Below are 144179 nucleotides of genomic sequence, written 5' to 3'. Positions count from 1 at the left end.
TCAATTTTTACCAACTTTTATTAATTTTTTTTAGGTTTTTATTTTCTGAAAAAAAAATATTTCTTATAAAATAAAATAAGTTTGAAGCATAGATTTCAAGTTTTTGAAAAGATATTAGAATCCATATTCAATTTTTAATAACTTTTAATAACTTTGAGTAATGTTTTTTCTAAAAATGTTATCAGATGTCAAAAACATTATTCTTAGATGCACAAAATTGTTTTGGAGATGAAATCATATTTAAGTCGTAAAATTTTGGAGGTGTTACATTTTTTTTCAAAAAATATACTTTTTTGATATCACGTTACAATATATATACAAGTCTCTAGCGTTTTTGGTTCGTAAGATATTTAGGGTTAACCAAAATGTTCACCTTTTTTTCAAACTGCTATGGTAAAAAAACCACCCACGCAATTTTCTTGAGAGCCCTTTTTGCATCTGTCTGCCTTATTATCTGTATAACAAAATTTATTTTAAATCGATATCTTTTCTGGTGCTTGAGCTATGGACGACGAAAAAAACGTCACGATCGTACGGACGTACGAACGTACGGACGTACGAACGTACGTGAATACGCACTAAAAATCCTTTATTTCGACTCTAGGAAACTTGAAACGTCGAGAAATTTCAAATTTTTCAATTTGACAAAACGGAACTATTACAATAACTTCTTATGGAAAGTTAAAAACCATTGCGGACACACAATTATTTTGGTCCTTTTTTTGTACGATTGGTCATTTTATTTTCAACTTTGGTCATGCAATTTCTTTTAAAGTGGCAACCGTGGTCAAAACAACACATCGAATTGTTGTTGGATTTCGATTATTCGTGGACCTAATGTCAAAATTACAAAAGCACCAATGTAAACAAATGGGTGTTGGTGGGTGAAACGCACAAAGATTCCGGTCTTTATATGGAGTGTCTTTGGTCCTAATGCCCAAAAATAATTTCACAAAGTTTAACGCCTTTCTCATATTTCAAAATTTTAACTTCTTTTGGGCAAAATTACTTCTAACAATTTGAGCGTGCATTTATTTAAAATTTATTCGACTTCCAGAAGCCTTCTGACCAATTTTGGATATGACATTTTAGGATTTGGACGTTATGATTTGTGCAAAAAGACCTAACGCCACGTTTTCGTTTTCGACCCCTGGTATCTTAAGAACAAACAATGATATTTACTTCAATATTTTGTTATCTTGCGCGAAATGTACTCGTACTACTTTATATCTTGTAAGATTTTTAAAATTATCCACAGAATGGGAATCTCAGCCTCTTTTTTAGCAACGATTTGGGCATTCTTGGATATTATTATTCTTAAATTCTCTTTTTCTACTTACAGTTTATTAAGGCATGATCTAACTTACACTACGAGTGACAAACTTGAGAGAACAGTTGAAAAACTTGGAGTTCTTTTGTGTAATATAGCAATTTTAAAGCTTTAGACCTACTCTTCTAGTGAAAATTGTTTAAACTATATTCGTTCGCCTTAAAGCCCTAACTGTCTTCCTTTTATGATTTTACGATATTTCCGTTCATCATTAATGTTTCTGTTTTACTTCTATAGAGTATTTCAAAAACTTCCTTCCTCAAAAATGTACTATGTATCATGCCAAAGACTGTTTTAAATTGAAACTTCCATATCTTTTAAAAAACTAAAGCCAATAAATGTGTCCTTTTCGGAAAAAAAACTTTAACAATATATTTTACCATTTAAAGTTCTAATAAATTAAATAAGAAAAAAAAAACAACAAACTTAAAGTACCTAAAATTTTCTTCAGTTAAAACTTTGACTAGACATAAAAAAGTACAATAAAGTTTATCTATGTTTCTAAATTTCATGGATTGAAAATCGATTTGAATGCAAATGATTGCTTGTTGTTGTTTTATTTTTTTTTTCTTATGACGCACATTTTATAACCTTTGATGTATCTCCTCCCTTTTTTAAAACAACTGTCAAAACAACACATTATTTAACCCTCTTTGTGAGTGACTGCGGTGTGGGTAGGTATACGGCAAACATCCGGTAAGGCTTCTGTGAATTCTGAATAAACGAATAAATAGTAACTTTTGGATTAAAGATAGAAATTAAATTTTATTTACAAAAAGGGAAATAGAGGCAATTCTATTCAAACCATAGAATTCTGAAATAACATTCAAATAACTTTTGTCAATTTTATTTTATTTATGTATATTGATTCTTACTTCAATAATTAATAAAAACAAAGCTACAAAACCCGACTCTATGACCTTTCACTTGGCTGTTACACAAATAAATTACACACGCACTATAAATCTTTTGATGCGTACCTACTCCTTATAATATATCCTTTCAGCCAGACCAAGGACCAAAAGGAGTCTGTTTTCCTTTTTGAGTAACAAAAAAAGAAGATAAAAACGACAATACCTATACCTCGCAAGGACCAAACCAAAATGAACCAACAACATCCCAATTCCCAATGCCATGCCAAGGACTTGGCTCGATTCGGTATGGCTCGTCGAATCATTGAATCAAGAAGATGAAGAAGAGTTATTTATTTTATTCGATGACTACGACAACAAGGACGACAGAGAGTAAGAGCAGAATGACGCCTTTACGTCCTTCTATTTACTTAGAAGTCGATTTGGTGGAATATTACAAAAGTTTGATCCTTTTATGAGTTTATAACTTTGTACAATCTTTGTTCTTATATTAATCGAAAATTTCCTAAAAGCACATAAACTTTTCTATGAAAACAATAATTTGTTTGTATTAACACAGCTCATTGAAAAATAGCTACATAGGTCCTTAAATTCTGTAAAAATGAAAAGTCCTTTTGAATTAAGAAGACGATGGAGCCTGTAGTCAAAGAAACACCTGCTCTGCTGGAATATTTCCATTAGACTGATAACATTTTTGCGTATTTCGTAAATTGAATTCGATTTATTTTTCGTTCTATTTTAATAAAAGCTTTTTTATGGAATAAAAGTTTCTTCCTTCCAAGGGATGTTTTTTCAACATATTAAGCTCCTTTGTCGATTTCGAGTCCGGCGTCTGTCTGAATAAGATTCAAATTTGAAAAATAACGAACTCTCCTCGTATTTGGCTACTTCCGGCTGGGAATTTGCTGAATAAGAGGAGAACTTTTGTGAAGACCTGCGGTACAGTGGAGTGATACTGGGTATTTAAAAAAGTATTAAAGGGCATTCAGTGGCATTGGTTATTATTCATCCGTTCACAGAGCACAAGCACACTAATCGGAGTTATGCAAATTCAAGGCGATCCATCCCAGTTCCGAGACTGAAAATATTTGTCCTCGGAAAAAAAACGAAGAAAAAAATATCTATAAAATAAAATAGAGGAAAAAAGGAGAGGGTGATGAGATGGACGCAGAAAATGTTATACGTTCCTCGAGTTTCAAGGCAGGAATAAGATTACATTTTGTAGGAACATTAGATTTCGCATTCAAATGGAATTTTAAGAAGACTATAAGGATTTATTATAGAATTTAACAGTTATTTTTGTTTCTTTTCTTATGTTACGACTTTAATATTAGAACATTTATTTTTTTGTAGGGCTATACCTATCTAAGAGTTTAATTTAAAAAAGTTAGATTGAGTGTGGGTAATATGTCCAACTGTGCCACCAAATGATGATGATATTTTTAGCTGGAAATTCCTTTTTCTCAGTTATTAGGACTTAAATGGATAAAGGTCAAAGAAAACGGTGAAAAAATTCGGAAAATTATAAAGACATATTTTTTTGAAAATGTGTTTTGCATAAGTTTATTTAAATTAAGGTTAGTTCACAACTGGATTTCGTTATGCAAAGAGTGGTGCAACCATAACGCACGACAATATAATTCTGAGTTACATAATATGTCGCGTCAGTTTAAATTGTCCAACTTAATTTGACAATACTTTTTTTCAATCTTTGACAAATTTAACTACGAAAAAATACACCATTGAGGACCTTGTGTCAAAAGGATCGGCACGTCAAACTTTACCCATTCTTAGGAAATGGAGTTATAGAATTAGCTGAAACAGGGCATGTACCGAGAAGGTGCGAATAAATGTTTCCTCCTCCCTCTCGTCCATGCAGCTTCTGCAAAAGTCATTTGAGAATACAAATAGCCGCGTGGAGTACTTTCCCATTAGACAGTTTCCGGTTATGACACCGATTATCGAGCTTATATGCGATCTGCTTAAAGAGAGCAAGCACCTTGAGCACTAAAATAAAGTGTTGGCCAGCTGTTTTTTATGACCTCACACGTGTTGATGTTATTCCTATAGGTGTTTGCCTTCTTCATACCTATTCCTGCATTAAAAACAGTTTACATGTAGCGATTGGTATGCCAGGTATGCCACCGAAATAAATTTGAATGATTATCTGTAAAAAATTCTATTTAATAACTTTAAATAGAATCAGTAGAGATATCGACTTTAAATAAATTTCGTTTTACAAATAATAATGCAGAAAGTTGCAGAAAGGACTCTCAAAAAAATGTAGTGGGTCATTTTTTTAACATAGCAATTTAGAAAAAAAAATTGAACATTTTGGCTAACTCAAAATATAGCACAAATCAATAACGCTAGAGGCTTGAATTTAATTTAAAATTATGTACTGTAACGTGATTCCAAGCAAATATATTTTTGGAATCAAAATTTCTTAACGGTTTTTATAAATCAAAAAATGAAAATAAAAATATTTGTCACTTCGAAAATTTTACGAACAAAAATGATTTTATTAAATAATATTAAATTTTGAGAATAATCGAATCACTGTTTTTTTTACAAAAAATAAAAACCCAAAAATAAATTATAAAAGTTCGTGAAAATTGATTTTTGACTGCAATATCTTTTCAAAAAATTGAGATCATGGCTTCTAACTAATTTTAACTTATATAACATAATATTTTCAACATTCGGACAAATTAACAGAAGTTGTTAAAAATTAATTTTCGACTATACTATCTTTTCAAAAATTTGAGATTATAGCTTCAAGCTAATTTTATTTTATAAGATATATTATTTTCAACATTCGGTTAAATTTTGAAAAAAATCGAATTGAAAGTTTTTTTTTTTTAAATAATAACCTTAACAAAAAAATTAATAAAAGTAGGTACAAATTTATTTTCGACTCATATATATTTCCAAATTTTATCTTTTATTTTTTCTTACAGAAAATATATTTTCCAACAATCAGTAAATTTTTTATTAAAATCAAATAGTCCGTTTTTCATAAAAAAATTAAAAATCTACAAAAATAGAGTAAGAGTTAACCCGATAGATGAAGTAAATAAATAAAAAAAAAAAATAGTACGTTGTAAAAATTGATATTTGGTTCTCGATATCTTGTGAACAATGGAAGATATTGACTTCAAATTAGTTTAATTTATCCATTTTTTATTTGTTTATATAAGAAATAGATAGAAACTTTTAAGAAAAGCTACTAAAATTGGTAAGAATTGGTTTTCGGCTAAAGATCTCATTAATTTAAATAGATTTTGAAATCAAACTATTTCATCATATGCAAAATATTATTGTTAATTTAAACATTTTCTTAACTAATTCAACTGACTTCTTTTTTAACAAAACACGAAAACCTACAAACTTTTTGAGCAAGACAAATCGACAGACGGGATGGGAAGTGATCAGTGTGGGTCGTATCCTATCCTCTTTTTTTATTTTTATATTGAATTCTTATTCGGTTATACAGAATGCTTTGGTCTTACACAGTTTTGACCACAATAGAAAAACTCACCGATTCATTGTAGACAGGACATCCTTTAGTTGAAGTGTCCATGCAGCCTGTTCTTCGGACTATTTTTTAATAATAAGTGCACACTCAAGGGGATAGTACTACCCTTATTATGTAGACACAGTGTGAGAACTAGAAAACGGAGAGAGGGGTTGAAAGGAGGTGTCGGTGCACATTTGATTTGAATTCCTGAATATTGCAATGGCTGGGAAAGACAGAGTTTGACAAGTCATTCCACCTTCGTGTAGTACGGCTAAAGAACGAATCGAGGGTATATTGATGAGCTTTCCTAGAAGCGCTTGTCTTACGGTTGAACTTGTTAAGGGGAGGAGAAGAAATACAGTAGGAAAAACATATGAATTAGATGGCGCTCATTAAACGGCAGTACTCAACTGGAGGCATTTAGCTCGGGACTGAGTTAAATGGAGAAGTTTGTTTGATAAGGTCTTAGTTCCTACAGGAATGTAGGGCCACCTTAAGTTAGTAAGTAATTAACTAAGTATGAAAGAAGTAAGATTACGATAAAAAAAAAAAGTTTGTAAAATCGGAACTTGGAAAATCTTGAACCAAGTTTTGTGGTTTCTTCAAGCAAGAATCCTATACACAGTAGATTCTACCTCAATTGCATATACAATAACCACCATCAATTCATTTTTCAAAAGCTATTGATTGAATAATTGAATGATTCATATTAAAATACAAAAATCTGGGTTTCAAAACAGTACAAATGTTCGCCTGGTGATACCATTTACCAATATTTTACCCCTCTACAGAAATCAATTAAAATTTGTTTTATCATATTCGTACGTCATGTTTCACGTTAGTTATATGTTTCAAATTTACTCATGGAAATAAAATATATATTAACCCACTAAACCAAACATGTTTGTTCGTCACATAATTTGCCAATCTCAAATAAACTAAAAAAATGTAACCATTATTTTCCCTTATGATTCATTGTTACTCTTACTAAGCACCAAGTGGTTTTAATTTAAAACATTTCACAAGTAGGCAGAGAAAAAAAAGCAGCTGTGATTGGTGGAAATCTTTTATTTTAATATTCTGCTATTATTTGGTTTTATTTACATCAAGAATCATTATACATACCTGCGCAAAGTTTTAGACAGAATTAAAGTTCCGGGACTTAGATACATTTGCGTCATAAAATATCGAAGTGTGCCACAAAATATTTTTTTATTTGCAATTAAAATTTCAAATTAAATGGAAAATTTTATGATTATAAACTACACCGCTACGCAACTATTATTATTTTAACTTTAGGAACTTGTACGGTACAAAATTAATAAAAGAAAGTTTATATCAGATAAACCAGATGGACATTTTAAAACCTCGTGTACGTTATCATCAGCCGGTTTTAATCTACGCAAGTGGACAGCCAATCATAGAGACTTGATTGAAGATACATACATATATTAATTCAAGATCGCGAATACGATTTCGAGCTCCCTTTTGATCTATCTAATCACGTGAAAACTCTTGGCATAAAATGGTTTCCTAGCTGCGATTTCTTTTCATATAAAAATGCACAGGAACCAAATGAAACGACAACGAAAAGAACTATTTTATCGACCGTCGCCAAGCTTTTCGATCCGCTTGGAAGGATTTCACCATGCATAATCACTGCAAAGATTATTATGCAGAAGCTCTGGGATCACGGATGTGATTGGGACGAGGAAGTTCCAGCCCACATCAAAAAGAGTTGGGAAGCTTTTCAGCTAGAACTCCCGATGATAGAAAATGTGAGAATTCCGCGATGGAATCGAATGAGCCCATCAAATAAAGCAATCGAGTTGCATGGCTTCTGCGATGCTTCAACCAAAGCATATGGAGCAGTGGTTTATGTTCGAGTATTAGATAACAAAGGAGCTATCCACAATAACATACTTCTAGCAAAGACGAAGATTGCTCCGAGCAAGCGGACGATCACGTTACCTCGCCTTGAACTTTGCGGTGCAGTCATTTTGGCACAACTTTTGCAATATACTAGAGATGTCTTAGCCATTCCTAATGTTCGCATCTTTGCCTGGACTGATTCTACAATTGCTCTTGCTTGGATTCGAACAACTCCATCAAATTGGACAACATTCGTTTCAAATCGAGTATCCGAAATACAACGATTAATAGGCAGCGATCGTTGGTCTCATGTACCAACACAGCACAATCCAGCTGATCTGGCATCCATTGGCGTATATCCATCAATTATGGAATCCTTAGATGTCTGGTGGAACGGTCCAATATTTTTAAGATCGATGTGGGAGTTTGATGTACCCGGTCAAGTTGAAAGTGTTGAAACAGAAGAAGAACGTCGTCCAGTAAAGATCCATACTATTCAAGTTGCTGAAGAACTCACCAGCGTAATTATTCACAGGATCTCGAGCTTACACAAGGTAATTCGAGTAATAGCGTGGTGGCTTCGATACAAAACCAATCTCCGAGCCATGAGTCTGGTCAAAAAAAAGTCAAACATTAGCAATGTGGTAGTGACTGCCTCGAAACTCACCGGACCATTAAGGGTGTCGGAGTTGGAAGCAACTCGAACTCTTGCTATCAAAACAGCTCAGAGCGAGATGTTCTCCAAAGAATTGAAAGATATGCAAGAAAATAATAAAATATACAAACAATTACAATCACTAAATGCATTCATTGATACCATCGGAATTATGAGAGTCGGTGATCGACTTCAAAACTCACTGCTACCTTATGAGGCGCAGCATCCAATTTTGTTGAATAATAGTCACCATTTCACAAGACTTGTGGCAAAAGACGCTCACAAAAATACCTTGCATGGTGGAATCCAACAAATGATAGCGTACATACGTCAACGATTTTGGATTGGCCAAATTCGAAGAAGTGTGAAGTACCAACTACATCATTGCACGACTTGTTATCGGCAAAAGGCTGAAGAGATGCAGCAATTGATGGGAAATTTACCAGCTGCAAGAGTTCGTATGGCCAGACCATTTTGTCACACGGGCGTTGACTACGCAGGACCCATCGAAATCAAAGCCTGGAAGGCACGCGGCAGTAAAATCCTGAGAGTATATTTCGCTGTCTTCATATGCCTGACAACAAAAGCTATACATTTAGAAGTCGTTTCGGACTTGACGACACAAACATTTTTGGCAGCATTTAGAAGATTTACTGCCAGACGAGGAATTTGCAAACAAATTTATAGTGATTGTGGTACGAACTTTGTTGGAGCAAATACTGAACTAAACAAAATGTTAAAAGATGCACAACATGATTTTAAGGAAATCGCGGAAAACCTTGCAAATCAAGGTACGGAATGGCATTTTATTCCTCCCGCTTCTCCTCACTTCGGTTGATTGTGGGAAGCTGGTGTGAAGTCGGTCAAGTACCATTTAAAACGGATCGTTGGAACAGAGAGATTAACTTTTGAAGAGCTCACAACACTTCTAACTCAAATAGAAGCGTGCTTGAATTCGAGACCTTTGTGTCCTCTTTCCGATAGTATTGATGATTTAGATGTGTTAACCCCAGCACATTTTTTAATCGGAGAATCCCTTCATGCTGTGCCACAAGGTGAAATTGACATCAACATCACGTATATGGATAGATGAAAGCGAATCCAAGCGTTAATGGAGACATTTTGGAGTAAATGGAGTTCCGAATACTTATCCCGGCTTCAACAGCGTCCGAAGTGGATGAAAGTCCAAGAAAGTATCAAAATTGGAGATATCGTTTTGATCAAAGATGAAAGATTTCCACCGACTCATTGGAACCTAGCTCGCGTTCACTTACCCAATTCGTCTGCGAATAGCAATCACCAATAAATAATATTATCAGATAGTGGTACTACGCGAAACTAGAAGGGACATGTTCAGATGATTGCAGAACAAGGCTCCGGAATCAAGAACTTGGAGGGCGAAGAATGTGCGATTATACATGAAATATTTAAGAAAATAATAAAATTAATAATAGTAATAGAATTAATCAAATTTAAATAAAAGCAATGTAAATTCAACTTTAAAAACAGTATTGCCAACCTTTGTATGTAAAATTAAACTTATCGAAAAATTAAAAGAATTCAATGTCAAATTAAAGTTAACGCAAAGATATATGTTATAATTGGATATTCTATTTTAACCTTTGTAATAAACTTATACTTAAATTAACCTTCAAACTTTGCGGTTTAACTTATTCAATTGTTCTCTTTTTTTTCTTAATTGTTTTCATTAAAAAATTCTTGTTCAAAGTAAACACCATTAAAATAGTCTGTTACTATATTTTAATAAAATAAACACCCATTGATTTATCTTACACTTGTTCTTTTTATTCAAAAATAATACTTTTAATTAAAAAACCCTTTATATGAAGAGGGTTACGAAATTTCAAATGTGAAGTGACAGATCACATTAAATAACGAAATAGAAACGACCCCTTCTCTTAAAAATGTTGAGTTTATTAAATAATGACAATTTACAAAATGGCGATTTAAAACCAGGGTTCAGAGAATGATACAATTTAAATTAAAAATGGCAATAGTTGGAACATTCGAACGAACTTGATCTGATAAAAAAGGATGGCGCAAAATGTACACAAGATATGAATTCGTTAATATTTATTTTCATTAAATAGTTGCAAGTTAGAGGGTAAAAAAAAGAGATCAACGGCTCCATTGTCAAGATTAAAATACAATTTTCATTTACTTGCTAAAAAGATTCTGGGCCGAAATACAGCAAGTCATGCACTCATGCGTGACTGAATTATTTCAATTTGAATTACGTTACAGTTTATCAAACAGTTTTGCACAATTATTTTGCATTTTCTCATTGTCATCAGTCATTGAACCGATTTTCCACGGAATTGTTATAGACTATCAAAAGTCGCGAAAAACAATAGTTTAAACCAATAGCCCAAAAATGTTAACAACTTTCCAAATCTGTTAAGTATAAAATTTGCTAAAATTTTTGAATCAGTAATTTTTTCAAACGCTCAATTAAAAGTGAACAAAATTAAGTTAATACAAAAAAATTATTTAATAAAAATGGATAAGCTTACATTTAATTAAATTCAATAACTGATTTTTATGATTTAGAACGTCAGTGATTGTAGAAAAAAGTGGTTGCAATGGTTATAGAAGGTATTTAGGAACTTAGTTTTGAACACCCAGCCCGTTTCTTAGGTTCCAAAATTTAACTTTACCATTTTTGTTAAAAAGAAGAAAATATGATTAATATGCTCCAGCGGTTGAGCGTAAGAAAAAAAGATAGCCAGAAATACTTAAGCACTTTTAACACTTAACACAAAAATATTTGAAACATTAAAAATAGGTATCAACATATTTCTGCTTCACTATCTTTTATTACGAGGTGAAACACTTATTTTACTCTGCTATACATATCAAAAAGCCTTTGTTCATCCCAAACCTTTTAATGAAACTAAAGGGTGGTTACATTGTAAGGGCCGTTCTTGATTTTGAATATAATACAAACTATTAAGCAAATATTGTCATTTCTTTTTATTATGATAATACTGGTATGGTTCAATTATGTATGGTATAAAATATCTGCTAAACAGCCGCTGTGACCTCAGCAACACACCTCCATATGATGGTAATGGTACGATGACGCTGAGGCATGATTGATTTTTTTTGTTTAGCAAGAGGAGAGAGTGTTTAAAAGGATATGTCGGTGCGCATTGGTTTTGAATTATTGAATATTTCAATGACTAGGAAACACAGAGTGTGGTAAAGCATTCCCCATTCGCGTAGTACGGCTAAAAAAACGAATCTCTGTATTTGAAAGTATGGCCGAAGTTGGACTCGAGGGTATACTGATGAGAATTCCTAGAAGCATGAGTATAATGGTTGAACTGTTTAAGGGGAGGAATGCAGCTGGATATTTCATAAAAGCATAAACCGTTTAAATAATGGTAAAAAAGAAACCTTACGACAATATTCAACCTTTGATGGCCTATGCCGTAATGTAATAAATTATATCATCCTTTAGCTGTGGAATTGTTGCTGGCTTATCAACTTAGACCTTTTTCTTTCTATAAGAAATAATTTCGAATAAAGAAATCCAAAGATGTTAATTCACATGATCTTTACAACCAATTGACAGCGCCACCGCGTGATATAACACGGCCTTTGAATTTGTACCACAAAAAAAAACAGTGTTCGTCCACATCCATATCTTCCAATTCGTGCCATTAAAAGTTCGTCATCATCTCAGGATGCCGAACACCATTCACAGTAACTGCCATGCCCGGCTTCATTTTGGAAAACATAAACGGCCGGAAAATGCTGACAGTCCATAAACCGCACGAAAGAGCCACTGGTTGTGGGTGCATTGATTTTTCGACAGTCACACTTGGATTAGCATTCGCCCAAATATGGTAGTTCTGCTTATTGACGGGCTGAAAATATTCCGTATCACTGAATAATGGATCATTGCCATTTCTTACCATTGACGATGCTGGAAATGATCAAGAGCCTTTAGTTCTTGAGTCAATTGCACATTGTAAGACGTCATTTCAGCCACACTATCGCAAACAGCAGCAATATTTTCTACAGTACCAGCATGTGCTTATGTTTTCACGTCTCCTACAGACCCGGTTTTCTCAGATTTTTTAACGATTTTTCTGATTGTACGCATATTTGGACGATCAAATAGACAGAAAATATCTCGTATACATTTTGATTAGAATCATTTTCATAACAAGTCTGAATAACTTGATTGCTTGATTATATATTTTCCCTGGTTCAAATTAGTCTTAAATTGAGAAAAGTCAAATGAAATCCCGAAAAAAACTCACTTCTTCAACATCGGCACAAAAATCCTTTATTTGAAAGCTAAAGCTATTTATCCGAGCTTTCTTCTCGATATTAAACTTGATGTCATAATTTAAATAGGTTTCATCTTAGTAGGAATTTCGGTTATGACCAGAATCTAGAGAGAGAACAAACCCCTTTATGAAACACTGCCTATGTATAGTGTATACTCTTTATCATGGTCTTATTTCACTTGGCTTTATTTCATTTTATATATTTCGGCGCCAAGCTATGATTCGTAGTACATTTTTTGAACTGGATAAAAAGGATGAATGCAGTTTAATTGACTTCTACGATTCCATTTAAAATGTTAAGGTTGCTCCGAATTCTGACACTTCTCTAAACAATTCTTAGTTTTCACCTGTAAATAACTAATTTGGCAATCACTTGATATATAACAATAAGATTAATAAACATAAGCACTAAAATTGCCAAATATTAACATTGTCCACGCAACATCAAAAAAAGACGCACAGAAGTTTGACGTTTTTGATTTCTTTGTTTTTCAAATTGTAATAAAAAACAAATCGAAATTAAATTGTTTGTTCTAAATCTGTTTCCGCGTGTTTTTTTTTCTTTCTTTTATCTATTACCGAATATGTTATTATTTAAATACATATTTCTAAAGCGCCAGTAAAATTTCTTTTCCAAATATTTGAATATTTTTTTAACACAAAATACAAGTGTTTAAATAATTGTTTAACAATACATTTGTTTAATTTTGATATTTTGGCATTTTTGCCTCATTTAATTCGAACATGTGCACAAATAAGGCTTTTAAGAAATATGTGTTTTGTATTATTAATTTGTTATAAGTTAAAACAATGTTATGTATTATATTTGCTATACCAAAAATGCGTTATCAATGAGTTTTTGAAAATATATAAATGGTGTTTACGGCATCAGTGGACAAAAGGTCGTAGACATGGCACAGCACTTAGTAGTATTGGCAGTTCTTTTGCCCATGATTTTGGGAGTAATGGGAGATCCTCGAACAAGTAACATAACAACGGTAAAATACAAAAGTTTTTGAAGTGAGATTTCGTGTTTTAAAAGTGTATAAAGTGTATGTTGTTTTCTAGGTATCTGTAGTTCAGAAATACGGCTATCCAATTGAAACTCACAAAGTAACAACAAATGACGGGTATATTCTTACCATGCACCGTATTCCTTATTCCCCTAACCCTAATAATACTGCAGACGAACCTTCTTCCGAACCCAAACCAGTTGTCTTCATCCAACACGGTCTGTTGTGTTCCTCCATCGACTGGGTTATGCTTGGACCAAAGCGGGCATTAGCTTTATTGCTCGCTGATGAAGGCTTCGACGTGTGGTTAGGCAATGCTCGTGGAAACACTTATTCCCGTCAGCACATCAATATGGACGCCGATAAGGATGGCAAGTACTGGGACTTTGACTGGCATGAGATTGGGACGATAGATCTACCAACAATGCTTGATTACGTTCGTGAGAAGACAGGCGTTAAAAAGGTCGTTTACATCGGACACTCTCAAGGAACTACCGCTTTCTTGGTTCTTAACTCACTTAATCCCGACTATAACAAATATTTCGAATCAGCTCATTTACTATCGCCAGTGGCTTACATGAGCCATTTGACTTCCCCGTTTGTCAAATATGTTGCTCCACTTTTAGGCCGTCCCACATTAATAGGACCTATGGATCTTTTGGGACATTACGAATTCAAACCAAGCAAGACCCTTATGAATATAGTTGCAGCAATGATGTGTGACAAAAAAGCCCATAACTACAAGCTTTGCTCGAATGCACTGTTCCTGGCTGCTGGATTCGACAGTGACACTATTGATCCCGTAAGTTCCTTTGATTGATCTTTTCTATAGTGCTTCAATTTGAATGTGATTTAAAATTTATTTCAGAGCATAATTGACGATGTTATGGAAACTGGTCCTGCTGCAGCATCGACCAAACAATTCTTGCATTACATGCAGGAATACAATTCCGGGTATTTCAGAGAGTTTGATTATGGAATGGCCCGCAATTTGATTAAGTACCGATCAACCAAACCTCCAAACTATCCCATTGGCAACATCGATGTTCCTCTTTATTTGTACTACAGTGACAATGATGCCTTAGCTGCAGTTGAAGATGTCCATCAACTAATTAGGGAGCTTAATTGTGTTCAGAAAGCTTATAGAGTTCCAGAAGCTAATTTTGATCATTTGGGTCAGATGTACAATCCTAGGATCAGAGATCATGTTTATGATATATTAAAACACAACATTCATAGCAATACCGCAACTGGGCGCACAATTTAAAAAAAAAAGGAGATGTCATTTTAAATGCCAACAAATATAACTAAAGGTTAATAATTTTGGATGTTTATTGTTTGAACTTAATTTTTGTAAAGTTTATATCAGTTTACAACATTTTTTTTGAATAAAACCCGTTTTGAGAGTCTTATTTAAAGTTACATCTTTTGATCATTCTTTTTCTTGTCATATTTTTAGAAATTAAAAACTCAATGATCCATTCTAGTTCTGTCCTTTCCACGTTAGGAAAATGTGCTGCTAATATCTTTTTCTGTCTTTTTCTAGTATGTTGAATTTTAAAGAGTTTTCAAACGTGAGGTTTCATTTTTATTTAGGCTGAGAAATTAAGGGTTTAAGGTTCGAACAAGTATATCATAAAATTGTATGATTAGAATCCTCGAAGCGGTTAACCCTGAATTGCGTATTTAAAGGCTCCCAAAATCATCTTTTTGGCGACACTCATAAGATTGGAAGATTGAAAAATGATTGGCTTCAACACCAAACTTTATCAACATCCTCAAATTATAGTTAGGAGCTACAGCAGTATGTCGATTTTTAGAACTAAATTAAATTAGGTAGCGCAACAGTCCGTTGAGGACATCATGACTTACAGCTTTCAAACATTCCTCTGTGGGAGTAATGTTGTCAGGGATAGAGGGGACCAACAGTTTTAAGGCGAATAAGAACTACTAGTTTGAGAAAGCATTTTCATGACAATAATTACTCTTCAAGGATATATCAATTTCACGCAAGAGGCAGTAGGGATTATCCTAAGGGGTTAACCCAAGACCAAGGCATGCCAGCCCTACGCACAAGCCATCATTTCAAAGGTACTACAGATTTTTAGAACTAACAATCGCATTTTATAGGAATGGGGAGTTCGTTCATATGAAAGGATTCCCAATGTTTGGGGTATGTAATACTTTTTTAAGGACTAGATTCATTTTTTACTTGTCGTTTTAAAACTAAATAACTCTAAATATTTTACGAACAAAAAATTATGTCATCTGTAGCACAATTGAATGCAAAGAAGAATGACGTTTTTGACAACTGGTCCAATTTTGAGAAAAATCTAAATTATGTTTTTTCATTTCACACTTAAAGTTGTTGTAAATTTTTTTTGTTGAAATTTTAGAAAAATCGTTAAAGTTGAGCTACAGTCCTGGGTGGACCTGGACCTCAACCAACATGCGTCTCCAGCCAGCTCGGTCTCTAGTTAGCTGTCTAAAGTTTTGCACACCAAGTTGGTTAAGGTCCGCTCCCACCTGCGTGCACCTCCTGAGTGGCGGTCTTCTTCTACAAGTCAGTGTAACTGTACATCCCGTGCACTGTACAGTTCGTCGTTGTATTTTCTTTTCCACTCTCCATCTATGCAGACGGGACCAAAATTTACTCGAAGAATTTCATTTTCTCATCATCCAAAAAAGTATTTAAAAAACCCAATACTCAATACCAGAGAAGATATCGAATTCAAATAAATTTTGTCATACAGATAATAATGCAGAAAGATGCAGAAAGGACTCTCTCTCAAAAGTGTGTGTTTTTTTACCATTTCAATTTAAAAAAAGGTGAACATTTTGGTTAACCCTAAATATCTCACGAACCAATGGCCCTGGAGACTTGATATATATTGCAACGTGATACCTAACCAGTATCACGTTTCTTTATAAATCGACAAAACTGAAAAAAAATTGTCACCTTGAATATCTTGCGAAAAAAAAATTATTTTTATCTCGAGAATAATTTTGTGCAACAAAGAATAACGTTTTAGACATCTAGTAAAATTTCAATAAAAATAAAAAAAATACAAAAATTCTTAAAAATTGATTTTCGACTGAAATATCTTTTTAAAAAATTAAGGTATTGTCTTCAAATTAATTTTATTTTATAAAAAATATTGTTTTCAACAATCTGTAAAATTTTGAGGAAAATCGAATTGACAGTTTTTTACAAAAAATAAAAACATTAAAGTCATTACTAAAAGTTCATAAAAATTTAAGAATATTGCTTCAAACTAATCTTGTTTTATAAAAAATATTGTTTTTAACATTCGGTAAAATTTTGAGAAACATCGAATCAAAAATTTTTAGAAAAATCGAACGATAAACTATGAGCTTTGCAAGAAAGCTTTCTGTAATTTCGTTTAATTATATATTTGACGGAGTATGATTATTTTTGTCTATATTTGTTGTGTTATTCGAAGGAAAATTAAAATTTTAAAAACACGTAAGCTCACTAATAAGGCTAATTCCATTCTAAGTTGGAAAAAGGGAATCAAAAGAATTTCCAAACCTTATGGTGTGAAGCAAATCCAAGGGTAAAAAAAGTTCCTAATATTTGCGTTGAGAGGGTTAGGATGGGCTTAATCATCTATCATAACAGCACAGACTTAAACTTTCTGATATCCCGAGTCTTGAGACTTTAGTTTTTAATTTTGTGTGTTTAATGTTCAATTATTAAATGGAAATATTGACTTTTTGCAATGTACATCAACAAACTTTAATATTCTCCCAAAGAAACCTGAACAATAAAAACGATTGTTTTATATTCTAAACTGTCAGACTAATTATGAACAATGTTCTTCTTTGAAAAACACGTTTAAGTTATTTAATTAAATAAATTTTAAATATATCAACTTGTAAAATTAAACTTAACAATTAAAAGTGTATATAAAGTGAAACGAACTCTGTAAAGTTAGTACTTTACTGATTTAAAAAAAAAACGAGGCTCGGATGTGACCCACACTGATAACTTCCCATCCCGTCGATTTGTCTTGCTTAAAAGTTTGTCTATATGTACTCGTATCAATTTTTACCAAATTTGCGTACTATTTTTTGTAGATTTTATTTTTTATGAAATAACGGATATTTTCTGTTAAATAAAATAAGTAGATAAAAGTAGTTTAAAGCCAATATCTACAATTTTTGAAAAGATATTTGAGTCGAAAATCAATTTTTACCAACTCTTATTAATTTTTGTTTAGGTTTTTATTTTTTGTAAAAAAAACTGTCAATTCGATATTTCTCAACATTTTTCCGAATATTGAAAACAATATTTCTTATAAGATAAAATAAGTTTGAAACCTAAATTTCAAGTTTTTGGAAAGATTTGAATCGATATTCAATTTTTACCAAATTTGAGTAATGTTTTTTTTAGATTTTTATTTTTTATTAAAAAAAAACTGTCTATTCGATTTTTTTTTAAATTTTAAGATGTCAAAAACATTATTCTTCGTTGTACAAAATTGTTTTGGAGATGAAAACATATTTTAGTCGTAAAATTTTGGAGGTGACAAATTTTTTTTTCAGTTTTTTTTTGATTTATAAAAAAACTGTTAAATGGATTTTTTTTTCAAAAAATATACTTCTTTGATATCACGTTACAATATATTATATAAAATTTAATTCAAGTTTCTAGTGTTTTTGGTTCGTAAGATAGTTAGGGTTAACAAATATTTTCCCCTTTTTTAAAAAAAAAAACACCCACTCAATTTTCTTCTGCATCTTTCTGCCTTATTATCTGTATAACAAAATTTATTTGAAATCGATAACTCTTCTGGTTCTTGAGCTATGGACGACGAAAAAAACGTCGACGTACGTACACATGCACGCACAGACATCTTTCTAAATCTTTTATTTCGACTGTAGGGACCTTGAAACGTCGAGAAATGTCAAAATTTTCAATTTGACAAATCGGACCCATTACAATAACTTCCTATGGGAAGTTAATAAGGTGAGTCCGGAGAGGGGTGTTATATCCAAGAAGCCTCTGTTAATAAAAGAATTATTTGGAGTGTACTTTGATGGACGAAAGGACTAAACAGTTTCCATGACTGATTCTTACAGACGAAAAATGCTTTCCGAGGAACTTATAAGTCTGGTCAAAGAGCCAAACTAAGAATGTATGGGACACATTTCCTTATTAAACGGAAGAGCATTTAACGTAAGTCATGAATAAAAAAGAGTTCTTGAATGATAAGGGTGCGGAGGAACAAATTAGTTTTAGTTGAATGTGCCTGAACCGCTGTCAATACTGGATTTAAAGTAGGTGTAATAAGATGCAACAATTACAGAGGCCATTGCAATGGTTCATCTGTCAACTCCACGCGAGTGAACTACCATTGCGGTACTTATTTGAGCACCTCGACTGTGCTACGACTGGCCCACTAAGCTCTATAGAACCAATAGGAAAAGATCTAAAAGATTGCTAGATTTTGCCTTTGGTAGTCTTTAAATCAATAAGCTGTACCTTACCCGATACCGATTAATCCAACCTCTTTCAGATTTGTGCCTCTATCAATAATTATGGTCATTGAAAGTGTATGCTCCGATGTGGTTTTCTATTAAAACAAAGCCAAGTTGCATCTACAGATCAAAACACTTGCATAAAACTATACTTCTGTCGAGATATATGCCGGAACACTTGAAAGCTGTGATAGATCCTGTAATTCAAAGGAATGGCTTTTTTGGACATCCTGAAAACATTCTTCTTACGATGTTGGCAGACGAAAGGAAATCAATAAACGTGTTAGCCTCGCGAAGGATTTTGAAATGCAGAGATGCTTTATATTCTGGTTCAAGAATATTTAAAGTTCCGGAATTTGACTTCAATTCTTAGGACTACATTGACTTCATTGCTGGGAAAGAGTTGAAGGTTAACGAGCCACCACTACTGAAAAATATTGAAACTGACATCATAAAATAATGTATAAAAATACCAGACAAAATTTATTCAATTATGTTGCCTATTCTGAAGAAATTTCCCTGTCACACTCAAGCTACGGAAAGGTGTGTCAAAATTGTTACAGAGGACTCAGCTCCAGTATGCGGTGCAACCAGAAGGTATGGGTTCATCAGAACAAAAATTCAAATTGAAAGTAAATTTTGTTCTTGCAACGGATATGTTGCCTTAACAATTTTATTATATCATGTTTTTGAAATATATTTAAAAAAAAATATAAAAATAATGTTGAAAAAAAGTTAATTTCAAACTTAAGCAAGTAGTTAACATTAAGGTTTGAATTCGAAATCAGCACAAAAAATTAAGTTCAAAACTTATTTTTTAAAGCTAGAAAGTTAAACAATTCAAGGTTTTTTTCGAACCATCGGTGTTCAAAAGGTAAAAACTCCTAAGTTTATTGTTATAGTTTTTAGAATTTTTTAATAAACATATGTATATATATATACAATTATATAGACAGTAAAATCAAATTTTTATAAGTGAAGTTTTTATAAAATTTATTAATTTTTTTTTTACTTAAGTGCTTTCACAAAAACAATGTTTATTGTTACTTATTGTTAAGTATCCTAAGGACTTGTTTTTGTGCTATTGGGTCTTTTTTTGTATCGTTTTTAATTTATTAAATATGGTAAAACATCTTATTTTATGTGGTAAAATATCAAATTAAACTTAACCTATTTTGCAACAAAAGGTCATGACTTTCTTGTTTGAAAAGATTTATTCAACGAGGGTAAAAAAGAAAGTTTTTAGGGAGAATATTTTTAAAATGGATAAACACCCAAAAACCACTTAAATCGACTTAGGAACCTTTACTTTTTGAGCACAGAATTATATAGAGTCAAATAAAGACTCATATCTCAAAAGAATTTAAAGAAACTAAGCAAAACATTAAAAAGATTTAAATTGAATCTAGAATAGAAAGATTTGTGCCTTGCAAAATCATCGTACAATTTATTGTTTAGCAATATTTTGAGTTTAAATTTAGCCTTAAACAATACTGATGATGAGATTCGAACAAAATAAAGGACATCTTAATTACTTAAAAAAGTGTTTCCTTTTTGTCGGAAAAAAAAGAAGTAATTTTAAAAGAACTTCAACAAACAAATACTTTAACACTATGAATAAATTGATAAATCATTTATAGTTGACACATAATGAGCGCATTCAATCTTCTATTATAATAATTCACTTTCAACACGAAAACCTGCATGCTCATCTCGAAATCTCTTTGCAGCAAACAACCACCTTTCTAACCCTTGAAGCAACAAAAAGTATCTGAAAAACTGTCTCTTTGTTGTTGGTCTTCGAAGGTGTATAAACCTATTTCAAACCCAAGCCAACCACCGTATATAGCCTTCAGCCAAGAGCTAACACTCTTCTTAACAACCAACAAACGTACATAAAGGATATAGGGAGCAATGAAAAGGTGCGGTGTATCTTCTTTTCATCGATCAAACCTGGTAGTAAAATAATCGTAATAACCGCTGACGATGATGGTTAAAGTTTTTTCCTTAGAGTTTCCTTTATTTTTTAGTTGCGAAGGATTGTATTAACCATGCTGAAGGCGGATTTTCTCGTCTCTTCGTCTTATAAGTAATAAAAATAAGAAAACTAAGAAACAAACCCTTAAATGACAACGACGACGACGACCTACGGAACGTGCGTCAAGTCGTCTTCAAAAATGAACTCTCGTCCGTGTTCCAGAGTTTATCATATTTCATTTCCTTTTGAAAAAGAGAAGTCACTGCATTGAAAGAGTTCCAACTTATAACACGGAGATTCACCTAACACCAACTACCTTCACTCTATTCACCATTTTATTTTTATTTCAAGGACGTCAATCACACAGGATAAGGTACTAAATCCTGTGAAATGAGAGTTACCAAGATTTTCCTTCGTTACTATCCCCCAGGTAAAATAATAATAAAGTAGATAGGTATTAAACAAAAAAATAATAATAATAAAATAAACAAGAAATATATCTTAGAAATCATTTAGTTTATTCAAATAAAATAAAAGAAACAAATTGAAATATCTTCTTCTTTTTTTATTTTTGTTCTTCAATGTTTCCCTAGGTCTTGGATTCAGTTGTCGCAGTCTTGAAGGCACTGAGAGTACCAGGCACATTGACTTGCTAGACTTGGACACAAAGTACGTATTCGAATATAAGAAGAAAAACCTTAAAATCCCTCTTTTTTATGGTTATGACTGCGGTGGTTAAAAAATTCTCAAAGTGTGGTTTATTTTATTATTTTTTATTTGATACCAAAATCTGCCTTCACAACCATTTCCAACAACCAACAAATAAAATTGTATCTATATGAATTTCGCGCGTTGGAGGCTTTGTAGTTGGAGGAGTTGGCCGTCACGTCGTCGGACATAGGAGAGTATTTACATTGAAAAATCAACCAAAAGTTATTTTCAACTCATAGCGAAAATAAAAATAAGCGAAAGTTAAATGAAATCCCGTGTTTGTGAAACTTTAGATGCAATTTTTGGTTTTTTATTTTGTATTTTTTCAAATCCGAAATAAGTCGCAATTTTTGTTAAACACGGAAAACCACTCAGTGAATCCAATTTTTGTTTCTGTTTGTTTTATTTTGAACTGTGTCAGATTTAGGAAACCTCATTTATCTACAAAATTTGTAAAGTGGATTTATAGTGATTCAACAACTTTCAGAAGTGTACATATACCGTTCTGCTGAGAGGATTTTATTTATAATGATTCAAAGTTTTGACTAGAAAATATGTGGACTGTGAATTTTTTGAAGTTACACAGTTCCGAAATTAAAGAATTTTAATTTTTACTCGTAGTATGGATAAGGATTTTGTGGGGAAAATGCTGAATCAATAAAAATATCAAACTTGTGATTTTATTGAAAATAATAAATAAGGTGGCACAACAGTCTGTTAAGAACTAGAGCCTAGTGACTTAAAACTTCTAAACATTCCTGTGTGACTGTATGATTTCAGGTATGGAGGGGACCTAAAGTTTTGAACCCAAGACCTCTGGCATAATAGTCAAACTCACTAACCAACAACTTTTATTCAAAATACTGCTTCAAAAATTGTGCTCTTTAAACTCTAACTTCAGAATAAATACTCAATTAGTACATTGTATTTTAAGAATGGTTTAAATTTATATTTTAAAACAATGGAGCAAAATTAAAAAACAAACTATTGTGATATTTAAACTGAAAACCTAGTTAAGGAAAAGCTTATTGAAATATGTAATTCTCCTATTAACCAAACAAGTATTTAAATAAACAACAACCGTTTAGTAAAAAATATAATCAAAGAATTGAATCTATTCTTAATAGTATCAGGAACTAAATGTTTAAAGCATAACGTTGTAAAGCTATAACTTATCTAACATTTTTGTTCAAAGTCTGTATTAAACTCTGTTATTTTCCCGAAAAATGGAAAATAGCAATTGGTAAGCCTGTCAAGAGAGAACCAAAGTAGTTATAGACCTATTAGCTTACTAAAAAAAAGAATAGCCTTTTAATCCATGTTGAGGAAGCTAATATATGCATACCCTATTGAACAATTCAGTTTCAAAGCAGGTTACTCCACTATTCATTAAATACTTAGAACACGACTGGTTTAGCAGAGATATGAAAAGCCTGTGACAAAATATGGCGTGACGGACTGACTACCTGATCAAAATTTGATTTGAACTCCTTGAAAAATAAAAACAATTGTTGTTACACTTTAAATGTGAAGTCTTTCATGGTATATTTGTTACGGAGTTCCACAAAGTTATGTGCTTAGACCCATTCTTTATAATATATTCATGTCAGACCTACCTCATTGAAAATAATATTGAATTAACCGTGTTTCCAGGTGATGCTTCTCCATTTATCTCAAGTGTTCTTCCTCAGGAAGCTCCAAACTTCTAAATTTCAATTAAGTTTATATCACGATTATTGCCTCTAGCAAGGGATTCAAAAATCCTCCAAGAGTAATTCTTGTCATGAAAAACTGCTTTCTCTAAAACTGTAGTTCTTATATCCCCGACATGGCTTGCACACACGTATGGTTGAGAGTTGTAAGTCACTAGGCCCTGGTTATTCATGGACTGTTGAGCAACCTAATTTATTCATTTTTATGACTTAAACAGGCCCATTTTAATTCTTTTGTGGACTATTCCACCCACTTCTCTAATAAGTACAACCTCCTAATAGAACATTAAACATTTTACTTAAGAGAATATTCGCCAAAAATTGTAATGATACACAAGTACTTGTAATTCTGACGGAAACTAAGCCTACGATTTAAAATCTTAGTTGTTTAGGTTTTCAACCGTGAAGAAGTCGCATGACAGCATACCTTGTCTTAATCCATTTTTGACATCAAAAGTATATATGAAACTTTTACCGACCTTGATAGAGCAGCATGCATTCTCTATCGTCATTCTTTACAAACGGACAAGTTTGACATAGATTCCAAAACTAGACATTGTTCTGTAATGCTCTTTCCTACAGATGGTTTGATACGCGGTTTTGAAATCGATATAGAGAAGTCCCTGGGTTGTTCCCCGGATCTGCCATGATGTTCATAATTGGACAATGGTAGACTTCCCTGGTCTGAAGCTGCACTAATATGGACCTACCAGGTTGTTGACGAATGGCTTCAGACGTTCTAATAATACTGCAGAAAGCATCTTATACGCGATGTTCAGGAGACGAGGCCTCTGTAGTGTCTCCTTCCTTGAATATTGGACAAACTATGCTTAGATTCCACTCATGGGGCATGCGTTTTTTCGATCATATTTTGGCGATTAATTGCGAAAAACTACTTGCAAAGCCATGACCTTCTGCTTGGAATAATTCGCCATCAATGCCTTCAAAACAAATGTCATGTGTTTAAATTAACGAACGCAGAACACGGTTATATACTCGTACATTTCGGATAATTTGATGAAGGCTAGATTAAGAAGTCTGACATATTAAGCGATCAAAGACCTGACAGGCCCGCCGTTTTCAGTACCTTAAGTTAGAAACTATAATTTCTGGAATTTTTATATTAATTTTCTGAAATGGAAAGTGAGGATAATGAATGAATGAATGAAGGATTATGTGGGACATTTAGGACAAAATTCAGCCAATTAAAACATAATTTGCTTAAAAATTGTAAATCTGCTGATTTTAATCCCATATCGTTTACTAATGTATCTGTTATAAAACAACTTTTAAGTTAGCATAACAAATATTATTTTTAAAAGTGGCTTGAAATTATGTATAGAAAATTATGTTCTAAAAACAAAACGTTTCGAGGATTTTATTTATTAAAATTTATGCTTAGTTTTAATTGTTTTTAAATTCAAAAACTATCTTATTTGGTTTGTTTTCCAAATAGGTATAAAAATTAGGTGTGTATTAGTTTTCCAAATTAGAGATTTTAAAATAGCAACGGCTCGTTACTGGACACTCGAATCTGTAAATATCTCATCGAAAACTCAACAACAGCAACTACTACTTAAAAGAGAAAGAACTCATACTTTATTTAGAAAAAAGATATTATTATATAATTATTTTTCGTTTTAGGCCAATTCGAAAAATATTATGTTTTGTACTAATTACTTAAACTAAAATATCATACATATTTATGTTAAAGTACTTATTTCTTGTAAGGTTTCAGGTATTGTTTATTACAAAAAAGCTTCTAGCTGTATTTTCTAGGTAATATGAAAACCTTTAAAGAGGCTGGGATGCGACCTACACAGAGCAGATACAACGATTATTCAAACATTATTGGGCTTTGGGAACCTATGACCAGAGAGTACTTTATATTGGAAATCTTCTGATTCTAGAAGATAAAAAATGTGATACTCTATTTAACGCAAGCCAAAGAAAGTGACGTCGTGAAAAATCTGTCAAGAACTTTTTAGAATATGATGGTATGAGAATTCTGAAACGGAGAGTTTCATTAGAAACGTAATAGTCTCAAGTCCAAGCGTACCGTTTAAGAATTGTCGGGGTAAAGGGATTCCTATGAACAAATTAACATTGGATCAAGAAGAGGAAGTGTGCAACCACATAAATAAGTTCCCATCGTATGAAAGCCATTACAGCCGTCTTCACAAATCTAAAAAATATATTCATGGTAGTTTAAATCTCTCCATAACGCATCGGATGTATAGTAATGAAGTTTCTAATCCTGTAAGCCTTACCAAATATGCTGAGATATTTAACACAATGGATTTAAAATTCAAAGCTCCCAAACTTGACACTTGTGCAATTTGCGACGGATTTCCGTCAAAGATAAAAATAGCCAAGAATGAAACAGAAAAACAAGTTCTGGTGGAGCAAAAGTTAATTCATGTGACAAAAGAAGATTTTGGCTTTGAGCAAAAAAGGGTCGATAAAGAAAATGCTAGACAAAACAACGATATGGCAGCGTTCGCGTTTGATTTACAACAGTGGCTACCAACACCATTTTTGAGAAACTCAGTTAGTTTCTATAAAAGGCAGCTTTGGACCTTCAATTTTACAATCCACGACTTAAAAACGAATGGTTCCGGCTGTTTTATGTGGCACGAGGGAATTGCGCGAAGGGGTGGAAATGAGATTGCTTCATGCGTTTTCAAACATCTACAATCTTTACCTTCTTCCGTCAATAAAATAACGTTCTATAGTGACTCATGTTCAGGCCAAAATAAAAATTCCTATGTCTCTGCTATGTTCTTCTGTTCATAAAAGAAAATCCTTCATTGGAATATATTATAGATCATATATTTTTGGAACCTGGCCACACACACCTCGAGTGTGATTCTGATCATGCGTTAATTGAACGAAAAAAGAAAAAATCCAGTGTCGAAATTAGTGTGACAAGGGACTCGTATCAGTTCATCGGAACTATAAATTCAAAAATTAAAGTTGTTGAAATGAAAGAAAGCGATTTCTTCAAATTTAGTGAAATTTCAAAAAATAATTTCAACTGGAAAAGGTGTAACTCAGATGGCCAAAAGTTTATATGGAACTCGGTAAGGTGGATTCGCTATACGAACAACTACAACCAAATTTTTTATAAAACGAACTTAAATCCTGAAGAACCGTTTAACCTTTTACCATTGATCAAAAGAGGAGCATCGACATACTGGGTAATCTAAAAAATATTGAAGACCCACCAGTATTATCTTCAGACAAAAAAAAAGATCTTATGGATTTATTGCAGTATATAAATCCAGAGTTTCATTCATTTTATAAAAACCTTAAAACGAGGTCCACTGAGCTCAACATGCATCCAGATCTGCGTAGTGACGATGAAAATTGAAGAACACTTGTTTAATATTGGTTGTTAACTGAATTATGTCCAATATTTTACTTTTTTTTTAATGAATTTACATTGCATAATTGCATGAAGTAAAGTTTTTTTTTTCTTGGATTTTTAATTCTATTTGTTTTTTAATAAATAAAACGTATTCTAACTCGAAATTCAAGTTGGTTCTTATTCTCTGCTGAGAACATAGTCGATTAATTTTCATAATTAATTTAGGAATAAAAACTAAAGTCGACATAAGAACTGTAAATTTAACACAATAGAAGAGGAATAACAGCTAAAGTAGACTTAAGGGCAGAACAAAACATTTCTTTAAAATGGAAAAACAGCTTAACTCGAGATTAGATTCTATAAGATGAAAAACATAAAATGCCATAACAACTAAAGTGTTATTTTTGTCAATAAAATCGTGGGAAGCTTATTTTCCGACAAAATTTTAATGTGAAATAAGACATAATAAAATTATCTTCATGTCACTTTTTGTTTCAACTCAATCGGAGTTTCCGATCACCAGATAGAGTCGTTTGTAATTTCACAATTTTATCAAAAACTTTAAACCGTTCTTCTAAAAAATGAGCAAAACTGACTTTAGCGGTTATTTCTTGTGACCACAGTTTCTGTGAAATAAAAATAAGCTTGAAGACAACATTTTTAATATTTTAAAAGCTATTTGAGTCGAACGTAAATTTTTGCCAAGTTTTAGTAATGTTTTTTTTAGGTTTTTGTTTTTCGTAAGAAAAATATCAATTAGATTTGATTGAATGTTGAAAACAATATTTTTTAAAAGATAAAAGCTAATCCAATTTATTATGTTCTTTTCAAGCTACAAGAAAAATGGGGCATTTTTAAAAACTCATATTAGCACCGTTTTATATATCAAATATTAAGGGAATTCAGTTAAGTGTATTTCACTGTTACTGCCTCTAGCAAGAGTAATTCTTATCATGAAAAACTGATTTCTTTAAAACTATAGGTCCCCTCTATCCCAAAAAATTGTTATGATACACAAGTACCTACTTGTAATTCCGGCAGAAACTAGGTGCTAAGGCTTTCAATCGAGAATCGAATTATTTCCTTGAAAACTATTCCATTATTAAGTTCTTTAAAGGAATTATCTCGGGCTATGAAACATCGCACTGTTTTGCACAAAGCCGAATCTTCAAATATTTCGAAATTTTTGTCTTCTGAAAACATTTTCATAATTTAAAACAAAACAAGCTGAAGTTAATTGTTGAAAAAAAACAAACACACACGCACAAATCAATGTCGTCGGTCAATATCCTTTTTTGATGACAAGAAAGACAGCTTAGGCTTGTCCCTATTGGACACTTAACCTCTCTTCTCAGTTCAAAATGTTCGCGCCACTGACATCACGCTTTGATCTTATATCAATATCATGGGCGTATCCGATTATTTGGACGACCTTGTTCACGATTGAGTTTTACACAACTCTTTTTAGAATAATGGTGAAGAAGTCACATCACAGTCCATTGCATTACCCAAAACCTTTTTTGACATCAGAAACATAGGTGAGATCGTTTCTGACCCCGAAAGAGCAGCGTGCATTTTCCATTGTCATTCGGCACAAACGAACAAGTTTGACAGGTGCGTTAAAACTGGACATTGTTTCGAAAAGTTTTTTCCTTTAGAGGCTGTTTACGCGATGGAGACTAAGGCCTCTGTAATTGGCGCAATTCAGAATGTCTCCTTCCTTGAATATTGGGAAAAATGTGCTGAGATTCCACTCATCGGGTCTGCTTTCTTCCGACCATATTTTGCTGTAAGGTTGGTGCATATCCCTTACGAAGTCATCGCCTGCTGTTATCAATTAGAAACTAGAAATTCGTTAGGATTTAGAGCCCCCGCAGACTGCAGACTTTTTATCGGCCGATAGTTTGGTCGGCTTGTTAATCAGTATGGAGAGGAATGCATATGCGCACACTAAAGCGATTCAGTATCGGCCGATAAAAAAGTTTAATAGGCTACCCAATTACATTCAAACTAATCTGTCGGCGAACTATCGGAAGACTGTTTAATCAGTATTGGTGCATACACGCCTGCGCATACATGACGATTGTTTAGTCGGCCGATAGTTCAGTTCGTTTTGTGATTTGGCATCGTGTGCTTGTGTTTTGAATATGGCGTCGCCCAAATCACAATTGTTGATTATAGAAAGTTCCGTCGAAAAGTTGATTGAAGAAGTCGACAAAAGACCTGCGCTTTATAAAAAAGGTTTAAAAGAGTACTCCGACGCGAATGTGAAAAAAAAACTTTGGGAGGAAGTTTGCAAAGCAGTTGTTCTTCATTGGAATCGGCTTAGCGCCGAGGAAAAAACAAACAAAGGTAGGAACGTAAAAATAAAAATATAAGAGTATTTATGTGAATTTGTATTTATTTATTTATTTATCTATTTACAATTATTTCACTTTGTTATATTGACACGGAATCGCGCCTCCGGGAGAAATAAAGTATGACGACATGTACTGCATGTACATGGGATGCACCCAATACTCTCGGAATCTCTTCTTGATTTTCCTCCTCCAGAGTAGGATGAGAGCAATAATTTTTCTGGACAATATTTTCATTGTGCGACCGCTTCAAAAGTCAGTAACAAACTAGTTCGAAAATAGTCGGCCGACTGTTGGATAGTCTGCGCCCTGCTCACCAACCAAACTGTTTAGTTGGCTCGGTGTGCGCACTTTCAGCCCAACCCGACTAAATTATCGGCCGACAAAAAGTCTGCAGTTTGCGGGGGCTCTTATATTAATTCCCTAAAATCAAAAGCTAAGCTTATAAAACTTTTATACCGATATAGTACAAAAAAATTCAGTCATTTACGAGATAATTAAGCTGATTAGAACATAATTACATTAAATATCTTTAATCTGCTATTTTTCAGCATATATCCTTAATGAAATTCTGTATTAAACGACTTTCAAATTTGCAAAATAAATGTTTAAAATAAAAGCTTGAAATTATTTATAGAAAATCATGTTTTATAAACAAATCGTATTCATTTTGTTGAAGATTTATTTAAAATTTTGGTTCAAATTTTAAAGTCAAAAACCACCTTATTTGATTTTTGTTCCAAAAAAAGACGGATATACAAAACAATACAAGTTTTTCAAATAAGAGATTTTTAAATAGCAAGAACTCGTAACTAGGCACTCGGACCACTTAAAGCAAAATATGTTATTGGTTTCCTTTTTATAAAAACAAAACATAACTGTTACAATACAAATTTATTTTATTTAAACAATTTTTTCTTCTTTCACAACAAATTCAATCCAAAATATTGCTTCTGATGGATAAATGACCTTTCAGAATCGCCATATATTGTGGCTGTCTGAGCAACTTATAGGCTGAGTTGAGAAGATTCTGAACGATTTCGCGTAGGTCCTTATGGCCGGATCAGAAAAGGTCAATTCCTAGTTCCAGATTCGTATAAAAATCACACTCATCCAGAGCGAACTCTGAAGCTGTTATGATGGGCTGCTATTTCTCCATCTCTCTCTTTAGTTTTTTCCTTTAAGGACTCGCCTGGCTTGTCCAAATTACTGAGGATCTTCATGATGTTGGCATCGCTGTCCATCTGGGGCGTTAGCCCACTGTTGTGGATTTATTAACTGGAACAACGATTCCTACATTGTGGAATGTTTTGGCGCAAGTTTTTTTAGCTTGCTTCGGCATAGCCTCCACCAGAGATTTTCTGTCATACTCATTCTCCTCCACGAATGAACTTATCGCCTTTCTCATATCTCCCAAACCCTTGTAATTGAACGGAGTTACCGGAAAGTCTTTCTCCAGGTAGTAAGCGAAAGCGTCAGACATATTTTGTGACGACGAGTTCGAAGACGCATCCCTTTTAAACGTTATTACGAACTATGAGCAACTCTTCCTCGTCCTTGGGGTCGTCACGCCAGTAGCCATAGTGAATTCCGGTTTCTCGCTTAACAAAGAACGTTTGAAACTCTGGAGGAGCATAAAAGAACCGCCAGTGCCACCAATAGTCACCGGGCTTTTATTCTCGACGTTTTTTTGTTGTACATTTGACACTGATCTGCACATTGATGTAGAGAGTAGAGAACACAGCACCTTGGGCGACTTGACCATGTAAGTGATAACAACACGACATTAATACAAGATAGAAGGACAGAAGAGAAAGAACAACAGACAGATAGAAACATATAACAACAGCACGCGATAGGTTTCGAGACAGTCTCCCTTCTGTCTACTAACCACGCTCACTGATGCTTGATTTTGGTGATCGATGGGAAAGGAAGCTTTAACAGAGACTAGGCCGTTTCCTAGTTTCCTTTTTTTTCTCTTCCATATTCTGCAGACCCCTCTTTACCACTGGGCCCACTGGGCCCAGGCCCAGGGCCCCGCAATCACCAGGGGCTCCCAAATTGCTGAAACATCACTTAACATCTATTGGTCAAAAGGACCTGCTTATTTTCAAAATAAGAACTCTTACTTTTCCAATTCACATAAAGTCTACAAATATGGAAATAGATTGAAAGCAAAATATTTCATCAAAGCATTATTCACTCGAAAATTGAAGAATAATGAACACGTCGAAAGAAAATGGTTGCTATATTCTCCTTCCAAAAATTCGGTATTTTGCTTTTCATGCTGTTTATTTAACCCTTGTGACGTTCATCTATGCTCTCCAAGTGGATGTAGCGATTGGAAACATATCAATCAAATAATTATTTCACATGAAAGCAGTTCTGACCATAGACAATCTATGATGACCTAAATAGCACGAACAAAAGTGACAGGTAGAGTAGATACTGAATTAATATCACAACATCAAAATGAAGTAAGTTATTGGAGAAATTTGTTGAAGCGGATTGTAGCTGTTGTAAAGTTTTTAGCTTCGAGAAGGCTTCCATTTCGCGGTGACAATGAGATCCTCGGATCTCCCAATGACGGGAATTATTTGGGATGCATTGAATTGCTTAGCGAGTTTGACTCGTTTCTCGCAGATCATGTAAGCAAATTTGGAAATCCAAGAAGTGGTCATGCGTGTTATCTTTCAGCAAATATCTGTAATGAATTTATTCATGTCATGGGACTATTGTAAAAGAAGTCAAAATGGCAAAATATTTTTCAATTAGCGTTGATACGAGTAGTACACCCGATCTGTCTCATGTTGATCAACTAACATTTATTATTCGTTACGTAAAAGATCACGAGCCTGTTGAAAGGTTTTTTGACTTTATTCCAATGAACGAACATAGATTTAATTATTTAGCGGAAACCATACTGAAGTTTTTGGAGGATCATGACATTTCGATAACAGATTACAGGGGCTAAAGCTACGACAACGCGGCAAATATGTCAGGAAGGTTTTCTGGTCTGCAGGCAAGAATAAAAGAAAAATGAAAATTTGCCACTTTTGTACTCATTAAACTTGGTAGGAGTGCATGCCGCTGGGTGTGTCTTAGAAGTAACCAAATTCTTTGACATTATTCAAAAATTCTATAACTTTTTTTCGGTATCTTCTCATCGATGGAGTGTGTTGACTGCTCATTTAGGTCCAAAAAAACTTGTAAAAAGTCTTTCTCAAACAAGATGGTCGGCGCGAGCTGATACACTAAGCGCCTTATATATGAAGGTCATCAAGAAATTGAAGAAGCTTTGATGTCTATCGCGAACGATTTTGGACAGGCACGAGAGGCCAGAGAGGAAGCATTAAGTCTTTGCAAAAAAATGCTTGAGTTTACCATACTTAAATAACTTTGGAACTCTGTATTGCAAAGAATTAATAAAACAAGTACTTTACTTCAAAAACAAAATATTACCCTGGATGTTGCAATAAATTTGCTGAGCGCAATAGATGAATTTATAATTGGGTTTAGAGACAATTTTGATAACTTGGTTCATCGGCCAGACTTTTTTTGACGGCCTGAACCCTCAGTAATTCTGACTGGGAAAGAAAGATTTAAAATTGAAACCTTTCTTCCCATTGTCGACACACTAAGCGTTCATTTGAAACAGCGTCTAGGTTCGTATACGAAGATTAGCCAACGTTTTGACTTTTTGTTTGATTGAAAAATCTGAATTCAGAAAACTTAAAAGAGAACTGCAAATCTTTTGCTAAATTTTACACCGAAGATGTGAACGGAGATGAACTACATGCTGAATGCCTGAATTTAAAAGACTACTTGAAAATAAGTCGACACGAAAATGAAAAACCTGACAACATTCTAGACCTTTAACATTTTTTTAAAACTAATAAAATTGAAGATGAATTTCCAAATGTTGAAATTGCAATAAGAATTTTCTTAAGTATGACGGTAATTAATTGTAGTGGAGAACGTTCCTTCTCTAAGTTAAAAAGAATCAAAAACGAACTCAGAACTACAATGATTCAAGAAAGATTGACATGTTTGTCGCTGATGTCAATCGAAAGCGACATCCTCAGAGGCATCGATTTTGAAGATGTGATCAATGAGTTTGCTAATCTCAAATCAAGAAAAAGACCCCTTCAATAAATATTACCTTCTTTCATACCTGGAAAAATATAGTCTGTGTCACTATATTGTTCTTTAAATTGTCTGTTATTTTAATTTTGTTTATTTTTGAATTTTTATATGAAATATTTATTTTTGTTTTTATTTTTACATTGTTTATGTTTATGTTTTAAATGCTGCAATAACTATTTATCTTTTTAATAAATTGAAAAAAATTATTTATTTAAAAAATACAAGATAAATATCAATTCAAAGTTATGCGATTTTTTCTGTTTTATACAATCATACAGGGGCCCATTTTCGAAAAGTGCCCAGGGCCCCCGAAAGGGTAAAGACGGCCCTGATATTCTGTAAAAAAAATGCATAATTCTTATTTTTTAAGGAAATTGTATAAATAATATTACTTAGCACGACCAAATTTATTTCAAAATGAAATATTTTTTTTGACAGCAGCCATCAGCTGTTTTGTTTACATTAATTTGAGCGCTGAATGTTTCGAAAGGTTTGTTTGTTTAGTTCAACTTTGAATTACTACTTGTTTTTGAGAGGTTTTATATAAAACTTGTGGCTTACGAAAACTTGTGGTTTACCAAAAATGTATGGGAAAACTTGAGTTTTCGGCCAAAACCAATAATTTCGCAAAAACTGGGTTTTGGGCTTGGTGTGAAAAGCCTATAAATTTAAAATAAACCATAACAGAAACTTAAATTCCATTTATTCACCCATTAAGTTTTTACATTACAAACAAACTTTTTATTAGTTCGAAATAATTGGTTTAAAATGCAAACTAGTTGAAGTATTGGCTTAAAATTAAAATCACGAAAAATCTTATTTTTAAAAATAATCCACATTTTTCAAATTTGTTCTCGTTCTTGTATTTTATATTGTACACCCAGGCGTATGTGTACCTTTTTTTTAGTTTGTTTAATTCTTTGCATGCATTGATATCTTCAAGTTTGTAACCTTTTGAATAACTCCGTAAAATTCTTATTTCAGTTAAATAATAACTATAACTGCTAAAACATTAACGTCAAAAATTTCTTGGTCCATTTTTCGAAGTAAATACTCAACTGTATGCACGTTTGTTATTCTGCTTTTACTCGTACATTACGACTTAAAAAATTTAATGCTTAACATTTTCATCCCAAATGGAAGAGACGACAAATGAGCCTTCTGATAAGCCATCTTAAATGAAAATAAAAACACTAAAATTCTTCAAGCTTTAAAAACACGTCCAGCCAAAACAACCCACCCTCCCAAACCACATCAACCAACCATACCGACCATAGCCAAAGCCAACGACAACGACAACGACAACGCGACGCACAAGGCAATGTGTGTGTCATTTGAAATTATCTGCCAGATTCGAAATAATTTCGAAATGGAAAAGGGTCTCCCGCGTTAAATGATAAATTTAAAGGTCGTCCTTATGACAGACATAAACCTTCTGAGAAAAGCCGCATTTAATACGCACAATGCCGTCATACCCGCACAATATACCACCACTGCCACCAAATATTGTATACTGATGTTGTTTTTGTTGTTTTTAATGGAAAATTCACATCTCATCCCGCAGTCCACGACCACAGGGAACAAACATAATATTCTAGATTTTATTTTATTATTATTTTTCTTATCTCTTTTACAGGACAAAAGTTGATCAAGTCATTAAGGAAATATGCACGAAGGAACAATGGCTGACGAATCAGCCAATTAAGCTAATGCTGGAGGATGCCATCCAAAAGTTGCAAACAAAATTGCGGGAACCAACAAAGAAGAAGTTTTACCTCTATCGCAATGTCCAATCACACATTCTACCCTTAACGAATGTGTGCTTCGATAGGAACGGTGAGCGATGTTTAACCGGAAGTTACGATAGGACGTGTCGAATTATAAATACCCAAGATGGCAGGGAAGAGAACTCGTTACAGGGTCATAGTAATGTTGTATTTTCTGTTGGCTATAACTTTCCAACATGGTAAGAAATAATATTACTTGTATATATAAGATTCTGCAGGGTGTCCCTCATAAGCAGTGGTTACAACTTAATATTATGAAAGGTCAAGTCGTCTAAATAGCATCCTAAATTCTTTCGGGTAGCCATTATTTTAACGAAATTTTCGAAAACAAAAAAAAACCTACTTTCGTTCAGTTTTCTGCTCACCCTGTCCACAAATGGTTTTTGTTTTTGGCATTTCTAAATAACCTTATGTTAAGAGAAATAATTTTTAGTAACCAAAAATTGATGTGCATTAAAATTTCGTCAGAAATGGTTATAACCCTTCACAATATTAATTTTCAGAATATTACTTATGATACACCCTGTATATTGAAAATCATCTTTATGTTGTGTTTATGTATTATTTATGGATGAATGTGAGTATTTGAGCAATTTATTAGAGTGTGGTTTATGCTCTGGTTTTTGAAATTATCGTTGAGATAAATAAGATTAATCATCTACATGTTGGTTTATTTGATTAAAAGAACTTTTAAGGCTTTTATGAAACATTGTACCATAAAAGATGATAAGTTCACCGACGTGATAATCAATTTTTCCTATAACGTCTATGAGATGAGATTTTAATAAATATTTGATTAAAATCTATTTCGTGAGAAGCAGAATTTAAAACTGTGGAAAGTTTAAAGACCATCAGCCTCTGAGAAGAGTTTCATAGAATTTTTAAGTGGTTAAATCTATATAAGGTAGGAATTAGCACCTATGTATAGCTGGATTTTGCTCAAAAGAAAGATTAAGTTTCGTTGAATTTATGAAGTTCTTTGCACTGAGAGTATTGTAAATATTATTTTGTTTTTTTTTTTTAACTGAATACTTTTTAAACAGTTTTCATCTTTCTTAAAGTTTTAAAGTCTTTAAGTCAAGCTTCACTCCTTAAAAAAATGCTGAATGCTTTAGTTATTCATTATTTTTTAATTATACAGCATATTTTAAATTTAAGATTAATTTTGCACAAGGTCATTCATTAACAAATTTTATCCTTTAATTTAAATTAAAAAAATATAAAAAATGCGTTTATTTATATCAATGAAAAACTGTATTCTATCAAAACGCTGGTCGTAATAGTATTGAAAGAAATGGTTTAAGTGACGTCCAAAGCATAAGTTGTTGGCTTATTCAAATAGAAATGTGACTTCACAAAATCACACAAAAAGAACTTTCAATGGGGTTATGGGAAAACGCAAGTGCTCAGCAGCAATTCATCAAATCACTCCATGCCTTTCAATAGATCGTAAAGAATTTTCAAAATGGCACGTGGCGCACGTTACGCCAACCTTTTGAAACTTTTGATCGTCGTCTTATGTATCCATAGACTTAAGGGCTAGTCCTGACTTTCAATCAGGGGGGAGTAACATACTTAACATAAAGATGAGTTTTTGAGAAACGCTTAAGAATCTTCTTAAAAAGGATTCTGACTAAATTAAATAATATAATGTGTATATTAACCTTAAATTTACACATTTCAAGAGCTTAAGTGACAAATTAAGTTATTAAATTATTTTAAAATATTTTTGTCCAACAAGATATGGTCCAAAAACTAATTCTGGAGCACTTCCTAAATATGAAAGCATTCCAAGATTCCATTAGGATTCTATATATGTTATATTTAGGATTTCAAATACAATTATTTAGAGGGTTTTTGGTGCATTTTACGCAGAAATATTAAAAATTGTGTTGAAACGTAGCTTTTTCCCAAAAATAATATATTCTATTACAAAGATATACATGTAGAAACCCAGAAAACGAAAAAGTTCTCTAAAAACATGACCAAAAACCAAAGAGATCAAAGAAGTTGATGAATTTGTGTTGGGCGATTAAAATAGAGAATTTCCGATTCATGACAAATACGATCCCTCCCCCCGCCTTGGGTCAAATACCCAAATACAACATATTCGGGATGTATGTTATGTTTAGACGACCTGAATCCAAACATTTTTGATAGTTAACTTCCCCTCCTATGTCAATTGAATTTTTTACGAGTAAAGAAGCTCAAGTCTTGAAGTGAAATTCACCAAGTTGTAGTCTTCGGAAATATAAATTCTTGTAAACGGGGTGGATTTGACTGCTTTAGATGTGATGTTTTTGGCTTATCTTTGATGTACGTTTTATATTGGTTTATTTTAAATGAAACAAGGGAACGATAGGATTATGTCGACCGTTTATCAATTCGAAATTTGCGAAATATCAGACCGAATAAATGGCAGCTTAAATAAGAGATGCAGCTCAACAGTAGATAGCTAACAAGCGTCAAAGGTTGGAAGTCCTAATTGAAAGATCCTTTGCAATATTAGACAAAATAACAGATGACAAAATTTTCTTTAAAAAAGAAATTGTTGAAATTATTGTATTTCAGTTTTGGGCATTAAACAACAGCCCGATTTATAGGCACTACAACTTTCTTACAGAAATAAACTCAACCGGATAAAGTGGCTGTTGGCTGAAAAATACAACTCTTACCTCCATACAACTTAAACCAATTGTTGGACCGTTGTGATACCACATTGAATTTAAAAATTAAAACAGTAGAAGTCATAATGAATTAAAGGAAGTCTCTTCAGTTGTGTCTGCGCCATTTTGATGGTAGGTGCGAATTTGCCTCCTCTCCCACTCTACCAATGCAAATCCTGTATACATATCATTTGTTATTCAAACTGTTCGCCTACTTCTAAAGCAGCACCATCCAGCCTCCAGTTAAGGAACCCTTATTGGAACTTATGTGCAATGGTTTTGTTGAGAGCCGTGTGGCGGTGTTAACCCCATTCTAGTGCGCTTTCTCTTTGCAAGACAATTCTATTTAAGGCAAAGGTAGGTTCTGAAATTATGTAACTGATCCATCATCAAAACTATCGACCACTTATCGTTACCTTAAAATTTGAAATTTACGCACATGGGTGAGGGTGTGATACCCACCCACTTTTCATGTTTTTGCCAATTATCAATTATCTTATTAAAATCCTTCAGAATCTTTTAATACGGTCAAATTTGGTAGATCAGTAGGGAGTTGATGGTTACAATGACAATACTGATAACTCACCATTAACCTATAATCGGCCTAAAAAAATTTCCAAATGATATATTTCTAAAGTTGACTTCCGACTTATTTTAAGAAAAATATACAATCAAAAGTTGAATTTTTTAGCTGTATTCTATGAACCATATTAATAGTTCTTCGATATGTTCCGATTTTGTCTTTGTTAAACTATAAACTCCAGTCTATGTTGTTCATAGAAAATTTAAACCAATTTTTAAACGATAGCATAAAGTCTACAAATAAATACGACATAACCTATGATTGAGTCTGTTTTCAACTCCATTACATGTCAAAAATAAACAACCTAGTTGATAATAATAGTGCGAGACATTTTATTTTATAAGAGAAAAAGGGGCCGGGATGCAACCCACACTGAAAACTTCCCATCCCGTCTGTCGATTTGTCTTGCTTAAAAGTTTGTCTATATGTACTCGTATCAATTTTTACCAAATATGAGTAAATTCAAAATTGATTAGTCAAATTTTGAATTGCGATTAAGGTTACTTTGATTTACAAAAGAAATTCTTGATCTGATTGGTTGAAAGGCTTTGTTTAAATATAATTGGTTGATATACAAATCTCCAAAATAAAATAAGAGTAAATACCTATAAATGAGTTAAGTTAAAATTATCTTATCTTTAACGGAATGTTATTATTTTAATTTTTTTTTTCAAAACGTCGGGTACAAAATTTCTCCACAGAAATTTTATTTTGAGTTTTAAATTTAAAAATTGTTCAAATTTCGTCAGGGTAGTGCAATAAAAAATGTTTGAACTTTTTACATTAAAAGGGGGAAGGGATTTTTGAACCAAACCGGGAATAACTAGAATAAAATGAGACCTAAATTACCCCATCATTAGATTTTTAAAATTGTGTTTGGTTGAGAAAGTCTCCAAAAGTTTTAGCTTTACGACTTAAGTTTGGGGATATGGGCTTAAAAAAACAATTTATAGTTTCGCGAACTAAGAGCCCAAAAACTTTAACTTTGTGACTCATTTTAGGGGGTAAGGGGTGGAGAGACTAATTTGGAGTTTCACTAAATTAGGAGCCCAAAAAGAGCCCTAAATTCCATCATCATCAGTTTTTTGAAATTATGAACCTAAAGGTGTGGTGTTTCCAGCTTGACGTCAAGCTGGGAACACCACAAGTTTGAGGGGGAAGGTAATCCAAGTCGGGATTAGAGCACTAAATTAGCCCAAAAAGAGCCCATCATTAGAATTTCGAAATTCGATTGTGGTGTTTCCAGCTTTACGGACCTGTTAATATCACGTTACAATATATTATATAAAATTTAATTCAAGTCTCTAGCGTTTTTGGTTCGTAAGATATTTAGGTTTAATCAAAATGTTCACCTTTTTTTCAAACTGCTATGGTAAACAAAAACCACCCACGCGATTTTCATGAGAGCCCTTTCTTCATCTTTCTGCCTTATTATCTGTATTACAAAATTTATTTGAAATCGATATCTCTTCTGGTTCTTGAGCTACGGAGGACGAAAAAAACGTCGCGAACGTACGGACGTACGAACACACGCACGCACAGACATCTTTCTAAAAATATTTTATTTCGACTTTAAGGACCTTAAAACATCAATAAATGTCAAATTTTTCAATTTGACAAATCGGACCCATTACAATAACTTTCTATCTATGGGAAGTGCTATGTGCTAGCTTTGGCTTTTCTGAAAGATGTTCTGAAGTATTTAAATGAGCTTAACATCCTGTTACAAGGAAATGGGAAATTTATATGTGATTCAATACAAAGCGTGTCCGTTGTTCGTCGTAAGCTGGATGTTTTCGAAAAAAGTATTGCTAAAAAAGAATTTGTTTATTTGCTAACAATTCTTGAATATAAAAAGAAGACATTGCAGTGTTTTCAAATTTTCTGTAAGATTCCAAGATTTTGCAGAGATTTGAAAGCTATCTCAATTCATAAAATTGCCTTATGACGTCACAGATTCAGTAGCAGAATAAACTGAAGTGGCTGCGAAGTTATTCGATCTTTTAAAAGCTTACAATTGAATCAATTGACCTTCAAGAAGATATTCCCTGCAATTGTTTAAAACTGCATCCGCTAAAGAATTTTGGGGTAAGCATATTCTAGAAAAATATCAAAATTGCAAAAAAACTAGCTACCAACTTGGCTTCTATGTTTGGCTCGACATATGTATTTATGCGAATCGTCTTTCTCAAAAATTAATTTATTTGAAGAACAAATATCGTTCGAGATTATCAGACGACCACCTTGATGACACTCTTTCCATTTGCTGCTCACCTCTTAAACCAAACTATACAAAACTGGCTCAAGACCATCGTTATAATTATTTTTCGCATTAACTTCATTAATATTATAGTAACTTAAATGAGTAAGCTTTTTTTTGGACCTCGATTAAAACGTTTTATAGACCCCAATTTAAACTCCTTGCCGACCCCTGCTCTAGAGCTTAGATTAATATAAAGGTTTCGAATCTCTTCAGATTTAAATTGATTCTGAAACGTGCAATTTGTGAGTGCCACACAAAAGTTTCTTCCCAACTTAATTTTTATTAATTAATTTTTTTTTATTTAATTTTTGGAAAAATTATGTACTTAAATGCACCTTTATCCCTAAATTCAAGAACAAACAATTTATTCTACAATTTGTAAGTTTTGTTGACTCCTTTAAAATCAAAATATTTTCTAGCAACTACGCGTAAGCAGACTGATAGCGATAGTAATAATAGACTCCCGAAAATTGAATTCGAAAAAACAACGTCGAAAAATCCTGAAAATTCTTCACATCAGATGCTCTCTCATTTTCTGTGTTTTTGAATTATTGTAGCGTCCTTTGCATTCTTAGAAATGGAAACAAGAAAAGTTTATATTATTTAAAAAAAAAAAAACTTCATTTCAAATGCACCAAAAATCCTTTAAACTGTTGTGCTTTAGCTCTTGAATATGGCATATTTAGAAAACTGTTGGATTCTCCGAATGTTTTCTTATGTAGGGAGTTTTCCAAATTAAAAAGCTAGACCATATTTTGCTGGACAACAGTGTTATAAAATAATTAAAACAACTAAAGTTGTAAGGTTAAGATGAACATTACATTATTTTAATTTTGTCAGCCTCCTTTACAGAACATTAAAGAACGTGGTATATAAAAAGTGTGAAAAGCTAACCTACCCCCCCCCCCCCCCCCACCTGATTAAAAGTCTGGATTCTCGTTTAACCAGGTCATAATGTTATACCTTTTAATATTTTGACAAACTGTGTAAGTCATCTGTCCGTTCCCTTGTGAATTCCTTTTAATTTCTCCAAATCTTCTTCAATGGGTATGTGTTTTCATCTATTTGAAAAAGTTCCTTTATAATCCCCTTACATATTAAAAGTATAAATGACGAGGTTAAAAATCCCAGACCTATTGCAAGATCATTTGTTATTTCTAGACTCTTTGAGTCTAATAGCTTTTCCAGCAACATTTGATCCACTTTACAATTAAATTAATAAAATCACTTATTTCAAATCAGGCATAAATATTCCACTTTAAAAATCTATAAATAACCCCAATCGTTCTCCAATTCAAATTAATTTCGTCAAATTCTCATTTTTCAGTGATAGAATTGTGACGGGTTCCTTTGACAAAACAGCAAAAATCTGGAATGCACGTACAGCCGCTTGCCTAACCACTCTACCCGGCCACACGGCCGAAGTAGTCGGAGCCGAATTCAATCCCATGGGCTTGGATACCATAGCAACTGCATCCATCGACAACACCGCAAAGGTATTCTATGCTGAAACTGGCCAAGAGCTAATGTCTCTTAACTCTCACGGAGCCGAAGTCATTTCCGCCAGATTTAATCGAGAAGGAAATTTATTGCTAACCGGATCATTTGACCACACCGCCGGACTCTGGGATACACGCGCTAATATGTTGGCAATGCATCAAAGTTATTAAGTGAATTACTGACCCAAATATTGATTCCGTTGTCTGGTTTTGTTTCGTTTCAGGAGTGTGGCCAGTTTCCGTGGGCATACGGCTGAGTTGAGCAATTGCATTTGGAATTTTACAGGCGATTTAATCGCCACCAGTTCATTAGATTCGACCGCCAGAATTTGGGACTTGCGAAATGCTGACGAATGCCTCTTTGAAATCACAGACCATCGTGACGAGGTTTTAGACATTGCATTCGATTGCACTGGAAAGCTGCTGGCTACCGGAGGAAGCGATTGCACGGCCAGAGTATGGAGCATGAGAGGGGAACTGAATTTGATGGCACTCATGGCTGGCCACAGTGATGAGGTGTCCAAGGTTGGTGTACTTATTAACCCGTATATGAACAATAAACTAGATTAACATGACCTGGTGTTCTTTCAGGTGTGCTTCAGTCCACCCGGAAAAGTCCTAATGACTGCCTCCGTAGACCAAACTGCACGTCTGTGGCTGACCGAGAGTGGGATTTGTTCGCAAGTCCTCTCCGGACATGAGGCAGAGGTGTTCTCGTGTGCGTTCAGCTATGCTGGTGATATGATTGTAACAGCTTCCAAAGACAACACTTGTCGACTCTGGAGGTGATACGATTGGTACACTGTCAACTTCAATGTCAACGATAGTGATAACGATGGAGATGGAGATGGCGAAGGCGATAGAATGGATGTGGATGGGAATACAAGTGGGTATAGGGACAAATAAATGAGCACAAGCATATCGATCCGTTTTCGAAAGCATTCATGTGAAATTGAACCAAATAAGAACAATAATTCTGCTTCCATAACATCATCATCATCGGAGAGGAGCGACGAATGAAATCGCCTTCGGCTTCGGGTTGGGAACTGGGATAAGCAACTGCCTGTCGAATGACGATGGATGAAGGCCTTTGGGAGAAACCTTTCCAATGTGATTGCCACATCGCATCACATCGGGGAAATTCCCATTTCGCCTTTGGTACTCGTACATATCAGACTTTTATAGATGATTATGATAGCCATGTATGACTCAAGGGATATCCGACTATAGAATTTGATTCTAAAGGACATAGAAGCTGTATAAATAATACGTCAGCAGATCCTGGAATATATGGTATTCCTTTTACGTTTTTGTCCCATACGAACCCCCAAAACCCATCCCACCTTAGTTCGAACTCAGTTGAGTGAAAGAATGAAAGTTTTTTGTGAATAGTGCGTGCATGTAATAAAATTGATTAGTTTTTGAATCTGAAAATTTGATTGTTTTGTGTTGTTTTTGTCATATTGATGTTCGTTTTCGGCTTTGATGTGTTTCGGAAATGGGTCATAAAGCAATGAACGTAAAAGTAAAAAAGAATAATGAACGTTTCATAAGATTTGTGTTTGTATTGTTTTCGTTACACAATTCCTAAAAGGCCAATTATATAAGAGAATGGAACTTTTTATGTTTGGAGTTGTATAAAGAAGAATTGGTCATACATTACGATGATTTAGTACGTTCTATTAATTAGAAATAAAAATCAGTGGCGGATCCATGGAGAGGGGCTGTTTAAGTTGACCCTAGAAATGATTCACATTTAAATAAAATAACTATGGGAGAAATCAACACATTAAATTGGTGTCCTATTTTAAGTAATGGACGTACACATGCATTGATGATTCACTTAGGCCCGTTTGCTAAAGCTAAACTTAAGAGCTTTGAACCGAGCTCAAACCTTAACATAAAAGTCGTTAAGTTGACCTTAAGTTATGATTTAGAAAATGTAACACTTCAAATATTTATCAATTTCAAAAGTGGAAATACCTCTTTTTACAAATAATTCCGGTCAAAAATAGAAATGTAATTTCCCTTTGTTGACTAAGTTGTGGGTATTTTAAGAAGGATAACTTATTTGTGAGTTTTTCAAGGACTTCCAAGGACTAAACTTATTGGTGGTACTCAAAAGTACCGTTAGGCTATTTAATGTACAAAAAATCATAAGAAAAATGTTATTTTATTTTATTTTTTATTTGAATGAGAATATGAATATGTACATTTATTTTTATTTATTAAAAATGTATTCTATGGTACAGGGAAAAGCAGTTTTTTTGTCATTGCAGCAAATGTATACATTACAATGACTGCATTTAGAAAGGAGCTTTTAATGTATTTAAGCCACACACAACACCAACACCCAGATTACCCAGTCGAACGTCCTTGGAAAAATATTTTCCTTTGCCCTTTCGTTTTTTGCTACATTGTGGAGATTCGTCACTCTGTAATGCTCTTTTCAGACCACGTCTGTCAACAAGCAAATGATAAAATTCCCAGTTTACACACTTTTTATATTCCAGAAGAGGAACTTTTTTATTCATTTGGCAATAAATGATAAATGAATTTACGAATCAAATTTCAAGCATTCCCCAAAAAAAGACGATGCCACCACTTCTTTGACCTTCCGTCCAGTTCATAAGCGGCCCGAAGTTGATCAGCATGGTATAGTCCTCCCATGAATGTGTTGCAGTCTTTCATGACCTTAGGGCAGCTGTCTTCGTGTTGCACTCCCGATTTATCCCTTCAAAAACATTCAACAGGACCTTCTTGCAATAAAAACTCGGGAATTCCTGTTACAAGATCGTTAGCTTTCCATTGATAATTTGGTTCCTCGTCAGGTATTTTTTTTTTCGAGCTACTGCATCCCGGAAGATTATCCGAAATTTAATCGCCACCACCCAACAACTCATCAAACTCTTCTTGAAGTACAGCATCAGCTGGTTCCTCATTCAATCCAGCGGCAGCTCTTATTCTAGAACGAATTGTAAGTAGATCCAATTCATCTTCGGATTCTAGATCGGTATCTTCATTATTATCCAAAGGTAGTTCCTCAATCATAGTCAAAATCTCATCATCCTTCAACACAACATTTTGCACAGCCGACATAATGCACTTTATAAAGAAATGAAAATAATATCAAGAAATAAAATCACTATTAGAAGACAAATAAAAAAACATATTTACACAGCCCGACGGTACTTACCAGTCCACTTCAGTTTTTTGGTAAAAATATATGAAAAATCACAAAAACTTCAATATATACAGTGTTTTTCTAAAATACGAATACGCAAATTAGCTAAAAACTTTTTAAAAAAATTGAAGTAACCACGCAGAGGGTACTAAGATTAAAAAGAGGCTGGGATGCGACCCACACTGATAACTTCCCATCCCGTCTGTCGATTTGTCTTGTTTAAAAGTTTTTCTGTATGTACTAGTATCGATTTTACTAAAATTGTGTACTATTTTTTATAGATTTTATTTTTATGAAAAAATGGACTGTTGGATTTTTATAAAAAAATCACTGAATATCGAAAACAATATTTTCTGTAAAATAAAATAAGTTTGAAGCCAATATTTTTAATTTTTGAAAAGCTATTTGAGTCGAAAGTAAATGTTTACCAAGTTTTAGTATCGTTTTTTTTAGAGTTTTATTTTTTGTAAAAAACCTGTCAATTCGATTATCTTCAAAATTCTATCGAATGTTGAAAACAATATTTTTTATAAGATTTGAAGCCAATATTTTATAGTTTTGAAAAGATATTTCAGTCGAAAATCAATTTTTACTAACTTTTGTTAAATTTTTTTTTAGGTATTTGTACAAAAACTTCAATTCGATTTTTTTCAAAATTTAACTAAATGTTAACAACCATATTTTTTGAAAGACAAAAGTAGTTAAAAACCAATATCAACAATTTTTGAAAAGATATTTGAATCGAAAATCAATTTTTACCAACTTTTCTAAATTTTTTTTTAAGGTTTTTATTTTTTGTAAAAAAAAACTGTCAATTCGATTTTTCTCAACATCTTTCAGAATGCTTAAAACAATATTTCTTATAAGATAAAATAAGTTTGAAGTCTAACTTTCAAGTTTTTGAAAAGATATTTGAATCCATATTCAATTTTTACCAACTTTTGTTAATTTTTGTTCGGTTTTTAATTTTTTATAAGAAAACTGTCAATTCGATTTTTCTCAAAATTTTATTGAATGTTGAAAACAATATTTCTTATAAGATAAAATAAGCTTGAAGCCTAAATTTCAAGTTTTTGAAAGGATATTTGAATCGATATTTAATTTTTTTCGAACTTTAAGTAATGTTTTTTTTAGATTTTTATTTTTTATAAAAAAAACTGTCAATTAGATTTTTCTCAAAATTTTATCTGATTTTAAAAACATTATTCTCCGTTGCTCAAAATTGTTTTGGAGATGAAATCATATGTTAGTTGTTAAATTTAGTAGGTGACAAATTTTTTTTTCAGTTATTTTGATTTAGAAAAACAACCGTTAGATACATATTTTTCAAAAAATATACTTCTTTGAGATCACGTTACAGTTTATTATATAAAATTTAATTCAAGTCTCTAGCGTTTTTGGTTCGTAAGATATTGAGCGTTAACCAAAATGTTCACCTTTTTTTTAAACTGCTATGGTAAAAAAACCACCCACGCAATTTTTTTGAGAGCCCTTTCTGCATCTTTCTGCCTTATTATCTGATAACAAAATTTATTTGAAGTCGATATCTCTTCTGGTTCTTGAGCTATGGACGACGAAAAAAACGTCGCGAACGTACGGACGTACGGACGTACAGACGTACGGACGTACGGACGTACGAACGTACGTACACACGCACGCACAGACATCTTTCTAAAAATCTTTTATTTCGACTCTAGGGAGCTTGAAACGTCGAGAAATGTCAAAATTTTCAATTTGACAAATCGGACCCATTACAATAACTTCCTATGGGAAGTTAATAATTAACAAAATCAACAAAAAATTACTCCTTTCAAAGTCTATAAGTATGCTGTCATAAAAAACCGTTAAAAGCGTGGATAAAACTATGTAAAAAAAAAACATGGAGAATTAATGATACTTAAAAGTCTCGTTCGGAGACAGTATCATGTATTACTCATATAGAGATTTTATTTGAAGTTGAACGTTCTGGTACTTACAAGCACCGTGGTCAACAAAGGGAATTATTCAGAAACCATTCGATCTTCCCAATGAATCAACTTTCGGTTGCTTTGTGGTGCTTTGCAACTTTGAGCCATCTTCTGACATATCTGACTGCTAGTTTTTTAATTATGCACGCCTCGATAGTTTCAATAATAGTTTTAATTTGAAGTTGGGCTCGATGCAGAAGTTTTTCGAAATAGAAAAAGCTATTTCTCTGCTTTAAATGTCCAAGAGATTTGCAAGGCTTAAATGATTTTCACTAATGTAATAGCATGACGGTCTGGATCAAGTCATGATGCACCAACGTTCAATAGTTGCAAAATAAAATCGTTTTGGAAAGACAGTCTAACCTCTATACTCAGATTGCTTCATTTTGAATAAGTCTTGTAGATTTCGTGTTGGTAGCAGTTTTACTTACTTTTTTAAAATACTTTGAAGCTTATTTGAAGACACCACTACTTAATACGCATGGCACAGCAGGACATCTGTGCTATGCATCACAAATTCCTGCAATCGGAAAAGCCTTTCTGGATTTTAAAACTAAGATTTCGAATTTTGGAGGTTAGAAAAAACGGTAATTTAAATTAATTAACTAACATTATATTAATCCATTTATCAATCACTTTCAATTTCATCAAAATAAATTTATATGTCTTCCTTGGGCAGTGCAGCTTTCTTTTTTATTTTTTTTTATAAATTTCAGTTTTAATTTTCTAAAATAAAAAATATGTTACCAAATTTTGAATTAAAACCACAAATTCAACAAATTAAAAAAAAAATACAGAAAATTAGTTAAAAAAGTTATGATTTTCATTTTTACTTGCGACATATATTAGATAACTATATGGTAAGTTTTGCATTCGTGCAAAATTTCGAACTCGAGATTTTCATCAAAAATGATATTACGATAATAAAGAAGTCGAAAAAAGTGGGTCCCGCGATTCCGTCCGGTCTGTTTTGTCTGTCTGTCCACGCTCCTACAGCCTAAACTATTGGGTCGATTGAGTTCAAACTTGGAAGTTAAGGTTTTGAACAGATTCGCGTTAGGCATTTTTTTTTTAATCAAAACAAACAGTGGCCCCTTACAATTTTTTTTTTTTTCAAAAAACGAAAATTCAAGTTTTTTAACTTGGCTTCTTTTAATAAGGAGAACATATTTTTGTATAGCTTAGGAAAGATACCGCTCATAGAACCGTTATTTTGTTTCTTAATTTTCTCAGAAACTTATCAACCGATTTCAATATTTTTTTTTGATAAGCTCTTATATTGCCTTAACAATATTTGATTATCAAAAGTGCATTTTTTTGTTTTTTCGGATAAGAAATATTTTTTCTTAATTCTATATCTCAAAACGGGTCGACATTTTTTTCCAAATTTAAATGTAGAGCGTATATTTACAATCACTAAACAACGGCATACCAAAAATATTTTTAGAACAATATTGAAAAATTTTATTTATCAAAAATTAATTTAAAAAAAGAGGCTGGGATGCGACCCACACTGATAACTTCCCATCCCGTCTGTCGATTTGTCTTGCTCAAAGGTTGTCTGTATGTATGTACTCGTATCATTTTTTGTAGATTTTATTTTTTATGAAAAAACGGACTGTTGGATTCTTATATAAAAATTACTGAATATCGAAAACAATATTTTCTGTGAAATAAAATAAGTTTGAAGCCAATATTTTTAATTTTTGAAAAGCTATTTGAGAAAGTAAATTTTTACCAAGTTTAAGTATTGTTTTTATTTTTATAGTTTTGTTTTTTGTAAGAAAACTGTCAATTCTTTTTTTTCCAAATTTTATCGAATGTTGAAAACAATATTTCTTATAAGGAAAATTAGTTGAAAGCTATTATCTCAAATTTTTGAAAAGATATTTAAGTCGAAAATCAAATTTTACCAAAATCGAATTAACAGGTTTTTATTTTTTGTAAAAAACTGTCAATTCTATTTTTCTCAACATTTTTCAAAATGGTGACAACAACATTTTTTATAAGATAAAATAAGTTTGAAGCCTAAATTTCAAGTTTTTGAAAAGATATTTGAATCGATATTCAATGTTTACCTACTTTGGGTAATGTTTTTTTTATTTTTTATTAAAAAAACTGTCAATTCGATTTTTCTCAAAATTTTACCAAATGTCAAAAATATTATTCTTCGTTGCACAAAATTGTTTTTGGGATGTACATACGCACGCTCAGATATCTTTCTAAAAATCTTTTATGTCGACTCTAGGGACCTTGAAACGTCGAGAAATGTCAAAATTTTCAATTTGACAAATCGGACCCATCACAATTACTTCCTATGGGAAGTTAAAAAAAAATAGATAAAAAAGTTATGATTTTCATTTTTTTAGATATGATATGGTTCTGTTTTTGGACTTGCAACATTTTTTAAAACGATTTTTAAATTTAACATAATTTAGTGGAATTTTAAATTTATGTTTCTATTGTTATATTTAAAAATTAAATTCAAATCAAATTGAATAGGATCGTTTTTTTTTTTAACTTTGAAATAAAAGATTCTTTTTTCATTGATATAAAATTTACTTTATTCCAAAAATAATTTTCTGAAATTATAATTTTCAACATATGACCGTCACAGCTGGCTTGGCTCGGGCATTTTTTAGACGAGAGAACAATTTTCGATGACATTTTTCAATATTTGTGGCCGTATATCGGCAAAAACGTGGCGAATATTGTTCTCCTAGGAGTCAATCGTTTGTGATATATTGGCATAGACCAGCAACTTCTGATATCCCCACAGATAAGGCTACGTTCAGACGGCGACTATTCGATTCGATTTGTTCACGTATGTGGTTTTATCGAATACGAGACGGGCGTTTCACGCGAGAAATATTCGATTCGATTTTTTCACGTACGGGTTTTGAGGTTAGGCAGGGAACACAGCATTGTCGGCAGTCAACCGACCATCGTCATCATGGATCCAGGTATTCCACTTATTTCTTAGACGTAATGAACGAATTCGATAAAATTTTGTTCGTGTGAACTGCACAATATAAAGATAAGCGATACTAATCATGTATACGATAAAAATACATGCGAGATTTATCGAATCGTAGTGACAAGTTCGTACGGTATACGGAAAAAATTATTTCACGAATACGCGATTTTTCCGCATGGACTTCGTGTGAACGCACAAACGCACTTGCTGCTACTACTCTATTCGATAAAAACCCGTATAGGGTATACGAGAAAAATATGGTAGTCTGAACGTAGCCTAAGAGTCCGTGTGGCGTGTTGCGCGGTCTTGTTTAAACCACAGCTCCTGTACGTCATGGTTGTTCAAATTTTGAACGAAAACGTGATATATAACTTTTGGACTACCATCGTTTTTAAAAATGTATGCACCAATTATTCCAGCATCTCATAAACCACACAGTCAGTTTAAGATATAACGGTGTCTGAACACAGGCTTGAGGATTATCATCATTTCAAATACAGATAAAGACGTATTTATTCAACCAAAAGTTTCATATTAACTATATTTGATTATTAAATAAAGAACGATGATTTTCACAAACAAAAATTGCAATAATTGGAAACCTATACATATTGAAAAGCCAAACAAATCTTTAAAAAAGAGGCTTGGATGCGACCCACACTGATAACTTCCCATGTCGTCTGTCGATTTGTCTTGCTTAAAAGGTTTCTAGCTTTTCGTGTTTTGTTATAAAAGTTATCAGTTACCAACAATATTTTGCATATGGTAAAAGAGTTTGATTTCGAGAGATTTTTATTTGAAAACCGATTTTTACCAATTTTAGTAGCATTTCCTAAAAGTTTTTATTTCTAATATAAACAAATACAATTGGATGAATGAAATTAATTTGAAGCCAATGTCTTCTATTATTCACGAGACATCGAGAACCGAACATCAATTTTTACCAATTTTGCGTACTATTTTTTGTATATTTTAATTGTGTATGAAAAAAACTGACTGCAAGATTTTAATCAAAAAATACTGAACGTTGAAAACAATATTTCTTATGAAAAAATCTTGTTGAAAAGATGTTTCAGTCGAAAGTAAATTTTTACCAACTTTGAGTAATGTGCATTAGGTTTTTTTTTTAAAACCGTTTATTGATTTTTTTTTCAAAAACATACTTGTTTGGTATCAAGTTACATTATATAAAATAAAATTTAATTCAAGTCTCTAGCTTTAATGGTTCGTGAGATATTTAGGCTTAACACATACTTTCACCTTTTTTAAACTGCTATTGTAAAAAAAACACCCACGCAATTTCCTTAGGAGCCCTTTCTGCATCTTTCTACACTATTATCTGTATAACAAAATTTATTTCTTGAGCTATGGACGACGAAAAAACATCGCAAACGTACAGACCTTGAAACGTCGAGAAATGTCAAAATTTTCAATTCGACAAAATCGGACCCATCATTACAATAACCTTTTATGGGAAACTAATAAATCACTTTCTAGCTGAAAAATGGCAGCCAGTTCAAAAATAGTTCTACCAACTTACAGCCTTATTATGAGTATCAATTTGATAGTCTATAATTTCTATCAATTTTGATAAGTTTTGTATTATGGGAATCAACTGGTAATTTTAGACCGATTGCGATTATTTATCAAAAGTTCATTGCGAATGAGTTCCGCATGTGATGTTTGTTGTTTGTTTGTCCACTAAAGGAAAAATGTTTTGTGCGAAAAAACCGCTGCTTTATTTATTTTTCTTAATTAAAAAGTATTTGAGACGTATCAACCAAGAATTTGTGGTTGATATGAAAATTTTTTTGATATCGGTTATATCAATTATGTCAAAAAATGATTCACAATAATGATACAATTCACAGTTCATCAACAAAGCCATAATACCAATGCATCAAAAATATTGTCATGTATCAAGTATCTAGTTGATAGTTAATAACTATAATAGGGCTTGAAGAACAATAGTCGCCTTTTGCGTTTTATAAAGTTGTTATTATACAATTGATTCTACGTTTGACAATAACGGTCTTAACTTAGTGTTTAAGCGAAAGTTAAACAATGAATGACAGTCGACACAACTTTGAAGTTTAAACTTTTCTGACAATCCAATGCCTGCGTTCAATCTCATACAGAAAGGGGATCCGGATACCTTTTTGTTAGTGTTTTACGTGTAAAATAACAGCTGATCAAAAACAGCTGAGATGTCTGAAAAGGAATCCAAAGGTATCCAAGGATTTCTGGGGTATGTGGGTATATGACAGAACAGCTGATTGAACACATGGTTGAATTTCAAGAAACTTGAAAATTGATTTCAGATTTTTGTAGTAGTCGGTGAACAAAAAGATTCAAAATGTAATTTATAATTCGGACCCAGTTACATTTTAAAAGTCCCTTTTAAACTAAAATCTTTTTAACGACAAATATTTGTGTAGGTTTTTACCTTTGTTAAGAAAATTGTAAATTGGATTTTTTTTTCAAATAAACCAAATGTTTGCAACAATTTGCTTACAAGATAAACCTATTTCTAAACCTATTTCTAAGCCCGTAGTACCCGTGGCATGATGGTTAGTGCGCTGGACTGTCATGCAAGGGGTCTTGGGTTCAATCCCTGCCTGTGCCACCTTAATTTAAAAAAAAAAAAATAATAATTTTCGCGGGTAGTGCCTCTTGCGAGGAATTGATAATTCCTTCAAGAGTAATTCTTGTCATGAAAAAGTGCTTTCTCAAATCAGCCGTTCGGATTAGGCCTAAAATTGTAGGTCCCTTCCATTCCTGCCAACAGTACTTGCACACAGGAATGGTTGCGAGTTGTAAGTCACTAGGCAATGGTTCACAACGGACTGTTGCGCCACCCCATTTGATTTGATTTCTAAGCCAATTTCTTTATTTTAATTTCCCATAGGGAGTTATTATGGTCAACCCGATTTGTCGAATTGAACATTTTGATATTTCTCGACGTTTCAAGGTCCCTCGAGTCGAAATAAAAGATTTTTAGAGAGATGTCTGTGCGTGCGTCCGTACGTTCCGGAAGTTTTTTCCTCATCCATAGCTCAAGAACCGGTAGAGATATACACTTCAAATAAATGTTATTATACAGCTACGAATGCAGAAAGATGCAGAAAAGACTCTCAAAAAAAGTTTTTAACCATAGAAATTTAAAAAAAGGTGAGTATTTTGGTTAATTCAAAATATATCTCGAACCAATAACGCTAGCGACTTGAATAAAATGTTGTATTGTATATTGTGACGTGATTCCAAACCAGTGCCTATGTTTTTTTTTGAAAAAAAAAAATAAGTTTACGGTTTGTTCTATAAATATAAAAAACACTGAAAAATAATTATCATCGCCTCGAATATTTTAAGAACAAAGAACGTAAATTAACGTTTTTGACATCTGGTAAAATTTTGAGAAAAATCGAATTGAAAGTTTTTTTTTACAAAAATTAAAAACCTAAACTTCGTAAAAATTTAATTTCGACTCGATTTCGATTAAAAACATCGGCTTCAAACTAATTTTATCTCACAGAAAAAAATTTCTTCAAAATTCAATAAACCTTTTAATACAAATCCAAAAGTCTTCAAAACATAGTACCCAAATGATGAAATCAAACTATTCAATAATATGCAAAATATTGTTGGTAATTTTGAAATGTTAAGAATAATTCAACTGAAAACTTTTTTAACACAATACGAAAACCTAGAAACTTTTAAGCAAGGCAAATCGACAAACGGGATGGAAAGTTATCAGTGGGGGTCGCACCCAGCCTATTTTTCCTTAAGAAATTGGAGTCGCAAATAATTTTTAACAATCCCTTCTATGAAAAATATTTCAAAGAAATCCATCAGATCTTGAAAGTAAATTGGAATATCAAGTCTGTTAACTAATTGAAAAGGAATTTTCTCCGAATTGCCCGAAATGTACTCTCATGAATTTCGTAACCGGTCAAATATACATTATACACCTCGAAGAATCTCGGAAACAAATGCTTGCCTTCAAAAATAGTTAGGGGTTACGGGGGTTACAATTCCGAATTTCTCCGACAAAACATATACATATTTTAAGATTAAGATGTTAATGGCGAGCAAGTGCTCCAAAGAAAAGATTTGTAGGCTAATTGCAATTACTTGTAATAGAAAAAGAAATTTAGGACAAGTCATAAGCAATTTGATATTTATTTTACAAATTATAAAATGTCAAATTGATGCATTGAAAAACGTCACAATTTATTCTCCGAAACGATTATCGAAAGTATTAAACATTTAAGTTTGCTTTTCCTGGCACTGCGTTCATAAGTTCATCATGCGGCTTTGTCATTGGAGCTAGACTTAGGCAACAAGTCTTGAGCTATAAGTGCATCAACGAGCGCCTCTTGACCATCCGCATCAAGCTTAAATTCGGCAACATTAGTCTGATATGCGCCCACGCCCCACAGAAGAGAAGCATGACAACACCAAAGATAATGTTCTTCGAGCTCTTAGACAAAACATACATATGGGTCCTAGCTACGATATTAAAATATTACTGGGCGATTTTAATGCCAAGCTAGGAAGGGAAGACATCTTTGGTGGAATAATCGGGAAGAACAGCCTGCACGACAACACTTTCGACAACGGATTCAGGCTCATAGATTTTGCTGCGGGGCGAAACGTCATGGTAGCCAGTACCAGTTTTCCACACCTTAACATACACAAAGGAACTTGGAGTTCTCCAGATCAATCTCCCTTCAACCATATTGCGATCGACGCCAGTCACGCTTCCAGCATCAAGGACGTCGAAACTTTCCGAGGAGCTAACATCTACTCGGACCACTACCTCGTTGTAGCCAAGTCGACACCCACCATCTTTTCATCGATTTCAAGAGCGCATATGACAGCATCTACATTGACGTGCTGTTCAGTTCCATGTCTGGTTTTAGAATCCCTGCCAAAGTCGTCCGTTTGTGCAGGTTGACCATGGAGAATTCGCGCTGTTCTATAACGGTTGGAAACAACTTAAGAGAACCTTTCGATGTCGAAAACGAAGATACGCTGTCATGCGATTACTTTAACATCATACTTGAAAGAATAGTATCTCTAGTTATGACGTGGGAGCTTCACGTTAACACTAGAGGCACTATCTTTCAAAAGTCTGTCCAATTACTAGCATATGCTGATGACATTGACATAATCGGAAGAACTCACCGTGATGTCAATGGGGCTTTTGTGAGTATTAAGGCAGAGGCGGCAAAATTTGGTTTAACGGTTAATGAGGGCAAAACAAAGTACATGCTGTATGTCGTCAAGAAAGGGCATACAACACCGACGTCTTAGTCAAAACGTCACCATCGACAGACGTAACTTTGAGGTAGTCAAGGACTTCGTCCACCTAGGCTCCGCTGTAAATGCAGAAAACAACACCAGCGCTGAGATCAAACGCAGAATAACTTTTGCTAACCGCTGTTGCTTCGGGCTAAGAAGGACTCGAAGAACCAAAGTGTCGCTATATAAGACTGTTATCATCCCCGTCCCCTACTACGGTGCATAAGCAATGTATACGACGAAAGCACCTTGGGTCGTTTTGAGAGAAAAGTTCTTCGTGTGATCTACGGTCCCGTATGCATCGAAGGGGAGTGGAGGAGAAGATAGAACGGCGAGCTTTATGGGCAGGCTGTACAGCGACGTAAACTAGAGACATCTAGCTAGGGACCGAGCTAGATGGAGAAGTTTTTTGGGTGAGGCTCTATTTCATACAGACTGAAGCGCCACCTTATGTAAGTAAGTAGAAGTAGATCCAAATTTGCATGTTGTTTCTAATTTCCGCTACAAAAGGCTCATGTATGGGAAACACTAATAAATAAAGTTTTTAAAAGATATTTGAGTCGAAAATCATTTTTTACGAACTTTTGTTAATTTTTTTTTTGGTTTTTAATTTTTTGTACAAAAACTGTCAAATCGATTTTTTTCAAACTTTAACTGAATGTTGACAACAAGATGTTTTGAAAGATAAAAGTAAATTAAAGCCAATATCTCAAAGTTTTGAAAAGATATTTGAGTCGAAAATCAATTTTTACCAACTTTTATACATTTTTTTTTATGTTTTTATTTTTTGTAAAAAAAACTGTCAATTAGATTTTTCTCAGTATTTTATCAGATGTCAAAAACATTATTCTTCGTTGCAAAAAATTGTTTTAGAGATGAAATCATATTTCAGTCGTAAAATTTTGGAGGTGACAATTTTTTTTTTCAGTTTTATTGATTTATAAAAAAAAACCGTTATATTGATTTTTTTCAAAAAATATACATCTTTGATATCACGTTACAATATATTATATACAATTTAATTCAAGTCTCTAGCGTTTTTGGTTCGTTAGATATTTAGGGCTAACCAAAATTTTCACCTTTTTTTCAAACTGCTATGGTAAAAAAACCACCCACGCAATTTTCATGAGAGCCCTTTCTGCATCTTTCTGCCTTATTATCTGTATAACAAAATGTATTTGAAGTCGATATCTCTTCTGGTTCTTGAGTTATGGACGACGAAAAAACCTCGCGAACGTACGGACGTACAGACGTACGTACACACGCACGCACAGACATCTTTCTAAAAATCTTTTATTTCGACTCTAGGGACCTTGAAACGTCGAGAAATGTCAAAATTTTCAATTTGACAAATCGGACCCATTACAATAACTTCCTATGGGAAGTTAATAAATAACTAAGCGAAGAAACTGTTCACAAAGTATATAGAAACTCCTTTAGCTAAACTTACACATTTCATTATCCATTTTTCGCTAGTAGTCATGAAAATGATTTGGCAAAAAATACATTGGTTTCACAAAACCTAGGCCCATGCCTTTTTAAAACAAAGTTTATTCGCCTCACGAAGGCCAGACGTTTCATTGGCAGGTCTTAATATATGTACATATGTATATACACTACAGTGGTGAACACGAGTTTAGCACATTGAAAAAAATACAAGTATTTTTCTCCTTTCAATTCTTTATTTCTTGCAAGTAACGGTTCATTTTTATGTTGCTATGACTACCTTATATGGTAATAAAAATGTGTAAATGGTTGAAAAGTAAAAATGATTTGCGTTGTTTTCAGCTGGACATAAATTTAGCCCGTTTTGCAATCAAAGAGTGTATTTTTCATGTGTGTGTTTTTTTTTTAAAGAAAATAATAATTTTTGAGGTAATTAAATATTTCTTCAATGATCTATGTATGTATATTAAAAAAAAAATTAATTAGTCATGACAAAAGGAAATGGTGCTCAAAGGAAAAAATAAATCTGAACTTGAAAATGAAGTCAAAAGGGCGGATAGTAACAGACATTTTTAAGTTGTTAGAATGCTCCAGGAAGCTGGTTTATAGAATCCCTCGTCATTTTAAAAAGTTTGGAGTGATTGAAAACGTTAAATAAAACCTCCGGGCCAAAAAGACAACTACTAATGAAGTTAGAATTATTTATAGGTTATCGACCAAGGATCCGTTTAAGACATCCAGTACCATTCGAAGCGAACTTTCAACGAATTATGAAGTAAATGTTTAATCAAGGACCATAAGACGCCGCGCCTTGGAAAAACGCGTTCTGGAGCGATGAATCTAAATTCCATCGTAAAAATTGATACCAAAATGGACCAGGACGTGCACAGAGATATCCTGTTGGATCATATGATACCCTAGCCAGAAGACCATTTGCCGTTATTATTACGCTTCATGCACGACAAGGATCCTAAACGGGATTGCTCATTTTATAAGGGACATCCGGCCCGGAGTGTACACCAATGAATTTGGTATCAAATTAAAGGTTGTTCTAAGCCAGATATATCTGCAAAAATATTTTGTCGATAACTCATGGGAGATCCGAGATATTTGAGATTGAAGTTCGAAATGTCCAACCATTAAAAATCAGCACTTTTTCGACATAAATGCTAATATCTTTGGATATAGAAAAGCTAGGAAAATCAAAAAGGTATTAAAGTAAAGGTGTTAAAACTATCTTTCAAATGAAACTAAAATTACATTTCTATGATTTATATATTTTGAGTTACTTTTAATCAAACCTTTGAATAACAGCATTTTTAAGGCAAACTTTTGTACAATAATATCTTTTAAAATTCAAAGATGACATTTATTTTTGTTGACACCAATAAGTGGCCTAGTTCACAACCTTTATTTTCATATATAATTTTTTAGGGTTTCTTCAACAATTTATTCATTTTGACAATAATAATTCAAAAATATGCTCCTAAAATACCAACAAAATCTTATACCTAACACTATAATGTTAGAAGAGTAGCATGTGAGCGGTATAAGCTTAACATACAGGAAAGATTTAACCACTCACGCTATTAAATATCTGTCAATAACTTTTTTTCCGTTATATTTTTTGGTTTGATGCAGTTGATTTTTGGCTTTTTGATGTGATTTCTTCTTATGTTTTTTGACAAAAATTGATTACGATTCAACTTTTAATGAAAATCCAAGTAACGTAAATAGTTCCCAAGTGCAAAGAAACGAACCTAGCTCAGGTGTGGAAAATCGAAGACAGGTATGCGTTAAGTGCCAAAGGTCGATTCTACGTTTTAGATCGCATATGCTTTCATCAAATAATGAGAGACAAGTTGGACCTATGATTCAGATTAGAATTATGTTTTGCCAAAACCATTGCCATTAAAATTATTTATTTTTCTTTGAATTATTATTTAGTTTATAATTATTTATTATTTTTCTTTGAATTAATTTAATTTTGTTTTGTCGATGTTGTAATAACAACTTCTTTTTTATTCTAATATTTCTACCACTTTAATAAGAATTATTTATTTGTTGTTTTAATTTTTCCACTATTACTATAAGAATTATTTTTATTTTAGTGTTAGGTATAAGATTTTTTTTGTATTTTGGGAGCATATTTTGAATTATTATTGGCAAAATGATTAAATTGTTGAAGAAACCCTAAAAAATTATATATGAAAATAAAGGTTGTGAACTAAGCCACTTATTGGTGCCAACAAAATTAAATGTCATCTTTGAATTTTAAAAGATATTATGGTACAAAAGTTTGCCTTAAAAATGCTGTTATTCAAAGGTTTGATTAAAAGTAACTCAAAATATATAAATCATAGAAATGTAATTTTAGTTTCATTTGAAAGATAGTTTTAACACCTTTACTTTAATACCTTTTTGATTTTCCTAGCTTTTCTATATCCAAAGATATTAGCATTTATGTCGAAAAAGTGCTGATTTTTAATGGTTGGACATTTCGAACTTCAATCTCAAATATCTCGGATCTCCCATGAGTTATCGACAAAATATTTTTGCAGATATATCCGGCTTAGAACAACCTTTAATTTGATACCAAATTCATTGGTGTACACTCCGGGCCGAAAATGAGCATACCCCTTTAAAAGTTAGTGAAGTGTACCTTATAGTTAAGTACAATCACCCGATCTTAACCCGATCGAGAATATGTGGAATGATGTTGAACATCACATTGAGCAAAAAAAACATCACATTGTCCAATTTAACACGATTGTGGCTGGAGATTCAAATGCTTTGGTTGAAAGTTTGCCAAGAAGAATTGCTTCTGTACTGCAAAATAAAGGGTTCCTCATCAAATACTAAGAAAAACTTAGAATTGATAACCATAAGTAAAATTTTATCAAGAAACTGTTGAATGTACTAAATGCGAAAAATGTATGTTTTTACATTCCATACTTTTTTCTTCTTACTGATGTTAAACATATTTGATGAAGTACTATGACAACAAACTGCATAATGTATATCTAATGTAAATAAAATATAACTAATTTCATAATAAGAAAACAAGTGTGCTAAATTCTTGTCCACCACTGTACATACCTACATATTAATTTAAATCAGAGGCCCTACTATGTAACTCAATTCTACAATGAAATAGCTCGAATTCGAAAAATTGGTACCTACTATGTATCTATTTGACTTCTTTCGAACCAATGAGAATCGACTAGTTCTAGTAGTGCCACATATATCCTTATGAACTTTCGAATAAAAATAAACGAGGAACTACGTAACTCGAAAGTAGAATTCAAAACAAGGAAAAAGTCGAGAATAATCATTCTACATCGAATTTGTTTTTTTTTGTTTTTTTTTTTTTAAAGTGTAAGGAAAATTCAGAATATGACTTCCATCTACCACCCCAACTACACCAGGAATTCGTGAGGGTTTGGACTTTCGTTTCTCTTCCTCATTCATTTCAAAATTCATCATCAGTCATTTTGGATGATATGGTAGACATAGCCCCACAAACAATAGTCTAAAGGCGTTAAATCGCACAACAATTCTGCTTATTAACTTCCCATAGGAAGTTACTGTAATGGGTCCGATTTGTCAAATTGAAAATTTTGACATTTCTCCACTTTTCAAGGTCCCTAGAGTCGAAATAAAAGATTTTTAGAAAGATGTCTGTGCGTGTATGTGTACGTTTTTTTCGTTGTCCATAGCTCAAGAACCAGAAGAGATATCGATTTCAAATAAATTTTGTTGTACAGATAATAAGGCAAAAAGATGCAGAAAGGGCTCTCAAGAAAATTGCGTGGGTGGTTTTTTTTACCATAGCAGTTTGAAAAAAAGCTGAAAATTTTGGTTAACCCTAAATATCTTACGAACCAAAAACGCTAGAGACTTGAATTAAATTTTATATAATATATTGTAACGTGATATTAAAGAAGTCAAACAAGACTTCTTTTAAGCAAGACAAATCGACAGACGGGATGGGAGTTATCAGTGTGGGTCGCATCCCAGACACTTTTTTACCTACCCATTGAGCCAAAAATAAGCTTCGTTGCTGAACACAATTTTTCGGTAAAAAATTAGATCTTCGGCCAAGTTTCCAAGAGCCCATTTACCAAAAATTTTACGTTGCAGTAGGTCGTTCGGATCCAATTCTTGCACCAGCTGTATTTGAAAGGCATCACACCTAAATTCTTCCGCAAAATTTTCCACGTTGTTTAGTAACAGTTTCCCAATTGCTGCGAACGGCAACGATTCGATAATTGATGGTCACCATTAACACTGGCCGATACAGCTTTGATATTTTCTTTAGTTCGGCATTCTACAAGCGAGAACTGTTTAAGGTTTAATGGCCAACAATGTAAATTTGGTGTGAAATTTATTCACAATATCCCGAATAGCCGCTTAAGTGGGTCGATTAAACTAACCATAAAATGGAAGAAGCGCGCGATGAAGTTTCTTTTCATAATAAAAATCAATAATTTGCAAGCGTTGTTCGTTTGTAAGACGATTCATGGTTAAATTATAGACCAAACTGAAGATGTTTGACAGTGAAATAAAACACTGTTGCCAAACAGATAATAGCTTAAAAATCAGCCTTTATTAATATGTACAAACCTTTTCTCACTCAGCCCCAATATTTTGGAATTATCTCCTTGTTTTTCTGCGTTCAATTTGCCCGTACCGTTCTTCATTTTCTTGCAAATTAAAAAAATTCTTGTCCAAAAATTTGGTGTTTTATTTTTAAAACTGTCAACTCGATAATCGTTCGAAAGTAGAACATTTTTTGAAAACAAGTTGGTATAACCGTCATGTCACTCGATTCTACTCTCATTCGTAGTATGATTTGAAAGTAGAATCGGAAATGAGTTTCGAATAGAATCAAAAGTAGAATCGAGTTACACAGTAGGGCCCCAGTGCAATTTTTTCGAAAAAATTCAGAAGAGCGGAGAATCGGAAATGAGTTTCGAATAGAATCAAAAGTAGAATCGAGTTACATAGTAGGGCCCCAGTGCAATTTTTTCGAAAAAATTCAGAAGAGCGGAGAATGAGAACTATTCGAGATTTTTGTCTTTCGATATTATGACCTGACCCCCTCAATTAAGGTTGAAAGTACTGGAAACCTTTTTCCTGTTGCCTCCAGCGAAAATGTTGAATTTCCATCCCCAGATGTGAAGCAACAAATTTAAAACATAAACAATACATATGTATGTATCTCTTTTTTTGGTAATATCAATTCACGCTTTATTACAATTTAACAAATGTAATGATTTTTCATATTACATTTTTCAATAAGGTTTTACATATTATTTTATTTTTTGCGTTTTTTTTTTGTTTGTTTGTTTTTAATTACTTTTTTTTCATTAAATTTTCATTTTTTTTCTTCAGGAAAACAATTTATATTTTTATTAATTTTTGTTTTTATAGGAAAATATTTGTATATATGTACGCTTCTTGTCGAAACACAATTTACAGCCATTTGTGGATGTCTATTAATTTGTTATAATGAATAATAATAATAAATCAATTTGTTTTGTTCTATAAATTCATGATGTGTTCTTTTTGTTTTATTTGTTTTTATTTTATTTTATTTTAATTTATTACTGAACAATGAATATAAGGATGGACAACACACATACACATTCATACAGTTTCATTTTTTTGTTGTTGGTTTTCTTGACTTTTTTAAATAAAAAAAAATACAAAAAAAAATATTTAAATAAAAAAACTTTTCTATTTTGTACGTTTTAAACAGTAAGTGATGCTGGAGGACGATGGGGTTCTCAGGCAAGAAACTTTTAAGCAAAATTAAAAGAAACAGCTCGATAAAAATATTTTGTTGTTATTTTGTTTTCTTTTCTTTGTTAAGTCATTTTAATATTTTATTAAATATTTGTTTCCTTTTTGTTGTTATTGTTTCTCTAAAAAGGGAGAGAATATTATGTAAGCTATATTGAGCTTCTTTAAGCTTTCTCCCTTCTATGTTATTAATTATTTTTTGACATACAATTAAAAAAGATTTATGATTACCTTTTTTTAACCATTAGGGACAGTTGTCAAATAAAACAAAGTAAGTTAAATTAAACATAGGTTTAGTCTTCAATTAAGATTTTACATTTCTATTTATACCAAAAAACAAAAACGAATATACATAAATTGATTAAGTTAATTAAAATATAAGACAAACAAATTTAAGTGTAGGTATTTATTTAGTTTTTTATGTTTTTCATTTTAATAATATGACTAATGTCATGATTTAACAATAATTAATGTGGAAAATATACGAAATATAAAATATTTAAAGTACAAGTACATAAAAAGGTTTTTGTTTCTATACATTTAGTAATAGTAGTAATAGTTTAGTAGGTGTTTCATTATAATCTATCTCTAAGTTGTGTTTTTTTGTTTTGTTTTTATTTCTTGTGTTTTTCGTCTGCAGAAGAAAACCGTTAATCGCTTGATTCTGTCCTTATAATAAGTTTTGTTTTAAACCCTACTACATTTATTTATTTGTTTATATTTCCTTTATTATGCTTATTATATGGGTTCTTGTTATAAATTAATTGTAATTGCAGGCTTTTTTTGTTTCATCTTCTGTTTTTGTTTTGTGAATTTTGTTTTTATTTATTAAATTTGTGTTTGTTGTTGGTTTAATGTTGTTTTTTTTTTTGTTTTTTTATTGTTAAATTAAAAATTTACTTAGGATTTAAGTTTTCTTTTGTTTTTTTTTTGTGTTTTCTTTCTTTTCTTTTTTAATTTATTTGGTAATTTCAGCAGAATTTTGCACTTTATGAAAGGCTTAACCGGAAATCAATGCCACGTACTCTGAAAAAATATATATAGATATCACACGTGAGAATTTTATTGAAGTATAATGGAAGTGATTTTATTCGTGAGTGGTTAGTTAAGTGATATTAATGTGATATAAGGTAATTTAAAACGATATTACATTGTTTTGTTTGTATTTTTAAAAATAACCATTGACGAAACTTATATATGGAAGGAAATTTCACAGTCGTCTTACTTTCCTTCGGTGATTTTGGTAGATTTTCTTAGACCATCTTTGATAAGTAGAAAACATAATCTGGATTTTTAAAGTCCTACGAAAATTAATACCGAAAATTCCTTTGAATAGGAATAAATTGTGATTGTTTCGAGATTCCAAATGAAATTTTTGTATCTGCTGGACTCAAAAATAGAGGGAATTTTGTTCACAGTAAATTCTTTTTTCCTGCTGTGAAATTATGATAACAAGGATCTGCACAAAACAATCAAAATCTGTTTCAAAACAAGACTAAACGGTTTGCATAAAATGTTTTATAACCCTTTGCTTCCTAGTGGTTTCGTAGTGAAACCACACACAATATTTTTTCTCTATATCCCTAGTGGTTGCACGATGAAACCAAGTGGATTTCTACGAACTGTTACTCAATTGTTAACGGTATAAAAACAGTTTGGGTTGTTTTCAATGCGTTATAAGCCATTTTTTGGGCATTTAGTTTGATCTTTTGTGTCATTCATTGTTTTTTTTTGTGCAGTGAACAATTTAAAATAAATAACATTTTATAAGAATGGGAGGTAAGTGATGTTCATAAATGGGAAGAATATGTTATTTTTTAGTCATAAAAAATATTGTTTGTGGCAATTTATATGACCCATTTATTAAGCTTTATAGATGTGGTTCATCTGTGAAACCAGTAGAAAATAAACATTTTTTTTTTTAATTTTTAGAGAAAGTACAATTTTCAATAATTGACTTGGAGGCGATGGGTTCGGGAGAATTCCAGGTACTTTTTGAAGGAATTCCATAGGATGTCGAATCTGAAAGTGGTGGTGAGAAACCACAAGAGCCTGAAGTAAATATTGACAATCTATTTGACATAAATGCAATGGAAATAATTTTTGTTGACGAGCTTCAAGGAGACCTGGAAGGTCAATGGACAAGACAAGATGATCTTCCTTTGTCTGTTCTTCAACAAAAGGAGAGGGCTTAGCAAACCATCTGGACAAAGTCAAGACATTATTTGCTCAGTATGAAAAAAGAATTTGATGAAGAAACAGGGCCCGCAATTTCAGATGACTTAGAAACCCCTACCGATGTATTTCTTCATTTATTTCCAATGGAACTGATTGAACATATTGCATTCCAAACAAATCTTTATGCCGTACAAAAAGCTGGAGGAAATACTAACAGCTTCATTCCAACTAATCCAGAAGAAGTCAAAGTATTCCTGGCAATAAACTTAATGATGGGCGTCAAAAAGCTTCCTAGTTACTGTGATTATTGGTCATCTATGCTTTAACTTAGAGATAATTATATTTGTTCACTCATGGCTACAAGGTTTGGATCAGAGCTGACGAAAAAGGTTATGTCTGCCAGTTTCAAATCTACACTGGTTCACGAGTGGTGAAGCACCTTTCCAGGTCATTAGTTGGAAAAGAACATTGCATCTATTTTGATAATTTTTTCAATTCGATCAAACGTCAAAAAGACCTACAAGCTGATATGATTTACTTCTGTGGAACTTTTCGTAGAGGAAGAAAAAAGCACCCATTGATCTAACAGATGAGAAAAGCTTAAAACAAGGACAATCTGACTGGCGAGTCAGTAAGGACGGTCTAGCATTTTTAAAATGGAAGGATAAGAAATCAGTGCATTTTCTGAGTAACTTTCATGATCCATCAGTTGCAGGAACTGCAATGCGTATGCAAAAAGATGGCCGTAGAGGGAGGTTTCTTGTCCACAACTTGTAAGTGATTACAACAAAAACATGGGCTATGTTGATAAGGTGGATATGCTAAAATCAGTTTATGAAATAGACCGCAAATCGAAAAAATGGTGGCATCGGATTATGTGGTATTTGCTGGATATGTGTCTCTTGAATTCGTACATATTATTCAATGGAAAATGTGATTCTACAAAATTGTCCCTCAAAATGTTCAGGTTATCTGTTAGCTCAGGACTTGTTGGAAGCAAGACAGTCAAAACAACAAAAAGAAAACCAGGACCAAGTTCTCCAGTAACTCATTTCAAGACCAAAGTGCCATACATAAAAGGGTTTGACAAATGTGATCATATGCCAAAACATGGCTCATCGCGGCGGTGTGCACATTGTAGTACAGCATCTGAGCCTCACTGTACAAGGTGGTTCTGTTCTTGATGCGAGGTTGGACTGTGTTTGAATGACAAAAAAAATTGTTTTGAAGCATATCATAACGTAAAATAAAAAATATAATCAAAAATGTAAACGAAACCATTTTGTCTTGGCTTCCTACTGGTAACGTGGTGAAACCACTTTTAAAAACAACAATAAAAGGCTTATAAACAATTTTAAAAAAAAATGTTTTTTAATTTATTTATTTAGAATAACTCAAATCAAATGGGGTGGCGCAACAGTCCGTTGTGAACCAGGGCCTAGTGACTTACAACTCTCAACCATTCCTGTGTGCGAGTACTGTTGTCAGGAATAACTATTTTATCTAAATTACATCTTTTAAATCAAATATTTGAAAAAAATGATATCTCCGGGAACAAAGGGATACAAAATAATTTAGTACATGATGGTTAGTATTTTGGACTGCAAGAGTTCTTGGGTTCGATCTTGCGAGGAATTGACAAATTCTCCAAGAGTAATTCTTGTCATGAAAAAAGTGCTTTCTAGATAAGCCGGTTGGACTCGGCATATAAACTGTAGGTCCCCTCCATCACTGCAATTACTCGCACACAGGAATGGTTGAGAGTTGTCAGTCACAAGGCCCTGGTTCTCTACGGAATGTTGCGCCACCTAATGTATAATTTAGATGGCGCAGTAGTCCGTCGATAACTAAGGACTAGTGACTTTCAACTCCAATCCATTACGTGCGAGTCATTACAGAGATGAAAGGGACCTACAGTTTTAATGCAGAATCCTAACGTCTAATTTGAGAAAGCAGTTTTTCATGACAAGAATTACTCTTGTTTGACAATTCCTTGCAAGAGGCAGTACCCGTGCAAAACTTTTGGATGGTACAGGCAGGGGTTAAACTCAAGACCTGTCCCACGAATTAAACATGGTTTTTAATACCAGCGTTTTAATTGAAGGTGTAACTCGTGATATTTTATTTCCCCTCACAAAACTTCGATACGAATGAATAGAGAAATCAGAAGAAAATGTAATTGTGACCATTTAGGTTTATCTATGGTTGAGATAAACGAGGAAATCGACTTCAATGATATGAAGACTTAATAATGCAAAGCTGTATAGTTAGGTAGACTATATAACACTGACGCTGTAGAAAAAAACATCAAAGATCGCATTCAATTTGATACGAGCTTCTGAACAAGCACATGTGGTTTTGAAAGAGCTCTCAAGCAGTCCTACGCACTACACATCACCTTACGGATAGTACCGTGGTTCGTACCTTCAGGGCAGGAAAAATTAGGAGATCAGAACCAAATTATATTTATTGCTTAAAATATATGTATGTGATACAACTGGTGACTTTCAGAGAAAGGATTAAGCTTCGTCATTGGTTTATTTTTATCTAAGAAACAAAAATAATTTTAATCTAATATGGACAATAAAATGGGTGAACACACACACACATACAAAAATAAAATCAAAGCATGCGGAGTATTTTTTTAAGACAACTTTAACTCAAAACTAAAACAAAAATGAGGTTCATTAAAGGACAAATAAAAAATGGATTTAAATGTGTAGCGCTACAAATTCGATATTTTTCTTTCATAATTTAATTAATATCTAATTTTTGTTTTAAAGAGTCAAATATAACTGACATGAATTTTTATTTTGCAATTAATACAATTTTTGTTTGTGAAACCTTATTGTTGCGCTACACTAAAACTTATGATCAATTTTAAAATTAAAATGATACGATAATGAAGACGACAATGGTTATACATTAGTTTTTCTTTTTTTTAACATCAACTAAAGATTAATATTAATAATGATACTAAGTAATAATATGCAAACTTAAAAATATTTAAGCACATTAATTGAGAGCTATTTATTGTACAATACATCTCTCTGTTTTTCTTTACCCATCTTCTATATGTATATGAAATATAAAGTCAAATAAAAATCGATTAAATAATAAGAAAGCAGAAAAAAGCATATTAATTAATGAATATTAAAGATAGAAGAAGTAAATAAATTTTATTAAGCTGGCTTTTGTTTTTTAGGCTACATATTATAAAAAATATTCCGTACTTCACATTTTTCCTCTGGATAAAATTCCTTAAAAATCCTTTCAATAATTGGATATCTGAAAAAGAAAAGAAATTTATTAAGTTAGTTAAAAACAACCAGTAACCAGTAAGGAAATTAAAAGACTGATACAATTAAACTATTTAAAATATCTATTCTAATATTATAAATGTTTGATTCTTTGTCCGTCCTTCACATTGCAACGGAGCATTACTTTGGCATGACATGTTTTCTTTGGAAGTAGTAACGAAGCTAGAGAGGGTTTTAAGCTACTATTTACCGCGGTAAAATGTCTCATTCACAGATCATTAGAGGAAATCTGCGGTAACACTTATAATTATATATTCAATATATATTATTATTTTAAAACAGTAATTAGCAGCATACCATTAGGACCTGACTTTTTTGGACCTATCATCGTTTCTATCACTAGGCTAAAGCAATATTAAAAATAGGAGATGGGCGGTTGTTGAAAACCGATGCCGAGAAACGTTGTTGTTCTGAAAATAAATTCAAATATATTGGATGAAGTACTCGTAGCAGAAGATATGAGGGAGTATTTGTCAATAGACACCGTCATGGATCAGAACAGAGCAGTTCATATCCAATAGAGTTTGTTAACTAGCTTGAGCTGTCCGGCGGCGTACCCTCGCATAAGCAGCTAATAATGCTTATGGGAAATTTAGATCTCCCAAAATGGACGAAAAATTATTAGTACTAATATCTTAATCGGTGTGTTTGAAAGTGTGAAAATGTAATTGTTTCTTGAATCCCAATAAATCCTACACACCAGTTACAATTCCAATTCAAAAGGATAAAATTTCTCAATAAAGTTAGTTTCGCTATGACAATTAATAAGATTCAAGGCAAACACTTAGTCTACTCTGAACGTCGAACTTGTCGAGTTGTACAAGCTGAGTAAAGTCAATGATTCTCGAGAATCTTCTCCAGATGAGTGCTAAAACTAAAGGGCGTTCTTATCCCTCTCCCTTCCCAGAATCATCACCCCTTCCGACATAAACAAGGCATACAAGCCAACGTTTATGTCACCAACTCCCATCCCACCTTCTACGTTGTAATGGCGAAAAATCTAGACAGCGGTCCTCTCTCCGATGCTCCTTCTCACCCTAGGTAACCTAGCTGAATTGTTGTTACCGAATCCCAATCCTTTCCTTTCATATCAGAATGATGAATTAACATCAACTGACTCCTCACCCTATCTCTTCCTCTCCAACCACCTCTTATCTTTATTGGGCTGGATCTAAGGTGTTAAACGACCCGTGCCGATGATCAGCTTAGCTGGGGCCCAATTAAAAAATAGCCCTGTCTCTAACGGAGTATCGGGATACCTGGCGACCTCCGGATTAACTAGCCTTATCTGTATATTGGAATTCCTACAGACGGACCTCTCTTCTTCGCTACTCGTGGGACCAAAGATGAACAAAAACAAAAATGAAAAGAATGATGCGACCGGTATCTCTTCAAGACCGGGCGGCAGTTTGGCGTCAAAGCCTTTTGCCGTATCTCCTGCGGCCAACACAGGTAAGGAAGTAATGGCAATCCATGGACCCTGCTATACTGTTGGTTGTATTGGCAGGGTTGTGAATAATGGCCCTACCACTTCTAATGAGAGAACATCCAGAATTGGAAAGGAAGCCTATATAGACAAAGGGGGCAAGCTAAAGGCCTCTGGTGCATCATTGGGAGCTAAAACGACACCGCAACAAACCACTCGCGTCGAATGGGCTAACAGCGTTCTTGCTGCATCAAGGACCAATAAAGACTCTACATCCAAACGTGAAAGGTCTTTAGAGGGGGCCATACCGACACCAAAACGGCCTCGTGTGCACAACACCAGCACACTCCTCAATCCCATTAAGAAACAAGCCAGTTCCGTGACGTTACGAAGGGCAAAGTTTTGGTTTCGGTCATTGACAGGAGCAATGATGATGGCTCAATATCGGCTGTTCATTGGCAGCTGGTCAAGGTTAAGCTCTCAGGTGGCTTTTTTAGAAAGCTTCCATTACCACTTCCTTCCATAAACGATGGGGTTTGGCATCAGGGTCATGTCAAACTCATGATTTGTGGCGACCAGACTTATACAAGCTCTCTGTCAGCCGGTTAGGTGAAGATTGGCCAGGTGCGAAGCTCGAGGTTGTAGTTAAGGAAGACATTCCTAGTAGACCTAGAGCCCGCATTTGGATTCCAATCGAAGCTGTTGGTATCGAGGACATTTTCGAGATGATCAAAGTTTGTAACCCATCCCTTCTGACGCATAATTGGAAGATAGCCAAGCTAGAGGAAGTGAAGGGTCTTTATAGGAGTGCCATTGTGGTTATCAATAAATAATCCTTGGCTCCTCTAGCTTTGACCAATGGCTCTACAAACTATGGCTACGAATCCATTAAAATTCGAATATATAAAAAAGAATGAGGTTAACGCGGATAACGGGCCTCCTACAACAACCGAAGGTAAACTCGCGGTAGGTGGGCCTGGGACGTCGCGACGTCGTGTCATCACCGGCTAGGCCTATTCTCAAGAGACTTTAGAAGGGGAAACAGTTCTTCATCTTATCTGTGCATGCCCTGCTCTGGCTTTAAAACGCAAGAATTACCTAGGAGAATTCTTCTTTAACGATCTAAATCATATCAGCATAATCAGCCTCTCACGTTTCGTTAGGAACTCAAACTGGTTCCATTAAGCTTAGGAGGAAGCCTCAATATTCATGTGGTATCACAATGGGCCATTAAACTGGCCTAATTGTACCCGTTTCCATCTTGGACAGCCACTTTAACCTAACCTAAGGCAAACACTATAAGTATCGGGGCTGAACCTAGAAAAGCTGTTTATTTATCACTTTAACAATAGACACCGTGACTTTTGGAACATCTTTGTTTCTTTTGATTGTTACCAACTAACTCATGTATACTTGCCCCTAGAACATCTAGTCTTTTAAATAAATACAAGGAAAACAATAAATGGTAGTAACAATAAGTTTCGATGGTTGTTTTCTACGGGATGACAAACTGTTTTGACATATATATGTTCTGACACCGTTTAACGCTTGGACAATGCTTCCTAACTCTGGAATTTTAAAATACATAAATTGGGTGTTGACTTGTCGAGTTATTTCTGGGATGGAGGGGGCCTACGGTTTTTTATGAATCCGAACTGATAATTCGAAAAAGCACTTTTCATGACAAGAATTACTCTTGGAGGTTTGTAAATTCTCCGCAAGAGGCAGTACCCGTGAAAAAAAACTTTAGGTGGCACATGGAGGAAGTGAACCCGAAACCTTTAGCAGGATAGCCCTAGGTATAGTATTAACTAGAGGTTTTAACCACCTCATTGTCCTTAAAAGTAAAATAATTTGGAATTCCACCCGTGGGTAAACTTGTAGCAATGTCAGCAAATGCATTTCTTTGCTTAGAATTGATTGATTTGAAAATGAAACAAAATTAATGCATTTATGTTAATAATAGCAACAGCAAAAGAACTAGGTATCCCAATCAAGAAAATTAATAAATATATGCCACATTTTTCCCCATGGAATATGCAACCTTAATCTTTCGTCAAATCTCAACAGAAATAACACACCTAAAGAAATATTTGTCCAGACATTTTTGAGCGTATTATCAGAATTAAAAACAAAAAATGGATAGACTTCTAACAACACCCTAGTCAAGAAAACATTCCAAATATACATAATTAATTCATTAAATTAAAAATTGACATTTAACTTTATCATAACTAACATTTAAGTTTACCTCAGAGCCGGAAGTCTTGTAACTTGTAACTATAATTTTAATAACTTGTTAAATAAACAATTTCGTTGGAAAACTTAAATATTAACTATGTTGCCGTACTATTCGCCTCCAATAATTAAGTGAAATTTTAGCCTGTTAAATGTGTTACATTTCGCCCAAATTGAACGCTTATGATAAGGTTATTTGTTTGAACGCTATTTTTTTCGATAAAACTCATAATAAAGAAAGGGATGAAATAAAATATTATAATAAAATCACGTTTTTATAATCTTGATCAATGTTTAAGTATTTCTAAAAAATATATAAATGCTGGCGACATCATCAGTCCTTATTTCTTTCCAAAAGAAGAAAGAGTTGTCGTAACGGGTGTTTGCGATTTAGCCATATTGATTTATTTTGTAATTCCAAAACTTAATCAGTTAAACATCGAAAACGTTTGGTTCTAAAAAGATGGCGAAACTTGTCATACAACCTTAGCCATCAATTTATAGCCAATTTGGTGACAACTTTATTTTCAGGAGTGGTTCTGTTAACTGGTCTCCCTGTTCGTGGGAAAAAAAAGGTTAACGATATGGTGCTAAAAAAAAACAAGATAATCCTGAAATTTGTCAAAAGTTTTACAAAAGCGAATAGGGAGAAAGTTGCCAAATTTTGGAGGTTAATAATATTAAAAAAAAAAAAAACATTCACGTTTTTAGGTCCGGATAGGTAAAAAGCGCTACATTCCAAAAGTAGTGGAAAGAGACCATATTCTTACTAGTGGGAAGCAGTAGGTAGTTAACAGTTTTTGCTTTAGCACGACCCCAAAAGGATATTCATAGTTCCAAACAATGCGAATATAATGAGACATTGGACCCAAATGAACAGTGAGTTGAAGCTTTTTGACCCTGAACTCAAACAGGAAGACAACATTGGGCAGCCACATACCAACGGTTATATTGTGGAGGACCTACAGACACACACAAATATTGTAAGAAATCGATCGACAGGGTTTCTGCAATGAGAGAATGGAACACTAGAAAGAGAGTAAATATTCTCACTTTACATAAATGAGTTACCAGAAGTTGTTAAAGATTGTTTAATTCATCTTTATGCTAATGATGTGCAGCTCCTGATAAGTCGCCTTTTGGGGCTAAAAATGATTCCTTAGCCTTAATGAACGAGGATCTGCTCCGCATTTCACAGTAGTAAAAAAGAACGATCTCCACCTTAATCCTGTCAAATCAACATTCCCCCATCTATCGCAAAAAATTTGATCTATCGGGTTTAAACCCGTTGAAACTTGACGACGAAACCATTGAATATGTTAGCACTGCTAGAAACTGTGTGAAATCTTTTGTAAACTAGACTGTGTAACTAGCCGCACATTGAATGTTGGTTATAACAATATTTCCCGCTATATTTATAATCTACGTCGTTATGATAACATATCCATTTTTGCAGTACGGATTTCTGTTTGTAGCATTGACAGCCTAATAAACTTTCGCTCTCTGAGTTAGCTGCATACAATTATCCAAACAAAACAACCTGATTATCTAAACGGTAAGCTGAATTTTCCTCATTCAACAAGGTCCTTTGCTTTAATAGGTTAGGTTAGGTTAGGCTATAGTGGCTGTCCAAGATGGAAACGGACACACTTAGGCCAGTTAAATGTTGTGATACCACATCAATCCTGAGGCTTCTTTGACACCTATTATCGAGCTTATATGCGATCTGCTTAGAGAGAGCAAGCACCTTGAACGTTTTAAATCCAGTGTTGGCCAGATGTTTTTTGTGGCTTGACACGTGGTGATGTTGTTCCACCTGGTGCCTGCCCTCCTCACAGCATCTTGCATTAGCAGCAGTTTACAAGTAGCGATTGGTATGCCAGTACTTTCCAAACTTTCCACCGACATCTCCTTATAACCCCTCTCTCCCTTTCCTAGTGCTCACACTGTGTCTACATAATGAGGGTAATATATCCCCTTGAGTGTGCGCTTATTATAAAAAAAAAAGAAAAAAAAAAAACGTGGTAGGATGGGCTGTACTGTACCGTTCCTGGCGAGTTCATCTGCCTTACAGTTACCTGGAATGTCTCTATGGCCCGGCACCCAGCAAAGGTGAATATTAAACTGTTACCCCATCTCCATTAGAGATGATCGACATTTATGATAGCGGCCTGGCTGTCAGAGAAAATACGGATATAAGATGTTGAATTCACGTTTTCTTTGAGCCAAGACAAGACTTCTTTAATCGCCAAAAGTTCCGCCTGGAACACGCTACAATGATTGGGAAGGAGGAATGAGAGACTTAATTTCAGTCGTTCAGAGTACACACCTCCACCAACCCCTTCTTTGGTTTTTGACCCATCTGTGTAAAAATGGATTGACTCATCCTCCAAAAAAGTCCTATCCGAAAAGTCCTAAACGAAATCTGGAAGTTTCTGTCGAATTACAATTGAGGGATGGTGTAGTCTGTGTGCTTTGGAATTGATTCTAAGTACCTTAGAATTACGGAGTGGCAAATGTTGTTGTTAGTCCACTGCGACGAAACATTGAGGCGAATAGCAGAGCTTGCAGCTATTTGTTTACTAAATATGTCAAGAGGTGTATGGTAGAGCAAGGTGTCCAGTGCCGCAGATGGGGTCGTGCGAAGCGATCCGCTTATACATAGGCAGGCTGAACGTTGGACTTTATTTAACTTATCCCTGTTTATACCTTTCTCTAAAGCAGTCCACCATACTGCCACACCGTACGTTAAAATCGGTCTGATTACCGATATGTATAGCCAATGCGTGATTCTGGGTTGTAAACCCCATTTATTACCAATAGCTTTTTTGCAAGAAAAGAGAGCTACAGTAGCTTTTTTGACTCTTTCCTGTACGTTGCGTTTCCAATTTAGTTTTTTGTCCAAGACAAGAGCCAGGTATTTAGCCTCGTCTGAGCATTTTAATTGGATTCCTTTAATGAAAGGAGGGTTGACAAATGGAATTTTGTATCTCCTCGAAAATAAGACCAGATCGGTTTTGTGTGGGTTAACACCCAGTCCATACCGATCATCCCAAAGCATTAGTCTGTCTAAGGCATTTTGTAAGAGTTCTTTTAGGATATTAAGATGCTTTCCTGAAACTGCTATAGCAACGTCATCCGCATAGGCTATCACGCTGAAACCCTCCGCATCCAGACTAGTTAGGATTTCATTCACCACTAGGTTCCAGAGGAGAGGGGATAGAACACCACCTTGCGATGCCCCTCTACTAACGAATTGCTTTAATATCACCCCGATACAATTTTCTAAATACTGAGCGTCAATTAAGTATTCATATTGTACACCTTTGGAACGCTCGCTATGACAAAAATAAGGAGCATAAGTGGATTTAATTAATTAATAGGTATATAATTTGTATTCGAATTCTGAAATTAATGTAAAGGCTTGCAACGCTTTATAAAACTAATGTCCTACCTTGTAAGCGATTTTTTAAATTAATTAATACAAGTACTAATAATAACTTTTAAAATTTTATGGAATTAAAAATATTTCTAGGGAAATGTTTTAAGGGCGAAACTCACAATATGGCTGAACAAAATATGTCTCAAATAAAAATAATAATACTTACTTTGAATGTAAGCCCCCACCGGGCGGTAGGCCTTCAATTTCTCTGCTTTGAAGGTTTTGTAATAAGTCGAAAAATTCCCTATTCTCATCACATGACAACTCCTCTGTAAAAACAAATAAGATACAAATTTAAATATTAAAACTTGATGTTTTTAAAATTATACAAATAACTTAAATTATTAATTTAAAATAAAAAAAAATTAACAATAATAAATGTATCTATTTAATTATACAATTATTGAAAAAAATGTAAGGCAAGTACAATTCTCGAGTTACTCGTGCATAATACATCAACATCTTCATGTTCATCCAATATCAATTCATCTACTTGTATTTTGGTTTTATTTAAATATTTTACAGTAAATATAATATTTAAAATGTAATGAAATTGAAATTGATCATGATTTTCTTTTTGTAATTTTAAATACCAACAGCAGCAGCAGCAGCGGCAACAGCAGCAGCAACAGAGCAAAGATTACTTCTACAATATTCGAATTATTAACAAACAAAAAACTAGGACTTTACATTTACAATTAATCGAATTTTAGTGCAACAAGCAACAATTAATTAACTATTATATTCATATATTGTCTTAAATGCGGCTTAAATAGAAATACATTGCTATTTATGTAACAAAATATGTACTCAAACATAAAACAAATGCATAGATGGTTGACAAAAAAGACTTAGAGAATTAATTTATCGAAAGAAAGAAACAAACAAATTATAAACAAACAAATCAAACATGCTTCTCTCAAAAACTTCAATGGAAACAGGGGATTAAGTTTAAGAGAAAATAAAAAAAAAACAATAAAATTAAAGAATTATATGTTAATAAAAAAGTTAACAAAATGTGAAGAAAAATAAATCAAATAAACATACCTTATGCTCACTAACCGAACCGCCATACATATTCATTATTTATTTTTTAATTATTTTATTTTACTTATTTTTTTTTCAAACTTTTTGTTTAAACAATTTTCTCATTTCCACTGTTAGCGTGTTTAGGTTTATTTTTTTTCGAAAGTGTTTTTATTTTATTCACAAACTTGGGATTTTTCAAAAACCTTTCATATTAACAAGCAAATAAATATTAAAAAATTGAGTAAACAAAAAGAAAAATTAACAAAATTAATTGAAACCAAATTTGTTAGAGTCGATTGGAAAGAAAAATTCAACACCATTATTAATTAATTGTATTATTTTTCAATTTTTATTGTTTACGAATTATTATTACGTTTGAATAAAATCGGGAGGCAGGTACAATATTTAAATTTAAATATTCTACTTCTAAGCAAGTATCTATTTTAGGTTCTTTTTTATTTTTGTTCAATAAATATTTGTGTACGTTTATATAATATTTACTATTTGTTTAACAATTATTGTGGGGGGTTTTGTGTGACTAATTTGTTAAAGAGTTGCATTTAAGAAAACAACGAAAAATAAAAAACAAAATGAAAAACGTGAGCATAAGGTTATTTTTAAAATTTAAAATTCTTCATTATAAGTGTGTGTATAATAATTATAACAATATATTATATTAAATATTTTGATTTGTTTCGAAAAAATTGGATCATTACTATTGTATTGTTTTAAAACTATGTATGAATGTTTTTTGTTTGTATTTTTGTTTTGCTTTTAAACTTTTAAAATTAGTAACTTTGATAATACTTTGTTTTATTGCATTTAGTAAAAGGATTGGCTATGATTAATAAAAATGTATCTAATTGACTTTTACACATTTGCGGAATAACTTTATGGTTTCAATTTGATTTCTATGAATATTTTATTTATTTTTGTTCTTTTTTAAATAATCTATAAAATATTTTGTAATAAGTATTTTTTAATAATACACAGTATTAAGGGCATATTTTGATTTTGTCTTGTTTGGATTTAATAAAATTTTAGTTTGTCTTAGATTTTATGTATATAATATATAAGTGGTTCCGATTATTTTGATGTTTTTGTTTTAATTTTTTTTTTCAATTTATTAAGTTTTAATCAATTCCTTTTAGTTTATATTGTTTTATTAAAATAAAACAAAACAATATGTAATTTTTTTGGGTTAGTTTTGCGATTAAATCTATAAACTACATTTTCGATTTTTTTTTTGAATATACATATTTAAGGTACAAAAGGTAAACCTATCTTATTAAATGTAAGGCAAGAAGGGCATCTTTGTTATTTGATTAACGAATAAATGTAAAGGGAAATTAGAATATTGTGCCTTAAGTGTATGTTAAATGATTTTTGTGCTATTAAAAAAAATAACGCTGATAGAGATTGTTTCACATCACAAAAGATCAGTAATTCAAGGGCTTCAAGTGGACCTAAGTGACATAATTTGGACCATTAAAGATATAAAAGATGAAATTTTCGTATTCAAACAAGAGTAAGTATTGATATTTGGTTATAAACAAGATTATAAATCACACCGGAAACAATTTAAATTTCTAAATTTGAGTTGTTGATCTTTTTTAATTCATTTTTTGTTTGATATTATTAAACTTAAGACAACCATGGATACAAAGACACATATAAACATCAGAAAAAGAACTAAAACAACTTCAGTTAATTAGTTTTCTGTTCGAGCAAAGTACAAAAAACTAATTAACTGATCCTGAAAAAAGGAGACCCTCTAAACTGGACCAACTATAGTGGAATCAGTCTACTTAACATCGCCTATAAAATCTTTCTGCCGTAATATGTAAACGTCTAAAGCCCATCGTCAACAACCTAATAGGTCCTTATCAGTGTGGTTTTAGACCAGGAAAGTCCACAGTTGATCAAATATTCACATTACGGCAGATCCTGGAAAAAACTCAAAAACACCAAATCGACACCCACCATCTTTTCATCGATTTCAAGGCCGCATATGACAGCATCTACAGGGACGAGCTGTAGAGAGCCATGCCTAGTTTTGGCATCCCTGCCAAACTCGTCAGTTTGTTCAGGATGACCATGGAGAATTCACGCTGCTCCATAAAGGTTCGAAACAACTTAACAGAACCTTTCGATGTCAAAAAAGGTTTTAGACAAGGTGATTTGCTGTCATGCGATTTTTTTAACATCGTGCTTGAAAGAATAGTGCAGAGCTCACACGTCAACACTAGAGGCACTATCTTTCAAAAGTCTGTCCAATTACTGGCATATACTGATGACATTGACATAATTGGAAGAACTCAGCGTGATGTCAATGGAGCTTTTGTGAGTATTGAGGCAGAGGCGGCAAAAATGGGTTTAACTGTTAATGAGGGCAAAACAAAGTACATGCTGTCGTCTAGAAAGGACATACAACACCGACGTCTTGGTCAAAACGTCACAATCGACAGATGTAACTTTGAGGTAGTCAAGGACTTCGTCTACCTAGGCTCCGCTGTAAACGCAGAAAACAACACCAGCGCTGAGATCAAACGCAGAATAACTCTTTCTAACCGCTGTTTCTTTGGACTTAGAAAGCAATTGAGTGGTAAAGTCCTCTCTCGAGGGACCAAAGTTTTGCTATATAAGACCCTTATCATCCCCGTCCTGTTATACGGTGTAGAAGCATGGACCATGACAAAAGCGGATGAAAGCACCTTGGATCGCTTTGAGAGAAAAGTTTTTCGTGTGATCTACGGTCCCGTATGCATCGAAGGGGAGTGGAGGAGAAGATGGAACGACGAACTGTACGGGCTGTACAGCGACGTAGACTTAGCCAGAAGAGTAAAAGTCCAACGACTAAGATGGTTGGGTCACGTAGAGCGCATGGAAACCAATGCTCCGGCCCGGAAGGTCTTCGAATCCGCACCCACAGGACAGCGCAGTAGAGGAAGACCGCGGATCAGGTGGCGCGTACAGGTGGAAGGTGACCTCACCCAACTTGAAGCGCGAAACTGAAAACATCTAGCTAGGGACCGAGCTAGATGGAGAAGTTTGTTGGGTGAGGCCCTAGTTCACACAGGACTGTAGCGCCACCTTAAGTAAGTAAGTAAGTAAGTTCCAGCAAATTCGGTTTTAATCAAAAAACTATCTGACATAAAAACTCTAGAAAGCCTACTGCGTAAGTTCCAAACGCATCTAACCGCTTTTTCAAATAGGTGTCGGCAAAATGTGTTAGGTTTTTAACCCTTCTACTAAAATTTCAATAACTATAAAGACTTTATTGATCATTAGATAAGCTTCAGAAATAATTATGCGATAGTTATTGTGATCAGTGTCCTAACGTTTAGACCAGTACTAGTCCTAGAATTAGTATATGATAGTTAAATCGGTATCAACTCATTTCTTTACACAAATACTAGAACCTAGTCTATAAATTTATTATTTGTTAGGACTCGTTCCTAAGCAACAAACTTGGACCAGGTTAGTATAGCAATTTTTAGGTCCCAAATCTGTACCTATTGATTCCTTTACAGAAGTACTTAGATATAGTCCTGTCAAATAGGTAGGTTCTAGTTAGAACTTGGTACAACAAAATCCATAGCAGGGTTTCCCAAATTTTGATTTTATACATTAAATTTTCGAATGGATCGCTAGCTTAAGTCTGGATCTTTGAAAAAAGCAAGTGAATGCACCCGAAGCTGCTGAAGATTTTACAACTGACGGGTTTTTCAAACGAAATCATAATTTACATAAAAAAGTAATCCAAATGATTTCACTGATTTTATTTTGTTTTTTAATTTTTATATTCCATACACTTATTTTAGTCCGAAGAAAAATGACGCAATAGAGACAGAGCCGACGTTAGAAATTTCAGAAGGTTTTGAGTTTGATAGTTGCCTAGTACTAGTGCCACGGTGATCAATGCTACAGAAAAAAGGTCAGTTAAAAGGATGTACCATTTGAACTTTGGATTTGCTAAAACAAGTGGCACGAACAGTGCAATGTTTTAGAGATTCATTCAGATGTCAAAAGCAAACCGACTTATTTCTTCAAAAGAAAATATGCTGAACTTACTAAATCTCAAACCATTATTACTTATCATATCACTCAAAGGCAGTGAACGAAAATGTGTTGTTGGCGTCCTACTTGGTAAGTTTCCGAATAGCGCAAACTGGTGAAGCCATACCATTGCTGAAAACTTAATAAGGCCATGTGTTAAAGACATTGTTGAATGTTTGTTGGGTTAAAAGGCTAAACAATTTGTTAACACCGTCCGTTTGTCAAATAACACAATATCAGGACGAATCGGAGACTTAGTGGAGAATTTGAAAGGTTCTTAACTTTTACTAATAAAAGTCAAAAAAATTGCGATGCAAATGGATGAATGAACGGATTTTGCAGGCTTGGCTATTTTAATAGTATTTGTGCGCTACAATCCTTTCAAGAATATTTGCTCTTTTGCAAGCCGTTGCCAACTACTACAACTGGTGCTGAAATTTTTAATTTGATTACAATTATTTTTAATGTAAATGACATACCATGGGTCACGAACGGTGGCTAGGCCATGACTGGAAAAACGTTCGGTGCCGTCGCAAGAATAAAGAAAATTATTAAAGGATGCACCAGTAGCCATTGCGTTCTAGACCAACAAAATGCCGTTTTCTCTTAAAGAGGTGTTTGACGAAAGCGAGAAAATAATTAACCTTATTAAATCACGGCCAAAGAATACAAGGCTTTTAAAATTATCGTGTGATGACTGGGTGCGTCTTTACTTCTTCACGCAGAAGTAAGATGGCTTTTTCGCGGAAAACACTAACGCGGATTTTCGAAATGAGGGCTGAAGTTAGAACCTTCCTCATTGACGACAACTTTGATTTGGAGGGCATGCTGTGTAATAAACGTTGGTTATTGAATAAATGATTTGAGCGTATCAATTCAGGGACTGCGTAATACATGTTACTGCGAAAAATGGAATATGCGCAACGAAATACACTGCTTAAAATTTCTGAAACAAAAAGTGCTCCGCTACTAAAAAAGATTGGGAACCGTTGATCTAGGGCGTTGATACTGGAATGAAAGCAATAAAGTTCTTTCGATTTGGCAATTTTTCGACTGCTTTAAGTAGATTGATTTAGTTATTGGTGGCTTAAATGTCTTTTAAGATTATACAAATATCATGCACTCTGAAGACAAAGCGTAACAAGAAGGTGTTCGTGGTATAAACCATAAGCCACCAGAAAGACTTGTTTTTGGCTTATTTCAACTTTATCGATTTAAAAATAGCAAAAGTTTATATGGCCATGAAACATAAGAACAACATAAGATGACGTCGTTGGTCGATTAAATAGCACGTACTTCTGTATGTAGATAAATGGACATATGCTTTTGAATAATTAAACAAATGTAAAAATAATATTTAAAATGCCAATCGGTGTTAAATCAAAGTTCGACTAGTTTTAGACGTATTTCTTCCTAAAACTGGGTCCTAGTTATGTAAAGAATTGTAGGGGTACTATTTTTTTGTTAGAATCGAAGTAGTACCTGGCCTTATTAGACTGGATATGAAGTATAGCTTACGACGCATGTGAAGAACTTTTGCATAAGAGTGCCTGGTGTCTGGTTTAAGTGAAAAAACATTGATTTTGCAATTTGGAGTTGTTTCCTTATTTCCAATAATTAAGCAAAGAAAATTTCATACATTTTTTATTTTTAGATTAAGTTCACTAAAAATTGATTGTTCACATTTGTCTAATATTGGGGGCATAAAAACCGTTTCTTACCTAATTTTTTTCTTTGAAAAACAATGCCGGAAGTAATATTTGATGTTTCAAAAATGTGTCTTTCATTCAAAAACAGTTAAAAAGTACTTTTTTATTTTACCAAGCCTCATTTTAAACGCACTATAATAATATTAGCTCATATTTTTGGTAGTCTAAATAAGATATAGTTGGATTAATTGGTCCAATAAAAAAACGATTTTTGGAAAAGAACTTTTCAATCAACAAATGTTTCTAAAGGTGTGGCCTCATAAGAAAATACAAAGCGAATCATTTAAGCTAGGAAATAAGGTTAAATATTACTGCATCGTTTGTTTCACTTTTGACCAATTGTTAAAAATATCGAATTTAAAATAAAATTTTCATTTTTCAGCATGAATTTGCGCCCACTTTTTTCGAGTTGGTGAATTGGCAAAGTACGATCAGAAGTGAATAGTGTTTGCTTGATTTTTCTACTTTAATGCATATTTCATCTTAAAAAACACAATCTAGGATTTACTTTACAATTTTTCAAAATACGAATTAAGAGCAAAGTTGTATTTAAAATCGGTGAAACACTACTTTACGTTTCAATTTTTAAATAAAGTCTGAAAAAATGAAAAGTCTGTTTACTGAGAAATTTTCACAAATTTTGTCAAAGCTAATTTCATCTTAAAAAACACAATCTAGGATTTACTTTGCAATTTTTCGAAATTCGAATTAAAAGCAGTTTTATTATTTTAAATTGGTAAAAACCTATTTTACGTTTCACTTTTTAAATACAGTCTGAAAAATTGAAAAGTCTTTTCCCTGTGCAAATTTTGGGATACACTTTGCACGATATTTTTTTTTTTGAAAAGTTGCAAAGTGAAAAATAAGATGTGTAAGGTTAAATAGGCCCCTGAAAATCAACAAAAAATTATCTGCAAATCTTGAAAATATACAGTGAGTGTCATTAATATTCGGTTTTTATCATGCAATTTCTTTTTTCATATTTTACACTTATAAACATTATTATACTCGTAAATCTTGGTATTTGTTTATTTTATTTATGAATGAATGTATTCTTTACAATTGATCAAAAATTATCCGCCATTTACCATCCTCCGCTAAGATTATTAGATGTAAACGCATAAAGGCTGAATGTAAACGCTCCATTAATATTCGGTTTTTTCTTCCTCTGCTTGTTTTGACATTTCTTAAGACTAACGGTTTTTTTTTAATGTAAAATTAAACCAAACTAGTCTGTAGGTTTTCTGCGTACATTTGTAAAGTAATTAGAAGTCTAACATTATAGAATTATTCAATAAATAAAACATGGGTCGTAAAGGACAAAATTCGAGTCTTTAAACAAGAAATCTTGATATTATTCAGCACGAAAAAAGTGAAACTTACAAGAAAATTGCAGAGTTATTAAATATGAAGCCAAACACTGTCGGGGATATAGTCCGGAGATACAAAAATGAAAGAAGAATCGAGATAAAGAGAGGCTTATAGTACGAAAGATCAAAGCTAATCCTCGTTTAAGTGCCCCAAAAATAGTTGAAGAAGTCAGAATTGAATGCAAAAAGCAAATATCTGCATTCGTCGTATCATCAAAGCATATGGCTACAATGGTCGTGTTGCCCGAAAGAAGCCCTTCATTAATATGCGCAACAGAAAAATTCGAGTCAACTTCGTGAAGGAGCATAAAAACAAGGATGCAAGTTGGTGGGACGACGTTATTTTTGCCGAGAGTAAGTTTAATCTCTTTGGTTCAGACGGAAGGGTTATGGCGGAAACCTAACGAAGAGCTAAAGGGCAAAAATTTAAAACCAACAGTCAAACATGGCGGCGGGCACGTCATGGTTTGGGGTTGCATAACTGCAAAAAGCATGGGGAATCTTGTCTTCATCGACGGCATTATGAATAAAGAACAATATTTGAGAATTTTGAGAGAAAGTTTGAGACAAAGTGCTGAGAGAATGGGTGTTTTGCGCAGTTTCAAGTTTTACCAGGACAACGATCCGAAACATAAGGCTCATGTTGTTAGAGAGTGGCTACTCTATAACTGTCCAAAAGTTATCCAAAAGCCTGCGCAATCCCCAGACTTAAACCCCATTGAAAATTTGTGGGATGAATTGGATCGAAGAGTTCGTGAAAACCCCGTTACTTCAATAAGTGGACTTAAAATTCGACTCCAAGAAGAATGGAACAAGATAAGTGTTGAATATCTTTCCAAAATTATAAAAAACATGCCTCAAAGCCTTCAAGGAGTCATATCCAATCAAGGTTATCCGACAAAATATTAAATCATTTCTTAAAAAATTAATTTCTTAACGATGCATTTGTGTTTTTAGATAAAACCGAATATTAATGAACTTTTTTTTTTTAAGTTTTGTTCCTTTTCTATTTTTTTCTTAGTTTAGCTTTTAGTTTGGTAACCAAAAATTATACCATTTAATAAGAAATAATAAGTTCTTTTTTCCCAAGCAAGAAATAGTTGTATATATTTTATTTTTAAAGACCAAGCCGAAGTAAAAAAAAAAATTAAACAAAACGGCAGTCACTGTAACTAAAAACTTTAAAAGGGGATAACGAACTGAAAACGATTCGCTTCGTATTCCCTAATCAGGTCTCTGACTTTGTGTGCTCAATCGAAGGCGTAGATATGAAAAGTGGTTAAAAAATGACGTACATTATGTTTTTCAGCACACGCTTGAGAAAATTTAAAGAAACTAATATTTCATAAGATATTCCTCTTTTTCAAAATGACCAATTTTTTCTCCGCTAGCAGCCGTATTTTACATCGATTAAGCATTTAGTATATGAGGTATCGGAAGCTACAATGAACCGCATTACATAAAATGTCTATGCTTCTCAATCCTTAACAGTATGGATATAATTAAATTAGTATACAAGGATGCGTGGGTGTTATTTTAAATTGGTTATTATGACAAAAACTATTAATTTATAGTCGGGATTAAGTATATTAAATTTTCTCTATCTTAACTTAATTCGAATAAACGTTTCGAGTGGGTTATAAAGTAGGTTAATGTTTTGTGCTATCATCTAAAAAAAGATCATCATCTGCATGATGTACAACAACTACCTTCAAGCTCTCAATAAATCTGTTTAGAGTAACAACGTGTATTAAAATTATTCCTTAAACTATTCTAATCGGTTCGTTGCCTAAATAAAAAATTTAAAAAGATTAATATTTGTTCCCTTACTAGAATTTAGGGTCTTAAGTAGACCTAGCTTCCCTCGAATTTTATGGTCGTATATTAAAATTTAGTCGCCCTTTGAATTGACTTTCTCTTTGGGGAAAGAAAAGTTTATTTGGGGTCAAGTTCCCCATGGCATAAACAATTTTTGTAGGCCTTTAAAATTGTCGTAGATTTTCACAATATGACCCGTACTTAAAATAATTTTAAAAAGTAAACTTATTTATTTAATAAGTTTTAAGACCAATTTTCTTATGATAATTCATTTTTTTTCATTGCAATATTTTAAACATGTAAATAACCATTTTGTTTGGACTTAAAACAAACTTTTATATCTAAATAAAGGCTTATCAATCTTAATTTAAACCCTAGAAGCATGATTTATTTCTGAACTACACGATCTTAGGGTAATCTGTTCAATTAAAAGATTAAATTTAATGTTATTTATCTATCTCAACTCAACTAAATAATCTACGGTTGGTTTCTTATCTTGTATTTTTTTAACCTAAAACTAATAAATAATAAAATTTGTCTAAAACGAAGAAGGGTATACATGTGTATTTTTGACTTATTTGGTTTTTGTTTGAATATGTGGCAGTACGAGTATTATTACTTAACTAATATAAATATATGTATGTACTTTTTTGTTTGTAATATCATTGGACTAGTTATTTGCTAAATTGCTTATGAGTTTGACTAGAATCTAAATATATATATATATAAGTATGTATGTCTTAACACATAAGGTAGAGATAAAATTTGACTAAATCTTAAACTATCATCTTAAAAACTAAATAAAAATGTTGTTTTTGATTTTGATTTGTTTTTTTTTTTTTCTCTTTTAATAAAAATATACATTTTTATGTATAAGAATGGGCAAATTTTGTAAATAGCTTCCATTAGCCTTTTAAGCTATTATAAAAAATAATTGTAATATATGTTGTAATACGTAAATTATGCTCTAACTTTACTCTAAACATCTAAATTCTATCTATCTACCATTTAAAATGTTAAACCATCAAATCCATTTTATTCACTTAAGTAAAACCAAAACTGAAAAACTGAAATGAAAATTAAAAAATATAAGAAAACTATAACATAAAGGCAGTACCGTAGCCCAAAAAGAAAACCAAAACACCTAAATAATAAAACAACCGGTATCTAAAAACAAATTACAACAAATCAAATTGATCAAAAGGAACTTTCTTCACAACAACAACATTTATGACTAGAATCTTAATCTTTAAAGTTAGTAAAAAACATAAATCTCTGAATTTTTCACTGGCGATAATACGATAAAAGTATCTAATGGCAAGAGGATAACAACAAAAATAAATACGATCGTATTGTAATTGAAATACACTATTCTAACACCCACTAAAATTCGCACAAAACGAAGCAGAACTAATAAAACTTAATAAATATAATATCATAATCATAATTAATAATCATAATCATCATCATCATCAATCGTGTACACATTTACAATCAAGTAGAAAGTTTTTGTTTGTGTATGTTTTTTTTGTTTGGTTTTGTTTCTGTTTGTAGTTTAAGATAAGTTAATTATACTAAAAACAAATAAGACGATTAAAACAACCTCTCGTGATTTTCTCGATTTGTTTCTCCAACCGTTTTTCAGCGGCAATATCTTCTGCTGTTGTTTTAGGTGCTCCGGGGAAAGCAATTATGATTATGCTCATATTATCACGACTACCCTGTAATTAAAAATAAAATATTTTAATAAAATGTTATGAATTTTATACAAATTAAACAAAAAGAAATTGATCCACAAAGTATCAACCAAATCATCTTAATCGGCCAGCAAAATAATTGACTAAAAAATGTACTTAATTACTTCGCTAATGACAGTACTCTCAGCTTTTTATATTTGTTTTGAGATTCTTACGCTTGTTCTATGGATGTGGACTACCAACGCAAGAGTTTGATAAGCTCAATAAATTCCGATCTTGACAATATTGTCCAATTGGGAATCAAAAACTTAGTAGAATTCAATGCTTCGCGTAACTTTCCCCCAATGCCACTATCCGTGGTTGGTACTTGCATCGAGGAGACTGAACAGATTTCAGTGTTAGGTATGTGCATCACAAACTTGCTGTGGAGTGATCACATACACATAGTCCAAAAAGTTTCCTTACTACAGCTTTCTGTTTGTTGTATCTGAGATAAAATATTTATATTAAATGAGATAAAATATTTATATTAATATTTAAAATATTTTAAAATTCCAAGACAGACTGGTAACTAGTTAATTTGGGCTTCTGATCTTGTAATTTTGATTGCAGCAGTCGCATTTGAAATATTTATAAAAATCAGCATAGGTAACTACAAAAAAATTTAAAATAATTTTTTGTTTCTTCAACGGCATGACAGCCAAGTAGGCCTGCAGGCTATAACAATAAAAGACAAAAAGAAGTATAATTTTCTTACTTGTAAGGAACACTTTTGCATCATACAAGGATTAGATCTGGATCTTTAAAAAAGGCACTCGAAGCTGCCGAAGAATTACCAACTGACGGGTATGTCCAAACAAAATGATAATTTGCGTAAAAAAGTAATCCCCGGTTAATAAATTCTACTTTTTAAGCATTTAACCGCACAAAATGATTTCAATGATTTTATTTTGTTTGTCCAATTTCGGTTTTCCATATGCGAAGGAAAATGAGGCGATAGAGACAGTGGCCTTTGAGGTTTCTGAAGATTTTGAGCTTGACGATTTGCCTAGTACTAGTTCCACAGTGATCAACGCTACAGAAAATAATATCAATTAAAAGGAAGTACCACAATCATATTTAAATTTTGGATTTGCTGAGACAAGTGACAACAAACCTCAGGGCGTAATTTGCGGCAAAGTGTTGCTGAACAGTGTCACGTTTCCATCAAAACTTAAACGTCACTTTGCAAAAGCAACCCGACTGATTTCTTCAAAAGAAAGTATGATGAACTTACTAAATCTCAAACCATTATTACTTATCACAGACAGTGAACGAAAATGCGTTGATGACGTCCTACTTGGTAAGTTCCGAATAGCCCAAACTGATAAAGCTCATACCATTGCTGAAAACTTAATAAAGTCATGTGTTGAAGACATTGTTGAATTTTTGTTGGGTAAAAAGGCCAACAAATTAGTTGACACCGTTCCGGAGACTTAGCAAAACACAAAATTTTTTGCAAATGGATTAATAAACATATGTTTGTTGCAGGGTTGGCTATTTTAATAGTATTTGTGCCCTACCAATATCTACAGTCCTTTTCAAGAAGATCTGCTCTTCTGCAGACGTTGGACGAAGCGTGAAAATAATCAACTTTATTAAATCACGGTCAAAGAATATAAGGCTTTTTAAAGTATTGTGTGATGACATAGGTAGTCTACATACGTCTTTACTTCTTCACGCGGAAGTAAGGTGGCTTTCTCGCGGAAAAACACTCTTCGGAATGAGAGCTGAAGTTAGAACCTTCCTCATTGACGACAACTTTGTTTTGGGGGATATTTTGTGTAATGAGCGTTGGTTATTGAAATTGGTGTAACTGTCAGATATATTTTTAAAAAATAAATGATTTTAGTGTATCACTTTAGGAAAATGCAACAACTGTTTTCGATGCCAGTGACAAAACAGAAACATTTAAAAATAAAATCCAGTTTTGGGCTGAATCTATAAAAAATCGAAAATTAACAGCTTCCTAATTTTCAGAGAATTTAAAGAAGAAATAGCTTTGGACATTCACGATGATATTTTAAATGAGTTTCATATCCACCTAGTAGGTTTGCTGGATAGCTCTTATACTATTTTCCAGACGAATTCCAACTGAACATTAAGGAAAACGTATTGAAAACCCACCTTCCCTTACATCGCTGCAATTTGAGTGCTTGATTGACCTGACATTAGATTCTTCGATAAAAGAACTTTTTGCAAAGGCGAGTTCAGTTTGCTGCCAGAGAAAGCTAAAATAGTTCTTCTGCCGTTTGTAACAACATACATGTGGAACCAAATATCGATCCCGTCTCGATGCAGAGCCTGATATACGGTTGTAGTTGTCCAAATTTAACCAGATATTTCAGCTTTATTCAAACATTTGCAGGCACATTATTCTCACTTAGAAGAAACTCCATATAATTATAATTCATAAAATATAATTATGTAATTCCTTATTAAGTTAAGTTAACATTGTTCTTGTGTTTTTCGTTGTAGAAACTGTTTCCTGAATTCAATAAAATAAACGAAATTAAAAAAAATATATTTAATTTGCTACATGTAACTACGAAAACTCGCATCAAAGTGCTTCGCGTGAAATTTCTCACGCAAAAAGTGCTCCGCGACTAAAAAAGATTGGGAACCGCTGTCCTAAACGAATAAAGATATTGCTTTAATTTTTTTTTATCTTGAAGAAAATTTCTATGGCTATAAAAATTGCGACTTTCAAAAAAACTGTATACAGAGTATTTTAGAAATATCATAAACATAGCGATATTTTAATATGTAATCGTCAAAATCAATTTTTAAAGCAATATGAGTAAATTGAAACAGTAGAGGAAAAAAAAAGGACCAATTGGAGTGAAACAGTTGGTGATTTTTTTTATTTTACAGTATTCAAGAGTACATAATGTATTTTGGTGATATATCAAAAGCTAAACAGTTTAAAAATAAATAAAGACAAAACTAATTAATATTTATAAACATCATTTATGGAGAGTATCGTTCTTTCAGATCATTAAGAAATAAGTGGGCTCGAAGAGGTTGCAAGAATTTTAAATAGGTCCTCATTCTGCCGAATAAACTTTATACGTATTCTAATATTGATATTTCTTGTAGTCTTTATTTTTGCATTCCTGGGCTTCTTCTGACAGTTCTCCAAGTGGTAGTGATTGAAATTCAGTGATTGATATTACTGTGAGCCTCACTTTAACTTCTCCATTGACTCCAGTTATTCGAGCGGTTGCATTTGACTGTTCAAAAATCTTCTTGCTGTGTTTCCGTCATTAGTGTTTCCAAACCCTTGCTTTGGTTTATCCACATCAAGGCCAAGCTCATCGCTAAAACGCCTTTGGATCCCTTGTTTTCTTCTTTTTCCGCCTCCTTGGTTCCAATCGATTCATCAGTACCTTCTCCTTCTTGTCGAAGAGTATACGCAAGCTTCAAAATAAATTCCATTCATCTGATTTTAGAGTGCAGTGGAGAGATTTCATATTGGTAATTATATTCGTTCTCAATTGATTCATCTTAATTGAAACTTTTTTGTGTCCTTTTGCATATCGGACATGACCGCGTAGACTTTGTTTCCTTTAATTCGTTCAATACTTTTCCGTCTATCATGGGTAGGTAGGTAGAAATGGCGATCTCAAGGTAACCTAGCCTGAGATCCAATTAGCTCTGTAGTGCCCCGTGTTGATACCAAAAACTCGTTTGGCCTGTGATAGAAAGGGAAAGATTTATAGAGAAGCTTCATAGCGATTAAGGTAGAGCCATTTTGTCGCATTGAGAAAAAAGATTAGGTCTCTAATCTTTGTCTTAGATAGCTCATCAAGTTCGTGAAAGAATGGTTTTCCAAAGTATTTCATTCTAGTGTTTGCCAAAGCAGGACATTTGCAATGGAAATGGATTATCGTTTCACTTTCTCTTTGGTCACTACAACTACGGCAAAAGGTGTTGTAGGAGAAACCCAACTTCTCCGCATGAACTCCTGTAGGCCAATATCCGGTACAAACCGCAACAATCCTGGCTATGTCTTGCCTTGGCCGGCATAGAAGATCGTTAGTACGGGTTTTATTATAGGTGTGCCATATCTTCATAGACATAATGCAGTTGAGTAAATTGCTCCACCTTCGGTTTGATTCAGTTTAGTAGATAGAAAAGATTTTACCCTTCATTGCGCCAAGAGGAATGTTAACCATTTCCGCAAGTGAGCTATGAAGGGCCAATCCTTGCCTGGCTAGCTCGTCAGCCCGTTCATTTCCCACGATACCACTATGGCCCGGAACCCAGATCAGGGTGACACCGAGGTTAATATTCAGACTCGCAAGCTCATTTCGACATTGCTGGACCAATTTATATGAGGATGTGGCCGATTTGATGGCTTTGACAGCTGCCTGACTGTCTGTGAAGATAGCTGCATTTCGGTTTTGGTTTGGGTTTTGTTTAAGAACATGCCTCCTTTATTGCCAGCAGTTCAGCCTGAAAAACGCTAGCTAAGTCAGGAAGCCTAAAGGATTTAGCTAAATTTAAGGAAAAGATCCCAGAACCAACTCCGCCGTTCATCTTTGAGCCGTCAGTAAAGATGGTTGTGTCGAAACCTATCGACACGATGTCATCCTCCCAATCTTCTCTGGATGGGATAATAACCATAAAACCCTTACTGAGGCTCAAAGTAGCAGTGCAGTAGTCAGTGTCTACCGAGATAATATCTGAGGGAATCAATTTCGTTGTGTTGCTGTGACCATAAGGTTTTGACAACCAGCTGTTTGATTCCTTCAGCCTAATAGCGCTGCAGGGAACTATGTATTTAATAAAAAGGTCGATTGGTAGAAGATCCAAAATAACGTTTAAGGCGTCCGTTGGGCAAGTAGTAGAGGCGAAAGGATACCACCCTGGGGTGTTCCTCTACTCACGTGTTTTGTTGCGATTGTATTGCCTAGAATGGCTCGAATCTTCCTACCACTGAGCATGGAAATAATCCATTCTAGAATGAAGTTTTCTACACCGAACTTAACGAGCGATGCTTCTATGGATTCGGTAAGGACGTTGTTAAAAGCACCTTCTAAGTCTAAGAAGGTGGCAAGAGTAAATTCTTTATAATGGATTGTTTTTTTCAACAGTACGCACTACCTCAAGGAGCTTTCGAGAGGTCGTCCAACTAGGATTTCTCTAATATGGTAATCAAGAATGCGCTCCGAAGTTTTAAGCACAAAATATGTTAAACTTATTGGTCTGAAATCCTTCGCGGATTCATGACCCCGCCTACTCACTTTCGGGATAAAAACTACTTTGGCCTGTCTCCACAACATGGGTAAATGTTTGAGGAGGCATCCTTTGAAAATTTGTTCCAGCCATGGAACATAGTTAAAAAGAACTCGTGATTCACAGTTTTAGTTGTTTCTTTATTAAGTTTATATAAAAGTCTCTTTAACATATTGGAACATTCATTATGTTCCAATATGTTAAAGAATGTTCATTACAAATAAATTTTTCTAAATTTTAGTACAGGATTTAAAAAATTAGCTCTAAAACTCTTGAAAATCTTAGGTAATAAACATAAAACAAAAATCATCAATCTTTTTTAAATAAAATCATCTTTTTTAAATCCACAACATACAAAACAGAGAAATCATACTTTCAAAGAATTTTCAATGGAAAAAGAGGGGAAGAAAATGACTAACTTCATCAATTCAAATCGCCCTAGCTCAATTCGATGCAAAATGACTCAAGGATTCTGAATCAGTTGAGATCTTAGCACCACTCGTTGAACCTTTTCGATTATTATTATTCGAGCTCCAAGTATTTGTGAATTCAGTTAACTAAAAAGTTTTGCATTAGAGACCCACTCGAAAAATGAATATTGCAAGCAGTTTTGCATAAACGGGCCACTGTGCGACTATGCAAGAAGTTTTTTACCCCTTCTTATCTGGCTATAATTAACAAAGTTTTTATTCGTCCAAAACTCGAGTATCATTTTCATGTTTGGGCTAGTGTCCCAATAACGTACTTGAGTCTTTTGGATAGAATTTAAAAAAAAGCTCTGAAAATAATAGGTGCTCGTTCTATTACTAAAACGTTTTCTTCCCTTGAACCCCGGCAAGGTTTGATGCATATCATTTTGTGTATCAATATTTTCACCAACAATGTTCTAGTGAACTAGCCAGTTGTATTCCTTCCCTCGAATAATCCAACCGTAATACCCGTACTTCTAGAAATGCTCATCAGTTAACAACTGAGCACAACTTCGGACGTACTGTTAAGTATATGGATTCTTTCTTTAGCCGCACTATTACTAGCATCTTTTTTATAATTTTGTCCTTTTTTTTTATTGCTCGCATTGTGTAATCATTATAAGGTTATTAATAACCTCTTAAGTGCACGCTCAATATAAAAAAATATACTTATTTGTGACTTTGAATCCAGGTCTACTAGTGACATGAAACTTAAATTCAAATCGAAATGAACAAGTTCGAATAATAAAGAACACTCGATAAAGCTAAAACGGCATTCCAACAATTTGCATAACAAAGAGAAAAACTATATTTTTTCAGTTTATGTTTACAAATAATATATATTGCAACTTTTGGAAACATAGAGCGAGAAACAGATTGACACATCAATTTTTACAATGCTACCAACTTCTAAAGCTAAATTTGTCAGGTTTATCAATACTCAAATCAAAATGTGACACATAAAGAACATAGCAGTATTATACAAATTTCAACATCACTACACGCAATTTATGCATATATGGTACAATCATTTTGCATTTGCAAAATTAATTTTTAATTATTTTGTTTATTAGTTTTAATGTTGTCAAATACGCTATTGACGTTGTTATCAACGTGACATGACTATTGAAGCTGAATGCATGAGAATTGCATGGTTTTTGTATTTGTGTTGAAGTTGGGAATTAATGGTTTCCAAATTTTGGGAATTGACATTGAAAAAAAAAATCATTTCATAAAGTTTATAAAATATTTTAACCCAAGAATTGTGTTCGGTGGTAAGCTTATTTCTGGTTAAATACAGAAATGACAATCCTTACGCCTATAACGAATCACCATTACATCCATTGACTACAAATTGACAGTTTGGCGAGACTTTTAGTTAGTGGCATCGGTCCTTATTTCGAAATGGAGAAGGAGCCATGCTGATTGATTTTTTTGTTGGACTTGAAAAAAAAAACGCAAGTCACTTATATTTTATTGACCAACTGCCAAAAATTTGCATTCCAAATAAGGAAACTTTACTATGACATTTTTAATGAGGTACATTCAGATCTCATTCAAAAATTAAATTTTGTTTTCCTGGCGCATGGAAAACGATTGGAATGGTTTATCTTTTTGTCATTTTATTAGTGTAACTTCGTGTTACTTAGTGTTGGTGTAATAAGGTAAATCTGCCGAAAAATTGAGATTTGCAGATTTGATCTTAAATCAAAAAAAAAATCAATTTATTTGCCCCATGAGTTGAATGTTCTTATCAAATTGGATAAGGAATAAGTAATAATTCTTTACAATAAAAAATACAAGTCGTGATTGACTGGTATCTTGAATAAGAAGTGTTATGTAGACAACAATGTTTTTTGGCACGATCGACTGAAGGAAGAGTTTAGTGAAATTAAGTTCAGAGTTTAATACTTGAAAAAAAATAACTAGTTGCCTTTGTCAAAATGTATGTTGAAGGAACGTAGTTGACTGAAAATGAGGTCCCTTATGTGTTCTGCTCCTGCCCAGCCTTCCTTACTATCAAGTCAAATCTTAAAATAAATAAATTGGGTGGCGCAACAGTCCGTTTGAGAAATAGGGCCTAGTGACTGACAACTCTCAACCATTCCTGTGTGCGAGTACTGTTGTCAGGGATGGAAGGGACCTACAGTTTTAAGCCGAATCTGAACGGCCAACTTGAGAAAACACTTTTCGTGACAAGAATTACTCTTGGAGAATTTGTCAATTCCTCGCAAGAGGCAGTATCGATGGAAAAAACTTTAGGTGGCAGAGGCAGGGATCGAACCCAAGACCATCGCACTAAAAATTATGCCACGGGTACTACTCAAGTCAAATCTATTTATGTCAAAATGATAGCTAAAATTGTTTTTTCATTTAACTGAGAACTTAATTTCATAATTTCTTAAGTCTGTGAATTATTTATTCAGAGAACAATTATATTGAAGGTTTTGCGTAAAAGAATTCCTTTCACATTGGAAGTGTTATAAAGAGTTTTTCTTTACACAGCTTATGATAGACTTGTAACTTCTGTAAGAAGTTTTTTTTTTCTAGATTATAAAACTGATCGCACTTTCCACATGTAAGAGCAAGTCAAGTAAAGTTCTTAGTTTAAAATAAATGACATCTATTTACATTCAAAGAATGCAGTTGACTCCAAATAAAGTCCCATATGTTGTCTAAATCCATTCAACCTTGAATCTGTCCTCGCGAAGAGGACATCTGTCAAATTGTTAAGAATCTAAGTATATGGAAGTTAGGTTAGGTAAATGGGCTCGCGATTTATGACGTTATCGCCGAAGTATTAAACTTCCCTGGAAATAAAATATAAAAACCTATTATGTCAATAGATTGTCTTTAAGAGTTTAGAGGTTCTGATAAAGCCTAATAAATGTTTTCATCAAATGTCTACCAGTTCTTCAATATAATTGAAGATTTGTTTTTATTTTGGCTTAGCACTATGGGCAATGTAACGAAGTGGGCTGTTTTTTCTTGCTTTTACTCATCACTGCAGCCTTTGTACATGTCATCGTTGTTAAAGCCCATTTTCTTTATATGTTTACCCAACATGTTTCGGCGTCTTTCTATGCTCACAAGCAATCGAAGATATTTTGTGTCTAGATAATAATAATCGAACGGAATAAAGTTTTGTCGAAATCGGGCCATAATTTTCTGGTCGTAGCACATTTTTTAAAGCTTTTTCATCTTTCATTGATTTTATGAAGGCCCTTATTTTATAGATCTATCAATGAAAAGTTTGATATCAGCTCGTGAAAGCGAAAGCATTGATATCTGTTTTACAGCGTTTGTCACTACTGCCAATACCTTTGCTGTTTTAGTTTGTTGAAAGATTTCAAAAACACTGCTTTGATCGAGATATCTAAATGAGTTGGCAACATTGAGTGTTTCAGAAATGAAACCGGCACCTATCCCGCATCTGTTTTCGAGCTATCAGCATATATGGATGGATATTGTCGACTCACTCATGTGTTGGGCATTATTTACTCAATCGTTCCTTTAAGGGAATTAGTACTAAAAGGTTTGTTGAAGTTCTATACAGGAAATCATGTAGCCTGTGCTTACATTATTTCCTATATTGTGGATTTTCGATATTCCTGGCTTTCCAGTATCTAGCCTAACTTAGCTGCTTGTTTTCATTACACAAATGTCCGGGGATAAAAGATTAATTATTGCTTCCATTTCTGCAGTGGGATTGATCTTCATCAAATTGTCATAGATCTTTCTGGCTCTAAGCTCTTTTTTTTATTTCTTTTAAACTGAAAATAAACAACAAAGAAAAATGCCCTGACTCGTGGGATTGAAGCAATTTGGGCCGAGGTGACTTATAGCCTAATGTCTCCTAATTGTCATGTTAAAACTTTAGAAATTAGTCCATAATCAAAACAAAGCCTTATAATTACTTTAAAAACGTTCCTGCGCTCATGATAACTTTATCTATTTAATTCAACCAAAATAAATCTTAACACTCACCTTATGTAAGCACGTGTCAATCACTTGATTTGATATATTCACCAAATCATGAGTGATTTTCAGCCTCGAATGAATAAAACTACAAACATCCTCATTAGTCATAACATCCCATATACCATCGCATGCCAATACAAGAAACTCATCGGCATCCTCCCGAATTTGGCAAAATATCTCCGGCTCAGGCGACACCAATTGTTCGCACTGACCTTTCTCTTTTACATTTTTATAATCAAAATCGCCCAGTGCTCGCGACACGGCCAGCGTACCGTTGACACGTTTTATCATCACACTACCACCGGCTCGATTTATTCGCTCCTTTTCCTCAGGCAGTATGGGTTTGTGATCTTGTGTCGCAAATACAGGCACCCCATTTCGACAAAGTACCGCTCGCGAATCTCCACAATTTGCTATATACACTTGATTTGGTGATACAAATGCGCATACCGCTGTTGTACCACCACATTTCTCAGCATCAGATACGAATTCTGGCAATTTTCGCATAACCTCATCGATGCGCAGGAAGCCAGTTCGAATGCCATTTACATGATCGCCATTTTTGAATTCGTCTGTTTTGATAATATATTCGAGCAGGTATTTTGCACAATGCTCCGACACCTTACAGCCAGCATGGCCATCGAATACTGCAAAGAAACTCCAATCTTCAAGACATTCACCTAAGCCGGCACGGGCGTAATAGGCATCTTCCATTTCGCAACGCCATCCTTGCATTGAGCTGACGCCGAACAATAGTTTATTGCCCTCGCCATGGTCATTGTGTTTGACTGTTTTCGGTTTATCCAGAAAACCTCCCATCACTGTTTTTCATACTGGACTCATAGGAACAAATAGGAAAGTTTATTATATTTTATTGTGAATTTGAGATCTTAATCGTCAAAGGAAGCAGATTGTGGTAGTGCTGCCGTTGATATTTCTGAAATGAAAAAAAGGAATAAGCTTAGTTTAGTATCAAATCGAACATTTTAAATGAGGGGTAACATTTTTGTTTACTGATACAAGGATGAACAATGTAGTCAGGAAAGTTGAAAACCTGAAGACAGAATCAGGTCAAATCTACTAACCTAATTTCATTTTGAAAAGATTGATTAAATGAAATAAGTTTTATAACGAACACTTCAGAGAGAAATAGGAAGAGAGAATGAAATCAAATTACAAAAGGAAGAATTTTAGATATCTATTCAAGGAAACACCATACGAGTAAAATATTAATTTGTACACCAACAAGACATAAGAGAATTTGATTTAAAACTGATTGCAAATCAATTAAATTTAAATATGAAACCTTGCTTGAGAAGTTCCGACTTTCTACGCAGAGACAGCTCTTGCTGCAGCACAAATTTCAAATGATCTAATGCAATTAAAGTCAGTCTTATATAAAAATGCAGTTTTATTACAACATCGACTAAGAGTAAGACATTCTGTCGCCCAGCCCAAACATACAAATATATAAATACATAAATCTCGAGACAGTGAGAACTCTGTAGCAACTAAACTTCCGAGTATGTGCTATCGCAAAATACATATTTGCCATTCATGAGTACCAACAAACCACCCTCTCCACCCCCATTTTGGACACATCCACCACCAACACCATCGCCATCACCACCAAAAGCAGATAAAATTGTCATAAGATTCCAAATTGAACCTTTTAATCTGAGTTTGGTCTCCTCAAGTGTGTGCATTTCTCTTTAGTTTTTCTTCGTTTTCGTTTTGTTTGTTTTCAAAATGTGCATTTCATCTTGAATTTATTTAATGCATTTAATATCGTTCGAGAATTCATGATATTTTATTTTGCTTTTTATTATTACAATCTTAATTTTAACAAGCTTCGTCGTCTGCCATCCATCCATCGGTTTGCAACATGACGTCTAACTAATTAAGCTGTGTTATCTGAATTCGATGATGATGATGATGGGATGATGATGATGATTATTAAAAATTTAGCCTTTGGGATTTTGATGAGCAACAATTACATGCACAGATACAGATGACTTATTACTGCTTCGCAATTTGCAAATTTATTATATTCGTGATATTATGCAATCGAATATATTCGTCATCGCTTGCCTTTGACTGGCTGTTTTGTTGGAAGACACATTATGTGCATTCTGGGGTTTGATATGAAATCGTAGAAGAAACGAGTTAGGTAATGTAAACAAAACGTCTACATCCAAGTTCAACGTGTATATCACAAGAAAAAAGTTGATATTCACATATATCTTCTATTCGTAAAACATATTTATATAGATAGGTTGGTTTGAAAGTTTTTAAAAAGGTAGCAGCAAAAAGGGGTTTCCCATTTGATTTTTTCAATTAATTTTAGTCAGACCTAAATTTACTTTGCACGAACAAAAAGTTGAAATACACGATATACACCTGAGTTGTAGGGACTTGCTGTCATTTTGAATAGAAAGAGTCATTACATTACACGTACAGGCCTGGCCATATTATTAGACGCACTTTAGATTCTATGCAAAATCTTAATTTCCAACTATTTTATTCAGGTTTTCGAATATTGTAATGAATTTACATTATTTTGTATGCAGAATATAAACTACTTCCTAGAAATAAAGCAACAGATTTAAAGATTTTTTTTAAATTAATATTTTCAGTTTTTATCGTTGTTATTTTTTTCAATATGTTGTTGAACCTCCTTTTGCTTTAATAAGAGCCTGAATTCTGCGCGGCATACTGTCAATGCATGATTTGACTGTTTCCTGCATTTTTGGGTGGTGATTCCACAATCAATAAGTGACCGCATCCTTAGCTACTTCCCTCTTCATCAGCTCCCACACGTTTTCAATTGGGTTCATATCAGGACTGTTTCCCGGTCAGTCCAACAGAGGGCTGTTTTCTTCCCTCAAATAAGTTTTTATGGACCGGACTGTGTGGCATGGAGCTCCATCTTGCATAGAAATGTAACCATACATCTTTTCTTGATGTTACAAATATTGGGAATAATCTAATAATGCGTCTGCAATGCGTCTAATAATAAGGCCAGGGACTGTATATAGCCGCTGAAGATATATTTTTGTCTGCACATAAATTATTTAAATTATCTTAAAAATTAAATAATAATTAGATTAACTTATTTAGAACAAATAATATATCCCATATTTTAAAATGCAATGACAAAAAAATAAACAATTTAACAGACATTATTAATTTTTTTAAATTGGAATCATACTTCGTTGTGGTTCCTAGTAAACTAATTTAAGTTTGGTTGGAGGAAGGTTACAGGTGCATTACCTGTTACTTTTTGCCTATTTTTTTTCGAAAAAATGCGGACCTAACACACCAAACTGTCGCCATTATGATTACTAAAAACGGCACGTAGACCTCTATCTATCTATACCCGGAATATAATTTTATCTATTAATAGCTTTAAATATAAACGTCTAAAAATACGGAAGGTTTTTTGTGTCAAATCATTATTAGCATCAATTTCATTAGACACTCTCACTGACCTTGAGATTGGCTCGTTCATACCGTAGTTAGTTTTGTGTCTAGGCAGAACAAGAAGGGGTTTTTCCCTTAATGGTCTTGATGGAGCATAGCACAAATTAAAGAGAATAAGTTAAGACATTTGTTGTGGTAGCACCACAAAAACTACATCATTAATAGTTCTTCTAGTTTTAAGCATCTGCAAGCCCAACATATTTCCTCGGGCCACAGAGTTTAGACAGAAGTTCCAATGCATTTTATGAAACACAAGCCTTGTAAAGCGATTCTGGAACTTTTGAATAATATCGGAGAAAAGTTGTTGGTGAGGGTTCCAGATAACATCCGCATATTCGAGAATAGATCTAACTAAAGAGTATAGAGCGGTCGTGAGTGGTCAGAAAATTCAATACATTTATTTTTATGAATCGTAGCATTGAATTGGCTTTGGCGACAATAGCATCGACATGACAACTTGGAATCAAATATTACTCGTAAATCTTTTAGTTTTGTAGTTCTCTGAAGATGATTGCAATCTAATTCATGCACAAAGTAAAACCCTTTCGAAAGTCTACATAGAAAGCATCAACTTTGCTTTGGTTTTCGAAAAATTCGACCACGAAAGAAGAAAAGCATGCTAGATTGGTAATGTGTTCTCTGACCCGATAATCAAGCTTATTTTTAATTAAACTTTCAAAAAATCGCAGATAATTTTCAAATTCTCCTAGTTTAAAATGTTGTTTTTTAACCCGATTCAAAAATTAGTATCAAGTAAGATGATTGTCATTCATTAAAAAACATAGCAGCAGACAAGGACAATTAAAAAATAATTATCAAAGTATGGCAAAGCGAACTAGAACATTTTTGTTTTAATATAAGCGTCAGTAACAGGTTTTGGTTTAAGAAGTCTAGTTCCATCTATCCTATGCCTACCTTAGCTTGGTCATAAGATGGAATGATCGTATTTCCTTGAGAACAACAATATACTGATTTAAAAAAGTTAGCAAAAAGTTGAAGAGTCTGATTAATATCTATAAATTCCACCCCATTGAAATTCATATACTTAGGAACTCCAGGTGATTTCCGTTTTGAATTAATTTGGATCATTTTGTATGTTTAATTCGACGAAGATTATAGAACTTTTTCAATTCTAAAACGACTATGTAAAGATACAGAGTATTCAAATTTTGTATATGAAAATTATATTTCTACAATAGAAAGTTATCTTAGAACTAATATAGATAATTTCCTGAAATTTGTAAGTTGTAAAAAGAAATCTAGTGGTTGCCCAATGTCTTAGTTCAATTCATCATCAACTTGTCATGAACCTAAGGTTATCGCTAATATGTTTGCAGACTTCTCTAAATAAGCTTTTATAAAAACAAACAATCTTTCTCTTTTGAAGTTAATTTTCCTCACTTGAGTTTAATAAATTTTTAAATAAGCGAAAACGTACAGAATATCATGAAACTGGATGAATGTTTTAGTTCAGGCCTTGATGGTGTAACACCCTCTATCATAAAAAAGTCTTGCATATTTATCATATCTGTTATGGGTTCTCTTTAATAAGTCCTTAGATCGTTTTTTCCTAATATCTGGAAAGGTGCATTAAGACCTTTAAACATTCTGACCTAAAGCTAAATTTATCTGTGAGTCTATTGTATGTTACGTCCTTTCCTTTCGCTGTACTTCAATTATATGTATGTGACAATCAGCGTGGCTTCGTCAAAAGGAGATCTACAGTTATTAATACATATTCCACTTCACGTACTTTTGTTTATGTTTTTGAAAAACGTGGACAAGTTGAAAATGTATTTACTGATTTTAGTAAAGTCTTTGACAAGCTTTGTCACAATACAATAATTTTGAAGTTAATAGAGGTTTTAACAACAACCTATAAAACTGGATCTCTGGGTATTTAAAAAATAGGTTTTAAAGTGTTGTATTTTGTAATGAATATTTGGATGAATTTGTTGTCAGTTCTGGCGTCCCTTAGGGAAGCCAGTAAGGTCCAATTTTGTTTATTTTATTTATAAATGACTTTGTTTCGATCATACAAAGATCTTCTGCTCTTAATTATGCTGATGACATTAAGCATTTAAAAAGTATAAAATCTACATCTTGACTGTTTACTTTTGCAAGAAGATTTGTTAATATTTAGGGAATACAAATCGTCTCATTTTAAATGTTGATTAGAGTAAAACCATGAGTTACACATGATGCATGTCCTTAAAGCAAAGTTTCTGTGTTTTCTGACTACATGTTAACTTTTAATGAGCATTTAGATAGCTAATAGGATGCAAGGATTCTTAACGTTCTTAAGCTTTTATTATATAGATCCTTAGTGTGGTCCCCTTACTATTCCATTCATTAAACAAGACTTGAAGCAATTCAGAAAAGATTTTGTATAGAGCCTAGAAATAATATCCTAAGATTCTTTAAATTTAAAACTACTCGTATGTTATTTAATAGCTTAGAATAATTAATTTTGATAATAAGTATTTTGTGTAGGTATTGTTCACGTTACTTATTTACGAATTTGGGTGTTTGTAGTTTATTTGAAATGCCTTAAAGATGCAAGTTGATTGCCCCTTTTGTATTGAAATATTGGTTCAGGGCCTTAATACTCCTCACCAGTCCCTACCACTTGATGGTCGATTTGAGAGTGTAATTTATTTTTTAACCTACCCACTCTTTTCAAAAACTTAACTTTATTTTAAAGTTTTTCGAAGAGTTCCAGTTTTTTCGTCTCTGATGGAAATCAGATTTGGATCCGCTAAACCATAGTAAGTTTAAAGGATTTATTTTACGGCAGCTGTAATCATTCGGCTTCTTTAAAAATGTAGAGTTCGATTAATAGAATAAAGGAATGTTTGAGAGTTGAAGTCATCGAGTTTTAGAAGGGATTATTCCGCAAACCTTTTGTAATCCTTTTGATGTTTTGCTTTTCAGTTTTATATCAGAACTGCGCAGTATGATAGCTTGCTGGTTATTAAGTCTTCTGTGTCAATAACTTAGATATTCTTAGTTTCAAATTTGTACACAGTATTCAAATAAGAGCTTTTACTTTAAATAGTCCACTATTTTGGCAGCTTTTGCTTTTTACGCCGTCATCTTTAAACATTTCACAACTAAAGCTTATGACACTGAATGCGTTCACTCTCAGACCAACAGGGTATCATGGTGCCTTTTTGTTAGTTCTTAACGTGTTAAAGAGCTGATCCAAAACAACTGGGATATCAAAAAAGGAATCCAAATGTATCAAAGTATTTTTGGTATACAGACATGGACATTAAAATAGACACAGAGACGTGGTCAAAGCTGAGGTATCGTGCTAGGAATAGAGAGAGATGGAAGGAACTGGTTGTCGCCCAATGCTCCAGGAAGAGTTAAAGTGCCGGAAACGAAGAAAGAACAATGGTGGCAGTGGTGAAAATAAAGCCGAACTGTGGATGATGGTTCATAAGGAGTGTTCCAATTATTTTTTTTATAATAAGCGCACACTTAAAGGGATATATTACCCTTATTATGTAGACACAGTGTGAGCACTAGGAAAGGGAGAGAGGGGTTGAAAGGAGATGTCGGTGCACATTGGTTTTGAATTCCTGAATATTGCAATAACTGGGAAAGACAGAGTGTGGCAAGGCATTCCACATTCGCGTATTACGGCTAAAGAACGAATCTCTGTACTTGACAGTACGACCGAAGATGGGCTCGAGGGTATATTGATGAGCATTCCTAGAAGCGCGAGTATTACGGTTGAACTGTTTAAGGATTGGAATGCAGCTGGCTATTTACCTAGAGCATAAACCATTAAAATAACGGTAAAAGAGGGTGAGAAACAAGAAACATTTCGACGATGTTCAAGTGACGTAAATGATCTTATGATGGTAATATCACCAATCAATCTATCCAAGAGGCTTAAATAAGTTGCAGCAGCACCAGCCCAGATATGGAAGTTATACTCAAGCTTTGTAAATAACAGCCAGATCAAAGGCGACATCGCGTATGCGATTGTTCCACAAAAGGTGGTTGGTGATACACATTCCGAGAATATCGAGATGTTCAGTTTCCTCGATGCAAGTGCCATTATGGATACATCGTACAATGCTGTTTAGGTCGGAATTTAATGAGCTTATCATATTTTATCGTTGCAGTTCTACATCCGAAGAAGAGGGGTGTAAATCTGAAAACGAATATGAAAAGCTAAGAGTACTATCGTTAGCGAAACAATGTATTGGATTAGATGTTGCAGACAGGAGATCTTTAGTAAAAATAAGAAAGAGTGTTGGAGATAGAACAGAGCCCTGGGGCACACCAGCATTCATTTTGTGGTTTTCAGACTTGCACCTATCCAATACAACTTGTATTGAACGATTCGAAAGGTAATTACTATATCAATTTCAATTGACAGATGCGGCCGATCAATTTACTCGATGTCCAACAGATGTCACACTGTAATTAAAGCTAAGGCTACCTGATATTAAAATAATTTTTAAATCCAGAATAGCTTTGCATTGAATTTAAATCTTTGTATATGTTTCAATGTCCACAAAATTTGCTCCTTTTTCATACAATTATGAATTTAAAATATTTTATGTTATACTACAAATAATGGATATTTTCTGTTTGAAAGAAAGAAAAAAAATAAGAAAATGAAGACCAAACTTAAAAAAAAATCAAAAAAAAAATAAGAAAATAAAGACCAAACTTGAAAAAAAAAATCGTTTTAAGTCAATACAAAACTCTGTTTGGTGTTTCTATTTTAATGTCCATATCTGTATGTAGGTATCCGACAGAACAGCTGATTCAACATATGGTTGAAGGAACTTGACAATTAATTTCAAATTTGTACGTTTTTCCGAAAAAATTCCAGTGAATTATTAATGGTAATCAATGAAATTGTTATTTGCAACAATGTTTTACCTCGAAATATAAATGTTCGTCTCCATTTTGTGAACAGTTGAAACTTATTTTTATTTTTTGAGAGCTAACTCAACACTTTTAATAAGGTATCTAAAAACCGAATATCCAGTGAGTGTAGCATTTTAAACACGAGATTGAAAACAGGTTTTGGGCAGGTTCCTTGACCGCAACATTGGACCTAGGTAACTAGTTTATTTTTTCTAATTTCAAACTTCCCTAACATCAACTTTCTTTGAAATTTATGACATTTGAACATGCGCATTGCTTTCCATCACTCCAATATTCTTAGTTTCAAATTTGTAAATGGTTTTTCAATAAGGGATTTAATTTTAAATAGTCCATCCATAGCTTATTTGGGCAGCTGGTGCTTTTAAATGTCTTATATTTCTATTTTAACAATAGAAATATAAGACATTAATAAAAATGGAAAGATACACGTTTTGAAATTTTCAAAAATAACAAGACAAGTTTGCTGACAATGTTATTTGGGCACTGAAACTATGTGATTAGACTTTTTCTTGAGGGCAAATTAAAGTTATTGAGGTCATATAGCCGCAAATCACCGAATGGGTCATTTCAAATTTTATGAAAAAAGACTGATATAAACTTTAAAATAATACTAAATTTTGTGAGATCAAAATGAAACCTCTTATTGGAGACTACTTCCTTCTGAATAGACATATTTTATTTCATGATACACCACTTAAAGATTTCCGACTCTTCAAAGGTCACCATAACTAGTTACTAAGTGTCTATCTATCTCTTGGGTCTCTGTTACCCCCTTGCATCGTTCTGTAATAATTTGTTTTGGCTGTAACTGATTCACAGTCATTTAACTAATTTTTCGGCTTATTAAATTCTATTAAATGCTATTTAAAGCTTCTCATGACATTAACAAACCCAATAATTGTTTATAAAAGTTGTCAAAAACATAATTATGAAAAAAAAAGAAGACAACTTATTATTTATCAAACCTTCATATCTTCTTCATCAACCAAAAACTAGTAATTATCTTCAATATAGAAATTACTCGTTTCATCGATCAACTACCTACCTATTAAAAATGTAAAAATGCTATTTAGCTATTCAAGTACATACATATATGAGATTCAAACCTTGAAAATTTATCATAGTAAGAGAGAGAGACGAATGAGAGGAAAGTTGTGACTGAAACTGACTGAATCTGCCATCAATATCATTATTCTGTTCGTCGAATTGAATTAAGAAATTATTAGTCATCGATGCTTTGAACGCATTATGAAAATTGCACTATTCCAATATAAACACACTCTATCGCTCCTCATTTGGAATTTGAACCTCTGACGTTTTTATTTTTCGTTGTTTTTGGAGTGTGTTTGATCACCGACGACAACGACGACGCAAACGACCGCCTGCATTTATTTTGTAATTAATTCTTAATAATTTGTTTCGTTTTTTTTTTTGAAACCAAATTCGTAGAACTTATTTGTTTACAAACCACAAATGAGAAACAAAAATGAAAAAAAAAATATATTAACTCATTCAAAGAAACTGATTTATGATACATCAAGAACATTCAGGATGGATAGATGACAAGGAGCTTTTGAATGATCAAAATAAAGCATTGTAATGCTTAATGTGAAATTGAAAAGAATAATGCTATGGTTGTTAATATAAAATTATTTCTGTTCAAATTTTAAGTGGCTTCAAATTGTATCGTCAAAAAAATGTAAAACAAATCATCAAATTGATGTGCTTATTCATAATCAAAAGTAGACGTCAAGCTCTGAGAGCTCTGAATCAATAAAAATAGGTATGACAGATATTTAAAGCACTCAGTTGTTTTTGTTATGCCAGAGGTCTTGGATTCGATCTCTGCCTATGCCATCTAAAGTCTTTTCAGGGGTACTGCCTCTTGCGAGGAATTGATAAATTCAGAGTAACTCTTGTCATGAAAAAGTGCTTTCTCAAATTAGCCGTTCGGATTCGGCATATAAACTGTAGGTCCCCTCCATTCCTGACAACATTACTCGCACACAGGAATGGTTGAGAGTTGTAAGTCACAAGGCTCTAGTTCTCAACGGACTGTTGCGCCACCCAATTTATTTATTTTAAGCTGTTTTTGATGCAAGGTTCTTCAAAAAATGAGTAAATTTTAAAAGACGTCAATGGATCAGTCAATCAATTATCAGGACTACGTTTTCAGCACCATATTCTTTATTTTAAAGAAATTTTCCTTCACCAATTCGCACATTTGCTTGTCCTCGTCAGTTTTAAGAATTTCATCTTTAAAGTCTTAAATCAAGTGTAGAACATTGGTATAGACCTTATCTTTCTCGTGACTCCGAGGAAAAAAGTCTAAAACTTATAAAACACAAGATTTACATAAACATCCATTTTGATTAAAAGTTCCACCAGACTCTTTTCCGAATATGAGGTCGAATCACATCAACCCTCCGTTCCAAGGACCACACCAAAAAATTGCATTTTGAGAATGGAGAGGCTTTACAACAATCATTCTTTCATTTTCCGAGCCCCAAATCCCACTCTAGTGCTAATTAAGAAGCTCTAAGTAATTTTGAAGTAATGTTCGAGAACTGGGCAGTCGTAATGGAATTATGGTGAACACTCTCGTAGCTGAGACATTTGCTGCTCATTTTAAAATGTTTGCTTACGCACTACCTAACTCCATTGTTAGTGAATTAGATAGTCCAATTTCTGGAAGTAAACTGAATTTTAAATAAGTTTCAAAATTATAAAGCCCCAGACATAGACAGCATTCCTAGGGAGTTTTTTAAACATAGCACTGTACCATTCAAAAGGTATCTCCTTGTGTACTTCAAAAGGCTATACAATTACTCTTACGTGCCAAACGTACGTGCCCTTTTTAAAAAAGGAAATTCAAATCTTTCTGATAACTACAGAGGAATTTATATTCTTAGTAATTTTCGAAAGATTCTTACTTCAATTCTGAACGTAAGGCTAAAAAAGTGAAATGAGAACACTAATCTTCTTAGCAAGTTTCAAGCAGGATTTCGATTAGGATTCTCAAATATGGATCATATTTTTCCACTGACTAGTGTTGCCAGAAAGTCTATTGAAGAAAACAAAAAAGTATCTGCTTGTTTTGTAGAATTTAAAGCAGCTTTTTACAACTTTAATCACTAGGAATCCACTGGATGCTGCAAACACACACAGCTCAAAGCAACACCTGGGGGAAGAAGTAGAGGGTAGTGTAATAAGTTCGGTGGATGAGCAAGTCAGAAGGTGGAAAGAACACTTTTCCTCGGTTTTTAACAGACTGCAAACAACGTGGAGCCGAAACCTTCTGAAGTGCCTGAAGAAATTAATCCCAGAATCCGCACCGCACCTTCTAGTAATGACGAGATCGTTACCGCAATTAAAGCACTCAAGAACAACAAAGCGGTAGGACTTGATGGAATTTCGGCGGAACTTTTACAAGCAGTGAAAGCCAGGCTCCCAAAAAAAAGAGATCTTACAAAGTGCGAAATATGAAAAGGATTTTTCGTTCTACCTGCCGTTTTCAAAATATGTAGTACTAAAAGTCATACTGGAACGAATCAGAGAACACGTTGAGGCCACACTCGATGCCGAACAAGCAGGATTCCGCGCTGGATCTTCCTGTATTAATCCTATCAACACCCTGGGGATCATTATTCAACAGTGCGCTGAATATCGATCATCACTACACCTGCTGTTCATCGAGTAATTCCGACAAAACGAAAATGATCAGCCTCGGAACCCGACCATCCTCTCAAATAAATATTTTCTCTCAACCAGTGGAAGAAGTGGAGAGCTTTCAATACCTTGAAAGTATCGTTTCCATCGAAGGCGGAACCGAACAAGACGTCATCTGCAGCATTGGCAAAGCAAAAGCGTCGTTCGGTACGTTTTCGAAAATTTGAAGAAATAACTCTATCAGCTTAAGAACAAACCTACGACTGTTTTGCACAAATGTCGAATCTCAGCTTCTTTATGGGTGCAGCGCTTGGAAGCTACTTTAGCCATTACAAAAAAGCTGCAAACCTTCGTGAATAGATGTCTTCGTAACATCCTAAGGATTTTCTGGCCAAAGCGTGTATCAAACGAGGTCTTTCATAGAAGGACAGGTCAGGAACCCATAGAATCTATAATACGAAGACATAAGTGCCAATGGATTGGACATACGCTTCGAAAAGGTATCGACTGCATTGCAAGCCAAGCAATGCAGTGGAATTCGCTCTCACAAGAAGGAAGAGAAGCTGGACGACCGAGAAGCGCATGGCGCAGGACATTCAATTCGGAATCAGCGTCACTAGGCAAGAGTTAGAGGGAGCTAAAACACATCTCCGGAAACCGTACCCGATGGCGTGTAGGCGTAGTAGAAGCCCTAACTTAACAGGTCTGAGGACCTAAGTAAGTAGTAAGTTGCTTGTTGCTATATGTTATGTACTTCCAAGCGGAATACTCTTCGATGATACCCAAGTTAAAGTTTTCCTCTACGCGAACGATTAAGTTTTACTAGCTGACAATCCGTTCGCTTTACAGCTCTGAAATTAACCAATTAAATTCCTTTTGCGAGACAAGGTACTTGCATGATTTTCGAAGCACAACAAAGAACAAGACTTCCCGAAGAAGTCTGTATTTACTTGGACTAAATTAAGCTATCTACGCGAAGTCTGGCATAACGCAATAACAGAGGCATAAGAATCTTTCCAGAGCAACATTAACAACATTCAGGAATACCAATAGGTATCGGAAGCAAACTATTTTAATAATAAATTATTGCCTAAAGCTATAAGTCTTATCTTTAATGCACGAGTTAAAGTCTTAACCCTTAACTTTATCACTCATCGTGCTGATCTACACCATAAATCACCACTTTATGTAACAGAAGGGAAAGGGAAGATATGCCCAATATTACAAGAAATCCGTCCACTGAATTATGTTAAAAGCTTTCTTTCTGCAAAAAAAACTTCACGAAAAATTAAAACGAGTGGTTGGATGGTCTTCCCTATATAATTATTAAAATTTGCCTTACGTTCTTAAAATAGTTTCTTAACTTTATGTATTCGACCAGTTAGTGTTGTTTAAAACTTTTTAAATTTTTTTATGTTTTAAATTGTACTAAAATTGTTGACTTTCAATGTTTCAAATTATTTGGAAAAGATTGTTTAAGCTTTTATTTTATTCCAAAACTTAAGTAAATTTTCTAAATTATAATTTTATTATTTATTTCTTATCGATTTGGAAAATGAATACGTAATATTTCTTTAGCATAACAAATATAAACCTATGATAAGAGTTTTACCTTGAATCAGGAGTTTTCTAATAGACAATAATGTTTTTGATGTGAAATTTTTAATATAATTGCAGGCAATTTTTTCCAGCTGTCTTTACCTGGTCCATGTTCCCTCGGCATGGAGGGAAGTTAAAGTTGTTTTTATACATAAAGCAGGTAAATGCTCCCAAGTCAATCCTAAAGATCTACGACCTATAAGTCTATCATCATTCCTTCTTAAGACCCTGGAAAGATTGATTGATATCCATTTAAGGGCACGTATCGATACAAGACTTCTGTCTTCGTCTCAACATGCATATTGTAAAGGTAAATCGGTGGAAACAGCGTTACACACTTTAGTACGCACCATCGAATATTCCCTCCATCATAAAGAGTTCACTATGGTTGCTTTCCTTCACTTCTCTTCTCGTCTACTCTTCTAGTAGACGGTTCATTAGTAGAGGGACACCGCAAGGTGGTGTTCTTACTCCTCTCCTCAGGAAGCTAGTGGTGTATCAAATCCTATTTTTCTGGATGCGGAGGTTTTCAGAGTGATAGCCTATGCGGACGAGGTTGCGTTAGCAGTTTCAGGAAAGCATCTTAATATCCTAAAAGAACTCTTACAAAATGCCTTAGACAGACTAATACTTTGGGCTGATCGGTGTGGACTGGGTGTTAACCCACACAAAACCGATCTGGTCTTATTTTCGAGGAGATACAAATTTCCATTTGTCAACCCTCCTTATATTAAAGGAATCCAATTACAATTCTCAGACGAGGCTAAATACCTGAAAAAACTAAATTGGAAACGCAACATACAGGAAAGAGTCAAAAAAGCTACTGTAGCTCTCTTTTCTTGCAAAAAAGCTATTGGTAATAAATGGGGTTTACAACCCAGAATCACGCATTGGCTATACACATCGGTAATCAGACCGATTTTAACGTACGTTGTGGCAGTATGGTGGACTGCTTTAGAGAAAGGTATAAACAGGGATAAGTTAAATAAAGTCCAACGTTCAGCCTGCCTATGTATAAGCGGATCGCTTCGCACGACCCCATCTGCGGCACTGGACACCTTGCTCTACCTTACACCTCTTGACATATTAAGCAAACAAATAGCTGCAAGCTCTGCTATTCACCTCAATGCTTCTTCGCAGTGGACTAACAACAACATTGGCTACTCCTTAATTCTAAGGTACTTAGAATCAATTCCAAAGCACACAGACTACACCATCCCCCAACTACAATTCGACAGAAACTTTCAGATTTCTATACCTAACAGATCTTTTTGGGAGGATAGGACATTCTTGGAGGATGAGTCAATCCATTTTTACATAGATGGGTCAAAAACCAAAGAAGGGGTTGGAGGATGTGTGTACTCTAACGACTGAAATTCGTCTCTCTCATTCCGCCTTCTTAATCATTGTAGCGTGTTCCAGGCGAATTTTTGGCGATAAAAGAAGTCTTGTCTTGGCTCAAAGAAAACGTGATATCAACATCTGATATCCGTATTTTCTCTTACAGCCAGGCCGCTATCAAATCTCTGGACTCTGTCTCTACAAACTCTATAACAGTCCATAACTGTTGATCATCTCTAATGGAGCTGGCGCAACAATTTAATATTCACCTTTGCTGGGTGCGGGGTTAAGAGACATTCCAGGTAACTGTAAGGCAGATGAACTTGCCAGGAACGGTACAGTACAGTCCATCCTACCACGTTTGGCAAGTACTGGCATACTAATCGCTACTTGTAAACTGCTGATAATGCAAGACGCTGTGAGGAGGGCAGGCACCAGGTGGAACAACATCACCAAGTGTCAAGCCACAAAAAACATTTGGCCAACACTGGATTAAAAACGTTCAAGGTGATTGCTCTCTCTAAGCAGATAGCATATAAGCTCGATAATAGGTGTCATAACCGGACACTGTCTAATAGGAAAGCACGCCATGAGACTAGGCGTATTCTTAAATTACTTTTGCAGAAGCTGTATGGACAAGGAAGAAACGGTTCTTCATCTTCTCTGCACATGCCCTGCTCTAGCTCGAAAACGCAAGAATTACCTAGAAGAATTCTTCTTTAACGATCTAAATCATATCGGTATAATCAGCCTCTCACGTTTCGTAAGGAACTCAATCTGGTTCCATTGAGCTTAGGAGGAAGCCTCAAGATTCATGTGGTATCACAATGGGCCATTAAACTGGCCTAAGTGTGTCCGTTTCCATCTTGGACAGCCACTATAACCTAACCTAACCTAACCTAGTGTAGTAAAGTTCCAAGTTTGAAATTAATTACGTCTGAAAAATAAATTGAATTTTGCGTTCAAGGAATGAAGTTGAGTGCAAATGAAGCCCTTATGTTGTCTATACTAATGCGTTGTTCACGTGTATCGTTTCATTTCTGGTAATGACGTATTTTGAATTGTCAAATGTCAAAAAACCACAGTTTTAAAAGCTCCAGGGAACTAATCAACCGGCTATTGAAAATGAAACCTCTTATTAGACAACGTTTTATATCATTTCCATACAATTACAACAACAAAAATTTCAAAACTTCCCTCCCCAACGACGATACTGATAAAAATAAGGCATTGTTAAGTCGACAAAAACACCCGTGCTTAAGATCAATTAATAAACGGCTCTCATGGATCTTTTGATTTTACTTCCAAAAGAAAGACTTGACTTTTGTTAAAAAATTTACCTAATTAATTAAATTTCGAACAAATTTCAAGATAGTTCAACCAAATATGATATAATTAGCCAGGCGACTCCACATAAGTTCCTTTCGATTACCCTAAATAATAAGCACACAAAACATGCTCTATGGGCAGTCACCAACACCGGAAAGCTACTCGTTTTTGTACATCGTACGAATATATCCATCAATTCCGAAATTTCTTCAATGGAATTTCATTACAAGCAACATTATGTACCATATATTGATTCCAAAAACAACCACCATCACTCATACGGCGCTGTTTGATTGCTTGCACCTTATAAAACTGTCCCTTACGTAAATTCACACAAAGGCTGGAAGCTGTGTTAAGACGTTGATAGACACAAGAAAACTCCACTCGGGCTTTTGTTATGCACACAAAATTGAGGACGACTTTCGTCCTATACACTTCACTTTACTCTGGTGCAGCAGGAATATGACGACAAGAACAACGAGGACGACAACGAACAACAAAAACAAATACAACACCGATGATATTGATGATTGATGGCGAACAAAGAATCTATCAAAATGTATTGTAAAAAGGAACCTGAATAGGTATCAATGGCTCTATAGAATTGCATTTTATTTAGGCAGGTAGGTAAGGTAAGGTACAAGATAAAGGTACTACGCAATTCTTGTTAAGGGCACAATACCTCAACCATACACAAAACGTACTTAAACTCAAACGCTTCTCAATCTCATTTAGGCAGGTAGGTAGGTACGTACCTTACCTACTGCCGATGTAGCAAGCAAGAGCACAAGAATTGGACACAAATAAATGCAACAGCAACAAAAAAAAATGATTGAAAAACTTTGCAGAGCCTTAAGAAAAGGTGCCACTTGCGCTCCCTCTTGTAAACAATGAGTGTCATTTGTGTATACACTCGGGTGTTTATAGGTCAAAATCGATTTCTACATACTGTTTTCTTTTTTGCTCATCAAGCTTTTGCAATATATCTACCGACGACCGACCAACCGACCAACCGACCGACAGACAACCGACAAAGACGACGACTTGCAGATTTGAAATTGTTTTTGTTGCCTTTTTATATACACTTTAATCGAAGTTGGAAAAATCAGTGTATCTACTTTTCTTTTTTAGAAGTACTAATCTCTTGCCTAGATTAATTATACATTTTTAGGGTGTTTTCCAAAGCAAAATCAAATCATTGCGAAAATGCACCCAAATTTAGAACTCAAAAACTCCACTTCACCGAGACACTATAAAAGAAAAATACCAAAAAATAAACTAATTCCAGAATAAAGTGAATAATTTTTCATTACCTGAAGGTTCGCCTTCTATTTTTGTTGGTTAATAATCTTTTCTTTTTTTTTTTATTTTTCAGGTGCTTATCATCTCGACGCGTGTCGTGGGAAAAATGTATACTTTGCTACAGATGAAAATTATTGTAGATTGAGGGGGCGAAGGTGGCAGTCGCCGCCACCGCTTCTGCCGCTACCGCTGCTGCCGGTGGACAAGAACGAGGAATTATTATATCACACACTTTGTACTTTTAACTTTACTTATATATTTTGTATATTCTTGTCCATTGAGGAATCACAGTTATAGGTACATTGAAAGCAGAGAAAAATATATAAGATTATTTAATTTGATTTTGGATATTTTTAGAACAGAGAATAATTTTTTATGAAAAGAAAAACTTTTGATCGTTTCTTGTTTATTCAAGGAGGAAAAATAAACAACAACAAACAATTATTGTTTTGAATTTCAATGTAAGAATGGAAATTTTCGATTATAATTTTATTTCCATTTTGACAAACGAAGAATAAACTACGAACAGCGACGATAACAACGACGACAAACGGAACGGAGCAATTGCAGCAGTCTGTTTTGCTTTTCTTCTTTTCTGTTTCAGAGAAGCCGAAGCAGAAGCAGGTATTCCTTTCCTTAGCTGGTCTGGTTCTAGAGTTGTGTGTGCTAAAACTGGGTGCTCTAGACGTTAATATTTTCTTATTCAGTTCAACTTGTATGGTATTATTGTTGTTTTTCTCTCTTGTATGCGCAGAGCAACTCAGTCTCAGTTTTAGCGGCGGTGACTTGACTGTGGCGGTCATCGGTCTCTGAGTCTTTAGATATGAAAATTCTCTTTCTCTCTATCTGGAAAGTGAATTTTAGAAACACATTCATGGTTACCACCAACATAAATTTAGACGGAATTATCCATTTTATTACTGAAATGGGTAATCTTAGGTTTTGAGTATTGAGTATTTGAAACTCAAGTGAAACAATACTTGAGGATTTCCCGGAGATGTAAGAGCTAAAGTTAATTGGTGGCTGCATTCATAAAAGTCAAAATCAGTTAACTAGATTTTTCAACTAAAAACAAAGAGTTGTGACTAAATATTAAGTATTAAAATTAAAATAAAAGTTTCAAGCTAAGACAATACTTGAAGTCAATTGACTGCTCAAATGAATTGCTGACTTCAGTTTTTTTTATAATTATCGAACACTAAAAAGGTTTTGTATACCTTTTATATGCCAAAGACACAGTGTGAGCATTAGGAAAAGAGGGAAGGGTCCACATTCGAGTAGTACGGCTAAAAAATGAATATCTGTACTTCATAGTACGGCCGAAGTTCGGCTCAAAGGTAAACTGATGATTCCTAGAAGGGCCGGTATTACGTTTTAATTGTTTAAGAGGAGGAATGCAACTGTCTATTTCACTAAAGCAAAGCAAAAGGGTAAGACAAGGAACTTTACGACGATGGTCGAGTGACGTAATCGAGTTGATGATGTTAATGTCACCAATCAATTTAAAAGCTCTTCTTTGAATACTGTCGAAGAGGCTTAAATAAGTTACTGGAGCACCAACCCAGAGATGAGAGTTATATTCAAGTTTCGGACGTATATAGGTTTTGTAGATTGTACCCAGATCACACGATGAGGAAAATTTCTTGCATCGTCTCAAAAAACCTAGACATCTTGCGGCATTTTTAGCAACATCGCATAAGTGATGCACATTCCATGGATGTCTAGATTTTCTGTTTCAGAAGCTTTAAAAAGCTAATTATATTTTGCCGTTGCAGTTCCACATCTGAAGAGGATGGTTGTGAGTGTGGAAACGAATATGATAAGCTCAGAGTGCTATCGTCAGCGAAACAATGTAGAAGTAGCAGACAGGAGGTCATTCATAAAAATGAGGAAAAGTTTCGGAGGCAAAACAGAGCTCTGGGGCACACCAGCATTTATTTTATGGGTTTCAGATTTGAATCATCAAGCATTTTCTATAAGAGAGCAAGATGCCAGACTTTCTCAAATGCATTTGAAATATCAAGTGCAATAATCTTACTTTCTGCAAAACGATGTTGAGATTTGTTCCACTGTTTGGTAAGATGAACCATGAGATCACCAGTGGACCTATTGCTAAGAAAGCCGTATTGCCCTTTCTCAAGATATTTCTTAAGCTAATAATTAATCAGCATTTCCATCAACTTAGAAAGAAGGGATTTTAGTGCTATCGGTCGATAATTTGCAGAGAAGAAGATTCGCCTTTTTTGGGATTGGCTGAACAAATGCAGTTTTCCAACTACTCGGAACGAGCCCAGAAGAATAGGAGAGATGCAAAAACGTAGGCAGTGGTGTTGCTACCGTGGAAGAATAATAGCGGGGATACCATCCGGAAAAGCGTATTTGTGAGTGTTGAGATCTTTAAGAACTCTCTCCAAATTACAAGTATTGGTTAGCTTTATCAATAAAACTAACTAAAGGAGTGTCATTGACAACAAGCGTAGGAACCGAGGAAGAGGAAGATTTTTTCAATTTTTTTTTACAAATGACCAAAAATTCTTACTGCCTTTGGGATATTGCAGTATTTTTTGCTGTTATTTTTAGTCATGCACAAATATGGTCCTTCTAAAATGGGCGTTGCATACTTTCCTGGCTTGTTTAAACCTTTTACGGTTTTCCTCAGTTGGGTTGGCTCTAAAACACCAGACTTAACTCAAATTTAAAGTAACTATTAAAAGTCAAAGGGACTGCAGTCGAATTGACTTCTTTAAAAAGTCTATATGAAATTTAAGACCTTTGAGAGTGCATTAAAAAATAGGTATTTTGACTTAAAATAATGATTTCAGTAAAAACAAAAACAAACCGAAACTGAAGCCCTTCGTTATTCTATAAAAGCTTAAAACACTGGAACAGTGCTATGAATGACTTCCTTCTAAAAATGTCTGGGTATGGTTAAATTGAAATAAAGCAGGGAGCTAGATTCGGAAAATGGAAAATAATTTTCATAAAAGTCTTTTACATATTCTAATTTGTTTTTGGAAAAAAATATTAAAAATCATGTCGTTAATTTTCAGACCTTCCAGTCAAAAAACACATTTCATTTTTGCATTGGAAAATACTACCGACTGACTGAAATTGTTATAAACAAGTAACATCCATTTGAGTTCAAGGTTTTTATAGCAGATGTTATTAAAAAGTTTGTCGAGTATATTTTATTACAACTCTCAACCATTTCTGTGCATTCATTTCAGGGACCTACAGTTTTAAGCCGAACCGAACTTATTATTTGATAAAGTACTTTTCATGTCAAGAATTGCTATTGGAAGATTTATTAATTACTCGCAAGAAACAGTATCCGTAAAAAAACTTTTTGGTGACACAGGCAGGGATTGAATCCAAGACCTCTGGCATGACATGGTTACAAAACATTTTATGTGAAGGTGTTTTCCTTTTTTATCTTCATGAGAAGAATTGTTGGCTATGAGTTTTAGAGTTGTTAAATTGTGTTAAAATGCCTCTTCAGAAAGGTTTGTGAATTCATCATTTTAAGGGAGAAAAACGCTTTCAAATCGCGGAAATTTGAGCACTATTTGTTTTTCGAAATATTAATCAAAACTACATTTGATTGCGCAACTTGTCATATAACGGGCTACACTATCAGTTTATTGGGAAATCAAATTACAGACACTTCATCAATATTTCTGTCTTGTATTATTATTGAAAGCATTAAAGCTTTTTTTTTTTAAATTTCAACCTTCAAATGGAAATGCTGTTAAAAACTAATGTACACTTATGTGTAGATTTATGTTTGGTAATGCAGGCTGTTTTGGTCAATTGATTTTAAATGAAAATAAAAAACTTTATTTCATCTTTTACCCAACGTTTCGTCGCCACTCACGACTTCTTCAGGGGTTTTTATTATGAAATGTTGTTTATTTGTTGTTGTGTTTTACATTGTTTTGTTTTTTAATTCTTATTCTTATTTTGTTTTAAAAAGTAAAATGAAAGAAAAAAAATTCAACTATTTAATAAATTAACATTAAGAACAAAAGACTAATAAATTAAAATGACACACATAAATTATCACAGTGTAGTTCAGGTACTTATTTTATTGCTAATGTACACTTAGTTTGGAAAAAAGTAGCAAAGTAAACACTAGACAATTGTTGCTGATTTCCTTGGTAACTGAAAAAGTGAACGACATTCCAATCAACAACTTGATAACTGTTAATATTTGGTCCATAAACAATTTGACAATTTTGTAGAATTATAGGAAAAAAATTCTTTCATTTCATAAAGAAATTGTCATGACAATCAATTGTCAATTTTCTACAATTGTCAGGATTTTTCCGACAAGTTTGGAATGAAAATTCTTTGTTTAATGAAAAACATTTACAATTTATATATGTCAGTATTTAATTGACAATTGCGATAGAAAACTCAGTTATGGTCAAACGTTGATAGTTAAAAGACTTAAAATAATTACGATATGTAAAAGTGAGAGTGACTATTCGCATTTGGGTCGCCGACTTAAAAAAAACGTATCGGAGAAACCGCTGTGGAATATGTTTTATCGATAGCATGCTACAAACAGGAATTATTCACTGGATGCTAAAACCCAACTTCTAAGTACATTACATTGGCTTGGAAGTGGATCTCCATATCAGGTAGTTGCTGATGGACAGGGTGTTTGTTTCAAAATCATTAATTCATCGGTACGTCAGGATGTCAGAAGTGTTGTAATATATAATGCTAGAAGAATTCTTGGAAGAAGAAATTTGTTGTCCTAAAAATATAATTACCCTGCCAAAACGTTTTGCAAATTTTCTATGAGTTCCTGGATTTAAAGATGTTTTTTAATAATTAATTTGTGTATCTGTGTATAAGTAGTCCAAACTTGGAGTTCTTTCATGTGTCTGCACGATCCTGACCGGGATCCGTTCACGATACCTAGCACAAACAGAAACAGTTCATTAGCAAGATGATGTTTTTTTTTTTTATTAAAACACCATTTTGCAAACAATAACATTTTTAAATTGTTACTTCAAACATAGAAATAAAATTGTCGAGAAACGATGAAAATTAAAAAAAAAAGCAAATATTGTTTTCCATATTTCATCATTAATCCATCACAACACATTTCAGGATAATACAATGAAATTGTGAAGACAAATTTGCCATTTTTTTTTCTGACAAATTTGTCACATGTTGATATTTTATGAAATACAGATTTGTCAGACATCAAGTTTGAATTTTTTTTGAATTATCACCTGTCAATTCTTATGAAAGGTCTAATTGTCCTACCAAATTTAAAAGAACCTACACTACCGTTTGAGACCACCTTCAAAGGGTTGCTTTATTTGTACCTGACGCTTGGGTTTATGAATGAATATAGGATTTGTTTACCATTGATAGCACTGTTAACTTAGACCATTCATAAAAGGTGCAATGAAAAAACTGCAGATATCAATCCTTTTCAGTAAATTATGAGGAATTTTGTTGGGTTTTTGGCTTTTATTCGGATTTCCTATAGTTTTTATTTTGTATGACTTTTTACATGCAAAATTTGAATACCTGCATATTCAGGATTTTGTATATAATGCTCGGTTTGATCCAATTTAAATTTATTTGAGACTGTGAATTCCTCCAGTAAACAAAGTGCGCATCATGGAAAAGTTAAGGAATTAACTATTGAAACTCGATCTGCGATTATGACCCTTATTGAAGAAGCAAGCGTTCTAGGAAGAAAACAGCAATCCGGGAAGAACCATTATCTGTATCACCGATATAACGACGGCTAAAGCATGCTGGACTTTTTGGGCGCGTTGCAGTGCGGAAACCACTTCTACGACCCCAAAACAAGATCAAACGGTTGGAATGGCCAAAACCCATAATGATTGGACAGATAAAGACTTCAACAGAGTCTTATGGAGCGATAAGTCCAAGTTGGAGATATTTGGCTCAAATAGCAGAGTGTACGTCAGGCGCAGTGCTGAACAGAACATGCTACCAGACTGTTTGGTACCAACTGTAAAGCATGGAGGCGGTTCAGTAATGGTGTGGGTATGTTTTTCCTTCCATGGAGTAGGATTAATCGGTGAAGGTTTTGTATTCCAGCAAGACAATGACCCGAAACACATTTCAAAACTTTGCGGGGGATACCTGAAACAAAATGAAGATGAGGAAATTCTAAAAGTAATGGTATGGCCACCGCAGTCTTTAGATATTAACCCCATTGAGCTCTTATGGAAAGAGCTTGACAGAAATGTCCGGAATGACCACATTACATCGGAATCTGCTCTTTTGGAAACTCTATAAAATTGCTGGAATAATATTCCACAAGAAAAAATACAAAACCTTGTAAGATTGCCCAGAATTGTAAAAAATATTATTGAATTTAAAGGAGGGTTTTTCGATGAAAACTCAATTTAGAGCTTTTATTGGTTTTTTAAATAAATAATTGATGTTTAGTACAAAACTAGTTTATATTTTTCTATCATTTACAACTAGACAAGCTCTTCACTTTTTTCACGTATTAACTTTTTTCCTAAAACTTCAGTTTAGGGGTTAAAACTCGATATTTTTCAAATTTCAGAGGTGGTCTCAAAATTTTGACCGGTAGTGTATACAAAAAGACATCTGCAGGGTGGTGCGCCACCTGGAAGTATACTATTTCAAAATTGAGAAACAGGGGCATTTTGAACACTACTCCGAAACATCATTTGTTGCTATTTTTCCGCTTTAAATTCAAAACGATCCTTATTTTAATTTAATGGCGGACGAGGCCTATGTTATTCTAGCCTTTATAATAAATGAATTGGGTGAAAAACCTCTTTTTTTAATAAGCTTAGCCACATTGTAAACATTACATGGGTTATAGGAACCACTACAATCCAGAAAGCGTTGTCTCAAACGTAGTTATTTGGAGTGCCCTTTTTGTTCTCCGGTTTTAACGGTATCGAACTTTTTCTATGGGGTTAGGAAATAAATTTTATACCAGCAAGCCTAAGAACATTGACTAACTCAAAGCTAATATACGAGATGGAATAGCCGCCCGAAATGCAAATAAATATTACACAGAACGCCCGTTTAAAATATGGGTCCTGATTATGGGATTCGCGGCGAATCGTTTTGCTAGCGAGTTTTCCATTTTTCAATTATTGCTTTCGCTTTCTTCGTTTTGAATTCGACCAATTAACGAATTCGAAAGCGAATATGAAATGTCATAATATTGCTGGCAAATTGAAATTCGACAGCTTTTTTTTATCGAATTCACAGGCGAAAGTGTTTATTTTCATTTGCTGTTCGATTTCTTGGAATCTTTCCTGATTGTAATTATATAAAAATGTGATCTAGCTTTATTTTAATTTTCTTATAATTTATCCTCAATAAAATATAAAATTTTAAAATTCATTTAAGGAACGATAAAAACAAGCAAACAAGTCGACATCAATTTTTGGCTCTCGTTGAGTTTATGAAGAAAAATAAGGGCATTGCAACAGGAGCACTGTCCTGAATATCGGGCTAAATAAGTTCAATTAATATTAAATATTTAATATTGTTTATGAATATATCACCAAACATTTCACAAATTCAATCAAGCTGGTAAGCTTTCAAACTAAAAGTGTCAAAACACTGGAATATTGGAAGAAAAAGTTAAACCACAAGTGTCAAATCACTGGAATATAGGAAGAACTATTTTCGCTTCGCCACGAAATCGTCAATAAGAAAATCCGACGCGAGTCGAATTTGAAAGGTCGAATTGAAAAATATACACCGCGAACCTCATAACCAGGCCCCTGCCTTTGCGTTGTATTCTAAATTTGGTTTGAAATAAAAGGCGTAGAATATCTTTAAAAAAATATATATTTATTTGTAAACATTTGCTAAAAAATGTCATTATAAAATGTTATTCAAATTTTAAATAGAGTATGTTTAGATGGCGCAACCTGTAAAAATAAAATTCATCATAAAGAAATGTACTATAAATTTCTTGCCTAAATGTTTAACACTTATTAAAATATGAATGCTTTCAAAACTAATTTCTATTTGTATATCCTTTTAATTATATCAAAACGTTAAATGTTTGATATTTATTCTACGGCTGGCAACCATGGGTCTTTTGTTATTATACAACATTGCTTACTTTTTGATACTAAATTAAATATCATGCCGGATAAGCTTTGTCATCGTCATCTCTGTAGAAGCCAACAGAAGCAGCGGCTGATTTTTCAATTGAATCTCTTCTACTCGTGTATTTTCAGTTTTGTGCTTCTGCTTCTGCTCGCTCAATCGATAGATTCAGAGAGAGATTTCCATTCAGGTAGACATAGACACACCAAAGCGTCAAGTCAAGCCGTCAACTATTCAATTGGAAAATAAAATAAACTAAGAAATAAAATGTTGTGTGTATAACAAAAATACACACAGTTCAAATCAGGGATGTTCTTGGTTCTTGCTGATAATAAAATGACAGCAGGTCCGCGCTTTTATCTATGAACCAACCAACCAGCCAGCCGATTAGTCATAGTTTCGTCTTATGTGTGTTTTCATTTTTCAAAAACAAAAAAAAACATCTGTTTGTAAAATAAATGAAGAACTTAAAAAAAAACCTGAATGGGCAGAGGCCGGCCGGGGTGAGGAATTACAATGTTCGTTTTGATTGAAAATTTTTAGCTATAAGATACTTTTTTTATAGCTAGATGTTAAGAGCTAGACTTTTTTAAAGGTCGTGGTCGGGAAAGGTTGTTTTTGTTGCAGATATAGAAATGATTTGTTTTTGGAAACTACACATAAGAACAACTTATCATATATTGTTATCGAGTATCTATGATTTATTTTTATAGATAGGTACCTATCCACAAGCTAGAGTTGGTACAAAATAACTGAGGTAATCTCTGACGTTGATAGATAATAAATTTAATATCATAGGGTGCAAGGGCACACGTCACACTTTTAATTTTGAATCATTGTTCTAGAGACTATTTTTATGAATTTGTTTTGTGTATGTTTATTTCTTGACAACAATTTTTAACAAAAAAGAAAGAAAAAGCTGTATCTTCAATAAAAAATCTCTTTTTTTTTAAATAATTATTCAGCAATGTTTTTGAAACGTTTTTTTTTTGGCGCAGTGCCTTTTGATAAGCTCGGCACACTTAGAAGTAGATACCTAAAAGCCGTTTGCTTTAACCGTGTAATCAATAAATTGTAGATACCAAAAACAAAATTGACCTGTGGTGTTACCTAATCTAAGAGTGCACTAAACGAAATGGATCTGTGTCGACGAAAACTTAAAATTGAAGTCTCAATCCACCAAAATAATGTATTTATACTGGCATTAATCTGGATTTAATCCCTGCTACCAATTTTTTTTTTCACGAGTACAAAACCATTTGCTAGCAATTAACAAATTTTTAAAGAACAATTATTGCCCTGAAAAATGCTTATCTGAATAGGTCTCCTCCATTCGTGACAATACTCGCATGCAGGAATGGTTGAGAACTGTAAGTAATTAGCTCCTAGTACGTTAGAAGCTGCAGAGCCGCGAAATATAATTAAATTTCAAGCAGAAGATTGATAGCACAGAAGTTAAGTTTTTAGAATCATATACATATGATATTCAAATCCTTTCTTTCTTTGGAACTTCAAAGGTAACGTATGAGAAAGACAATAAATTCGGTACAAGAACATTGTTCAATATCTTTTTTCAGAAGACACCACTTTCTGTTAACTTTAAACCAAAATCTATCTTTAATGCCAATAAATATGAAAGCAACTTTTATCGAGGAAATAGAATGGTTTTCAGGCTAGGTATGTGCATCACGTGGACTAAGCCAATTTAATGGAATTGCCACAAGCTTTAACAAAATATTGGACCTTATATTCTTTTCCGACACACTCAGTCCTGATATTGCTGTAAATTCAGCCAATACTAGTCTAAGAAGACCGACATCACCCAGCATTAGACCCATCTTTTAATTTAAATATATGTAATGTTACTAATTGCTCCAAAGATAATCTTGAATTTAACTTTAAAAAATGCAGACTTAATGAACTTTTCAACCTGTTATGTAATGTTAACTGGAATCATTTGTTTAAGAACTGTGACATTAATGCTAAGTGCTATAAATTCAACTGTTTTCTCTTTAACTTTTTTTATGAGACCAGACCATTGCGAAAACCCTGCAATATTTTTAAATTTCCTCCATGGTTTGACTCTTGCCTAAAAAACTTAAAAAATAAAAGAAGCAAGGCCTGGATTAAATATAATAAAACAAAAGCTGATAATGATTTGGTAATATACAATAAGCTAAGAAATATGTATATTGACTATTCAGGTATTCTATATAATAACTTTATTTTAAATACTGAAACCGACATAAAAAAAACAATCCAAAAAACTATTGTAGGTATGTTAATAGTAAGAGAAATACTGACGGGTATTCAAACTGCATGAAAAAATTTCAAATATGTTTTCAATTTTTTTCAAAGATGCTTTCGAAGTAGCGAACTCCTGTCAAACTTCTGATTTGTTGGCCCTCTCACAAAATTTCCCTCATTTGAATTAAATTAGTCTTTGGTTCTCTGAAGATGAAATCGTTCGCAAAGCCTCAGAACTTGAAGTTTGTTATAGCCCTGGTCCAGATGGTGTACCTTCTTATATTTTGAAAAAACTATTTATCCTATCTTCTTTATATTCGTTTTAATGAATCGCACAAATCTTCAATTTTTCCTGAAATTTGGAAGAGTTCGTACATAACACCTATACATAAAGAGGGTAGTAAAAATGAAATAAAAATTATTGTCCCATTGCAAAACTGTCCGTCATCCCTAAGTTACGAGGGGCGTTCAATATATTCTCGGTATCGATATGAAGGAAAATGTGAATTCAATTTAAATTGTTTTTATTTTTCAATATAATCTCCCCTAACATCAATGCATTTCTTACATCTTGAGATAAGCTTTTTTAAACCCTCAAAAAAATAAGTTTCCTCTTTCCCTGCAAAATACCCATTTATTGCCGACTTGAGTTCTTCATCATCCGAAAATCTTTTTCCACGAAGACATTTTTTCAAATCCGGAAACAGGAATTAATCACTAAGGGCAAGGTCTGGACTTTAGGGTGGATGTTGAATTTCTTCAAAACCACAATCTCGCACAGCAGCCTTGGAAAATCGCGCCGTGTGAGCAGGAGCGTTGTCATGAAGAAGCAACACACCCGCTGCGAGTTTACCCCGTCTTTTCTTTTTAATTTCCTCCCGCAAATTATGCAAAGTGGAAGCGTAGGATTTGGCGTTGATGGTTTCACCTTTTTTTTGTACTCAATGAGTAAGATTCCCTTTGAGCCCCAAAAAACTGTGGCCATGAGCTTCCTGGCAGACGGAGTGACTTTAAACTTCTTCGGGGGTCTGTTCCTTTTTTATGCCACTGCATGGGCTCTTGTTTGCTTTCAGGGCTATAGTGGTGAACCCATGTTTCGTCCCCAGTAGCAATCCCATGCATAACACCGTCCGCGTTCTCACTACACATCTCCAAAAGCTCTCTACAGCATAAAATTCTCACTTTTTTCTGAGGCGCTGTGAGCATTCGTGGCACCCACCTTGCACTGACCTTTGAAAGGTTAAGATGGTCATGAAGGATGGTGTGAATGGTACCAGTCGAAAGCTTGGTGATCTCTGCCATAATTTTCACCTTTATTCGGGCATCCTCGAGAACAAGTTTTTCGACTTCTTTGATGCTTTCTCCCGTGCAAGCACTAGCCGGGGCACCGGAGCGGGGTTCGTCTTCAATGCTCTCTCTGCCTCTCTTGAACTCACTTGACCACTTTTGCACAGTTGATAATGAAGGTGCGGAACCCTGGTAAACTGCCACCATTTCTTCATGAATAGTTTTTTGACTTTTTCCTTGCTTAGTAAGAAATTTAATTACAGCGCGATGCTCAATTTTCACCATCATCGTCTCAGTTGCCATTATGATTCTGTTTAAATAGAGATTTAACGGTAAATAATAATCACATTTATATGAAATTTTACATGAATGCACTAAAATAATAGTATTTCTTGATAAATAAGTCAATTTATATATATAACCACAGCTTCACCCGATACCGAGAATATATTGAACGCCCCTCGTATTTGAATCCATTATTTGTAAAGTCATATCGTTTAATTATAAGTCTATTATTTGTGACACTCAACATGGTTTTATTCAAAATAAGTCAACAATTACTAACCTCTTTCATTTAAGTTCTTTTTGTTTAGATTCGTTTGAAAAAAGGAAACAAGTTGACTGTGTCTTCACAGACTTCAGTAAGGCCTTTGATAAATTGTTCCATAAAACATTAACTTCCAAACATAAATCCCAAGGCTTTAACGATAAATTTGTTAGTTGGGTTTCGTCGTACTCATTTAATAGATCATGCAGCGTACTTTTTAGGAATGAGCGGTTATCATATTTTTATACCAACTCTGGCGAACCACAAGGTAGACACTTGGGACCTTTACTGTTTATTTTGTACGTTAACGACTTACCTTCTATTATACAACACTCATCTGTTTTAATTTACGCTGATGACATCGAAATTTTCAAACGTATTGATTCACTTGACAACTGTTTACTCCTACAAGATGATTTTAATAGTTTTCGTGAATGGTGTTTTATAAATAAGATTTTACGAACAATAGACAAATGTAAATCAGTGTGTTTTACACGCAAACGAAATGTTTTGACATTAAATTATCAATTAGACTCTTTTTATTTGACTAAACTCTCTACTTTCTCTGACCCAGGTATTATTCTTGACTCTAAATTAACTTTTACAAATCATTATGACTATATTATTGAAAAAAAAATAAGACACTCGGATTTATAGAACGGTTTTCACATGATTTTCGCGACCCTTATATTCGTTAACTTCTTTATATAACATTTGTAGGACCAATATTGGAATATGGTTGCATTATATTTGCTCCCTGTAGTACACGTAGCATGATGGTTATTGCGTTGGACTGTCATGCCAGAGGTCTTGGGTTCTATCCCTGCCTATGCCAACTAAAGTCTTTTCACGGGTACTGCCTCTTGCGAGGAATTGACAAATTCTCCAAGAGTAACTCTAGTCATGAAAAAGTGCTTTCTCAAAATTAGCCGTTCGTATTAGGCTTATAAACTGTAGGTCCCCTCCATTCCTGAAAACATTACTCGCACACAGGAATGGTTGAGAGTTGTAAGTCAGTAGGCCCTAGTTCTCAACGGACTGTTGCGCCACCCAATTTCAATATGGGCTCCCTTTTATTTAGTCCATATAACAAGGAGTACAAAGAAGATTCATGCTCTTCTGGCTCAATTTCTTCCCATGGTCCAATAGGCTCGAACTTCCACCCTACAATCATAGGCTTACGCTCATAAATCTTCCATCGCTTTCTAAACACAGAGAGTACATTCAGCTATGCTTTATTATAGAATTAATCAATGGGTCAGTCATATCACCATCAATTTTGGAACAATTAAACTTTTTTAATAGCCGTTCAAGTATTGGAAGACAAGTTCCTTTACGTTCTATATCAAGCAGATCGAACTATGGTAAAAACAGTCCAAAACAACCAATTGATTTAAGTTTACAACAAGTATTACTTTTTGGTACATTCCGTAAGCGATTATTTTAAAAGTAAAACATTTAAAGTAAATTTTTGCATTACTTCAGTTTAGCTTTTTTTCCAAATTGCTTAAAGCATTGTAAATCTATAAATCTAAGAATAAATGTAATATTAGTTTAAAGTTCTAACGTTAGTTTGCTTAATAAATTCAATAAATAAATAAATCACTCTGTGGAATGATCTCCTTCTGAAACGATAGTAAACTCTAATCCTGGAAGAAACCCAAGTGGAGTAGACATTTCGATTTTCTACAATTACACCTATTACCTTTTTTAATTCTTTAGAAAGAAATCATATTCGACTTATGTTTAAAATTGATAGGCAACATATATGTACAGGGTCCGGCACTTTCAATTTTTCACCAAACCTAAAATTGTATTTATAAATGCGTTCTTTTGAAACCAGTCAACAAAATATTAATTACCTAAGAAATCGCATCAGTCAAGTGCGGTCAATTTTTGTCAAAATAATCCTGCAGGAGTTCGAAAAACTTCTCTAAAGTATTTAATGTGGAACTGCTTAAATGTATTGGGTTATTATCTCTGGCTCGTTTAGGTAAACTCATGCTTTTAGATAGAACCGTAAAAATCAATCACATGATTACAAATCCGGTGATCGAGGGGTTATTCCACATCTCCTCACAATGAAATCAGACGTCCAGGAAAGTTTTCTTTTAAAAACCCATTGTTGGTCTCGGTGTAAGGCAAGTCGTCACATCTTCTTGAAACAATACAGTATTCAAGTTCAAGTGAAACCATACAGTTCAAGTCGTCTTCTCAGTTTTCAGGGAACAACAAAATCACGCATCATCAAACCTACCATTTTTAAGAAAAAAGTAGGGACCAATAATAAAGTATGTATCGACTAATGCTACACCAAACAGTCACCTTCTGGAAAGGGCGTTCATGGAGTTCTTGTTTGGTTTCAGAGGGACAATAAGGAAAGTTATGTTTCTTTATCACTTCTGATAAATAATAGTGGGCTTCGTCGCTAGATATTAATGGCTCGTTTTAATGAGCGTGCTGCAAAAAAAAACACGATGTGCAATCGCCACCGCTCCATGGTTACTGTAATGGCATTTCGCAACGAGTCGATATTGTCCATACTCATAACAAAACGGTTTCCCCCAACTTCGCTTCACGCACGTTTTAATCTTCTATAGCACGCTGCCGGAATCTATATAAAGGTTGGTGTTAAACTATTTTGAAATTTCTATTCAGTAAAGTTTGGCAATTTATAATAAATCGTGTGACGCTTAAACAACGCTTCAAAATTGTGGGAATTTAATTTGAAAAAAAAAATATATATATATTTGCTAAGTTCATCAAGTTCTTCTTGTATTTTATTGCGTTTAGTGATAAAGCTCATTTAATTTTATTTTCCGTTGACTGACTCTTGTTCGTACGATTTATAATAAAAATATTAACATTTCTTCTTGGTAATGTTGTTGATATTTTACATGGTTTTTTAATATTTGTATAAAAAGCTTTCGTGTAAAAAAGCCAGGAATGCAATTCTTAAATATTTCCAACATTATACGCCAAGTTGTTTATGTTTTTCCGTTTAATATTGACAACTTAAGTCTAGGACAACCTGCTAAATGTCTTATTAATTTAGTCTTTAGACAATAAGACAGACAAATTCATATTTGGTTTTATATTAACGTCCTTAATTTCATTGAGTTTGTGTGACCAGTTTCCGTCTTAAGACCTTTTTGTCTAACGTCAAAGAAATATCAGTATTGTTTTAAGTTCATTTTTGTACCCTTTATTATTACAAAAATACTTTGAAATGTTTTACTCTTCTGAAAATTGTTAACAGATTCAAGAATTTTGTCTAGTATGTAAACTTAAATGGAACGAAGATCCTGAACTTAAACTATGTACAAACTGATTTCTTCAATTTTTTAGAAGCTGATCATAACTTAGCGGCTTATTTTGGCGACTTTTAAGTAGACACCACAGTAGTACTCTAGGACTTCCATGAAATGCAACAAAAAACAAAACATTTATTAACTGATCCGAAGATAAATTTTATTAAAACATAAATTCGGCTAACTGGGCAAGCAAACGTTCCACTTTAAAGTTTAATTGATAAATAAATATTTATTTAAATGCCGACAGGTACAATTTGATTGCTTAGTTTTTGTCTAAATTGATTTGAACACCTTGTTCTTGTTGTTTCTTAATTTCGGAAATAACAAAATCCTTAAACTTCGCATAAGCCTCATCGATTATATCATTCAAAATGATTATGTCAAAATTTCCGGGCTCATTGCCGAAATGAATTTCCTTTTGGGCGGAATCCAAGCGCTTTTGCAGTGACTCTTCGGTTTCAGTGTTGCGCAGCAACAATCGCTTTTTCAATTCCTCTACAGAAGGTGGATTATTGAATACCAAAATAGGATTCAGATCGGATTTCTTTATTTGCTTAACTCCCTCCATTTCAATGTCCAACACGCACACCTTCCCCTTGTCCTGGACATCATGAACAGACGCCTTGCTAGTGCCATACATATTCCCTCCGAAACAAGCCGATTCAATGAATTCGTCATTTGCTATAGCCTTTTCCATGTGATCGCGAGTGACATAGTGATAGTCGATGCCATTGACCTCTCCCGCACGTGGTTGACGGGTAGTGTGTGACACACTAAAGCCAAATGTATTAGGGTATTCAGCAAATAATCGCTTGAGCAGGGTGCTCTTGCCCGAACCAGAAGGTCCACAGATTACCAGTGGTCGAGGTCCAACAGTTGCTGCTGCTGCCATTTTGCTGAAATCTACAAAAGGGCATTTGTGAGCATGTTTTTGAGAACATTCGTTGGTTTGATTTGATTTGATATTTTGGAAGTGATAATTACTATGAAATAGTGTTTGAAATAGTCGCATAACTGTTGTGGTGGGTATTGGTGATTTATATTTTGATATTATTGAAAAGCTGTATATTAGACTAGCTCCACAATTTTCATCACACCGTTAAGCACCGTCTCAGTTTTGCACTTGTAGGCTCGCTACATCATCGAGAATAAGAAAAAATCATAAACCTCATGTTAGATGAAACTAAACACAAAAAATCATTTAAAAAAAACACATTTTTTAAAGAAATTAAAAGCAGTTTGTACATAGCATTGTTTAAGTTTCAATTATGAAGATGAATATTTTATGTAATAATAGTTTAGCTTGATGAGTTTCTATTTTTAGGCATCCAAAATAATGATTTAAGAAATGATATTTATAAAGCGACTTGCAACATGCTTCTGGTAGACTGCCCTTCTACAAGGCATCGACTTGATGTGGTGACTCACGAGACGCACTTATTGAAGATCTTAATTCATACCAAAAAAAAAGGTTTGTGAGTTACCCAAGTTATTTTTTTTTATAGGTTTAAGACTGCAAAAGAGTTGTGTATAAATTATAGCTGCATTACGTCTAATGTCTCAAACAATTGTAAACTTTTTCTATTGCCTGAAATTCAAGTATTTAGTTTTAAAAAATATACACATTTTTAACGGTAATGTCTTTCTTTTTTTTCAAAACTGGAATATGGCACATGCACAATCTTCCAAAGAACCGTCCAATTACTAAGATGATATTGGCATATTTGGAAGATCAAAACGTGATGTCAGCGGCGCATTTTTCAACATTGCGACGGAAGCGAAGAAAATTGTGTGAAGTGGTCGAGTATATGCTTTTATCAAAAAAGGACATTGAACGACGACATCATAGGTATAACTTTGATTTAGTTAAGGGACACCACTATAAATTTAGCCTTCTTTGGATTTTGGACAGAATGGAATTGAGTAGTAAATTCCTCTCTCGACAGCTTGCTTCGAGTGATTTGTTGGGCCCGTATGTATAGATGGAGAGTGGTGGTGTAGATACAACGACGAACTGCACGGGCTATACACTGTACCCCGACACTGATTTGGTTAAATGAATATATGTGCAACGGCTTAGATGGCTGGGTTATGTAGAGAATGAACATCAACGCTCCAGCCTGAAAGGTCTTTCAATCCAATCTTGAAGGACACCGCAATTGAGAAAGCCCGCGACTCAGGCGGCGCACGTAGGTGGGAAAGAAAGAAAGAAGACAGCTGGCTAGGGACCGAGCTGGTTGGAGACGCATGTTGGTTGATGACCACGATTGTAGCCTAACTTTAAATAAGTAAGTATATGAAAATTGCTTCATAGCCATTCCTGACTAGAATCCATCTTAAGGGATGGATCAGAATAGTCAAGTGCTTGTTGGAAAACGTGGGTTTGTTAAAAAGTTTGATAATTTTATTTTAAACGGTAGAAAACTTCTGCCCATGCTTTTGACTCCTTTTCTCACAGAAATTGACTGGATTCGAATATCAAACCCTTGGTTTATAAATTGTGGTCTATCTTAAAAGCAAAGGTTTGCTCTTTTGATCACAATAGATTTAGCCATTGTAACGCACCTTGACCCGCGCTGTTACCATCTTCTGCCAATACTTACTACTATGTAAATTAATGATCTGTTTTTAAAAAGCGAGTACATGTAGAATAGCCTAGGGTAGGTTAGGTTGAAGTGGATGTCCAAGATGGAAACGGACACAATTTGGCCACACAATAGCCCATTGTGATACCTCATAAATTTGAGGCTTCCTCCTAAACTCAATGGAACCAGTTTGAGTCGTTTACAAAACGTGATTTAGATCGTTAAAGAAGAATTCTCCTAGGTAATTCTTGCGTTTTCGAGCCAGAGCAGGGCATGTACAGAGAAGATGAAGAATTGTTTCCTCCTCTTCCTCGTCCATACAGCTTCTGCAAAAGTCATTTAAGAATACGCCTAGTCGCGTGGCGTGCACCTATTATCGAGCTTATATGCGATCTGCTTAGAGATAGCAAGCACCTTACGTTTTAAATCCAGTGTTGACCAGATATTTTTTGTGACCTGATGGTGATGTTGTTCCACCTGGTGTCTGTCCTCCTCACAGGCATTAGCAACAGTTTACATCTAGCGATTGGTATGTCAGTATGTGCTAAACGTGGTAGGATGGGCTGCACTGTAATGTTCCTGGAATGTCTCTATGGCCCGGCACCCAGCAAAGGTGAATATTGAATTGTTGTGCCATCTCCATTAAAGATGATCGACAGTTATGGACTGTTATAGAGTTTGTGGAGACAGAGTCCAGTGATAAGATAGCAGCCTGACTATCTGAGAAAATGCGGAAATCAGATGTTGATATCACGTTTTCTTTAAGCCAAGACAAGACTTCTTTTATTGGAAAAACGATTGGAAAGGCGGAATGAGAGACTTAATTTCAGTCGTTTAGAGTACACACCTCCGCCAACCCCTTATTTTGGGAACCTAATATCTTCAATAAGTTTAATACAAGATAAATATCTAAATATATGAGGACAATCTACACAACCAAGTCTTTCGAGGATCATTGGAAAATATAATGAAATTAATTTTAACGTAAGGTTGAAGAAAACATAAGTCACTTGGTTATGAAAAAGAGTTACTAATTCTGACTCAATTTAGATAGCCGCTTGTTTGAGGCGTTTTTTCACAGATTTTCTATTATAACCTCAAAATTAAGACTAAAAGTTAGTTATTTTTGAAATAAAAAAATAAACAGAAAATTAGTTCATTTATTCTAACAATTTTGCATAAAACAAACTCTCTTTCAACTTGAAACCTGGCGTTGTTACTTTTTTCAAGTGCTTAACAATTTTGTTTACCCATCGATTACACAAGTTTCTTTTCTCAAAATTGATTGGAAAGCATTTTGTGTTTCATCAGGTCCTTTTTCTATTTTTTGTCTAATTTTAATCAATATCAAAACAATTTAAGTAACAAACAACAAAACAATTTTTTTCAATGTTAAAAAGTTCATAATTTGTAATGCCGATTGCGAGACAACGCCATCCAGCTGTGCACCCCAAAGAATCGGGCGTCCTGGCCTACACCATTAATCCAGCGTAAGTAGGGTCTGCCACTTTATTGCCTACCACAATTTACTTCAAATGATTTTCTTCTTTACTCATACGAGCTAGGTGTCCAGCCCACCGGAGTCTACCGAACTTAATTTGTATGATAATATCGTCCCATCACAATTGCGATTGACATTTTACTAAAACACATCAAAACGACAAAGCTTTTGGAGCAAAATTGGTAATTGAACGAAACATAATTTGAACCTTCATTTTTTACCCTTTTTCCTATTATATTGAAAATAGTTTTACTTATAGGTCAACTATTGTAAAAAGTGGATTTTCATTAGTTTTGTTAAAACTACAACCGCAATAACATTGAATATCCAACCTTTTTCACTATATAACAGACAGAAAAAGACAACAGAACTTTGTGTATCACCAAAACTCTGGCGAACCGATCACATACGATCAACGATCTAATAAGGCAAGATATTTGGGTTTCTTGATGCCCTTCTGATTTAGCTACTATGATTCCCAAATTCGTCCATGGCTTGAACATAAATTCTATCTCTGGTTTTTCGGTATCATTAAAAATATTTGCTCACAATAATCACCTTTGAAATGTTGGTCCTAAGCCCCTTAAAGCTTGAAGGCGAAGTCATTGACTATGTCAGTACTGCCAGAAATTAAGGGATAATTTTCAATCGTACCCTTACATGGAACGACAACCTTAATAATGCCATTGGAAAAGTCTATGGTAGTCATCGTGCTTTTCAGTTCAGTCGAAGTTTCATCTCTGCTAAAACCAAATTGCTACTTGCCAACACACTTTGACTACCCCTTAAGTTGTATGCATGTTAAGTTTTTTGCAACTTGGACTCTGCCACTAGCCGCAAATTAAATGTTGCATATAATAACATTACCCGTTACGTCTATAATCTGCAACGATATGACCAGTGACCAAATATCGAACTTTGCACAACGTATATCTGGCTGTAGTCTTGACAGTTTACTAAACTTCCGATCGGTGAGCTATCTCCATGTAATCAATCATTCACACTCAACAACCGGATTATCTACATAACAGGCTGAACTTCCCTAGTTTCTTAAGGTCTTTTGTCCTTATACAACCTCGATTTAAATATCTCACTACTCATCGTCATTTGTTTGTCCATGTTAGACGCCTTTGGAACTCCCTGTCCACCGCGATGAGAAGTATAAGAAGCTCGAATAGGTTTAAATCTTTAGTTTTCAATTATTTGGCAAATCATTGAAAATATTTATTAGGTAAGTCCTCATATTTCTTTTTTATTTGCTCTTTTTTACATTTTCATGATAAATTATATATTTGTAAATAGACCCTCTCTTTTTTTATTTAAAATTAAAATTTTATTTAAAATAAATTAATTTAAAAGCTGCAAAACTTTATAAGACTTATGTCCTACTTTGTAAGAGATTTTGAAATAAATAAATATAAATATAAAAAAAATAATGGGTGACAATAAGGGCTATCCTTAACTTTTCAAATCTTTAAATATTGAAACGTCAAATATGTTAGTTTTCAAATTACTTTGAAAAGTTGAAACTTGTAGGCATTTCTAAATTTTGTCTATGGGTAAAATTGCGAGGGAAATTCCTTTAACCAAGTTACTTAAAAACTGTCATAATTAATTTTGTTTACCCTTTATTACCGTTATTTTAAAGAATTTTGCATTCCTCCACTCAAGCAATTCTACCTTATAATTCGCGCTTCCAGGAATAAATAAATAATTTAGGAGGCGAAATAGTCCGTAGACAGCCAGGGCTCGCGTACACTAAAACCGAATCATCTTCCGATATCGGGTCGAAACAATTTGGACGACCGTTCGACTGCATACACTGCTTCCGACCGCGGACGATATCGGTCTGGAGTCTGAATTTGTGAAGCTTGGTTTAATATGGGTAAATGAAATATTTATGCAAACAAAAGAACTGAAGATTTGAAATATTTCTTTTCATAAACCCTTTCAAATCTTTGAGAAGTAAAACTTTGATTTTGAGTTATAGGCACCGATTTTTCATAGAGTTTTTTATGTCGTTGTGACTTGGGTATCTCAGGTTGGGATTCTGTGGAGGATAACGGCGGGGAAGCAGGCTTTGATACATTTGGCTGGGACTCCATATTTCATTTGTTTTGCTTAAAATAAAAGTAAGCCCAACAAGACTTTTTGTTTTCGGCCGCAGCACCAGATCTTCCAGCTCCATTGCACTTGGTGTACTCTTTTTGGAATTGGTTCCTCAAAATACTCTAAATAAAATAAATAAATTGGGTGGCGCAACAGTCCATGAAGATCCATTCAACCATTCCTGTGTGCGAGTAATGTTGTCAGGAGTTTATATGCCGATTCCGAACGGCTAATTTGAGAAAGCAATTTTTCATGACAAGAGTTACTCTTGGAGAATTTGTCAATTCCTCGCAACAGGCAGTACCCGTGAAAAGAGTTTAGATGGCATAGGCAGGATCGAACGCAAGACCTCTGGAATGACAGTCCAACGCACTAACCATCATGCCACGGGTACTACAAAATACTCTACTTTTTCTTATATCCGGAAAAGTCAGTTCCATCTCTAAAGAAACTTCGGCCCATAGCTGTTCAGCAATGTCTCTGTTGTTATAAGTTTTTGAAAATGTATGCCAGAGAGGTGGGCTGTTGTGAATACAATTAATTAATTGTTCGTTAGTTTTTTTATATTTTTTATCCCTGAACTTTATGGTATGAATTGACCCAAAAACGGACGAAAAATTCAAACATGTTTGGATTATGCCAGTTGATCGGTTTCTATCGGGCGTTATCGGACTTAATGGGTCGATGCCGTTTTCAGTGGTGTACACGCTCTCTTTTCTTTCTAGACAACGCCCGAGCGAATAAAATCTTTATGACAATTCATATGACGTCCAACGCACTAACCACCACAGATTCTACTAGGTCTCCAGGAATACTCATCACCTAGAACACTTTTTTTTCATACTACCATAGACATGCATTCTTTAGCCGTACTACGCGAATGTGTGGAATGCTTTACCACACTTTTTGACATTGTTAAGGAATTCAAAACTTAAGACAATCGACACATTATTCAAAGCGCCTTTGTTTTTGCTTAGGATTTCGTGTTCCATATCTAGGAGTATCTACAGGAGTAATTTCGTACAACCTTATCGTACATTGATCATTTTATCTCTCGTTTGGGTAACACACGATCCCGAATCGGGGATTTTGCCGTATCGTCGATTTTACCGTATAAGCCAGTGTCAATAAAATTTAAATGAGTATATTCAGACGATACGGCATTTAACAGTATACTGTAAATTTGCCGATTAGGTCGATTTTGTCTCTGCAAATCGTTTTCGATCGTACGGTAAAAAAACCGATTCGGCTTATCGGGGCAATGTTTTTATAGACAGTGCGTTTAGACGATTCGATATTTTGATCGATAGTGCGTCATTTTTCGTCTGGGCTACTGTCGAATAATTTATTGCTAGTATAAAGTCGTAGTGAGTCGTCGGTGTAGGGTTGAGTACGATGTACGATTAAATAACAGTACCGTCTGAACACTCCAACCAAAAGACACCGAATCGAGAAAATATCCGATACGGTGAAAATATCGAATTGTGTGAACGGGCTCTAAGATTTAATTAATTAGATCAACAATTACTGATCATTACACGAACTACATAATATTCTCTTTAAATAAAAGCCTATGATTCAGTCAACTCTTTTTGGTCATTGCTCTTGCAATTCCACAAACTTCACAATCCCAAAATATAAACTGATTTTAAAAGATTCCTTAATTTCCCTCGCAAACTTAATACATTCTGTATATTGGTATAATATTGGCCTAGGTCCACCGAAAAAAATGATTATTCTAATTTTTTTCTTTTTTTAAATGTTTGAGTATTAGGTACACAGTTGTGAGTGCCTGCCTAAACAACCCCAACGTGCAGACAAAAGTCCCATACATCATTATTTCTCTGAAATACATCTGTATTCTCAGAAATATAATCAACTTAATACCTCAGCTATAAATTTTTCAATTTTACGACCCTATCCAAATTAAATGGAACTAAATTTGTTTTCTTGGCATAAACTAAACTAAAAAGATACAAATTTATAGATAAGTATCTTTGGTATTTTAAAAAGGAATTTGTAGTATTTCTTCGCAGCCAAAACTTTTGAAACAATCCATTGTCATCCAATATTTGGAGACATTCCATTGTAATCCAAAATGTCGCCTTGTCCTTTAACAAGGTAAACATCTAAAGCCGATTGCGTCTTCGACAACTAGGTACACTTTTACATGCAGTATCCAAACCTAAACCTTAAATAAAATATAAAAGTCAGCCTAATGCCTGACCCTTAGTTTTTATTATGTACCATACTCAAGCTTAACCAAAAACCCAAATCTAATAGGGATCAACAGACTGAAATTGAACAAACAATCAATAATCAATCAACTCCGAGCAATAACAAGTAATAATGAAATAAAAATATCAACTACAACAACAACAAAAAAGAAGAAAAATAACAACATATGTAGGTAATGTCTAAAAACAAAAAAGAAACCATGAATAAAAATATTAAAACAGCGCGAAAGCGAATGCGCGCTCTTTTAAACGCTTTTGCTTCATTTTGTAAATATACCTAGGCTAGGCTAGGAGTAGCTAGTACCTCATATCGTATCGTATCGTAGCTATACTGATGAAAACTGAAAACTGAACTGATACTCAAAAAAATACAACTTCTCTTCAATAAGTTCTAAAATTAGAAAAATTCGTGACAACATCGTTAACCAATTGAAATGCTTATGATTTTTTTTCCCATGCTAGGATTGGAGCACAACGAGAACCAAAACGAGAACGAAAATGAAAATGAAGCAGAGCTCCTCGTCCTCCGGCTCCTGCTGCGGCTCCGGCTGAAGCAGCACCACAAAAATTAAATTCTCTTATAATATATGAGACTGCGACCAGCAATAGGTAGTTGTTTTCATTTTGCATTACGACGATTATAAATTATACGAGTACATTTTTCTATTTTCACTTTTTTTCCTTTAAGTTGGCATTTTACTATAATAATAAAAGTTTTGAACAATAAATTTTGTACTTACTTTGTTGAGAGTTAATCGGTGGTATGGAATATGGTAAATTGCACTTGGAGCAGACACAGACAAGAGTTGAGGAACTTTTTCTTATAAAAAGTATTTTAGTTTTTCGCAAGAAAAGATTTTTAAGAAATATTATATTGGTTAGGTTGAAAAAAAGTAAAAATCAATTTGATTTGAGGCGAAAAAGCACGCACGACATTCGGGACGAGCAAACGGAGCCAACTGAAAGATTGTGTGGTGAATTTGCAGCTGTGTTTAATTTTTCGTATGGAATGGAACAATTTAACAGTGACAGCGGATGTGTTCGTTGAGTTGAGGTCGGAAAAGGGTTTTTTCTTGTAAGTTTAAGATCAAAAGGAAAATCAATTGATTGATTAAAAGTAATTCGCATTTGATTTTTCCACAAAAAAGGGATGCTACGTTAAGAATAATGTTTTTGAGATAGTGAGAAAAAAACGAAATGCAGAAGGACTGTATTTCTGTACTGTAGGAAATTTGAGAAATTTAGAAGTAAAAATTTTAGTGAAGACGAACATAGCATCTACATCTGCATTATAATGGTTATACGTGTATCTGCACTTTGAAGTTTTGCGGAGAGAGGTTATAGTAAAGATGAACATGTTCGTGTAACAAAAACCTTACATCATTCTTCATTTTCTAAATATATTACTTTATAAAATTTTCTACGTTTTGTTACATTTTATTCAAAGGATATTATTTAATATTCCCTTTATTTGTAAGGTTCATGCAAATAATTGCAATGTTTATCTTACATTAGTGATATACTTTTCCGAATATTCGATGGGTTTTTAATATAATAAAGAAATAAAACATTTCTGTCAAAATACAGAAAAGTTCGTTTTCAAGTTGCTCCCGTGATACAAATTTACCAAATTTCCAACGTAAAAAAAGATTCAGAAGAGTTTTAAAGTGTTGATATAAGATAAAGTAAATTCATGTTAGTCTTAAACCTGTAAGAATTAGTATAAGCCTTGAAAAATTGCCCACCGCCAATCACTATTGTACTCTACATATATACATCTATGTCAGCGAAGAACTTCTCCAGATCAATCTACCGTCAACCAGATTGACCATATTGCGATCGACGCCAGACACGCTTCCAGCATCATGGATGTACAAACTTTCCGAGGAGCTAACATCGACTCGGACCACTACCTCGTTTAACCAAGGTAGCACTTCGGATTTCCAGACCCAAGGCAAAACCGGGAGGTGCTGGGAGAAGGTACAACGTCGAACGGCTACAATCGCAAGAGACCGCCAAATTCTTTTCCGACCGAGTTACAAGTAACATCTCTCGAAGTTCTCTGCCGCCAACACAATGTGTCGAAAACCAGTGGCAACATTGCCAAGATGCAATCAGAGAAGCCGCCTCTGATGTGCTGGGTTTCAAACAGCCAAAACCCCTGGTTTGATGAGGAATGTCGGCAGGCAAATGCAGCCTTACAACAGGCAAGCGAAGCAGCGCTGCATAAAAGGACGAGAGCTACTCATGAGCTCTATGAGCAGAAGAGGCGAGAGGAACGCCGACTTCTCAGAAGGAAAAATAGATGGCATGAGAAGCGGGTGAAGCGGGTGAAGATGTTGAGAGGTTTAAAAGCAGGAATGAAGTTCGAAAGTTGTATGAACAGGTGAAACGAAATTTACAGGTACATAAACTTAGAACCGAAGGCTGCAAAGACGAAAGTGGAAACATTATAGTGGAACCGCAGTCAATGCTGAGGACCACTTCTGCAGACTGTATAACGGTGACTACGAACCGAATTCCGCTGTCAGGCTGATCCATTTAACATAGACGACGAAAGCCAACAATCCCGTCCTTCTGACTTAGACGAACTAAAGATTGCCATATCTAAGCTGAAGTCTAATAAAGCCGCTGGAGCGGATGGCTTGCATGCCGAGCTCTTTAAAGAAGCTGGAGATAAGTTGGTTAGGAGCATGCACCAACTTATCTGTAAGATATGGTCGGAAGAAAGCATGCCCGATGAATGGAACCTCAGTATTGTTTGCCCGATCCTGAAAAAAGATGACCCTCCAAACTGCACCAACTATAAGGAATCACTCTACTTAACACGAGCTGTATAGAGCCATGTCTAGTTTTGGCATCCCTGCCAAACTCGTCCGTTTGTGCAGGATGACCATGGAGAATTCACGCTGCTCCATAACGGTTGGAAACAACTTAACAGAATCTTTCGATGTCAAAAAAGGTTTTAGACAAGGTGATGCGCTGTCATGTGATTTTTTTAACATCGTACTTGAAAGAATAGTGCAGAGCTCACACGTCAACACTAGAGGCACTATCTTTCAAAAGTCTGTCCAATTACTGGCATATGCTGATGACATTGACATAATCGGAAGAACTCAGCGTGATGTCAATGGGCCTTTTGTGAGTATTGAGGCATAGGCGGCAAAAATGGGTTTAACGGTTAATGAGGGCAAAACAAAGTACATGCTGTCGTCAAGAAAGGACATACAACACCGACGTCTTGGTCAAAACGTCACAATCCACAGACGTAACTTTGAGGTAGTCAAGGACTTCGTCTACCTAGGCTCCGCTGTAAACGCAGAAAACAATAAAAGCGCTGAGATCAAACCCAGAATATCTTTTTCTAACCGCTGTTTCTTTAGACTAAAAAACAATTGAGTGGTAAAGTCCTCTCTCGAGGGACCAAAGTGTTGCTATATAAGACCCTTATCATGCCCGTCCTGTTATACGGTGCGGAAGCATGGACTATGACAAGAGAAAAGCTGTTCGTGTGGTCTACGGTCCCGTGTGCATCGAAGGGGAGTGAAGGAGAAGATGGAACGATGACCTGTACGGGCTGTACAGCGACGAAAACTTGGCGACCCAACTTGGAGCGCGAAACTGGAGACATCTAGCTAGGGACCGAGCTAGATGGAGAAATTTGTCGGGTGAGGCCCTAGTTCACACAGGACTGTAGCGCCACCTTTAGTAAGTAAGTAAGTCAGCGAAAAACAAAAGAAATATAGCTGAAACTTCACCTGAAGCTTTTAATTCTGAAAAAAGACCGCAGCACTTTGATAAAATGCTTGATAGACTAGTTGGATCTATGAGCAAATCCGAAAGAAAAGTTAGTAAAAACTAAAAGTACCATATCCGCAACCTGGAAAAGATGTTTTTAAAATAACATAGTTGATAACAGTGTAAAATATAAAGTATTTCAAGCTGTATCTGAGTCTGTGATATTGTATGCAGTGCAATCTTGGGGGTACTATCAGTACGAAACCGTTGAGAAACTGCTAAGGTACTAAGTCAAAAAATGTTTCAATCTGCCAAATACAACGCCTAACTATATGATATTTCAAAAGTAGATAAACAATACAGAGCTGTCTGTATAAGCTTAGCTACTGCATCATTCCACAGATCTACATACAGCATTTTAAATCATAATTTGCGTGAAAGAAATTATTTTCACAAAGAAAATTACATCATCTATTTTCAAAATGAGAGGAGAGCATATACGTCTTAATTATATCCCCCACCGTTCTGACTTACCAATTTACTGTAACCTTTGCAACCTATACTCGCACACAGAAATGGTTGAGGGTTGTAAGTCACTAGGCCCTGGTTCACAATGGACTCAATTTATTTATTTATTTATTTGCAACCTATCGGAGAGAGAAGATGTTATGCATTTCATTGGAAGACGCCCTATTTTGAAAGAAATACGAAGAAGTTATCTTGGAAGTAACACATTATCGGAAGAAGAAGTCTTAGCACATCTTAACTGTGAAAACAATTGAAATCACCTTTTTAATTTTTATATCAATGAAGGGTTTTAACAACAAAGCAAATTTGTATTTTTTTACCACAATTATTTTTGTATACATTATGTTCTCACAAATAGAAGCAAACTTTATACTAACTGTTTATTTTAATGTCAATCACGCGGACGGCAAAGCCATGCTTATAGTTTTTTTTTGTAGAATAATTTGTAGTATAAACAAGAACAGAAACAATCTAATCTAAGAAATAAAAATAAATTTTTACTATCATTTAAGAACTATGGAAAAACACTATGTACTTAATTATAGGTACCTTTCTTGTTTTAAAACAATAGTTTTAGGTTATCACTATTTTGTAGCTTTTGTTATAGGCTTTTCACACCAAACCCAAACCTGAGTTTTCGTAATAAGGTTTTAAAAAACCCAAAATCGTTCACACTGAACATTTACACGTTTTCGTTTGAGTTTCAAATTTTGCAAAAACGACTCTCAAATTTCGTATTGATGCATTTATCTACATACTCAACAAATTATAAGAGAAAATGTGAATGGTTTCGAAAAACTGGGTTTCGTTCATGTTTTAATTTCTACTAGTTTTCGACAAGTTTTGTATACAAATTGTGGTTCACGAAAACTTTTGGCAGGTTTTGGGTTTAGTGTGAAAAACTTGTTAGTTTATTTGATCTATTTAATTACACATTTGTGAAGAATTATGTCAAAACTGTACTGCAAAAATGTTATAGCATTTTTAAAAAGGGAAAAAAGTGTTATTACCGCTTCTCTGGTGTATACTTTCCCAATTTTGGGTTTACAAAATGGGAATGGTTAAGAGTTGTAAGTCCTAGTTCTCAACTGACTGTTGCGCCACCCAATTTATTTATGTATCTTTTTACACTTTTAGGCTGAGTTATATTCTAAACTTTTTGTGAAAGGTACAACATTGAGAAAATATTATAAAGCTAGCCATACACGGCAGAGCCAAAGAATTAAATGGACCGGAGCCGCTCTAAAATCAACTGTGTGTGGGAAAACTGCAGTTTTTAGAAATTCAAAAAAAAAACGAGCCTGAGCCAACGAGCCAAGGCTGGACTTTGCCGTGTGTGAGGAATCACGAGTCAACTAGTTTTGTCTGCTATCAATTTTCCGGGTCCGAATGGCTTAGAGCCAATTTGCTCTATACTGTATGGCCAGCAATAGTTAGTAGCACATTTTCTGGAATACTTGAACGAATTTGGGT

At 33.8% G+C, this 144179-nt stretch overlaps 5 protein-coding genes across 7 annotated transcripts; 3 read left to right on the top strand and 2 right to left on the bottom strand.

The window, feature by feature from the left end:
• Positions 1 to 8199: 8199 nt before the first annotated feature.
• Positions 8200 to 9087, top strand: LOC129946466 (uncharacterized). Its single transcript, XM_056056696.1, has one exon. It carries the CDS (start codon positions 8200 to 8202, stop codon positions 9085 to 9087), a length of 888 nt encoding a protein of 295 aa, XP_055912671.1.
• A 4392-nt stretch (positions 9088 to 13479) lies between these two features.
• On the top strand, positions 13480 to 14851 carry LOC129946390 (lipase 3-like). Its single transcript, XM_056056593.1, has 3 exons — positions 13480 to 13569; positions 13640 to 14386; positions 14453 to 14851. The coding sequence occupies exons 1-3, from the start codon at positions 13483 to 13485 to the stop codon at positions 14849 to 14851; spliced, it is 1233 nt and encodes a 410-aa protein (XP_055912568.1). The 5' UTR covers positions 13480 to 13482.
• A 6244-nt stretch (positions 14852 to 21095) lies between these two features.
• On the top strand, positions 21096 to 43600 carry LOC129939710 (dynein assembly factor with WDR repeat domains 1). The gene is made up of 6 exons (XM_056047826.1): positions 21096 to 21497; positions 21661 to 21736; positions 35000 to 35329; positions 41990 to 42307; positions 42386 to 42686; positions 42753 to 43600. The coding sequence occupies exons 1-6, from the start codon at positions 21458 to 21460 to the stop codon at positions 42948 to 42950; spliced, it is 1263 nt and encodes a 420-aa protein (XP_055903801.1). The 5' UTR covers positions 21096 to 21457; the 3' UTR covers positions 42951 to 43600.
• An 18664-nt stretch (positions 43601 to 62264) lies between these two features.
• LOC129943026 (protein phosphatase 1B) lies at positions 62265 to 139414 on the bottom strand. 3 transcript variants are annotated; one of them, XM_056052230.1, is made up of 7 exons: positions 114516 to 115137; positions 114152 to 114452; positions 96871 to 97801; positions 87040 to 87157; positions 75618 to 75720; positions 68259 to 68313; positions 62265 to 63873 (listed from the first exon to the last, which is right to left on the bottom strand). In XM_056052230.1, exons 3-7 carry the CDS (start codon positions 97681 to 97683, stop codon positions 63859 to 63861), a joined length of 1104 nt encoding a protein of 367 aa, XP_055908205.1. In that variant the 5' UTR covers positions 97684 to 97801; positions 114152 to 114452; positions 114516 to 115137; the 3' UTR covers positions 62265 to 63858. The 3 variants fall into 3 exon arrangements, with proteins under 3 accessions (XP_055908205.1, XP_055908202.1, XP_055908203.1); XM_056052227.1 differs by lacking the exons at positions 114152 to 114452; positions 114516 to 115137 and adding an exon at positions 139181 to 139414; XM_056052228.1 differs by lacking the exon at positions 114152 to 114452 and having other exon boundaries at positions 114516 to 115136.
• LOC129946308 (guanylate kinase) lies at positions 130271 to 130900 on the bottom strand. The gene has a single exon (XM_056056483.1). It carries the CDS (start codon positions 130898 to 130900, stop codon positions 130271 to 130273), a length of 630 nt encoding a protein of 209 aa, XP_055912458.1.
• Positions 139415 to 144179: the final 4765 nt, after the last annotated feature.

This window comes from Eupeodes corollae, chromosome 1 (genome assembly GCF_945859685.1).
Source record: "Eupeodes corollae chromosome 1, idEupCoro1.1, whole genome shotgun sequence".
Lineage (NCBI taxonomy): Eukaryota > Metazoa > Arthropoda > Insecta > Diptera > Syrphidae > Eupeodes > Eupeodes corollae.
This window is presented reverse-complemented; position numbering and strand designations above follow the sequence as displayed.

What these genes read in the sequence shown, in the direction of transcription:
- LOC129946466 (XM_056056696.1), top strand. Translation starts at nt 8,200, where the DNA reads ATGAGTCTGGTCAAAAAAAAGTCAAACATTAGCAATGTGGTAGTGACT.
- LOC129946390 (XM_056056593.1), top strand. Translation starts at nt 13,483, where the DNA reads ATGGCACAGCACTTAGTAGTATTGGCAGTTCTTTTGCCCATGATTTTG. An exon ending in GAACAAGTAACATAACAACG is followed by an intron (nt 13,570 to 13,639) that starts GTAAAATACAAA and finishes GTTGTTTTCTAG; the next exon opens with GTATCTGTAGTTCAGAAATA. An exon ending in ACAGTGACACTATTGATCCC is followed by an intron (nt 14,387 to 14,452) that starts GTAAGTTCCTTT and finishes AATTTATTTCAG; the next exon opens with AGCATAATTGACGATGTTAT.
- LOC129939710 (XM_056047826.1), top strand. Translation starts at nt 21,458, where the DNA reads ATGAGAGTTACCAAGATTTTCCTTCGTTACTATCCCCCAG. An exon ending in TTGCTAGACTTGGACACAAA is followed by an intron (nt 21,737 to 34,999) that starts GTACGTATTCGA and finishes TCTCTTTTACAG; the next exon opens with GACAAAAGTTGATCAAGTCA. An exon ending in TGGGATACACGCGCTAATAT is followed by an intron (nt 42,308 to 42,385) that starts GTTGGCAATGCA and finishes GTTTCGTTTCAG; the next exon opens with GAGTGTGGCCAGTTTCCGTG.
- LOC129943026 (XM_056052227.1), bottom strand. Translation starts at nt 97,683, where the DNA reads ATGGGAGGTTTTCTGGATAAACCGAAAACAGTCAAACACAATGACCAT. An exon ending in TTGACACGTGCTTACATAAG is followed by an intron (nt 87,158 to 96,870) that starts GTGAGTGTTAAG and finishes TTTTAATTACAG; the next exon opens with GGTAGTCGTGATAATATGAG. An exon ending in GGTGGGGGCTTACATTCAAA is followed by an intron (nt 68,314 to 75,617) that starts GTAAGTATTATT and finishes TTTCTTTTTCAG; the next exon opens with ATATCCAATTATTGAAAGGA.
- LOC129946308 (XM_056056483.1), bottom strand. Translation starts at nt 130,900, where the DNA reads ATGGCAGCAGCAGCAACTGTTGGACCTCGACCACTGGTAATCTGTGGA.